The 128,967-nt window shown below is 40.6% G+C and overlaps 5 protein-coding genes and 2 long non-coding RNA genes across 12 annotated transcripts in view; 3 read left to right on the forward strand and 4 right to left on the reverse strand.

Annotated features, from left to right (window-relative positions):
* Window positions 1-20,456: 20,456 nt before the first annotated feature.
* Window positions 20,457-22,977, reverse strand: LOC309707553 (transmembrane prolyl 4-hydroxylase-like). Its single transcript, XM_082534948.1, has 2 exons — window positions 21,823-22,977; window positions 20,457-21,738 (listed from the first exon to the last, which is right to left on the reverse strand). The coding sequence occupies exons 1-2, from the start codon at window positions 22,159-22,161 to the stop codon at window positions 21,619-21,621; spliced, it is 459 nt and encodes a 152-aa protein (XP_082391074.1). The 5' UTR covers window positions 22,162-22,977; the 3' UTR covers window positions 20,457-21,618.
* Window positions 22,978-24,361: 1,384 nt separating this feature from the next.
* Window positions 24,362-37,685, reverse strand: LOC309707280 (myosin heavy chain, fast skeletal muscle-like). The gene is made up of 41 exons (XM_082534506.1): window positions 37,528-37,685; window positions 37,277-37,331; window positions 36,794-37,009; window positions 35,615-35,758; window positions 35,371-35,527; window positions 35,220-35,247; window positions 35,014-35,125; window positions 34,841-34,933; window positions 34,679-34,742; window positions 34,468-34,566; window positions 34,195-34,298; window positions 33,846-33,984; window positions 33,626-33,744; window positions 33,285-33,434; window positions 32,962-33,132; window positions 32,570-32,876; window positions 32,340-32,410; window positions 32,156-32,243; window positions 30,732-30,849; window positions 30,531-30,654; window positions 30,264-30,400; window positions 29,840-30,095; window positions 29,515-29,757; window positions 29,240-29,416; window positions 29,004-29,149; window positions 28,626-28,716; window positions 28,126-28,515; window positions 27,882-28,008; window positions 27,661-27,779; window positions 27,369-27,565; window positions 27,104-27,287; window positions 26,850-27,015; window positions 26,400-26,524; window positions 25,998-26,306; window positions 25,716-25,919; window positions 25,502-25,627; window positions 25,218-25,388; window positions 25,023-25,127; window positions 24,829-24,924; window positions 24,616-24,747; window positions 24,362-24,505 (listed from the first exon to the last, which is right to left on the reverse strand). Exons 3-41 carry the CDS (start codon window positions 36,995-36,997, stop codon window positions 24,485-24,487), a joined length of 5,814 nt encoding a protein of 1,937 aa, XP_082390632.1. The 5' UTR covers window positions 36,998-37,009; window positions 37,277-37,331; window positions 37,528-37,685; the 3' UTR covers window positions 24,362-24,484.
* Window positions 37,686-43,885: 6,200 nt separating this feature from the next.
* Window positions 43,886-47,467, forward strand: LOC309706091. 2 transcript variants are annotated; one of them, XR_014276672.1, is made up of 5 exons: window positions 43,886-43,978; window positions 44,063-44,211; window positions 44,343-44,513; window positions 44,603-44,914; window positions 45,029-45,187. It is a non-coding gene; the product is annotated as an uncharacterized lncRNA (long non-coding RNA). The 2 variants fall into 2 exon arrangements; XR_014276671.1 differs by lacking the exons at window positions 44,603-44,914; window positions 45,029-45,187 and adding an exon at window positions 47,303-47,467.
* Window positions 47,468-47,509: 42 nt separating this feature from the next.
* LOC309707209 lies at window positions 47,510-49,944 on the forward strand. 4 transcript variants are annotated; one of them, XR_014276946.1, is made up of 7 exons: window positions 47,510-47,551; window positions 47,637-47,879; window positions 47,950-48,110; window positions 48,206-48,351; window positions 48,585-48,686; window positions 49,589-49,720; window positions 49,838-49,944. It is a non-coding gene; the product is annotated as an uncharacterized lncRNA (long non-coding RNA). The 4 variants fall into 4 exon arrangements; XR_014276949.1 differs by lacking the exons at window positions 47,510-47,551; window positions 47,637-47,879; window positions 47,950-48,110; window positions 48,206-48,351; window positions 48,585-48,686 and adding exons at window positions 48,988-49,048; window positions 49,226-49,290; XR_014276947.1 differs by lacking the exons at window positions 47,510-47,551; window positions 47,637-47,879; window positions 47,950-48,110; window positions 48,206-48,351; window positions 48,585-48,686 and adding an exon at window positions 48,827-49,290.
* Window positions 49,945-55,958: 6,014 nt separating this feature from the next.
* Window positions 55,959-67,215, forward strand: LOC309706854 (myosin heavy chain, fast skeletal muscle-like). Its single transcript, XM_082533779.1, has 40 exons — window positions 55,959-56,016; window positions 56,460-56,672; window positions 57,050-57,193; window positions 57,281-57,437; window positions 57,642-57,669; window positions 57,753-57,864; window positions 57,950-58,042; window positions 58,127-58,190; window positions 58,278-58,376; window positions 58,506-58,609; window positions 58,712-58,850; window positions 58,943-59,061; window positions 59,159-59,308; window positions 59,433-59,603; window positions 59,715-60,021; window positions 60,116-60,189; window positions 60,266-60,353; window positions 60,456-60,573; window positions 60,690-60,813; window positions 60,909-61,045; window positions 61,147-61,402; window positions 61,488-61,730; window positions 61,817-61,993; window positions 62,077-62,222; window positions 62,315-62,405; window positions 62,482-62,871; window positions 62,972-63,098; window positions 63,398-63,516; window positions 63,603-63,799; window positions 63,877-64,060; window positions 64,139-64,304; window positions 64,420-64,544; window positions 64,802-65,110; window positions 65,205-65,408; window positions 65,497-65,622; window positions 65,736-65,906; window positions 66,002-66,106; window positions 66,197-66,292; window positions 66,406-66,537; window positions 67,061-67,215. The coding sequence occupies exons 2-40, from the start codon at window positions 56,472-56,474 to the stop codon at window positions 67,079-67,081; spliced, it is 5,814 nt and encodes a 1,937-aa protein (XP_082389905.1). The 5' UTR covers window positions 55,959-56,016; window positions 56,460-56,471; the 3' UTR covers window positions 67,082-67,215.
* Window positions 67,216-71,042: 3,827 nt separating this feature from the next.
* On the reverse strand, window positions 71,043-114,437 carry cacna2d2b (calcium channel, voltage-dependent, alpha 2/delta subunit 2b). 2 transcript variants are annotated; one of them, XM_082532440.1, is made up of 38 exons: window positions 113,946-114,437; window positions 103,172-103,253; window positions 96,083-96,199; window positions 93,951-94,010; window positions 89,781-89,825; window positions 89,262-89,397; window positions 89,040-89,171; window positions 88,868-88,925; window positions 88,723-88,773; window positions 85,852-85,951; window positions 85,600-85,761; window positions 85,374-85,484; window positions 85,173-85,251; window positions 83,278-83,327; window positions 83,011-83,100; window positions 82,841-82,906; window positions 82,342-82,416; window positions 82,169-82,243; window positions 81,911-81,982; window positions 81,572-81,643; window positions 80,517-80,578; window positions 80,288-80,364; window positions 80,144-80,204; window positions 79,972-80,069; window positions 79,795-79,885; window positions 79,646-79,708; window positions 79,455-79,558; window positions 78,872-78,970; window positions 78,666-78,757; window positions 78,536-78,583; window positions 77,815-77,886; window positions 76,725-76,877; window positions 76,583-76,635; window positions 76,329-76,384; window positions 75,995-76,118; window positions 75,779-75,888; window positions 75,595-75,677; window positions 71,043-75,077 (listed from the first exon to the last, which is right to left on the reverse strand). In XM_082532440.1, exons 1-38 carry the CDS (start codon window positions 114,056-114,058, stop codon window positions 74,964-74,966), a joined length of 3,306 nt encoding a protein of 1,101 aa, XP_082388566.1. In that variant the 5' UTR covers window positions 114,059-114,437; the 3' UTR covers window positions 71,043-74,963. The 2 variants fall into 2 exon arrangements, with proteins under 2 accessions (XP_082388566.1, XP_082388567.1); XM_082532441.1 differs by lacking the exon at window positions 113,946-114,437 and adding an exon at window positions 112,861-113,388.
* Window positions 114,438-120,786: 6,349 nt separating this feature from the next.
* Window positions 120,787-128,967, reverse strand: part of LOC309707153 (aminoacylase-1A-like) — an 8,403-nt gene continuing 222 nt past the window's right edge. Inside the window, exons 2-15 of the mRNA XM_082534294.1 lie at window positions 128,608-128,753; window positions 127,708-127,772; window positions 127,499-127,603; window positions 127,311-127,405; window positions 127,037-127,113; window positions 126,085-126,174; window positions 124,370-124,426; window positions 124,188-124,261; window positions 124,041-124,090; window positions 123,227-123,371; window positions 122,823-122,891; window positions 122,658-122,737; window positions 121,481-121,541; window positions 120,787-121,345 (exon numbers count right to left, since the gene is read on the reverse strand). Coding sequence (XP_082390420.1) covers window positions 121,181-121,345; window positions 121,481-121,541; window positions 122,658-122,737; window positions 122,823-122,891; window positions 123,227-123,371; window positions 124,041-124,090; window positions 124,188-124,261; window positions 124,370-124,426; window positions 126,085-126,174; window positions 127,037-127,113; window positions 127,311-127,405; window positions 127,499-127,603; window positions 127,708-127,772; window positions 128,608-128,734 — 1,260 coding nt within the window. The 5' untranslated portion in view covers window positions 128,735-128,753 and the 3' untranslated portion in view covers window positions 120,787-121,180. The remainder of the gene's footprint in view (window positions 121,346-121,480; window positions 121,542-122,657; window positions 122,738-122,822; window positions 122,892-123,226; window positions 123,372-124,040; window positions 124,091-124,187; window positions 124,262-124,369; window positions 124,427-126,084; window positions 126,175-127,036; window positions 127,114-127,310; window positions 127,406-127,498; window positions 127,604-127,707; window positions 127,773-128,607; window positions 128,754-128,967) is intronic.

Raw genomic sequence — 128,967 nt, forward strand, 5'->3', positions numbered from 1 at the left:
GGCCAGAGATTTCAGTATAAAAGAAGCACCCCCACAAATCAGACTTCTGGCACATATAACCCCTCACTCACACCTGCTAACATGTTGGTTGCTTCAGAGATGCCAGAAATGCAAATTGTTATGGCCAGACCCATTTGTCCCTTCAAAGTCTTTATACCTGCTCATTTCTCCCACCACCTACAAGTGACAGTGAGAACCATCCACTATATTCCACTTTGATGTGTACCATTGTTATGAGATCTGTTTTATGTGTTTGACGTGTAGGTCTTCATAATGTTTGGGCTTCTTTTATTTCTTGTCATTTATATGATCTTGTGCTTCTCAAACAGACCTACTCTGGCCTGTTCCACACTGAACCCCTGCCAGTGGCTCCTGGTGTATGATGCAATGGTTGTTGCAAGATACAGGGGCAAGAAGAGGATTGAGGCTCCACCCCACACCTTCTCCATCTCTTCTTCCTCCTAGCGTTTTTCCCGCTCGGTTGCAGGGTCCGCTTTTCTGCAAAGTCGTCTCCACTTGGGTCGGTCAAGGGCGTCGGTCAGATCGGCTTCAATCTTCTTCACGTCGTCCTTGATTCGGTCCATCCATCTCCGCTTTGGTCTGCCTCTAGGTCGACGTCCTTGGGGGCTGAGCCGCAGTGCTGCTCTCACCACTGAGTTCTCATCGCTCCGTACCACATGTCCGTACCACCGCAGCCTCGCTTCTTGCATCTTATCTGTGATTGGCGCGATTCCCATCCTCTTTCTAACGTCGGTGTTCATGACGTGGTCCCATCGTGTTAGGCCTAGGCACCATCGCAGCATCCGCATTTCCATCGTGTGAAGGGCTTGTTCGTGCTTTGCGGTGGCTGGCCAGCACTCGGATCCATAGAGGGCGACGGGGCGCACTACACTCTTGTAGATCTTTGACTTGAGGCGATTGGGCATTCTTCGGTCACACAGGACGCCGGTGACTTGGCGCCATTTCATCCACGCTGCGTTGATCCTGGCTCGTACATCTAGTAGGATATCGCCGTCATTGCTGATCATCGATCCGAGGTATTTGAAATGAGGTACTTTCGCCAGATCTTCTCCATCGACGCTGATCGTCTGGGGGCCAGCCTCTAAGTATTCGGTCTTGTTGGTGTTGAGCCTCAGGCCGAAGTCAGCTAGGCGAGTCTTCCACTGCTGCGTTTGGTATTGCAGTTCTATTCGCGATTCATCGGCCAGGAAGACATCGTCGGTGTAGAGAAGTGTCCAGGGATGGGGTGACTGGAGATCCGCCGTCGCAGTGTCCATGCAAAGGATGAAGAGCAGCGGGGAGAGTGCCGAGCCTTGGTGGACGCCCACATTGATGTTAAAGGGCGGCGATGTTCCCACTGGGCTTCTGACCACGCTGGTGACTTGTCGGTAGAGGAGCTTTGTCCAGTTGACGTAGGCTTCAGGAACTCCATGTGATCGCAGGGAGTGCCAGATGAGGTCGTGTGGGACACGGTCAAACGCCTTTTCCAAGTCGAGGAAGGCCATGTGGATGGTCTTGGACTTCTCTCGGTGCTTCTCCAAAAGCAGGCGGGCAGCATGGATGGCGTCCGTCGTGCCACGCCCCCTGATGAAGCCACATTGGTTGGGCGTTAAGTTGACGATTTCTCGCATCCTGGCGTCGATGATCCGTTCGAAAACCTTCATGGTATGGCTTAGGAGTCGGATCGGGCGGTAGTTGGAGCATTCAGCCACATCGCCTTTCCCTTTCCAGATGGGCACCGTTATGCTGGTTGACCAGGCTGCTGGGACGGTCCCGTCTCTGATGATGCTATTGAACAGGCTGGCGAGGACTAAGGCGCCTTGGCGCCCGAGCAGCTTCCAGACTTCGGCTGGTATGTCGTCTGGTCCGGTCGCTTTACCATTCTTCATATTTTTAACGGCTGTTTCCACTTCCTTGATGGTGATTGGCGGGACAGGTCCTGGGACGGGCGGGGCACTGTGGATTGGCTGGTGAGGGAACTCCACGTTGCAGATATCGGAGAAATACTCGCTCCAGCAATTGAGGATGGCGAGCGGGTCGCGGAGGGTTTGATGGTTGGCATCCTTGATGTGTTTGACCTGGCCAATATCCTGTGTTGCTCGATGGCGGCTGCTGGCAAGGCGGTAGATTTTGTTCGCTCCTCCGGGCGTGTCCAACTCTTCATACAGTTGGTCATAGTGCGATGCCTTTGCCGCTGCTACCGCCTTCTTTGCGGCCGATCGTAGGGCCCTGTATTGCTGGTAGTCGCCATCGCTGCGGGATTGAAGCCACACTTTGAGTGCCGACTTCTTTTCCTTGATGGTTTGCTGCACGCTATCATTCCACCACCATACTTGCTTGTCGATGAAGTGCTTCCCTGGCTTTGTCGCCCCAAGGGTGTTGCCTGCTGCGTCACGTATTTGACTGGCGATGTTCTCCCAAGCCTTGTCCACTGGCTCATTGGAGTCCACGTCGAGGTGTTCAAGGGCGTCCATAAGCTGCTGTTTGCACTCAGGGAGGCGCCACCACTTGATCTTCTCCACCGTCGTGGTTGGTGTTCTTCGTCGTCGTTGGCCAAGGTTGAGTCGGAGATCCATCACAAGTAGCCGATGTTGAGGGCCAATATTGGTTGATGGTATGACTTTTACGTTCGTGACTAGGCTGAGATGGGGTCTTCGGACTAGCCAGTAGTCGATTTGGGTGTCTCTGCCGCCGCTGGAGTACGTGATGAGGTGTGCCGGCTTCTTTTTGAAGAAGGTGTTGGTCACGGCAAGATCGTGGGCCTCTGCGTAGTCCAGTACCCGGCAACCGTCGTCGTTTCTGGTCCCAAATCCTTGGCCGCCATGGAATCGGTGATATCCGTCTCTCCCCTTGCCTACATGTCCATTTAGGTCGCCGCCTACCGCCACGTGTTCCTCAGGGCTAATCGTTTGCAGGTGGTCGTCGAGGGCGCGCCAGAATTCTGTCTTCTCCTCGTCGGGGCAGTTGGTCTGTGGTGCATAGCAGGAGATAATCCGTAGGATGGTCGGGTCGGCGTCGATCTTCACTGACATGATGCGATCCGATATGCAGGTAACTTCAACCACGTTGTCCCGGAGCTTTTGACTCACCACTATGCCCACTCCATTCTGGGCCCGGTTGCCATTGTAGAAAAGCTTGAAGCCTTCTCCAATGTCCCGTGCCTTCGCTCCCTTCCACTTGGTTTCTTGAATGCACGCGATGTCGATGCGGCGGGTCTTGAGGGCGTCAGCCAATTCTCGACTTCTTCCGGTCATTGTTCCGATGTTCAGGGTTCCAAGGCGGATTTGGGCTTGCTTCTTCAGCCCACTCCCTCCATGAGCAGGTAGCCTTTGTCCACTTCTCACGTCGTTCAGGCGGGGACGACGCGCGTCGCCTGCGGGGGACGCCCTAGCTTTTTGAGACGTCATTGCATGGGATGTGACTGTGGAATACATCGACCGGCGCGTCACTCCACCTGACGTCGAGGACCCTCACCGTTAGCCAACTTCCCGAGGGTCGTTGTTTCCAGCTGGCACCGCGAGGAGGTGGTGATGGGATTTTGCCAGCCCCACACCTTCTCCATCTCTGATAATGAGATAATCAGTTCATGCTCCAAGGTGATAAACCCTTTGATCAGCAACTCCATTAAAGTAATGACCCATAAAAAGTCTACATTTTATATTCTACATAATGTCTTGTGTACTTCCCCTTTATGGTGATGGTGCCTATAAATACATATGAATTTATAATGATTTAATGTGGCAGCTTATAATAAATGAATTCAATAACACAATTTGTATTAAATTACATTTTTTCACAGATTGTGAGAATCAGTCAATCATGATTACTTAAGTTTTAATGAAAGACATCTGTTTTGGACTGAAACAACTCTAAGTGATCTAACTAGTAATTTCTGCACTGTATTATGTCAGATTTACACCATTGCATGTGTGTTTCATTTTCCAGTAGCGAATCTGGTGCAGAAAAGACTGTCAACACTAAGCGTGTCATCCAACACTTTGCAACAGTCGCAGTGTCTGGAGCGAAATGTAAACGAAATGTAAATAGAAACTCGAAATGTAAAATGCAAGTTAAGTGATGTGATATGATGTAGAACTGTGTGATACACTTGCCAATTTAAAATGAAAAACACAAACGAGTTGGATATCATCATTTTAGGAGGTCGCTGGAGGATCAAATCATTGCAGCCAACCCACTTCTGGAGGCTTATGGTAATACTAAAACAGTTAGGAATGATAACTCATCTCTGTATTCACTGTGGGCTGATAGTCTTTTTTTCCACTTCATTGCTGTAAAATATTAAGGTTAATAGCTAAACTGAGAAGGAAACCCTGTTGTCTTTGTGTGCTTCTGGCTGTAAAATCAGGAATTGAAAAATGAAAGCTTCTCATTTCTTACTGATGAATTTGAGAACAAATTTGTTTGATGAAGAATCAGGTATCGTAGATAATGTAAGTAACACCTGTAAAATCTGTGTTTTTGTCGATTCTTTCCTTAGACCACCATTGACATCTTGGGTTTCAATGCAGAGAAAAAGATAAGTATTTACAAGCTGACTGGGTCTGTGATGCATCGCAGAAAGATGAAGTTCAAGCAGAAGGAGTGAGAATAGCAGGCTGAGCGAGTGCGCTGAAGGTAAAATTGTGTTTTGATGTCTCAGGGCCACTGTAAATTTAAAAAATTGTAAAAATTAGTTATTATCCAGTTTTATACTTCCCAATATGAATCTACTTATATATCTTGTATTGTGTACACATTTGATCCTGTTTCCATGGTGGAGAATTATTGCATTGTAATGTTTGGGGTGTCCTGATTGTTTTCAGGTGTCTTGGCCGACATGTAACACTAGTTAAAGGTTTTAGGAAACTATAAGGAGCTCAGAGTAGAGCTGCTGGTCCTTGACTTTATAAAGGGCCATTTGCAACTCCTCTGGAGAAAGAAAACTTACTGTGAACTGTCCTGTATTTTGGGAATACACAAATACAAGACAACCAGAGGCAGACCCAGAACATGCATGATCCTTTGTTGTCATTTTATTTCATTCATTTCAAACTTAGTCATTTCTAAAACATCTTCCCTCTTCTCTTCTCTTTTTTTGTTTTTGTTTTTTGTTTTCATCAGAGGCTGATACATACCTACCTCACGGGCCTGAACTCTCCCAATATGCTGAAGGCTTTCTGTTAACCAAGAGTACAGATTGGCAATGAAATGGTGGTCAAAGGTCAAACTGTGCCACAAGTAATTAAAAAGTAGTCTATGAGCAAACAGTAATTTATATATTTTTTCTGTGGTATAATCAGAACCCAAACTCTTATTTCTTAGGTTAATAATAGAGTGATGGCTCTGTCCAAGGCTGTCTATGAGAAAATGTTCTTGTGGATGGTTGTCAGACTCAATGACATTCTGGATACAAAGCAGCCAAGATTTTTTTCATATCTGTCCTGGACATCACTGGGTTTGAAATCTTTGATGTAAGTATGCAGAACTAACACTGCATAGTCTTACGTTCATGTTCATGTAAAGTAAGTAAAGTACAAACGTCATTTCTTCATACTTTACACAACAGCAACACACAATCTTTGACACTTTTCCCCCTTTTCAGTTCAACAGCCTGGAACAGCTGTGCATCAAATTCACTAATGAAAAACTGCAACAGTTTTTCAACCATCACATGTTTGTCCTGGAGCAAGAAGAGTACAAGAAAGAGGGCATTGAATGGGAGTGCACTGACTTTGGTATGGACTTGGCTGCCTGCATTGAGCTTATTGAGAAGGTGAGCCGTGTGCTGTCCATTTGCATAGAAAACAGTAGAAAACAAATTTAAGTTGTTTTGTTTTTTTACTGCTTCTTTCATCACGGCAGCCGATGGGTATCTTCTCCATCCTTGAAGAGGATGCATGTTGGGGTGCATGTTCTCCAAGGCAACAGACATGACCGTCAAGAGCAAACTCTATGACCAGCATGCTGGCAAAAGTTCCCCCTTCCAGAAACCAAAGCCTGCCAAAGGCAAAGCTGAGGCCCACTTCTCCCTGGTGCACTATGCTGGTAATGTTGAATACAATGTCATTGGCTGGCTGGAGAAGAACAAAGACCCTCTGAACGACTCTGTGGTACAGCAGACGTCTTTCACAAAGCTGCTGGCCTTGCTGTTTGCACCTCATGTGTAGACAGAAGGTAGTGTTTTTTTATATAAACTCATGTATCTACAAAATTTAAGGTATGCGGAAAGACTATTGCATTTATTGCTTCGCATTAATTACAAATCAGTTTGCAAAATGCGCTTTACAGGTCCAAAAGGTGGAAAAAAGGCTGCCCACATAGCAGACAGGTCTGGCCTGGATCTGGTGTCAAGCCGGCACTGCTGGCTGACTTCTGGCATGGTACGTGGTATGTCATCCAGATATGGGCCAGGCCTGGCATAGATGACACTGTTTATGTGATGGCATGCCACATCTGGCCCGATTGTGGTTTGGTTTATGTGGCCCAGGCTCACAGACAACAGGTCTGGCCTGGATCCAGCATCAAGCTGGCACTTCTGACTGACTGGTGTGTTGGCAGGGTGTATGTCAACCAGATGTGGGCCAGGTCTGGCAATGATGACACTATTTATGTTCCTATTTTCCTATTTTAGGTAGAAGACCCAACTGCCATGTTGCAATACTATACTGCCATGGTAGTGGTTTGATCCCTCCAGTCAGCATGTCAAGAGTGTGAATGTGTATGAATGTAGTTAGGAAGCACTCAGTTCAGAGAAGATGTGTGAATGTGGCATGTCGTATAGAACACTTTAGGTAATCCGGGAGAGTAGAAAAGTGCTATTTAAGAATCACTGTCTGAACAGAGTTTCGTCATGTTACTTTTGCACTATTATGTTCCGGCACATGTTGTTATTACATGGCTTGATTAAGGTACACATTAGGCTGACATCTGGGGCCAGAGCTGAAACTGTTCTGGGCCAGCACAGGCCCACCAGTGTGTCTGCAACTGCCTTGTGGTGGCCCGTGTGTGGGCCACCTCTGGCAAACCAGATCTGGGCCACCAAAGGGCCGTCATTCTTTGCGGTATGTGGGCCATGTGTAAGCACGTTGTGTGGGCCAGATCTGGGCCACACCAATTTTGCTATGTGGGTGGTGGCAAGAAGAAGGGCAGTTCCTTCCAGACAGTGTCGGCTCTTTTCAGGGTAATATTCATTTTCTTAAATACTTAAATGATGAACTTTAATGAGCATGCACCCACATTTTGTGTGCTGCTTGATTCCCAATGAAACTAAAACACCAGGTAGGTCCCTGGTTTAATATCACTGCAGGTGGAGACTTTGATTAATGTACAGAAAGTACTTCTGCTCTGAATAATTCAGGGAAAATTTAATTTTTCATTAGTCTGTGAAAGCTAAGTATTTTGGTGTGATTGCCATAAAAAGTCGCTATTTCCTAGTTACATAGTTCAGTCCAGCAGGCTCTTAATGCTGGAACAATCACAAAATCCAACTTTTTTTCTTTTCAAAGTATCAAAATAGATCATATTTGATATAATAATGGAAACATTTTAAATAAGTTTTTGCTTAACCTTGATTGTCAAGCTCTTTATGTTTGTGCAGCTTCCCCGCTTGAAAGGGATTGATGCATCTACCACAGGTGTTTAACTGGATTTCACTCAATGACCAGGCAGATCTTTTGTTTCCCTTTTTTCTTCTTTTCGGCCATAGTCAGCCACAGGTGAAAAACCTTTAAATACAAACCAAAAAACCAAAATACAAATTACGTTTGTTTTCACACATCTGCGAACATTAACCAATCCAAACCTTTTTTAACAGTAGCAGTGCATAAGCTTTGTAGCACAATATTTACTTGAGTATTTTTAAATGCTCAAATTATGTAATTCAAATTATGTAATTATGTGATTGAACACAAGATTAAAAGATCTTGCTTTTTTAAAAGTGCTAAATCAAATGGCTAATCTGCATTAGAACTTAAACAGTAAACAATAGCATTTATGACCAGTTTTTCTTGCATTTAACCATATGCAAGCATTAACAGTGTACCATATGCAGACCAACAACAAACAATGGTGTCGCTCATAAACATTAGTTCCAGCCTGTCACTTTTACTTTTTTGTCTCAGGGCTCTCCACCTCCTAAACTCAGTTTGACTTTACATTGACTGAACCCAAAAATGTAATGAAAAATGTTGACAATGTCATGGGTAATGTACAACAGCTGACTGTAACTCCTTCAGTTTTATGGTAGATAAAAGCATCTTGTTAGGCTACCACATGGTAAATGCAGGATTTGTCAGAGCTTCTGCATTATTCAGACTTATTCTTAGTCACATAGTTTAAGGTCTTTAATAGACAACAAAGCTGTGTGTCAGAGTGCCGGAGGCCTCTAGGGACATGTTATTGAACAGGAAGATGCTGAACTTAATGTTCTCGCAAAATGTATTTTTTGAGTTAAGAAACGATTGCAGTGCAGTTTTCTTTTTTTAGAATCTGGGAGACAGCAGTAACCTTTTTCTATTCAGTTTGAGCAATGAAAGAAAAATGTCCTGTACTCTGTCTCCACAGAGAATCCATTTACACCATCCAGTACAACATCCGTGCATTCATGAATGTCAAAACCTGGCCTTGGATGAAGCTATACTTCAGAATAAGGCCACTTCTCGGGAGTGCAGAGGCAGAGATGGCACGACGAAAGTGGACTTTGAAAAGACCAAGGAGGACCCAGCAAAGGCTCTGGCTAAGAGGAAAAAACTGGAGGAAAAGATGGTTACTCTCGTACAGGAGAAGAATGACTTGCAGATCCAAATTCAGAGTGTATGTTAAAGAGAACTGGAACCTCCATTTGTCTGTAACTTGATTATTTACAGCTGACTGTATCATTTCCTTTTTGCATTTACAGAAGGGTGAAACCCTCGCTGATGCAGAGGAAAGGTGTGAGGGGCTCATTAAAGGAAAGATCCAACTCAGGGTCAAACTTAAAGAGACAGCCAAAAGACTGGAGGATGAGGAGGAAATGAACGCTGAGCTGACTGACAAGAAGAGGAAGTTGGAGGACGAGTGCTCTGTGCTGAAGAAGGATATTGATGACTTGGAGCTGACCCTGGCCAAAGTGGAAAAGGAGAAACATGCCACCGAGAACAAGGTTTGTGCCTCGTTTCAGTTGTTTAGTGGGAACTGCATGCTGTAATGATTTTATTCACTTAACATTTTAGGTTAAAAGTCTGCTCAAGATGTGTCCATTGCCAAGCTGAGCAAAAAAAAGGAAGCCCTCCAAAAGGCCCAACAGCAGGTCCTCGATGACCTGCAGGCAGAGGAAGACAAAGTTAACAGCCTGACGAAGGTCAAGACCAAGCTGGAACAGCAAGTGGACGATGTGAGTTTCTAAATTTGTTTGAATTATCACAAGTGCAGCACTAAGTTTTTATATATTGAAGCTGGCACTAATTACTGTGTGCGTGAATGCACAAGATTGAAGGTACACTGGAGCAAGAAAGGAAGCTCCGTATGGATCTTGAGCGAGCTAAAAGAAACCTCGAGGGAAATCTGAAACTGGCCCACGAAACCATCATGGATCTTCCACTAAAGGTGGCAAGAAGCATCTCCAGAGACTAGAGGTGAGAGTTTGTTTGCTGCAGAAAAAAAAGTGTTTTGTTGTTGGTTTCAGTAACGTGAGATCATTTAAGGAACTACTTTGATAAAAGTTGTAGAAGTGGTACCCCAAACAAACTTAAAACTAAAGGTGGGCTCTGTTTATTTCACTGAACTGTTTTGTGTAGGAAAAAAGTTCATAAAATGTTATATCACTTTTTTTTAACCATAAAAAACATCTGGGCTTGTGGCTGGAAAGGTTCGGGGTCTGGAGGCGGAGGTTTAGGTGGAGCAGAAACGTGGATCTGTGGCTGTGAAGGGTGTCAAGTATGAACCTAAAGTGAAGGAGCTGACTTATCAGGTAGGATGCAACAAAACAGAAATGCTTTTTCTGGCATAAAATCCCAAAATTTTAATTAAATAAGGAAGCGATGAGTAATCATCACGTATAGTTTTATAATTTGTGCTGCCAAGAAAAAGCTGGGTGTAGAATATGTGTAACCCAGATCATTGTTTGAGTATGGGATTTCTGATTATTTGTGGTTACTGAACGCACCACTGTGCCGTGCGCATAGCCACTCTCTAGTCCAGCTACAGAGTTTTTCCTTCCGTTCGTCCGATGAGGCGCATGCTGCTCTCGTGCCCTCTACGAGCTGGAAATTCGGGTACAGTAGACATTTGAGTTGCTGTAAATAGTTTTAAAAACCTTTATATGTGAAGCTAATGATTTAATATGTTGTTAGGAAAAAGTCTTGTAGCGGTTACAAATGTGAAGCGGAGCTGAGTCCGACAGCATTCGCCATTACACGAACTCCTCTGGTGAGTTAGCGTGCAGCTCATGTTCGTATGAAATGTTTTGTGCCTTATTATACTGCAGCGAGGTATCAAATCTACCGCTGTCATGTTGTTAAGAAAGAGGCTAAATATTGTATAACGTGTGTTATTGGCTGACTGTTAGCAAGCTAGCCGTTAAGTGAGCCTAGCTAATGTCCTGAAATGGCGGCCGACACGAGGTCAGTTACAGTGTTATTATGTTATGCCTAAGAGAACAGCATTAATAAGCATTGTTAACGGCATTTATGTTCTGTTATGTTGTATTTTGACAAACCTGTATTATTATAATGGTAAGTCTGTTAAATAAGCCGTTAGTGACATGGACACTGAGTCAGTGGTACTGAGACTTATGAACATTTCAGTTAATTCTTCTGCACACTTGTGTGTAGGCTGGTTTGTTTGCCCTTTTGGTGCCCTGGATCCTACTGGATGAACTGCCTTGTGGAAGTCCTCATCTGATGACTCTGCCGAACCGTCCTGGCAAATAGATGGTCGTTGCTGCTTGCTGGATGCTATTATTGGATGCTACACCGTTCCAACAGAGCGGTAGGAACAATTCAAAGGGCCCCAACGATGCGCTTTATTTTTCCCTGAGCTCAGGTGATTTTCTTTTGGCCAAAGGACCTTAAAGGATACATATTTGTTTTTATTTATTTATTTTATTTTTCTTATGACACTGAGTGGAAAGACACTACAAAAAAAAGGGGTTTATTATTTAAAATTGTGTCTAATAAATGTGTTTATGTTAAGTAAGTGTGGTGTCCATTGTGTGCTGGAAGCCTTATTGTTCCTGTGGTGGAGCAGCTACTACCAATCTCCTTTACGAAACTAGCTTCTGACAGGATACAGGTATTTGGGATACATTTGATTTCTTGTAACCTATTTTTAGAGAAACTGTGATTCTGGGTTAAACATCGGGGTGAAATTGATGACACTGACACCTAGTGAACTGCCCAAGGTCAACAGTCCTGATTTCCACGCATTAAAGGTTTGGCGTAAGTACAGATTGCGTTACAAGTGGCGAGCCAGCCAGGAGATTGGTGAAAAGTAGCACCTTGACTTTCCAGCTCACAACACCTACCTCTTTTCCTTGACCCTATTGTGTTGGACATGGATCTTTGCAGACGTTTTGATGTAGATGGCCAGTGCTCACTTTTTGTGACTGGCGTTGAAGGGATTTACACAGATGATGACATTGCTAGTGTTTTTTCAGTAAATGGTAAAGTTTCTCGGATAGTTCGAATTCCAGATGAATCAAACCAGCCAGAGGGTAGAGTCCTGATACAATATTTGTCCGATCAAGCCATTTCCAAGATCAACCCCCAGATCTTAGGCGACTTGCCGAGCCCCAAGGATCCTGCTATCGGTTGGTCTGTCAAAACCATTCGAGATGTTGCTCAGGAAGAGGTAGGCAAGGAGTTAGCTCGTAGATATTTAGAAGAACTGAAGGCTGTTGGAGATAGTGGTAAAGCAGGTTTCTTGAGTGTTATTCAGAGTGAGGTCAAAGAAGTTCGACATAACTCTGAGATTCCTGACACACAGCCACACACAGCTCAGGATGGTGACACATCCCTCCATGACATTGTAGCTAGTGATCATGATGAACCTAATCACTACACACAGACCCACAATGCACCTGATAGTGCTGTGGTGAACCCTGTTAATATCGACCGCAGTCTCCTTAACCCACCTCAGATTCAAAAAGTTGTCGTTGAGCACGTTATCAGAAATGACTCAACAGCCCCGTGGTCTACACAAACCAGACTGCGCACCTTTTCTGGCCGTGCTCCTAGGCCCAATGGTGAGGTAGACTATGAAACATGGCGCACACAAGTGGACCTTCTTGTCAGTGATTGCTCTCTTAGTGATGTGCAAAAGGTTAGGAAAATACTTGAAAGTTTGCTAAGTCCAGCAGCCGATGTTGTTAAGTTGCTTGGTGTGAGTTCACCACCCAGGGCTTATGTTAGGCAGCTCGATTCCGCTTTCAGTGTTGTAGAGGACGGAGAAGAGTTATTTGCAACCTTTCTCAGCTCCAACCAGAATAGCGGAGAAAAGCCCTCAGCATATTTGAACAGACTCCATAGCCTCCTTACTCGAGCTATTTCTAGAGGGGGAGTCTCTGTCGAAACTTTGAGCGAACACCTACTCAGACAGTTTATTAGAGGCTGCTGGGACCAGAGTCTCATTATAGCTCTCCAACTAGAAAACAAAAAGAACAGTCCACCAACATTCCCAGATCTACTCCTTATGTTGAGGACCGAGGAAGGTCGTAGATCTGCAAAGCTAGACAGGATGAAAAAACATCTGGGTGCTACAAAAGCAGCTGTACATGCCCACTCCATTTTTGATGTACCCTCCTATGATGATGAGCCCGTTCCAACACAGACTGCAAAGCAGAGCGAAGCATCTAAGCTTGAGAGGAGAATGGATGAGCTTTCAAAGCAGGTAGAGAAACTGAGTCAAAGGTCCAAGAATTCTCCTTTTGACAGTGAGCTTAGTGCAGCGTTAAAACAGAGGCAAGAAGAAACTGTTAAACTTGAAAGCAAAATAGATGAGTTGTCTAAACAACTCAGAGAGCTCACTCAGAACCAAAAATGTCCTAAAGAGAATAATAGTGGCAAAGACTTCCTTACGGCAAGAAATAGCAGTGCCAGGAGACCAGTTAAGGTTCCCTCTATGCCAAAAGCATGGTTCTGCTTTAGATGTGGTGAAGATAACCACATTGCCGCTCGATGCCCAAATGAACCCAACCAGGCACTAGTCCGCCAGAAGAATGCTGAGTTAAAGGAAAAGCAAGGAAGGTTCCAAGCCCAACAGGTTACTGAGCCTTTTGCTTTAAACTTGTAGCGGCTCCTGCTGTGGGACGTCCAGGAGCTGAGACCAGCATTAGTCCCGCCTCAAGTGACCAAAGAATTGATGTTCAGAGCAAAATAAAGACCCAGACAATGGTTCAAGATTTCAGTTCCCAATCCCGCTTGCCACCCGGTCTGATAGGTCCTCATTGTTCAGCTTCTGTTTTGGTTGAGGGTGTGCAATGCAACTCTATCATGGATAGTGGTTCACAAGTCACTACAATCTCCGAATCATTTCACAAGGATAAGCTGGCACATCTCCCCATTCAGCCCATTCAAGCATTGCTTGAGATTGAGGGTGCAGGTGGACAGCACGTTCCCTACCTTGGTTATGTTGAGACCCACATCACTTTTCCTCACACCATTGCAGGCAAAGAGGAAGAGTTGGTTGTTTTGGCTCTTGTTGTGCCTGAGTGCCATTTTAACAGCAGAATACCAGTTTTGATTGGTACCAATGCACTGTTAAGACTCCATGATAAGTTATCTGAACGTGACGGTCCAGATTTCCTTCACAGACTGTGTTCCAGAGATGTAGCACTGGTTCTCCAGCACTTGGCTAAACAAATGGATGATTGCCACATACACCCAGTGAGGTTGCACGGGAAAGTACCAGTCACCATCCCTGCCAACCACAAGTGCTGTTTAATGGGCGATGTTAGGCTGAGAAAGAACACTCCTAACGTAAGTTTTGTCCTTGAACCAAATGAACACGACAAGTTACCTGGTGGTTTATTTCTTGAAACTGCTTTGATAGACATCCCTTACAAAGCTAAGAGTAAGGTTCCAGTCGTCTTGCAGAACTTGAGTGGGCATAGTATTGTATTGCAACCAGGAAGTACAGTTGCCCAGGTATGTGTAGCCCAGCACATTTCACCCCTGGTGCCTGTTTCAAATACTTCTTCTCATGACAAGTTTGATGGAGAGAAGCTTAAGTTTAATCTTGATGAGTCACCCATCTCTGAAGAATGGAAAGAGCGCATCACCACCAAGCTCAAGTCTATTTCAGAAGTGTTTGCGGTTGATGATCTGTCTTATGGTCACACCACTGTGGTAAAACACCACATTCGGCTGAACGATGACACGCCGTTTAAGGAACGGTCGAGGCCCATCCACCCAAGTGACAGAGAAGCTGTCAAGCAACACCTCAAAGAACTGCTTAATGCAGGGGTTATTAGGGAGTCAGAGAGCCCCTACGCATCTCCAATAGTAGTTGTGCGTAAAAAGGATGGTTCAATCAGGTTGTGCGTTGATTACCGCAAGTTGAACGCACGGACCATTAGGGATGCTTATGCCCTCCCAAACATTGAGGAGACCTTCACGGCCCTTAGTGGTGCCAAGTGGTTCTCGGTCATGGACCTCAAATCAGGCTATTATCAGGTTGAGATGGCCGAGGAAGATAAAGCTAAAACTGCTTTTGTCTGTCCTCTTGGGTTTTATGAGTTTAATCGCCTGCCTCAGGGCGTTACAAATGCCCCAAGTACGTTTCAACGACTGATGGAGAAGTGTGTTGGGGATTTGAACTTGAGTGAGGTACTTGTGTTTTTGGATGATCTGATTGTGTTTTCAGACACCCTGGAGGAACATGAGGTGAGACTCATGAGGGTGCTGAACCGGTTGAGGGACTTTGGGTTGAAGCTGTCCCCAGAAAAATGTCATTTCTTTAGGCCCTCGGTGAAGTACCTTGGCCATGTGGTTGATGCCCAAGGAGTTCACACAGATCCTGATAAGATCTCAGCTTTGAAAACATGGCCTCGTCCTACAAACAAGAGAGAGTTAAAATGTTTCCTAGGCTTTGCCGGTTATTACCGGAGATTCATTGATGGATACTCAAAGATCGCAAAGCCTTTAAATAGTCTCACGGCTGGTTACTACTCACCCAAAAAGAGGGGTAAAGTGTATCTTGGAGAACATTTCAAACAACCATCAAACATTAACTTACCTTTTGGAGAGGAGTGGACACCTGAATGTGAAAATGCGTTTAAGACTTTGATTGAGAGACTGACATCGGCACCTGTCCTTGCTTTTGCCAACCCACAGCTACCATATGTCCTGCACACTGATGCCAGTCGTGAAGGCTTGGGTGCAGCGCTCTACCAAGAGCAGGACGGGAAGCTGAGAGCTGTGGCTTATGCAAGCAGAGGACTTTCCAAAAGTGAGAGAAACTATCCCACTCACAAGCTTGAATTTCTAGCTTTGAAGTGGGCAGTTTGTGAGAAGTTTAACAGCTACCTTTATGGCGCTAACTTCACCATTGTGACGGATAACAATCCTCTCACGTATGTACTGACATCTGCAAAGTTAGATGCTGCTGGTCATCGCTGGTTAGCTGCGCTGTCTACTTATCAGTTCACCGTTAAGTACAGGGCCGGTCATGCCAATCGCGATGCAGATGGGCTGTCCCGACGACCACAAGCTCCTCCTTTTGAAGATGAGGATTTCATCAAAGAAAGGGAGAGAGTTGATGACATGAAAAACCGTCTTCTAGAGGTGAGCAACGAGATGAGTCACGAGGTGGTATCTGCCTTATGTCAACGCCATCTTGTGGTGTCAAAGATCGAGCACTGTTCAAATCTAGAACAACCTTTGGCTGTAGAGTCTCTTGCTGTTGATCCCTCAACAGTTGCGGATGTATTTGGAGAAGACACATTACCATCTATGACAAGCTCTGACTGGTATAAAGCTCAGAGGGATGACCCGGTTGTCTCACGTGTCATTACCTTCGTTGAAAGAGCTCAAAAGCCCAGCTTCAGAGAAACAAACCTTGAAGTTCCTGATGTTAGGCTCCTTCTCAAGGAGTGGAGAAGACTCGAAATGAGAGATGGAGTATTGTACAGGAAATGGACAAATAGAGACAACACTGTATGGCAGTTAGTCCTACCTGAACAGTTCAGAGGGAAAGCGTTGCATGGAGTGCATGATGAAGTTGGTCATCTTGGTTTTGAACGAGCACTGCATCTTGCCCGTTCCAGATTCTATTGGCCAATGATGACAAAGTCTGTAGAAGAGAAGTGCAGACAGTGTCCACGCTGTGTCAGGAGGAAAGCAGTGCCTCAGAAGGCAGCGCCTCTTGAAAATATTATAGCAACTTACCCGCTTGAACTCATCTGTATGGACTATTTGTCAGTTGAGCCAGACAACAGAGACACCCGGAACATATTAGTTATCACTGACCATTTTACAAAGTTTGCTGTGGCAGTGCCAACTAAAGATCAGAAGTCCAGGACCATTGCAAAAGCTCTGTGGGAGAACTTCATAGTTCATTATGGGTTTCCCAGTTGTCTACTCAGTGATCAGGGTAGAGACTTTGAATCTCACACAATCAAAGAGCTATGTGCTTTGATAGGAGCAGACAAAATCCGCACTACACCTTATCATCCTCGCGGAAACCCGGTGGAAAGGTTTAACCGGACGCTTCTTGATATGTTGGGTACGTTGGAAGAGGAAGGCAAATCTCACTGGAGGGACTTTGTTAAACCCTTAGTTCATGCGTATAACTGCACGAGGAACGACACAACTGGTTTCTCTCCTTATGAACTGATGTTTGGCAGACAACCCCGACTACCCATTGATTTAGTCTTAGGTATCCAACCTGAAAATGCCAACCATAAGTCTCATTCAGAGTATGTGAACAACCTTCGTCAACGTCTGGAGGAGAGCTACACCCTAGCTGCAAAAAACTCCCAGAAGATCGGAGAAAGGAATAAAGTTAGGTTTGACAAGAGGATTAGAGTGGCCGAGCTCTGTGCAGGTGACAGGGTTTTGGTTAGGAACATGAGTATCAGAGGTAAACACAAAATCTCAGACAGGTGGGAACAGAAAGTACATGTTGTGGTTAAACGAATCAATGATGGCCCTGTCTATGTTGTGGAACCCGAGTTGGGAGACGGACCAAAACGCACCTTACACAGGGATCTCCTTCTACCGTGTGGGTTCTTACCTGTGGAAGAAATGGCAGGGAGCAGATCTCATGGGCCCTCTAAAGGGAAGAAACCAAGGAACAAAGCCGAAAGAGAAGTACAATCTTCTGATAACCCTGATGATCAGGCAGATGAGGTATACAGTGATGAGGACGAAGTGTATCCAGCTTTTGTGGTTCCAGAAATAATAACCAGAGGTCCTTTTATCCAGACTGAAAGGCAGGTTATCACACCTCAGCTGTCCACTGGGGATGTGCATTCTAGTTTGCCCCGTGCAGAGCCACAAGACGAGTCACACGCACGAGAAACACCCAGTCATGTTTCTGAACCTGAGCCTTTGTTACACTCAGAAAGCAATGAGGTGACCACATCTCCCATTCCATCTGATGAAGGTCCAGGTTGGGTTGTTATTGACATTCCTGAACAAACAGAATCTGTTGAAATGAATCAAGAAAGCAGCGACACTGCTGAGCAGAGTTCAGAGCCAGAGACAGTAGAGTTGCGGCGTTCTGGGAGAGAGAGACGCCAACCTCGTAAACTAACTTATGATGAGTTAGGTGAGCCTTTAATTTTGGCTCTCAGTTCCTTTTTGTCAGAGTTTCGCAATTGTATTCTCTCAGAGCACTTTCCTTCACACACCTGTTAAGTCAAGTGTGCATGCAGAGACTCATGCACTTTAGAGGGGGAGAGTGTAACCCAGATCATTGTTTGAGTATGGGATTTCTGATTATTTGTGGTTACTGAACGCACCACTGTGCCGTGCGCATAGCCACTCTCTAGTCCAGCTACAGAGTTTTTCCTTCCGTTCGTCCGATGAGGCGCATGCTGCTCTCGTGCCCTCTACGAGCTGGAAATTCGGGTACAGTAGACATTTGAGTTGCTGTAAATAGTTTTAAAAACCTTTATATGTGAAGCTAATGATTTAATATGTTGTTAGGAAAAAGTCTTGTAGCGGTTACAAATGTGAAGCGGAGCTGAGTCCGACAGCATTCGCCATTACACGAACTCCTCTGGTGAGTTAGCGTGCAGCTCATGTTCGTATGAAATGTTTTGTGCCTTATTATACTGCAGCGAGGTATCAAATCTACCGCTGTCATGTTGTTAAGAAAGAGGCTAAATATTGTATAACGTGTGTTATTGGCTGACTGTTAGCAAGCTAGCCGTTAAGTGAGCCTAGCTAATGTCCTGAAATGGCGGCCGACACGAGGTCAGTTACAGTGTTATTATGTTATGCCTAAGAGAACAGCATTAATAAGCATTGTTAACGGCATTTATGTTCTGTTATGTTGTATTTTGACAAACCTGTATTATTATAATGGTAAGTCTGTTAAATAAGCCGTTAGTGACATGGACACTGAGTCAGTGGTACTGAGACTTATGAACATTTCAGTTAATTCTTCTGCACACTTGTGTGTAGGCTGGTTTGTTTGCCCTTTTGGTGCCCTGGATCCTACTGGATGAACTGCCTTGTGGAAGTCCTCATCTGATGACTCTGCCGAACCGTCCTGGCAAATAGATGGTCGTTGCTGCTTGCTGGATGCTATTATTGGATGCTACACCGTTCCAACAGAGCGGTAGGAACAATTCAAAGGGCCCCAACGATGCGCTTTATTTTTCCCTGAGCTCAGGTGATTTTCTTTTGGCCAAAGGACCTTAAAGGATACATATTTGTTTTTATTTATTTATTTTATTTTTCTTATGACACTGAGTGGAAAGACACTACAAAAAAAAGGGGTTTATTATTTAAAATTGTGTCTAATAAATGTGTTTATGTTAAGTAAGTGTGGTGTCCATTGTGTGCTGGAAGCCTTATTGTTCCTGTGGTGGAGCAGCTACTACCAATCTCCTTTACGAAACTAGCTTCTGACAGGATACAGGTATTTGGGATACATTTGATTTCTTGTAACCTATTTTTAGAGAAACTGTGATTCTGGGTTAAACATCGGGGTGAAATTGATGACACTGACACCTAGTGAACTGCCCAAGGTCAACAGTCCTGATTTCCACGCATTAAAGGTTTGGCGTAAGTACAGATTGCGTTACATATGCATTACACCCCTAGAGGGCAATAATCTCCATTATATGAAGAGTCTGTGGCTCCAACAGTAGTTGACGAACTGATGTGATAAAGAGTACACCACCGCTGAAACTAAACTCTCTGGTTGCAACTATAAATACACACAGTTATGTGTTTATATCTATGCTAATTGTGTGGTTGATAGAGATGCCGGTGATTGCGCTGCGCTGAAACATCCCCTTCACATAGTCTGCAGTATGTTGTAAGTGAGTGTTTGGTGCATATTTGTTTGTTGTTGTCCCTCGTGTGCGTCTGAAGTGGATTCACTGTGGAAGATGAGCGTGTTGTGTGCTCTGAAGTTGTTTTGAAGACGTTCATGAATCAGATAGAGAAGTAGGTCTCTGTAGTGGTAGTTTCAGACAGACTCTGCTGTCTTTAGGCTGAGTAGGACAAGAAGACCTGACTTCAAGATCTTGAAGCTGCAGCTGTCTGTCTGAGAAAGCTGTGAGTGTGAAATATTCAACACATGCAAAGCAGATAGTCATGACAAAGTAACACCTTTACTTCTGACCCTGTTGACAGCAGTGTACTTAAAGCAGGAAGCAGAATTATTTTACGATGGTTCACAGAAAGTTGACTGAAAGTTGTTCATCTGGAACGTTTCTCCCACTAAAAACTCCAGAAGCGTCCAGATAAACAGATTAAATTTCCTTACCTGGATTACTGAGCGTCCATCAAGAGATTTAATGAAAGTTATTTTTTACTGATGAGTGACGTCATTGCCTTAACTTCTACTTTTCAGAAGGAGCAAGCCAACACTGACATGGCCAGGAACAGGAAGGTTCAGCATGAGCTTGAGGAAGCTCAGGAGCGCGCTGACATCGCAGAGTTGCAGGTCAACAAGCTGAGAGCAAAGAGCCGTGAAATTGTCAGGGTAAAATAATTTTGTTAATTCTGTTTTATCGTCAAGAGCAAGGTACTCTGCAAAGGTGGTGCATCTCTTAACAGAACCATTTGACATTAATTTGTTGCTCTCTCTTTTGTGTTGAAGGTCAAGGAGACATGAATGAACCGCAGTCTGGATGAAATCACACAATATGAGCTTTTTTGTCTGATGTACCAACTACGTGACAAGAAATAAACACACAAGCAGTTGAATATCTTTATATGTCGTATGCTTTAAATAATGCTTAACTCAAAAGAAGTAGACATGAAGCTAGTTATTCAGAGACATTACGGTCATCAAAGTTAAACAGTTATTTTTTTTAAATATTTGTAGGAGTGCTCGAGAGCTCCAAACGCATTTCTCAAAATGCGTCAGGATTTAAAGGTGTACTTACACTTGGTGCACCTCTGCACAAGTTAAACAATACATATAGAACCTAATAACAGTGAACTGAAATGCTCTTTTATGTGTGTGGTGGTCTAAATGTGGGCTGCACAGCTTCATCACTCGCAATAACCTGGTTGTCAACTGTCACCTGTTATCACATAGAAGTTCTTTAGGCTATGATAACTGTAAATCTGTTCCCTTTGGTGATAATGTTACTGACAGTGTAGTGACCGTACAGTTTTTCTATGTGCTCCAGCACATATGTTGCACCATGTCACGACGTTGTGTGATGAAAATAGACCCATCAGTGACCCACAACCTGCAGCAACACTCCTCCTCATGCTTAAACCCGAGCAGTGTCTTGGCATTCACCGTCACTACATCTCAAATTATTGCTTTTTATTTTAATAAAAAGAAAATCATGGAAAACCCAATAGAAACCTGAAGTATTCTGGAAAGCTAGCAAAGTACAGAAAAGCTAAAGTAATATTGTAATATTTTATTAAAAGATGGACTTGTTGACTTTTGGAAATTCTGAATATTGCGTCTCACATTTTCAAAATTTACTTGATTAAAGAAAAAACCACAACTATCAGATTAATTTAAATTTCAAATATTGTCAAACCAAAGTTCAGTTAGTGTCCAGCTAACCTACAGCAAATCTTCTTATATCAACCTTGAGTCAGCTCTTTAAAATCTGCAGGAAATCGCATTACTTATAAAAACAAAACATGTGAATAGATCAGGAAGCAATCCAAATGGGCCTACATTTCACCCACTTCATAATACTTGCAAAGCATTCCCACTGCATGCTGTGCACTGATGCATTATGTTTTTCAGGTACAGATGCATTTCTGCCCTTTACCCAGTCAGCTGTGAGACCCTAATTGCATCCCATGTGCAATGGACCGACTTTGAATAGAGTAGTTGCCTTAGGACTTACTTGCCTATTTTATGAGGTCCTAGATGTAGCACAATAATCAGCCCAGTCTGGGTTATGTTAAGGTAAAGTAGCCAAGTGTAAGCTGCAGCACTTCTTTTTTTATTCTCCTTTTGGGCATCTGAGGCAGATCTTCATTTTTATCTTCTTTTAGCTACGTGGCTGTGCAGCCTCTTACCAAAAAGAAGCGGTTTCAGGCTCAAAGTCCTCATCTCGTGAAGTCTCCCTGACACCAGTGACACCTTCTGGACATGTCCCACCTGAAAGGGAAATCAAAGGCGTGTGAGAGGATGACAGAAGGAGCGATGCATCATCATCATCCTCAAGTACTCACCCTAACTCACCCTTATTCCCTCTATCCGTGGCAGAGAAATATCGCGCTGAAGCTCGTCTTTCGATGGCGGACGTCGCGACTCGGGGCGCTGGTGGCCGCTGCTGGGAGCATCACGACTTCGGTTCGCGTCTTCCTGCCCACTGTTGTAGTGCACGTAGAAAAGCAGCGCGATCACGTTAATGATGTAAACATGAAAAAACACCATCACTACCACAAAGTAGGAGCGGGAGCACACGCTGCTCTTGTGGCAGGAGAGGCGCTCGCACGGCTGACGAAGCGGCAAGGTCGCGCTCCCGGACGGAGTCGTGTCCTCAGCAGCAGCATCTTGGGTTTCCTGGTTGTCAGTCATCTTGGCTGGAGGAGTTGTTGGGTCCTTGGCAGCCAAGGTCCATCTGTTTAATCAGGCGACGAGATAAACCTTTTATGTGTCCCCAGAAGTAGCAGATGTGCCGAGTGACAGATGTCTAGTTTGATTACATTTAAAAAGAGAGAAAATCCCCAAAGAGCTCCAGTTTTCTTTTTTCTTCCCCTGGAGAAAATTAACCAAAATCCTTGCGCATCTTGGAAAAAAAAAGATGCCTGATTTTTCGCGGCGAAAATACAGCTCTTCTTTTCTGAGCCTAGAAGTCAGCTATGAGCGGAATTGTGTATGTTTTATTGTGCAGATAGCAGCGCTGCAGCCTCGGACAGTCTTGTTTACACTGCAGCACTTCCAGTCAGCAAAGCGCACTGCGCATCCCAAAGCACTGCGAAACTCATCTCACACACGCTGTCCGTAAAGCTGACCCCGCATCGACTGAAACCGACGAAATCCGTCAACAACAAAAAAGAAAAAAAATCAGCTTTATTTCGACTGCAAATAAGAAATCTGCGATCTTATTTACACGCCGTAACAGCAACTCCCCGCTGACAGCAACAGCATGTGCAGTGTGCAATGCTGACCTCTGGCGACCTCCGGCAATAACACGTCCCCGTCTTTAAGATCTACACACAGTGCGGGGCAGGGCTTCTGCTTACAAAAGGTCCAGCGTTTATTTGCTCGTCTCAATGTGTTAGGTGGCTAAATGTTGAATGTATTGTAATGGTTTTAATAAAGTTTTGTTTTGAATGGACTGTCATTTATCCAACACTTGGATGTCTGATCAAGCAATCATCCCAACTTATTTAGGATAAGATGCTCAGTTTTCCAAAAAATAATTAAGTAAATAAATAAGTAATACGAACATTTATTGAACATTCTAATAATTAATGTATTGAATGAATGGATATTTAGCTTTTGTACTTATGCACAACTAGTCACTTCCTGCTGCCATCTTTGTTTGGTTCAAAGAGCTACAACCTGGAGAGCAGGTAAGTTTGTCTTTATTGTGCACCCAGCTCAGTATTTCTGCTCCAGGTTAATAGAGAAGTTTTAAAAGTCAAAGGAGCTTGCAAAGAAAAGCGTCTGGACTTCTTTAAGATACTTGAAGACGTTTCACCTCTCATCCGAGAAGCTTCTTCAGTTCTAAGGTCAAATGGTGGAGAGTCCCAGGTATAAACCTAGTTGGAGTAACCCCCCACAGAGGGACAAAAGGACCCCCTGATGATCCTCTAATCGCCTGAGCCAAGGTGTGAAACTGGGTGTGGGTCCCAATCAGCGTTTCAGCCAGAGTTTCATATATATATATATATATATATATATATATATGTGTGTGTGTGTGTATATGTATATATATACATACATACGTATATGTATATATGTGTGTGTATATATATGTGTATATATATATATATGTATATGTGTGTGTATATACGTATATATGTATATGTGTGTGTAAATAAAATAACACAGAGAAACCCCAACAATGAGACAATTCCTTATAAGCAAGCACTTGGTGACAGTAGGAAGGAAAAACTCCCTTTTAACAGGAAGAAACCTCTGGGAGAACCAGGCTGAGGGAGGGGCAGTCAACAGCTGTGACTGGTTGAGGGTGAAGGAAGACAGGACAAAAGACACACTGTTGAGAGCCAGCGATTAATGGTAACTAATGATTAAATGCAGAGAGGTATATAAACATATAGAGAGTGAATAGGGTGAGTGAACAAAACACACTCGGTGCATCATGCGAAGAGCCCAGCAGCCTAGGCCTATTATAGTGTAACAATGTGAGGATTCAGGGTCACATGATCCAGCCCTAACTATAAGCTTTATAGTTAATAAAGGAAAACATTAAGCCTAATCTTTAAAGTAAAGTGGCTGTATGTCTCCTGAATCCAGACTGGGAGCCCGTTTCACAGAAGAGGGGCCTGAAAGCTGAAGCTGAATTTTGGACAAATCTGTTTGCGCCTTGAACAACTAAAAGCACACAAACTCTGTTGTTTGTGCTCTGTTAAATTTCTGTTTTTGAAAGGTGAAAATCCACATATGGAGACATGTAATCTTGTGTATGAATGCAGCTTCATGCTTTCACACTAGAACCAGACTGATAGGTTTACACAACAATAACCAGGGTGTTAGAGACTTTAAAAAGGTTCAGAGTCATTCAAAAATAAGAGCACAGAGACAAAAGGTGCATCAATCTAACTTTTATTGACTTTAGGTTGTCACAGCACTGTCACTTTGCTTATGTGAACAGCTAACAAGACAATCATATTGTATGATTTCTTGTTAATTTACAACCTTGATTTCTTCATCACTCCTCTGCTTCCTTGGTCTGAAATGACAAAACAGTGGCACTTAAAAATTTGGCTGGATAGTCTCGATTTTAACAGGATGAATATTTCTACAAATTTGATTCATGCTAGATCTTTTTTTTTTTTTTACCTTGACAATTTCACGACTCTTCGCCCTGAGTTTGTTAACTTGAGACTCAGCAATGTCAGCACGCTCCTGAGCTTCCTCCATTTCATGCTGCACCTTCCTGTACCTGCACAGGTGACTGTTGGCCTGCTCCTCCTGTAGAAGAAGCCACAGTGAAGTTAAACCCTGTGCACTGAGTTATACAAAGTGTGTTTCGTGAGAATCAGGTCTACTTACAGCCTCCTCAGCCTGTCGCTTATAGGACTTCACTTTTAGCTGGAGCTTGTCCACCAGATCCTGAAGTCTGGCAATATTCTTCTTGTCCTCCTCCGTCTGTTGTAAAGCATTAATTAGTTATTCTGGTATAAATGTAATACTCATTTAAGCATGGTATTTTCATTACTGTGGTTTTGTAGTAGTAATCAGCTGACCTGATAGGTGAGCTCCTTTACTCTTCTCTCATATTTTCGCACTCCCTTGATAGCATCAGCGCTGCGCCTCTGTTCAGCATCAACTTCAGCCTCTAGTTCACGGACCTTGACAAAGGATGTATGCAGTTATTTTTAAAATATAAAATGTTTCCCCAGCTTACAGCGAATCAGTCAGATGGCTCTCATGAGACTCACCCTAGCCTCCAGTTTCTGGAGCTGCTTCTTGCCACCTTTCATGGCCAGGTTCTCAGCTTCATCAAGGCGGTGCTGCAGGTCCTTCACTGTCACCTCCAGGTTCTTCTTCATCCTCTCCAAATGAGCACTGGTGTCCTGCTCCTTCTTCAGCTCTTCTGCCATCATGGCAGCCTGAAATTTCATATCATATGTATTGTTGTAACTGTCATTTGTATTGTTGTGCCAACTAATATAGTTGGTAGAGTAATGCTACTGCACTATAGACATTCATCAGGGTGGCTCACATCAGTGATGGCCTTCTTGGCCTTTTCTTCAGCATTTCTGGCCTCCTGGACAGCATCTTCCACTTCACCTTGGATCTGAATGAAATCAGCCTCCAGCTTCTTCTTGGTGTTGATAAGGCTGGTGTTCTGAAAGGAAATACAGGATAATGAATCACAGATTTGGACTTTCACCCTTCAAATTATAAAAATATGAAGTTTTTGAATCGTAACTAACCTGAGAGTGCAGCAGTCCCACACGCTCGCTGGCATCAACCAGCTCCTGTTCAGCAATCTTGCGGCCTCTCTCTGTTTGCTCCAGTGCAGCTCTCAGCTCCTCGATCTCAGCCTGCATCAGGTTGTTTCTGCGCTCCACCATTGCAACCTGCTCCTTCATGTCTTCCTGGCTTCTAATGGCTTCATCAAGATGGAGCTGGGCATCCTGAAATGTGTAACGTTAAGAGGTATTAGTGCACACCTTTCAGATAGAAAGTTCGGGCAAATCCTTCAGTGGACCCACCTTCAGCTGTCCCTGCACATTCCTCAGCTGTTTCTGGGATTCAGCTGCCTGGCGGTTGGCATGACTCAGCTGAATCTCCATCTCATTCAGGTCTCCCTCCATCTTCTTCTTGATTCTCAGGGCATCATTCCTGCTCCTGACCTCAGCATCCAGAGTAGTTTGCATGGACTCGATCACTCTCTGGCTGTTCCTCTTGATCTGTTCAATCTCTTCGTCCTTCTCTGCAATCTTCCTGTCAACTTCACTCTTGACTTGGGTCAGCTCAAGCTGAATGCGGAGGATCTTGGATTCCTCGTGCTCCAGAGTAGCCTTTGAAAAATAAAATATTTACCATGTAGCTCCAGGATCATTAAAATTGAATTGTGCTGATTGGAGAGTAGTTTTTTTTTTATCAAACAGTACCTCTGCCTCTTCAAGTGAAGTCTGGAGTTCAGACTTCTCTGTTTCTACAGTCTTTTTCGCTTTTTCCAGTTCATGAATGGTTTTTCCACCCTCACTGATTTGCTCAGTTAGATCAGAGATCTCCTCTGTAAGATAATAAAGAATAATCAATTTAAAGTTTAAGCAGAATTCATTATTTTGTTTACTTTTGGTGGATCTTAATGTCTAATAAATGCAAACTTGCATTGATTGTAGCGTACAGTATAACATTTGTAAGACTTAAATCTCTGAGCAGTAGTGCGGGTCACCATCGCTTCTTCTAACATAAAATACATGAAACAATATTAGAAATGGGGTAAAATTCCTTGGGTATAATAATTGAAATACGTTATAAAAACGTTAAAATTTTGCACAGTTAGCTTACTGTCTGGTATTTTTGTTAGCTGACTGAATATCTAAAGCTTTGCATACGTTGCAGGTTCTTGTTCTCCCTCTTCAGGGTCTCCAGGTGATCAAGAGCTTCCTCATATGAATTCTTCATCTTAAACAGCTCAGTGCTGAGAGAACGAGCTTCTTTTTGAGATCCCTCTAGTTCTGCTTGGGTTTCTTCATACTTCTGCTTCCACTCAGCAAGAATCTTAGATATAAGGCAGACCCATGTATTTGCATAATTCATGATTCATTAGCTTTGATTAAAATAAATAACTCAAAAATGAAAATGGTACCTTGTCAAAGTTTCTCTGCTTCTTGTCAAGGTTAGCAGCCAGAGCATTAGCTCTCTCCACGTCGATCATCAGGTCCTCCACTTCACCCTGCAGTCTCTGTTTGGTCTTTTCCAGAGAGGCACATTTTGCATTCACAGCTTCGATGGACTCCTCAGCATCCTGGAGACGCTGGGCGAGCTTTTTCCTGTTAACAATTAGTTAACAGACTTTATATTCTATTATAAACATAGTTTGCGATAGGACAAAACTAAAACCGAAGACTTACTTTGCCTCCTCCAGCTCCTCAGTGCGCTGAATAGCATCGGTTTCATATTTGGTCCTCCACTGAGCCACCTCGCTGTTTGCTTTGGATAATGCACGCTGCAGCTCAGCTTTGGCCTCCTGCTCCTCCTCATACTGCTCTCTGAGGAGGTCGCAGTCATGACGAGCTGACTGGACAGCATGAGCCAGGGCGTTCTTGGCCTTACAGAAAATTGGAAAAAATTATTTAATTTATTAACTTAAATTGTGGTTTAATCAGCTCCGGGGTAGTGCAGGTTTTTTTAATGTGCACTTACTTTAACTTCCTCTTCAATGTGCCTCTTTAGCTCTTCAATCTGCTGAGTGTAAGCCTGCTTGCTCCTTGTCAGCTGAGAGATCAGGGCTTCCTTCTCCTCCAGTTGGCGAGCGATTTCACCTAAGGTGAGACAGAAAAAAAAGAAAGAAAGAAAAAAACAATCCACATTTGAATATGATCATATATCGAATGAAAAAATAGCTAAAAAATTAGTTTTCCCACCATTTTCCGTTTGAAGCCTTGCCCTTTGCACCCCAATGTCATTCAGTTGCCGCACATGTTCATCATTTTTGGTCTTCAGCTCACTCAGCTGATCCTCCAGTGAGCGACACATTTTCTCCAGATTTGCCTGAAATGAACAAAAGCTGCAATAATCTAAAGTAATGGACACAAGAGCCAAATGTAAACGAACATAAGGTTAAATGTATGTTTTCTCTTGCTTGTCAAATGTTTTACTTTATCGTACCTTGGCTTTAGCGATGGCCTCCATGTTGCTTGTGAGGTCATCAATCTCCATCTTGTACTCGCTTTTCTCTTTCTCCAGCTTCTGTTTGACTCTCTGCAGGTTATCAATCTGCTCTCCTAGCTCGGCCACGCTGTCAGCCTGCTTCTTGCGGAGGGCTGCGGCGGTGGCTTCGTGCTGCAGGGTGGCCTCTTCGAGATCACGCCGTAGCTTCTGAAACTCGGCCTCGCGCTTCTTGTTCATCTCAATCTGAACAGAAGTGGCCCCGCCAGCTTCCTCGAGCCGCTCACTGATCTCCTCCAGCTCTCTGGAGAGATCAGACCTCTGCTTCTCCACCTTGGCCCGAGCAGCACGTTCAGCCTCAAGCTCCTCCTCAAGCTCCTCAATACGAGCCTATGATTTACATGTTGAAAGAAACAGACATCTAATCAAATTGTAATAATAAAGCTGAATATACTTGTTACTTGTAATAGACTTGGCAGCTTGCTGTCAGATACACCAACCTGCAGTTCTTTGATCTTTTTCTGAAGCTGAGCAGAAAGAGACTGCTCATCCTCAATCTTGTTCAGAAGCTGGCTTATTTCAAAATCCTTCCTGTGGGGAAACGTTCAAACCAAATTTTACATCCACATTTTTTATTTATTTATTTTTATTCTTGCAATAGGTAACCCTCATTCTGACTGCTGATTTTTACACTGAAATAGAGAGTTTTTGTTTTTTCACTTTTGCGGAATTGTGGGCGAACCGTTCTGTTTTTATTATGATTTGTTTTTCAGTAACATATGCTGGTTGGTCGGGAAATGATCTTTAGCGTTGCTGCTGTCTGCTAAACAAACGCAGTTATATTAGATACTAAATTTGATTAATTGCATTTTGCTTACTTCTTTATTTTCTCATCAGATTGCTGCTTATCATTCTCCAGATCCATGATGGTTTCTTGGGCCAGTTTAAGGTCACCTTCAAGCTTTCTTTTAGCCCGCTCAAGGTCCATGCGAAGCTTCTTTTCTTGCTCCAGGGAACCTTCAAGCTGTGTAAAACAAGATAAGATTTTATTTTGGTTTTGAGATTTTTGGGGTTTATAGTTTATTTTCAAGGAAACTCAAATTGCTATACTCACATCGTCCACTTGCTGCTCCAGCTTGGTCTTGGCCTTCGTCAGACTGTTAACTTTGTCTTCCTCTGCCTGCAGGTCATCGAGGACCTGCTGATGGGCCTCTTGGAGGGCTTTCTTTTCTTTGGTCAACTTGGCAATTGTCTCATCTTGGGAAGTCATTTCCTCAACCAGGTTTTTAACCTATATTGACAGTATTTTTAAAAAAAAAAACCCAAAAAACAACGTCTTTGCAGTTTGCAAAAAATTTGACCTCAAAGCCTTGAGACTGATGCACCAACCTTGTTCTCAGTGGCATGTTTCTCCTTTTCCACTTTGGCCAGGGTCAGCTCCAAGTCATCAATATCCTTCTTCAGCTCAGAGCACTCGTCCTCCAGCTTCCTCTTCTTTGCAGTCAGCTCAGCGTTCATTTCCTCCTCATCCTCCAGTCTCTCAGCTGTCTCTTTAAGTCTGGCCTCGAACTGGATTTTTGCTTTAATGAGCCCCTCACACCTTTCCTCTGCATCAGCAAGGTTTTCACCTTCCTAAATTGATAGTAATATACAAATGGATTAAGATTTCCTCATTCATAAAGACAATTCAAATTCCTTTGTTATTTTAACATACCGCTTGAATTTGGATCTGCAAATCATTCTTCTCCTGTAGGAGAGTAACCATCTTCTCTTCAAGCTCTTTCTTCTTAGCCAGAGCCTTTGCCAGATCCTCTTTGGTCTTTTCAAAGTCCACTTTCATTGCGGCCATCTCTTTCTCCGTCTCTGCACTCTTCAGCAGAGGCTTAATCTTGAAGTACAACTTCATCCAAGGCCAGGTTTTGACATTCATGAATGAACGGATGTTGTACTGGATGGAGTAAATCGCCTCCCTGAGGATAGAAGATTGAGAAAAATTGGTATTTTTAGATCTGAAAAGCTGTAATAAAAACTATGGGCTGAAACAGAAAGAAAAAAATTGGCGCAGAAATTACATTGAAGTTGTCATCTGCATTTGTAAAAATCCCCTTTGGTGTGCAAAGCTACTATGCCTACAGTACCTGCGTTCCATCATCTTGACAAACTCTCTCCTCATGAGGAAACCTCTGCAGAGAGCCTGCGTCATTGTGACAAGGATAGCGAGTTTTTCATCACGCATCTCCTCCAATAGACCCAGGAGACCAGCTTTGAAGAACACCTGAAAAATAGTCATACAGAGCACATACAGCATTGTCAAAAGCAAAATTGTAATACCTGCTTAAAGTATCCTGATTTAGCAGCAGTTTATTTAAAATACCAACAAAAGTTTGCATTTTTTGTTACTGTACCTTTGTGTGGCCAAACTTGTACTGTGTGTGGTCAACATCAATGGAGCCCAAGAGTTTCTCTGAGGCCTTCTTGTTGTCGATGAACTGTCCCTCAGGGATGACACTGGCATTCAACACTTTGTATCTGATTGGGGGTACATGATGAATTAAGGAGAAGTTGATCTTTAGATTGTGGCAAATGTCTTTATTCTTAGTAATCACCTCTGCTTGAAGTCACCGTAGACGATTCTGCTGGGGAACCCTTTCCTGCAGATCCTGATCCCCTCCAGCACACCGTTACACCTTAGCTGGTGGATGACCAGGAAGTTCTCCATGAGACCTTAAACCCATATTAAATTCAGTCATGTACATGGCATTACATTTACCTTAAAATGCATTGTCAAAGGAGCTTGCAAAGAAAAGCGTCTGGACTTCTTTAAGTTACTTGAAGACGTTTCACATTGAAGAGAACGGCAACCTCAACATCGAAGTTTACCGGAAGCCCACACACACGGACCAGTACCACCTCTTTGACTCCCATTACCCTCTGGAACACAAACTTGGAGTAATTAGGACCCTACACCACCGGGCAGAACATGTTCCCTCTAAGCCTGAAGGAAAAAAGAAGGAACACACACATGTAAAGGAAGCACTCAAAACGTGCGGCTATCCTAAATGGGCGTTCTTAATGTCAGCAAAGAGGCACAGAAAAGAAGACCAGACACCAGCGAGGGAGGATAAGAAGGACAGACGCAACAACATTGTCATCCCCTATGTAGCCGGTGTATCAGAAAAACTCAGGAGAGTTTTCTCCAAGCATGACATCCCGGTGCATTTCAGACCCAGTAACACGCTCAGACAAAAACTAGTTCACCCGAAAGACAAAACTCCAAAACACAGACTTAACAATGTGGTGTATGCTGTACAGTGCAGCGAGGAATGCCCAGACCTCTACATTGGAGAGACCAAACAGCCACTTCACAAGCGCATGGCACAACACAGAAGAGCCACCTCCACAGGACAAGACTCAGCAGTCCATCTGCATCTTAAGGATGAAGGACACTCTTTCGAGGATGCCAATGTTCACATTTTGGACAGAGAGGACAGATGGTTTGAAAGAGGAGTGAAAGAAGCCATCTATGTCCACTGTGAGCGACCATCTTTGAACAGAGGCGGGGGTTTACGACACCAACTCTCTGCCATCTATAATCCAGTTTTGAGATCCCTTCCCAGACGCCTTAACGCCCACTCACATCCTGGGCCATCTGATCTTAGGAATTCGCATGATAAGGTGGGGCCAGGTTTCACAATGAACTCACCCGAAACTCTGGCTGATTGGGACCCACACCCAGTTTCACACCTTGGCTCAGGCGATTAGAGGATCATCATCATCACAGAGGGACAAAAGGGGGTCCTTTTGTCCCTCTGTGGGGGGTTACTCCCACTAGGTTTATATCTGGGACTCTCCACCATTTGACCTTAGAACTGAAGAAGCTTCTTGGATGAGAGGTGAAACGTCTTCAAGTAACTTAAAGAAGTCCAGACGCTTTTCTTTGCAAGCTCCTTTGACTACGATGACCTGGATGACTGAGAACCTTCACAGACCTTAAAATGCATTAATTTACATTATTGTTACCAGTCTTTACCAGGAGTTTTTGATTCATTTGGAATGAGACAGCGTACAAAATGAGGATGAGTGCTCCTTAAGTTCGTCATCAGCTTGCCCAGATTCTCCTAAAATATGAAAATATTCAAATTTTCACATGATGGAAAGTAAACCCTGGATGCTACCTACGCATCTGAGGAAAAAAATAATATTTTTATGCTTACCCTGAACAGAGCAGATACAGTCTGAAAAGACCCACCCTTTTTCTTGCCACCTTTCTTTCCACCTCCCTCAGCTGAAACATTAAATGTCAGATATAAACTTAAATGACTTTAAATATAATTTTTTATTTTATAATGTAATTATTTTTCTGTTCTGTACTAAATCTGATCATTTTGAAATATAATGAAAACAATGGAAACTCTGAATTCTGTCCTAAAAATATGATCATCACCTTCTGCAGAGGCATGTGACGCATACAGGAAAGCCAACAGCTTTGTTGAAGACTTCTGGTAGAGCTGTACCACAGAGTCGTTCAGGGGGTCTTTGTTCTTCTCCAGCCAGCCATTAACATTGTAGTCAACAGTACCAGCATAGTGCACCAGGGAGAAGTGGGCCTCAGCTTTGCCTTTGGCAGGCTTTGGTTTCTGGAAGGGGGCACTTTTGCCAACATGCTGGTCATAGAGTTTGTTCTTGAAGGTTATGTCTGTTGCCTTGGGGACAATGCACTCCTCTTCAAGGATGGAGAAGATGCCCATTGGCTGCCATGATGAAAGAAGCATAAAAAAACAGTTTCAAGTTGTTTTCTATTGTTTTATGTGTGCAAATGGACAGCACACAGCTCACCTTCTCAATAAGCTCAATGCAGGCAGCCAAGTCCATACCAAAGTCAATGAACTCCCATTCAATGCCCTCTTTCTTGTACTCTTCTTGCTCCAGGACAAACATGTGATGGTTGAAAAACTGTTGCAGTTTTTCATTGGTGAAGTTGATGCACAGCTGTTCCAGGCTGTTGAACTGAAAAAATACAGATAAGGTCAGCAAGCGCACCCAAAACAAGACTGTGCTTTTATTCTTGACATACCCTAAACCCTGAACTGTTTTGAAAATGTTTTGCATAATTAGCAACATGAACATAAGACAATGCAGTGTTAGTTCTGCATACTTACATCAAAAATTTCAAACCCAGCAATGTCCAGGACACCAATAAAATAGCTTCTTGACTGCTTTGTGTCCAACATCTCGTTGATTCTGACGACCATCCACAAGAACATTTTCTCATAGACCGACTTTGAGAGAGCATTGACGGAATTGTTGACCTGATTTTGAAGTGAAGGGATATTGATTTTATCATTAGTGGTTATAAATTTAGGAATAGTGCCATTGTAACCTATTGGTAAAAAAAAAAAGCCTTATCAATATGTATTAGTGTCTTGAAGGGTTTGGTTTAAAGACACTGTCTTACAGGAAATCATTTGTTATTTGTGTGTTTTCTTTGTAACATCTGTACCTGAGGAACAGTTTGACCTTTGGTCACATACTCGTTCCCAACCTTCACTCTCGGGTAGCACAGTGCTTTTAGCAAATCAGCCGAGTTCAGACCCATGAGGTAGGCGATTTTATCTGCAACTATATGAACACAAATTCATAAATAAATAAACCTCTACCTCAAAGGTCCTCTTTCAAGTGACAAAATCAGCAGTGCTTAAAGTGCACAATGTTCTTCATACCCTCAGTGCCATCTGGCTCAGCCTGCTCTTCTCGCTGCTTCTGCTTGAACTTCATGTTTCCGTGATGCATCACAGCTCCGGTCAGTTTATACATGCTAATTTTCTCGTCTGCGGTGAAGCCCAGGATGTCAATGGCAGTCTGTGAAATGATGAATAAGTTTTAATAAGCACAAACAGAACCCATTATATTTTAATGTAAAATAGAAAGCTGTTTTTGATTCAGCATTTATTACATTTTTAATTCAAACTCCCCATTAACAAAGCCGAACATCAATATGATGAGCTTCATGGAGTTCTGTTTATATAGTTATTAATATTAGTGAAAGGTCGTGAGTGAAGCTGTTCTTACATCAGTAGCGATGAATTCTTCAACGTCATTGATACTCGTGACAGTGATTTCACCCTGACTGATCATGGGATAGTCGTATGGGTTTGTGGTGATCAGGAGAGCCTCTAAATGAGAAAAACAAAATACATAAAACATAATGAACAATATATATATATATATATATATATATATATATATATATATATATATATATATATATATATATATATATATATATATATATAAAAACACTATATTTTGTTTTTTGGTGTCATTTTGGTATAATTCTCTAACCGATGAGCTCAGGTTTGTGGCCCGTTGTGAGCTGATAGAAGATATGGTAGCTCCTCTCAGCAGAGAGCTGGAACGTCACTCGAGACTTCTCCAGCAGATCTGTACAGATTTAAGTTTCGTGGTTATCACAAATCTTCCTTGTAGCAGTCAAAGCAGTCTGATAATTCCCTCAAAAATAAATACATAAGTAAAACCAAAACAAAAATCATACATGTTTCAATATCAGCCGAAGCCAGTTTTCCAGTTGTCCCAAAGTGAATTCTGATAAATTTTCCCTAAGCAGGAGAATAATGTTTCAATTATAAATGCAACAGTGAACATGAACTGTGAATTTTTACCACAGAATTAAGGTAAAATCACCAAAATAACTTACAAAACGTGAAGAATTGTCATTCCTCACAGTCTTGGCATTACCATAAGCTTCCAACAGTGGGTTTGCTGCAATGATTTGGTCTTCCAGTGACCCCTAAAGACACCGTTCATGAGCTGTGAGTACAGGAATTCTTTGATTGATTTTTAGATCTCATATTTTGCAACTTCATTTACCTGCATTTTGCCGGGAACTTGCTCGGTTTTCTTTCCTCCAGCCACTGCAATTGTTGCAAAGTACTGGATGACACGTTTTGTGTTGACAGTCTTTCCTGCACCAGATTCTCCACTGGTTAGAGTAAGGAGTTTTAGAGTTGTAATTTCGATATTGCAAATAATACTTTTGGAAATGCTCAGCATATAAAAGCATGCTTTGTACTTACGTAATCAGGATGGACTGATTTTCTCTGTCTGTAAGAGACCAAAATCATCAAGCCAAAATAATTCGTTCACTTTTGAATTGCAGCTGTTTTATTTCTGAACTGTAGCTTACAAAATGATCAGGACACATTGTATCTTAAAAAGGTTTATTACCTTGGAGCATGAACTGATAGGCATTATCAGAGATGCAGAAGATGTGGGGTGGAGCCTCAATTCTCTTCTTGCCCCTGTATCCTGCTACAACTATTGAATCATACACTGGGAGCCACTTGTAGGGGTTCACAGTGACGCAGAACAGCCCAGAGTAGGTCTGTGGAGTCAGAGAGGATCATTTATGATGCATATCTTCCTTTTGTCGTGAGCACGAGTATCAGCTATGGAGTTCTGATCAACTCACGTAGATCATCCATGCTGCATAGCGCTCTTTGAGGTTATACAGCACAGTAGGCTCACTGAGGTGGGTCATCATGGCCATGTCCTCAATCTTATCGAATTTGGGAGGGTTCATTGGGAAGACTTCATCTTCTTTCACGGTGATAGTCTGCCAAAGAAGGCACAAATGTAAATTCAGATAGAATTAAGCAGTTTTGTCTAAATTGTGATATTTGTTTTTAATCTTGTTTGTTTTATTCTCATTCTTATTTTGAATTATTCATTTGACCTTCTGATCAGTTTTTGACTGTGGAATACATCCAAATGGGTCCAAAAAGCTACTTCGTCTTAGTCTACTTTGCACAAGGTTGTATTTCAGATTTAATATGTGGCAAGAATAGCATTGTCAGAATGAATCGGACAATGCTATTCGTGCCACACTCATTCACACATTAAGCTGTGACAGTTAACAGTACTTGGCTTTTGTTACTCTTCAAGTAGTTCATGTAAAGATTTTGCTGTCTGTTTTGTTCACAGCGATGAAAACCGGAGGTTTTACCGTATCTCAGAAGAAAGGAGTGCTAGTATTCTTTGGTGTATTGTTTAGTGATTCAAGTCTGGTGTCAAACAACTTTGAACTTTATCAACAGTGAAATTCTGGGTATGTCTGGCCTTGTTCTTTCTGTTCTTCCTCCTTCTGAGAAGTGTTTTAATTTAGCATTATAGCTGCACCTGCATTTTTTTTGGGTTTGTTTGTTGTTGCTGTTGTTGTTTTTTACAACACCAGCTTGGCTCAACTCCAAAGGAAATTCACATCACTGGCTTGAATTGAACCAAGTGAAACTTTCAGTCTAACCATTATGCTGAGAAAAGCCCCTTCTTTCTTACCATAACAACTTGAGTTATGACATTTTCACTCAGTTGTGATGCCATGTTTTCTGCTATCATGTGGTGAAGAATGGCTTCAGGGCAATCTCACAAGTTTACATTTGATTGCTGAAAAGAGTTTGTCAGATTCTGAAAATTCCAAATATATCTTACATGTCATGACTTCGTGTGTTACATGTAAATATACCCAAACCTCTCTGGTTTCAGATATTTGGACCATGCTACATATAGTTAACATATCCATATAGTTATTCATAACTTGAGCAGTCTGAATTCACATTTGAAGCTGCACAAATTCAAGTGTCACTACTCTCACCTTCCCGCACAGAGTCTCCACGGTGGCTTTGCCGCCCTCTCTCTTAGCAAGTTTCCCCTTGAGGTACATTTCTTTGGGCTCACTCACGAAGTATGCTGTTTTAGCATCAAATGGAATATTTTGAGCTTCAATGCGCTCTCTTTCTGGCTTGCGGAGGTACATGGCCGCCGCGCCAAAACACTCCATCTCTGCGTCCCCACTCATGATGACCCTTTACTGCAAGTGAGGAAACAAGAGAGGAGTCATTCATCTTATTTGTCAGCAGTGTATATATTACATATATTCACACTCTTATAGCTACCTATACAGTCAAACATGCTATTCCTTTAAGAAGAGAAGGCTTGAGAGTAGCTACTCTCAGAGTAGCTACTCTCAAGCCAGGGATTCAATAAGTACCAACAAGAGATGCTCATAAAGATCCGCTCTTGTGTCTGTCCTACTCATGCACTGGTACTCTTGATCACGAAAACTGATCACATTTACCTTGGAGGACACCAGATGAGAAATGGGTATTCCTGTCAGACTTCACTGCAGACTTCTGAAATAAGGAACAAAAATTCACAAATTAGACAGTTAAGTCAGTGGTTCTTTGTTTTAAAATAGTATTAAATAGAAATTAATTTTCTATTTTTTCTAAAGAAAAATCTGTTTGGAAACATAAAAATGTGAATAACCAGCCTGATTCCTATGATATGGCAAAGTACTGGAATAAATTACCTCCCCAAGATACTTACCTTTGCTGGGTGCCTGTGCTTGGTGGTGGCTTGCTCTTCCTTTTATATCAAATGATGGGAGCCTATCACAAGTGGGTTTCTCTATTTGGTCATGCTGTGTGGTGTTATCCTTGTGCACCAGTTCTTTCCTCCACCTCTGTCATCGCACAGTTTATGTCTTCTGGACGTCTTACATGCCAGAATTCCTGTACCTGTAATTACCAACACAGTCAGGTTGTGTTGCCTTCAGCAAAAATACGGAGATGAAGCAGCATTTCGAACTCCATACTCCTGTCTTGTTTTAAATTTTATGTAACATACAGATGTGCAGTTGGCTTTTGGTTGTTTATGTGTAGCACAGATAGGAAATTGGCTCATTTTTGGCTAAAGTCAAGTCAGCAGTTACAGACAGTCCAAAGGTGTGACTAATGGATCTTTTTATTGGTCTCTGGCACAACAGTAGTCCCTCGAAGTGCTTTGGGGAAGCTTTAAAAAGTCACTGAGGTACTGTTTCAGAGGCCTTACAAGTCAGAAATTATTATAAAATAAAATGAGTGCCAAAAAGCTTTAAAGAAAAGGAAGGATTGCCAAGGCATTACATTTTACAACAGTGCCAACAGCTGTTCTTAGTCTTGTTCTTAAGGGACACACAAGGGAGACTGAGACAATCCCTAAAAGTAGAGCAGCAGAGTACCAGTTCTTCTTCCTTTATGTTTGAAAAATGACCTCATCCTGGATTTTTCCTGTGAATCTAAGCGGAGCGAGTTAACACTGTTTAGGGCATTCAATTCCATATTGTTTGTGTTTGTTAGATGCTTGTTGAGGACAGATGCTTGTCAAGGATGGCAAGCGTGCAGACATTTTTGCCAAGACTATGGAACAGCCGGCACAATTAAGCGTGGGTAGAAAGCCATTGGGCACTGTTTCCCTGGAAAGAAGATCAACTTACAGCAGTGAATAAGAAGAAGGCATTCTAAAGCACTTACCCACAAGATATAATGAGCCTCTGTCTTCAATAAACATGTGTTACACGATACCTGCTCCGAAATCTTCTGTCTTATTAGGGCAAAACTCAAATATAGCATCAGGCTTATGTTGATACTAAAGTCAAATGCTACATACCTAGCAGGCTTATTGTATTTTAATGGACTTTGATCTACGCCTGACACCTTCTTCATTTGTCAAAGAGTATCAGCTGGGCTGTGGATAATAAACCAAGATGAGTGCTGGGTAACATTCCAGTCTGTTGGCTGAACACAAAGAAGCATCCTTGTGCTTGTGTTCAAATGTGCAACACTGTAAGTATTGTCCAGTTTAATCTGATGTGTAGAACAGTGTTTTACCTGTGTTTTGTCATTTTTAGTTACATGTGAAAACCTAAGGTCAGTAGAGTGATTTTTTTTTAACCATGTGGTAGAGTTATATTTTGTATGTTGCGTTATGGCAGCCATTCAGATTGTTGTGTGGCATATTGATGCCATTAATTGCAAAGCCTGGAACTCAATTACTAAAGAATGTGTTATTATTTCATTAAGAGAAGTATTTGTTTATTAAACTCTCTTAATAATGCTGTGTTGTTATGCAGCTTTTACATTTTTAATATTGTCTTTTAATCTTTCAGTGCATGCTGATAATAAGTGGTGCTCAAATATAGCTGCAAGGAGCACTGACTGTGACCTTTTTTGATGACAAAGAGTTTTGTTGTTGGCGTGGTTTTTCTTTGTTAAAATTAGGTCTGAGATTTTGGCTTGGCAGTACCCATCTTGCAGTAGGGCTCTGGTATTAGGGCGTGAGAAGGTGATAAGTGTGAGAGTGCCTGGGTGTGACTGTTAAGCTGTCTCCAACAGTTACACTTGTTACTCACACTTGATATTTTGGAGGCTAATGGCTTCATGCAGATGAAATTGTCCATCATCGTTATGCAAATGAATCGACTATTCCTGATTTTTTGATAAAAGAAACTGAATTACAAATTTTTTTTTCTTTTGTTTTTTTTTAAAGAGCAAGGTCTGGTTATTAAAGCAGTAGTAGTTTGGGATGCACTAATTTCCTGGCAGTGTTAATGACTGCCACATGAGTGGTAGTCACTGGCATCTTATATGCCTCGAGTTGCAAATGTGCAAACATGTTGATCATGTTACCGGCTTCTCTGTCATCATCACCATCATGATCATCTTCTTGTCTCTTAACATTACACTGCTTCACCAGCTTTCACTGAGAGCCTGCATTTACCTAAAAATAATTTATTCTTTTATTCTTTTATTTTAGTCTTTTATTATTATTATTATTATTATTATTATTATTATTATACAAAATGTTTTATTCAGGTCACAGGGTGATGCTTGAATCTGTACCAGCTTGCATTGGACAGAAGATGGGAAAACCGGGGACAGTCCCTTGGAACTATCTTAAAATATGGTATGACATGTTTTCAGATTTTTCTATATGCTATTCAGCTTTCATACTGATTATTTATTGCATGCATTGTTCTGAGAAATTCAGTAGAATTTCCAGCCTTGCTTTTTTATGTGAACTCTAATTGTAATAGATTGTAAAGATATTTCACTGGTTTACTGTGATTTTTGAATGTAGGGAATTGCTCTAGATCACCTTGAACTGAACTTTAAGCATATTTAAATGAATACTGGGGAACATCTGGATTGAAATGAAACCTGTATGCCCATCAGACAAGTATAATTGAAGAGTTCACTGATGTAGTGCACCCAGTATAAACTCTATTATGTATCCCAAAAGCACCAGCTGCCTCTCCTGTCAAGCTTAAAAACACCATTGCTGTTTTCCATAGTTCTCAGCAGAACCTTTAATGAAACCTTTCCTGTCTTTTTTCTGACCACAGCCAAGGTTGTTTTCCACAGGCAGTAATGTGATCATCACAAATCAAATGATACATGTACACTTGATTGAGTAAGACATATTTAATAACTACTTATCACAAAATCCCATTGCCATGTGAGTTTTCCCCCTAAAGGTTTAAAGGTAATTAATAAAAGCAACGAACTAATGCTGTTTTTTAATTATCTACACAGGAACGGGGCAGAAGGAGAAGAGAAAAAACGGAAGACATGGAGAGATGGAACAACGACTCACGAAGTGCTAACTGACAAAGCTGGAAGAGTAAGAGAGACTGCAGGTGCAAAACTACTTTTTTCACATGTTTTAAAAAGGATATAGTAAAAAAAAAAACAATACACACAAAAAAGGAAACAATCCACATAAATGTTATTTGCAGATTTTCCCATATTAGAAAAAACCTTGGCACAGTGGAATAGATTTACAGGAATGATGTAAACATGAAATTGTAGCAAAAAACTGAAAAATGATGTGTGTGCAGAGACCCATCTACCTGTAGAAAATAGAATTGATTAGCATTAAAAATACATCAACATGAAAAGATGTTTAATTATTACGTTTTATACAACATTTATACACCTGAATACATATACAAGATTTATCTACACTGGCGTATTACTGGTTCCTAAGTTACTGTCAGCACTAAACATTTCTAGTTGGTTGCACATAGACAGAATTTTATCTAAGCTATCTTCCAGTTTATACAGCTTTCCAGATTATGGGTTAAGCCCTGCATTTCAAGCACTTGAATCTGATGCTCATCTCTTTTGCAACTGTGGAGTTCATTTACAAAGTAACAAATCATAATCAACAGCCACATGATTACATTTCCTCCACGATTACTATCATTGCTCTCTGTTTTATAGTTGTGTGCGTTACTGCAAAGTCAGAGCAGTTATGTTTTTTGTTATTGTTTGTCAAATAAACAATGGTGGAACATCGAATTAAACTTGGCCAAACTTTCAAATGATGAAATCTGATCAATTCCTGTTAGCCAAAATCTCAAGCGTCAAAGAGCTTGAAACGTTCTGTTTCTTGTAGGTTTTTTTTACTCTTGGATCTGTATGTATGTGAAGGGAGTGGAAGCTTGTCCTATGAGGATGACTTTTTCACCTGGACTTTTTCGTTGTTAAAATCAGCAGAAAGTTGGTTTAAAGTAGGATGGCAGCCTTTAAGGGAGAGGAATCGCCATGGAATCGGTGATATCCGTCTCTCCCCTTGCCTACATGTCCATTTAGGTCGCCGCCTACCGCCACGTGTTCCTCAGGGCTAATCGTTTGCAGGTGGTCGTCGAGGGCGCGCCAGAATTCTGTCTTCTCCTCGTCGGGGCAGTTGGTCTGTGGTGCATAGCAGGAGATAATCCGTAGGATGGTCGGGTCGGCGTCGATCTTCACTGACATGATGCGATCCGATATGCAGGTAACTTCAACCACGTTGTCCCGGAGCTTTTGACTCACCACTATGCCCACTCCATTCTGGGCCCGGTTGCCATTGTAGAAAAGCTTGAAGCCTTCTCCAATGTCCCGTGCCTTCGCTCCCTTCCACTTGGTTTCTTGAATGCACGCGATGTCGATGCGGCGGGTCTTGAGGGCGTCAGCCAATTCTCGACTTCTTCCGGTCATTGTTCCGATGTTCAGGGTTCCAAGGCGGATTTGGGCTTGCTTCTTCAGCCCACTCCCTCCATGAGCAGGTAGCCTTTGTCCACTTCTCACGTCGTTCAGGCGGGGACGACGCGCGTCGCCTGCGGGGGACGCCCTAGCTTTTTGAGACGTCATTGCATGGGATGTGACTGTGGAATACATCGACCGGCGCGTCACTCCACCTGACGTCGAGGACCCTCACCGTTAGCCAACTTCCCGAGGGTCGTTGTTTCCAGCTGGCACCGCGAGGAGGTGGTGATGGGATTTTGCCAGCCCCACACCTTCTCCATCTCTGATAATGAGATAATCAGTTCATGCTCCAAGGTGATAAACCCTTTGATCAGCAACTCCATTAAAGTAATGACCCATAAAAAGTCTACATTTTATATTCTACATAATGTCTTGTGTACTTCCCCTTTATGGTGATGGTGCCTATAAATACATATGAATTTATAATGATTTAATGTGGCAGCTTATAATAAATGAATTCAATAACACAATTTGTATTAAATTACATTTTTTCACAGATTGTGAGAATCAGTCAATCATGATTACTTAAGTTTTAATGAAAGACATCTGTTTTGGACTGAAACAACTCTAAGTGATCTAACTAGTAATTTCTGCACTGTATTATGTCAGATTTACACCATTGCATGTGTGTTTCATTTTCCAGTAGCGAATCTGGTGCAGAAAAGACTGTCAACACTAAGCGTGTCATCCAACACTTTGCAACAGTCGCAGTGTCTGGAGCGAAATGTAAACGAAATGTAAATAGAAACTCGAAATGTAAAATGCAAGTTAAGTGATGTGATATGATGTAGAACTGTGTGATACACTTGCCAATTTAAAATGAAAAACACAAACGAGTTGGATATCATCATTTTAGGAGGTCGCTGGAGGATCAAATCATTGCAGCCAACCCACTTCTGGAGGCTTATGGTAATACTAAAACAGTTAGGAATGATAACTCATCTCTGTATTCACTGTGGGCTGATAGTCTTTTTTTCCACTTCATTGCTGTAAAATATTAAGGTTAATAGCTAAACTGAGAAGGAAACCCTGTTGTCTTTGTGTGCTTCTGGCTGTAAAATCAGGAATTGAAAAATGAAAGCTTCTCATTTCTTACTGATGAATTTGAGAACAAATTTGTTTGATGAAGAATCAGGTATCGTAGATAATGTAAGTAACACCTGTAAAATCTGTGTTTTTGTCGATTCTTTCCTTAGACCACCATTGACATCTTGGGTTTCAATGCAGAGAAAAAGATAAGTATTTACAAGCTGACTGGGTCTGTGATGCATCGCAGAAAGATGAAGTTCAAGCAGAAGGAGTGAGAATAGCAGGCTGAGCGAGTGCGCTGAAGATAAAATTGTGTTTTGATGTCTCAGGGCCACTGTAAATTTAAAAAATTGTAAAAATTAGTTATTATCCAGTTTTATACTTCCCAATATGAATCTACTTATATATCTTGTATTGTGTACACATTTGATCCTGTTTCCATGGTGGAGAATTATTGCATTGTAATGTTTGGGGTGTCCTGATTGTTTTCAGGTGTCTTGGCCGACATGTAACACTAGTTAAAGGTTTTAGGAAACTATAAGGAGCTCAGAGTAGAGCTGCTGGTCCTTGACTTTATAAAGGGCCATTTGCAACTCCTCTGGAGAAAGAAAACTTACTGTGAACTGTCCTGTATTTTGGGAATACACAAATACAAGACAACCAGAGGCAGACCCAGAACATGCATGATCCTTTGTTGTCATTTTATTTCATTCATTTCAAACTTAGTCATTTCTAAAACATCTTCCCTCTTCTCTTTTTTTGTTTTTGTTTTTTGTTTTCATCAGAGGCTGATACATACCTACCTCACGGGCCTGAACTCTCCCAATATGCTGAAGGCTTTCTGTTAACCAAGAGTACAGATTGGCAATGAAATGGTGGTCAAAGGTCAAACTGTGCCACAAGTAATTAAAAAGTAGTCTATGAGCAAACAGTAATTTATATATTTTTTCTGTGGTATAATCAGAACCCAAACTCTTATTTCTTAGGTTAATAATAGAGTGATGGCTCTGTCCAAGGCTGTCTATGAGAAAATGTTCTTGTGGATGGTTGTCAGACTCAATGACATTCTGGATACAAAGCAGCCAAGATTTTTTTCATATCTGTCCTGGACATCACTGGGTTTGAAATCTTTGATGTAAGTATGCAGAACTAACACTGCATAGTCTTACGTTCATGTTCATGTAAAGTAAGTAAAGTACAAACGTCATTTCTTCATACTTTACACAACAGCAACACACAATCTTTGACACTTTTCCCCCTTTTCAGTTCAACAGCCTGGAACAGCTGTGCATCAAATTCACTAATGAAAAACTGCAACAGTTTTTCAACCATCACATGTTTGTCCTGGAGCAAGAAGAGTACAAGAAAGAGGGCATTGAATGGGAGTGCACTGACTTTGGTATGGACTTGGCTGCCTGCATTGAGCTTATTGAGAAGGTGAGCCGTGTGCTGTCCATTTGCATAGAAAACAGTAGAAAACAAATTTAAGTTGTTTTGTTTTTTTACTGCTTCTTTCATCACGGCAGCCGATGGGTATCTTCTCCATCCTTGAAGAGGATGCATGTTGGGGTGCATGTTCTCCAAGGCAACAGACATGACCGTCAAGAGCAAACTCTATGACCAGCATGCTGGCAAAAGTTCCCCCTTCCAGAAACCAAAGCCTGCCAAAGGCAAAGCTGAGGCCCACTTCTCCCTGGTGCACTATGCTGGTAATGTTGAATACAATGTCATTGGCTGGCTGGAGAAGAACAAAGACCCTCTGAACGACTCTGTGGTACAGCAGACGTCTTTCACAAAGCTGCTGGCCTTGCTGTTTGCACCTCATGTGTAGACAGAAGGTAGTGTTTTTTTATATAAACTCATGTATCTACAAAATTTAAGGTATGCGGAAAGACTATTGCATTTATTGCTTCGCATTAATTACAAATCAGTTTGCAAAATGCGCTTTACAGGTCCAAAAGGTGGAAAAAAGGCTGCCCACATAGCAGACAGGTCTGGCCTGGATCTGGTGTCAAGCCGGCACTGCTGGCTGACTTCTGGCATGGTACGTGGTATGTCATCCAGATATGGGCCAGGCCTGGCATAGATGACACTGTTTATGTGATGGCATGCCACATCTGGCCCGATTGTGGTTTGGTTTATGTGGCCCAGGCTCACAGACAACAGGTCTGGCCTGGATCCAGCATCAAGCTGGCACTTCTGACTGACTGGTGTGTTGGCAGGGTGTATGTCAACCAGATGTGGGCCAGGTCTGGCAATGATGACACTATTTATGTTCCTATTTTCCTATTTTAGGTAGAAGACCCAACTGCCATGTTGCAATACTATACTGCCATGGTAGTGGTTTGATCCCTCCAGTCAGCATGTCAAGAGTGTGAATGTGTATGAATGTAGTTAGGAAGCACTCAGTTCAGAGAAGATGTGTGAATGTGGCATGTCGTATAGAACACTTTAGGTAATCCGGGAGAGTAGAAAAGTGCTATTTAAGAATCACTGTCTGAACAGAGTTTCGTCATGTTACTTTTGCACTATTATGTTCCGGCACATGTTGTTATTACATGGCTTGATTAAGGTACACATTAGGCTGACATCTGGGGCCAGAGCTGAAACTGTTCTGGGCCAGCACAGGCCCACCAGTGTGTCTGCAACTGCCTTGTGGTGGCCCGTGTGTGGGCCACCTCTGGCAAACCAGATCTGGGCCACCAAAGGGCCGTCATTCTTTGCGGTATGTGGGCCATGTGTAAGCACGTTGTGTGGGCCAGATCTGGGCCACACCAATTTTGCTATGTGGGTGGTGGCAAGAAGAAGGGCAGTTCCTTCCAGACAGTGTCGGCTCTTTTCAGGGTAATATTCATTTTCTTAAATACTTAAATGATGAACTTTAATGAGCATGCACCCACATTTTGTGTGCTGCTTGATTCCCAATGAAACTAAAACACCAGGTAGGTCCCTGGTTTAATATCACTGCAGGTGGAGACTTTGATTAATGTACAGAAAGTACTTCTGCTCTGAATAATTCAGGGAAAATTTAATTTTTCATTAGTCTGTGAAAGCTAAGTATTTTGGTGTGATTGCCATAAAAAGTCGCTATTTCCTAGTTACATAGTTCAGTCCAGCAGGCTCTTAATGCTGGAACAATCACAAAATCCAACTTTTTTTCTTTTCAAAGTATCAAAATAGATCATATTTGATATAATAATGGAAACATTTTAAATAAGTTTTTGCTTAACCTTGATTGTCAAGCTCTTTATGTTTGTGCAGCTTCCCCGCTTGAAAGGGATTGATGCATCTACCACAGGTGTTTAACTGGATTTCACTCAATGACCAGGCAGATCTTTTGTTTCCCTTTTTTCTTCTTTTCGGCCATAGTCAGCCACAGGTGAAAAACCTTTAAATACAAACCAAAAAACCAAAATACAAATTACGTTTGTTTTCACACATCTGCGAACATTAACCAATCCAAACCTTTTTTAACAGTAGCAGTGCATAAGCTTTGTAGCACAATATTTACTTGAGTATTTTTAAATGCTCAAATTATGTAATTCAAATTATGTAATTATGTGATTGAACACAAGATTAAAAGATCTTGCTTTTTTAAAAGTGCTAAATCAAATGGCTAATCTGCATTAGAACTTAAACAGTAAACAATAGCATTTATGACCAGTTTTTCTTGCATTTAACCATATGCAAGCATTAACAGTGTACCATATGCAGACCAACAACAAACAATGGTGTCGCTCATAAACATTAGTTCCAGCCTGTCACTTTTACTTTTTTGTCTCAGGGCTCTCCACCTCCTAAACTCAGTTTGACTTTACATTGACTGAACCCAAAAATGTAATGAAAAATGTTGACAATGTCATGGGTAATGTACAACAGCTGACTGTAACTCCTTCAGTTTTATGGTAGATAAAAGCATCTTGTTAGGCTACCACATGGTAAATGCAGGATTTGTCAGAGCTTCTGCATTATTCAGACTTATTCTTAGTCACATAGTTTAAGGTCTTTAATAGACAACAAAGCTGTGTGTCAGAGTGCCGGAGGCCTCTAGGGACATGTTATTGAACAGGAAGATGCTGAACTTAATGTTCTCGCAAAATGTATTTTTTGAGTTAAGAAACGATTGCAGTGCAGTTTTCTTTTTTTAGAATCTGGGAGACAGCAGTAACCTTTTTCTATTCAGTTTGAGCAATGAAAGAAAAATGTCCTGTACTCTGTCTCCACAGAGAATCCATTTACACCATCCAGTACAACATCCGTGCATTCATGAATGTCAAAACCTGGCCTTGGATGAAGCTATACTTCAGAATAAGGCCACTTCTCGGGAGTGCAGAGGCAGAGATGGCACGACGAAAGTGGACTTTGAAAAGACCAAGGAGGACCCAGCAAAGGCTCTGGCTAAGAGGAAAAAACTGGAGGAAAAGATGATTACTCTCGTACAGGAGAAGAATGACTTGCAGATCCAAATTCAGAGTGTATGTTAAAGAGAACTGGAACCTCCATTTGTCTGTAACTTGATTATTTACAGCTGACTGTATCATTTCCTTTTTGCATTTACAGAAGGGTGAAACCCTCGCTGATGCAGAGGAAAGGTGTGAGGGGCTCATTAAAGGAAAGATCCAACTCAGGGTCAAACTTAAAGAGACAGCCAAAAGACTGGAGGATGAGGAGGAAATGAACGCTGAGCTGACTGACAAGAAGAGGAAGTTGGAGGACGAGTGCTCTGTGCTGAAGAAGGATATTGATGACTTGGAGCTGACCCTGGCCAAAGTGGAAAAGGAGAAACATGCCACCGAGAACAAGGTTTGTGCCTCGTTTCAGTTGTTTAGTGGGAACTGCATGCTGTAATGATTTTATTCACTTAACATTTTAGGTTAAAAGTCTGCTCAAGATGTGTCCATTGCCAAGCTGAGCAAAAAAAAGGAAGCCCTCCAAAAGGCCCAACAGCAGGTCCTCGATGACCTGCAGGCAGAGGAAGACAAAGTTAACAGCCTGACGAAGGTCAAGACCAAGCTGGAACAGCAAGTGGACGATGTGAGTTTCTAAATTTGTTTGAATTATCACAAGTGCAGCACTAAGTTTTTATATATTGAAGCTGGCACTAATTACTGTGTGCGTGAATGCACAAGATTGAAGGTACACTGGAGCAAGAAAGGAAGCTCCGTATGGATCTTGAGCGAGCTAAAAGAAACCTCGAGGGAAATCTGAAACTGGCCCACGAAACCATCATGGATCTTCCACTAAAGGTGGCAAGAAGCATCTCCAGAGACTAGAGGTGAGAGTTTGTTTGCTGCAGAAAAAAAAGTGTTTTGTTGTTGGTTTCAGTAACGTGAGATCATTTAAGGAACTACTTTGATAAAAGTTGTAGAAGTGGTACCCCAAACAAACTTAAAACTAAAGGTGGGCTCTGTTTATTTCACTGAACTGTTTTGTGTAGGAAAAAAGTTCATAAAATGTTATATCACTTTTTTTTAACCATAAAAAACATCTGGGCTTGTGGCTGGAAAGGTTCGGGGTCTGGAGGCGGAGGTTTAGGTGGAGCAGAAACGTGGATCTGTGGCTGTGAAGGGTGTCAAGTATGAACCTAAAGTGAAGGAGCTGACTTATCAGGTAGGATGCAACAAAACAGAAATGCTTTTTCTGGCATAAAATCCCAAAATTTTAATTAAATAAGGAAGCGATGAGTAATCATCACGTATAGTTTTATAATTTGTGCTGCCAAGAAAAAGCTGGGTGTAGAATATGCATTACACCCCTAGAGGGCAATAATCTCCATTATATGAAGAGTCTGTGGCTCCAACAGTAGTTGACGAACTGATGTGATAAAGAGTACACCACCGCTGAAACTAAACTCTCTGGTTGCAACTATAAATACACACATGTGTTTATATCTATGCTAATTGTGTGGTTGATAGAGATGCCGGTGATTGCGCTGCGCTGAAACATCCCCTTCACATAGTCTGCAGTATGTTGTAAGTGAGTGTTTGGTGCATATTTGTTTGTTGTTGTCCCTCGTGTGCGTCTGAAGTGGATTCACTGTGGAAGATGAGCGTGTTGTGTGCTCTGAAGTTGTTTTGAAGACGTTCATGAATCAGATAGAGAAGTAGGTCTCTGTAGTGGTAGTTTCAGACAGACTCTGCTGTCTTTAGGCTGAGTAGGACAAGAAGACCTGACTTCAAGATCTTGAAGCTGCAGCTGTCTGTCTGAGAAAGCTGTGAGTGTGAAATATTCAACACATGCAAAGCAGATAGTCATGACAAAGTAACACCTTTACTTCTGACCCTGTTGACAGCAGTGTACTTAAAGCAGGAAGCAGAATTATTTTACGATGGTTCACAGAAAGTTGACTGAAAGTTGTTCATCTGGAACGTTTCTCCCACTAAAAACTCCAGAAGCGTCCAGATAAACAGATTAAATTTCCTTACCTGGATTACTGAGCGTGCATCAAGAGATTTAATGAAAGTTATTTTTTACTGATGAGTGACGTCATTGCCTTAACTTCTACTTTTCAGAAGGAGCAAGCCAACACTGACATGGCCAGGAACAGGAAGGTTCAGCATGAGCTTGAGGAAGCTCAGGAGCGCGCTGACATCGCAGAGTTGCAGGTCAACAAGCTGAGAGCAAAGAGCCGTGAAATTGTCAGGGTAAAATAATTTTGTTAATTCTGTTTTATCGTCAAGAGCAAGGTACTCTGCAAAGGTGGTGCATCTCTTAACAGAACCATTTGACATTAATTTGTTGCTCTCTCTTTTGTGTTGAAGGTCAAGGAGACATGAATGAACCGCAGTCTGGATGAAATCACACAATATGAGCTTTTTTGTCTGATGTACCAACTACGTGACAAGAAATAAACACACAAGCAGTTGAATATCTTTATATGTCGTATGCTTTAAATAATGCTTAACTCAAAAGAAGTAGACATGAAGCTAGTTATTCAGAGACATTACGGTCATCAAAGTTAAACAGTTATTTTTTTTAAATATTTGTAGGAGTGCTCAAGAGCTCCAAACGCATTTCTCAAAATGCGTCAGGATTTAAAGGTGTACTTACACTTGGTGCACCTCTGCACAAGTTAAACAATACATATAGAACCTAATAACAGTGAACTGAAATGCTCTTTTATGTGTGTGGTGGTCTAAATGTGGGCTGCACAGCTTCATCACTCGCAATAACCTGGTTGTCAACTGTCACCTGTTATCACATAGAAGTTCTTTAGGCTATGATAACTGTAAATCTGTTCCCTTTGGTGATAATGTTACTGACAGTGTAGTGACCTTACAGTTTTTCTATGTGCTCCAGCACATATGTTGCACCATGTCACGACGTTGTGTGATGAAAATAGACCCATCAGTGACCCACAACCTGCAGCAACACTCCTCCTCATGCTTAAACCCGAGCAGTGTCTTGGCATTCACCGTCACTACATCTCAAATTATTGCTTTTTATTTTAATAAAAAGAAAATCATGGAAAACCCAATAGAAACCTGAAGTATTCTGGAAAGCTAGCAAAGTACAGAAAAGCTAAAGTAATATTGTAATATTTTATTAAAGCAGAGTGAGGAAAAACAAGATATTTAATGTGGATGTTACTGCAGGTGTCTGATTTTAAATATCTTTGCTTTGACGTGAATCTCAGACATCCTCCTTTGGGAAGTGGTTTTATGAACATTGAATAGTGACTCCACTGGTAATGGGAAACGACCTGAGATTAATATTAGATAGGCTTAGATTGAACTGAAATCAGCCTGGAGTCATAAAGCTGAATAAAATAAGATAATCAGACTAAAACTAGTTGAGAAACTAGAAATGATAAGTTGAGCAAAACTAATTGATTATATTGTCTTTTTTTAATTAATAGTCCAATTAGTCTTCCTTTAAATGTGTTTATTTATCTGATATCACCTCATATCTCTTAGCTTCTTCTGCTAGAAGCTAATACATTTTCATTTCATATAAACACAACATGGACCCATAGATGCTGAAAACCTTTAAAAGCAACTATAGAAAAAATTACTTTTCTTTGCATTTTCTATTTAAATCTGGACTCACATTTTAATACCCTTTCAGTAAGCGCTCTTGCATCCTTCGGGAGGCTCAGGCCACCAAGGAGGCAGTTGTTTCATATCAAAGGTCGTTCCACAATAAGACTTGAAGCTGTAACAAATGACTGAGCTCTGAGAGCATTGCTGAGGAGACAGCTATATTTGTGTTTCTTCCAAATAAGCACACCCAGGAGCACAAGAGGTCGAGTATCACATTTCTATTGAATATTTAGGCCTATTTTGTCGAGTGTCAAGTCCTCAATATTTGGCTCCTAATGCCCTCTTCCCTTCTTTGCTTCTTCAGTGTCATCTTTCAACAAGGAAAGAATGCAAACTACTACACGTCGTATAACACGATCCTCTCCTTGTCGCATATGGGGAACAAATACTGGACTTAGGAAAAGGTCAAGCTACAAGCCGCTCCTTGTCTTTAGTTCATCTGTCAGGGCACGCAGCACAACAAGACCATTTTAAGAAAGGGTTTAAAAATAAATCCTTGCCCTCGAGACAACACAAGTGCTTGCCCTGAGAAACCTAGAGACACAAATCTAATCACCTGTTACCCGTGGATCAGACGATGGAAAGTTTATTGTCCTGAAGACAAATGCACCGTGACACGTTAGGAAGTACAATGTCAAGGTCTTCAAAGGCGCGTAGCGATGGCACGAGAGGAACTAGAAACGGTGATGTACTGCTGTCAAAGACGTTCCTTCGCTCAGACACAGACAGTTAACTTGTCAACAGCAGTGGCTCGGCCTTAAGACAAAGCTGTCTGCCTTTGAATGGTTGACTTTCAGCCGCAGGATAAAGCGAGATGAGAGGGTTGCATCCGAACCCCCGTTGACTCAGTACAGTGTCAAAATTCCAGCAATGCAATCTGATATGGAGAAAAACAGTCAGTGAAGTGAAGATGCTACACGAAATGGGGCTCTAAAATGAGAGTGTAAAATACAAATGATGGGCCAGGTGTGTGTGTGTGTGTGTGTGTGTGTCCTCAAACACACCGCAAACGATCCCGTGTAAACCTGTACATATATACCAGTTGGTCCCCTTGGTATATTGCATTCATGTCTGGTTCTACTGTGTTTTCCCTGTTTTTAAAATTAAAGCATACAAAAGAAGCAGTCAGGGCAGAGTGTGGGGCTTCTTAGCCTTTATTGATGAGGAAGACCTCAGCGTAGATTCAGTACCAGGCTGCTGCATTAGCCTTGTGGCCCGTGAGTTAACGAGCACCCCAACAAAAGCAGGCAGCAGACATATTTTCTATCTTTTTGATGTTGCTCCACTCATAACATGAGATTTCATGTCAGTCTCTAGAAAGCTCAAGCCCACTGACACATCTCTCATCAGATTATCATACCTAGAGTAATCATAGCTACACAAAATATTACATCTGAGCCTCTGCAAAACAAAATATTGGGCACTGGGTAGCTTCATGAGTGTGCTTTGACCCTTACGTATTGGTTAGAAATGTTGAAGTTACGCCTCAGAGTGTGTTAAAGGTCTGTCAGTAGGGAATTAGTAGAAACCTGACACTGTTTCCCCTCCTTAACCCTCTCGAGGCAGGCGTTGCCGATTTGCAACAGTTAAAAACTAACAACCTGATTACCCCACATACATATTTTATGAGTTTTTTTTACTCAGAAGTACCACTGCAGGACTTGGTTGTGCATTAGCAACAAAAAGTTCAATTTGAGCCTGAGAGGGTTAAAAGTCTCATCAGGTAACACACAGCTTTCTGGTCTGATGTCCAGAGAGTATAAATGTCACAGCAACTGTTTTTGACCTTTAATTAATGCTTGCTGTTTTAATTATTAATGACTGAATTTCACTCTTACTAGTGTGGTGCCACACATTTACCCGTTGCTTAGCAAGCGAAAGGTTACTGGTTTAGTTCCAGCTGGTGACACGCATGTCCTTTGGGATTGAGTCTTAAAAGGACATTTGGTGTAACAATCAAACACGTTACCTGCTGTGGTGGTGACAAGGGAGCAGCTGAAAGTAGCGTTAATTTTGAATTGTACTGTTATTGTTGTTTTTTATGTGGAACGGAAAATAAAGTGAATGTGTTGAGATTTTTAAATTCGACCCAAAGATGACATTAATCCATCACTATGTGATACCTGTCTATGCTTTCATTTCCTCCTGCTTAGATTATTGTAAAGCTCTGTTTTCTTGTCCAACTAAAGCATTTATTAACTGACTCCAAACCAAAAAGCTGCTGTTAAGGCTTCTAACTCACGCTTATACCGAAGTCTTCACATATCTCCCCGTTTTTAAAGCTTCTCCTTGGCTTCCCTGGTTCCTTTTATGGCCTTACAGGCTAAGGCCCCGCAGCTACATTATTGAACCGCTCCGCCCCTATTCTCCAGGCCCTCTTGTGATTCTGTATGCTGAAAGCTACGGGTGATTGCACTTTCAAACCTTAGCTGTACAATTATAGAACAGCTTAGCGATCTCTCTTCATACCCGTCACTCTGTGGTATCCTTGTAAATGTGGCTTGAAACCTTTCAGAGAGGCGCAGTGTTTGTGTTCTTGTGTTATTTTACTCGATTCATGTGTGACCATGTCTTTAACATGTGATGTTTTTTTAAAGCACTTTGTGGCTGTTCTAAGTCTAGAAAAGTGTTAGAAAATCAAACTTTACTCACTTACTACCTACAACAAATGACACAGGCTGCTGTCATTTTAGTGGTTTGACATCACATTTATTTCCAAAGAACAGTTTCATACACTCACACAAAAAAACACTCATAGAAATGTAAAAAAAAGCCATAGAAATAGAAAGAAGGGAGAATAAATAAAAGTGAAGTGAGCTATTTGTACAGAAATAGTAGGACACCCCCCCCAATCACCTATGACCTGTGCCTTGCTGCAGTATTGCCAACCCAGCAAATCTGGAGCGCCTAAAATTTCAGTCCAAAGACATTGCTGAAATTCTTTGGGATCATGTGCCATTCGTCTCATTAATCTCATTAGTCTAAAAATACAGCCGTCATGTCTTTGTCTTCATTGAAACGATCAATAGTAGATAAAGTAAAATTATAATCTTTTCCCAAATGAATGAAGTTGTCCTCCGCTCTTCAAAATAAGAGAATATAATGAAAAACATGAAACATGTGATAAAGCTTTCATAGCACACAATAATAAAGTTGTGAGCAGATATAATTACCTTTTTATTTGTCAGCATATCTAAACGTTCTTTTCACATTTATTATCCGTCCACAAGCATAAAACAGTAGCTGAATTTCTTGATAAATGTTTATATAGTTAATTAAAATCATATATATGTGTCTAAGTACACAGTATCTGTCATAACCCATTTGTTCAATATTAAATACTGCTTATGAACACTATATGTGGGGCGTTAAAGTGTAATTTCATCACATTAACTGAGTTCCTTCACCAAGATATTCACCCTTGGCTTGTTATAATGGGATAATGAGATACTCTGGCCAGCATGCAGAGAGTATTAGTGAACTTTTCAAGGCATGAAACTGCTCGCAGAGGTTTGTTTTGAAGGTAAATTCTGATTATAGCGCATGACGTATTCCGTGATTGGCATTTGTATTGATCAAACTTCAAAGCAACATTTGTTCGACATGTGTTTACCAGATACATTCAGCATTTCTGGGACAGAGGAAATTAAAGTGCTATAAATATGAACATTGTTCTGCTTTCTGTTGTCCATTCTCGCTACCGAGCAAATTTAATTAAGTGTGGGATTTCATAAAACCCCAGACCCCAGTGCATGTTTCTGCTATCGTGAGGTATCATCATTTTCACAAGTTCTTAGATTAGCAGCTGTTAGGCCCAATTGTGCTCCTTTGTCACAGGAAAGACTTGCAAGGCTTCTGCAACAGAATCCCAGGGACACATGAGAGCTTCTCCACGGCTAAACTCAGATCCTCTGCAGTGCCAGGGTGCATTAAAGAGATTATTGTAAAGACCAACACAATGTCTGAACTTCAGTAACCAATCACCAGAACAATATTTAGACAAAGTTCAAAAATGTTGCATTGCCAGTGTCTTCATCTATTTATACACTTTTTAAGGCTTCCTGTTTGACAGCGGTGCTTTGTGTGTCATCTTTACTGCAGCAGTGAAATACTTTACAACAGGACAATGGTGTTCTGTGCTCTCTGTCACATACATCAGTGCCTTAGGATCTTTTGATTCCTATTTTGAATATATAAATTATACCGAGTAGTATTTTAATTAATGACAATAGAAAGCAAAGCCACACTTATCTAATGACACCAGTGAGGTTAATATATTTACTTTTATTTAGACTTTTACTATATTTATAATTACATAATTATATTTACATATGTAAGTACAATTATAAATACTATAATGTGTCATTCACTCTTGATATTATTTCCTGATTAAAATTGTTGTCATTGCCTGAAACATGCCTCTGTAAACAAGTCATTCAGAATATGTGACAACTAAAAAGTGAAAGAGCCTGTTGATCAGTGACGAACGACGACAGGGGACAGAGAGGAGGCAAAAATACTCAAGGAAATAGCACAAAACAACCTGACCAAATAAAGGAGGCCATTTCTGCTGAGTGAACACTGATCTCCCTATATAAGAAGGAAGGCTGGACACCCACAAGGACTGCCAAACCTCCAGTCAAGGTGAGTGACTTACAGTCTTTTATTAGCAGGAGGAGAGCCAGCAGCTTAATGAACAATGCAGGGCATGATCATTTACTGCCAGAGACAGGACCGCTGTGCTAATGCCAGGACTTTACTGCAGACCGAGTGCCTTTTTATTTATTTTATTAGTTTAATTACACTTATTCATTTGAACAATTTATCTTTTCTTTTTCTTCATCAGAACCCTCACAGGACCATCAACAGCTGTTTTTTTTCTGAAGGGAGGGGAAAAGGTAATTGCTTTCCATGTTTATCAAAAGACACTTTTAATTAATAGCATTGTTTATATGCTGTAAATGAGACTTTGATGCTTGAATATCCAGCTGTTCGTTTAGCATTTTGTGAGATGGCTTACAAATCAATTAACAGAGTTCACGTTGAGGCTTCTCACTTTATTAACATGTTTGAATCATTGAATAAAGATGAGAAATTGTTAGTTTTGTTCAGTGCCTAGTGCCTTTTACCTCTTAATATTTTAATATTTTGGAGCAGATATAGGCAGTCGTGGGTTACACACAGATTGGAGTGTTTGTTACAAAGTATTTTAAACACAGTCCAGCTGTCACTTCATTTGACATCCACAACAGCTTCAGGATTCTTTATCCTCGTGCAGTACTGTCTTGCCATCATGAGCGAGAAGAAATAATGACTGTTGTCTTGTTTTACTTACTTGCAGTAAAGAGTCATCATGGGAGACGCAGACATGGAGTGTTTTGGCGCGGCGGCCATGTACCTCCGCAAGCCAGAAAGAGAGCGCATTGAAGCCCAGAACGCTCCATTTGATGCTAAAACAGCATACTTTGTGACTGAGCCCAAAGAAATGTACCTCAAGGGGAAACTTGTTAAGAGAGAGGGCGGCAAAGCCACCGTGGACACTCTGTGCGGGAAGGTGAGAGTGCCTTGACTCTGCAAAACCTTTTTTATTATTATTGTAGTGTAAATGATATAGAGCCGAGCTGCATGAGCCAGACTACTTGATTGAGTGGGTGAGTTCAAATATCTGAGTGCAACAGCTGCACTGATGCTAGTGTGGTCTCAGGAATGAAGGCCTCAGGATTGTATTCATGTTAGAAAAAAATAACCAAGCAGCACAGCTTCATTTTCAGCTAAAATAAAACAGAATAGCAGGAAATGAATTATGTGCACGTGTTGTTTTTCTGACCTCTAAGGGAATAGATAAACTGATTGTCTTTGCTTGTTTAATAAGTTTGGACCACTTGCCCACTGATATCTGTGCCACTAATTTTTTTTTTGTCTGTGCGTTAGACTATCACCGTGAAAGAAGATGAAGTCTTCCCCATGAACCCTCCAAAGTTCGATAAGATTGAGGACATGGCCATGATGACCCACCTCAGTGAGCCTACTGTGCTGTATAACCTCAAAGAGCGCTATGCAGCATGGATGATCTACGTGAGTTGATCAGAACTCCATAGCTGATACTCGTGCTCATGACAAAAGGAAGATATGCATCATAAATGATCCTCTCTGACTCCACAGACCTACTCTGGGCTGTTCTGCGTCACTGTGAACCCCTACAAGTGGCTCCCAGTGTATGATTCAGGGGTTGTGGCAGGATACAGGGGCAAGAAGAGAATTGAGGCTCCACCCCACATCTTCTCCATCTCTGATAACGCCTATCAGTTCATGCTCCAAGGTATGAAGCATGTGTCGCAGCACTTTGCATGTGATACCAGGCTCATATAACAAGAGAGGAACAATTTATAAGTTTTGAACTTACCTTGTGGAGTAGTAGTAAAGATAAAATAACTTACATATACACATTAAGCTCTAATAGTGGGTCACCGCATTACTGTTAATATAAATGATGGCCAATATCTTTGTTACTGTTTCTCCACAGACCGTGAGAATCAGTCCATCCTTATCACGTAAGTTTCTTTTTTAGAATTCAGCAAATGATTACCCAGTGCAAGGGGGTTTTCTTGCTAATGAGGTGTTTTTGTGACTACAGTGGAGAATCTGGTGCAGGAAAGACTGTCAACACTAAGCGTGTCATCCAGTACTTTGCGACAATCGCAGTGGCTGGAGGAAAGAAAACCGAGCAAGTCCCTGGAAAAATGCAGGTAAGTCATGCAATGTGTTTTCAATTATGTATATGAAAATAAAGAAATACACAAAATGCAAACATGTGTCATTTTAAACTTTCAGGGGTCCCTTGAGGATCAAATCATTGCAGCGAATCCACTGCTGGAGGCTTATGGTAATGCCAAAACAGTGAGGAATGACAACTCATCCCGTTTTGTAAGTGTCTATTAATTAAGCCTTTCTAAATAAAATATAATTAAAAAAAATCATCATACTAATCCAGTCTTTTCTTTTTAAAAGGGTAAATTCATCAGAATCCATTTTGGCACAACTGGGAAATTGGCCTCAGCTGACATTGAAACATGTGAGGCTACAAATGATCAAGCACATCCTTCGTCTCTGTCCTGTTAGCCTATGGACTTTCTTATCCTCATCCTGATTTGTTTTACAGATCTGCTGGAGAAGTCTCGCGTGACGTTCCAGCTCTCTGCTGAGAGGAGCTACCATATCTTCTATCAGCTCACAACAGGCCACAAACCTGAGCTCATCGGTTAGAGAATAATAATGAAAATATCTCAGTTTTTCCATAGCTTGTAAACAACAATATATAACATATATGTGTTGTTTCTCTGTATTGTATAGCGTATTATATTGACATGTATTTTTTTGTTTTCTTTAGAGGCTCTCCTGATCACCACAAACCCATACGACTATCCCATGATCAGTCAGGGTGAAATCACTGTCAAGAGTATCAATGACGTTGAAGAATTCATCGCTACTGATGTAAGAAAATGATTAAATATAGGTTACTATAAAAAAAACAATTAGGACTGTATTAAATGAAAGAGCTTTGTGTGAATGACTTATTTATTTTAATATACCTAGACTGCCATTGACATCCTGGGCTTCACCGCAGAGGAGAAAATTAGCATGTATAAACTGACCGGAGCTGCGATGCAACACGGAAACATGAAGTTCAAGCAGAAGCAGCGAGAAGAGCAGGCTGAGCCAGATGGCACTGAGGGTATGTTGGACCTTAAAAAAATTTTTTTTTAGTATGAAACAAACTAAAAACACTATTGCTAATTGTCCTACTGCCTTTCTCTCTACTCTCAGTCGCGGATAAAATCGCCTACCTTATGGGCCTGAACTCATCTGACTTGCTTAAGGCACTGTGCTACCCAAGAGTCAAAGTTGGAAACGAGTTTGTGACTAAGGGTCAGACTGTCCCGCAGGTGAAATATCCTAATCCATCCCGTTTTTACCACTTTAACAGTTTATTTGTGTGACATTCTCTCATGCTTTGTCTTTGTTGTCGATCTGTAAAATCAGGTCAACAACGCCGTCTCGGCGCTCTGCAAGTCCGTTTATGAGAAAATGTTCTTGTGGATGGTCGTCAGAATCAACGAGATGTTGGACACAAAGCAGCCGAGACAGTTCTTCATCGGTGTGCTCGACATTGCTGGATTCGAAATCTTTGATGTAAGTCAGCCGGAAATAGCACCGTTTTATACCTTTGTTATTGAAACATTTCTTGCAAGAAGCTTTGCTTTGGACAGATTTTAATGATGAGTTTAATATAATAAGGATTTTTTTCCCTTTTCAGTTCAACAGCCTGGAACAGCTGTGCATCAACTTCACCAATGAAAAACTGCAACAGTTTTTCAACCATCACATGTTTGTCCTGGAGCAAGAAGAGTACAAGAAAGAGGGCATTGAATGGGAGTTCATTGACTTTGGCATGGACTTGGCTGCCTGCATTGAGCTTATTGAGAAGGTGAAGACACTTTGTGTTTTTTTTACCACATGAACTCTGTACTGTGTGTTGATAAAAACAGAAATCAGTCTGAAGCCTTGAAATAATTTGCTTCATGTTTCATCCTGGCAGCCAATGGGCATCTTCTCCATCCTTGAAGAGGAGTGCATTGTCCCCAAGGCAACAGACATGACCTTCAAGAGCAAACTCTATGACCAGCATGTTGGCAAAAGTGCCCCCTTCCAGAAACCAAAGCCTGCCAAAGGCAAAGCTGAGGCCCACTTCTCCCTGGTGCACTATGCTGGTACTGTTGACTACAATGTTAATGGCTGGCTGGAGAAGAACAAAGACCCCCTGAACGACTCTGTGGTACAGCTCTACCAGAAGTCTTCAACAAAGCTGTTGGCTTTCCTGTATGCGTCTCATGCCGGTTCCGAAGGTATCAATTGTAATTTCTCCACAGTTTTTTAGATATTAAAAATGCATTGCCATTTCTTGCTTTAATCATTTCACTGTAACTGTCCCACTGACAGCTGAGGGCGGTGGTGGCAAGAAAGGTGGCAAAAAGAAGGGTGGCTCCTTCCAGACGGTGTCTGCATTGTTCAGGGTAAGATGTGGAAGAATCACTTACTAGAGATACTTGTCATTTATTTTGTTAACTCAATGCTGTTTTAATGCTTCAGGAGAATCTGGGCAAGCTGATGACCAACCTGAGGAGCACTCATCCTCACTTTGTGCGCTGCTTGATTCCCAATGAGTCAAAGACGCCAGGTACATGGCTGAAAGAAATCAAACCTGTGATGTGCTTTCACTGTTTCACATTTTCATTCTGTCACTCTTGTCAAAATGTGTTTATTTAATGACATATTACAGGCCTCATGGAGAACTTCCTGGTCATCCACCAGCTGAGGTGTAACGGTGTGCTGGAGGGGATCAGGATCTGCAGGAAAGGGTTCCCCAGCAGAATCCTCTACGGTGACTTCAAGCAGAGGTAACACTGCTAGCATCTTCACTGACAATGAAAGGTTTTTTTTTTTTATTATTATTACTTTTATTATTATCTTAAAGCCACTGCATCTGACTTGGTGATTGAACTCTTTACTTTAGATACAAGGTATTGAATGCTAGCATCATTCCTGAGGGACAGTTCATTGACAACAAGAAGGCCTCAGAGAAACTTCTGGGATCCATCAACGTGGACCACTCTCAGTACAAGTTTGGTCACACCAAGGTAGAGAAAGAAAAATCTCTCTGGAAAATGCTGTTAATGCTGAAATGTGGAGAATAGTTAACAAATTAAAAATAATTTGTATTAATAACTTTCAGGTGTTCTTCAAAGCCGGTCTGCTGGGAACTCTGGAGGAGATGAGAGACGAGAAGCTGGCTGAGCTGGTCACAATGACTCAGGCTCTCTGCAGAGGTTTCCTCATGAGGCGTGAGTTTGTCAAGATGATGGAGAGGAGGTAAGCTGTCTGTTGCTGACGCTGTAACAGACGTTTGTGAAACCTGCAATTTAATTTGTAAAACAAACATTTTATAACTCGTCCTTTTTTTCTTTTATCAGAGATGCTATTTTCTCCATCCAGTACAACATCCGTTCATTCATGAATGTCAAAACCTGGCCGTGGATGAAGCTGTACTTCAAGATTAAGCCTCTGCTGAAGAGTGCAGAGACGGAGAAAGAGATGGCCGCAATGAAAGAGACCTTTGAAAAGACCAAAGAGGATCTAGCAAAGGCTCTGGCTAAGAAGAAAGAACTGGAGGAAAAGATGGTTTCTCTGCTGCAGGAGAAGAATGACTTACTGTTACAAGTGCAGTCTGTGAGTTCAGTCGCTACCTTGCATGCACAGTGTCTACTGATTATCAAAGAATTAATTTGATTAACAAACTTGTGTTGCCTTTTAGGAAGGTGAAAACCTTGCTGATGCAGAGGAAAGGTGTGAGGGGCTCATTAAAGCAAAAATCCAGCTTGAGGCCAAACTCAAAGAGACAGCTGAGAGACTGGAGGATGAGGAGGAAATGAACGCTGAGCTGACTGCAAAGAAGAGGAAGCTGGAGGACGAGTGCTCTGAGCTGAAGAAGGATATTGATGACTTGGAGCTGACCCTGGCCAAAGTGGAAAAGGAGAAACATGCCACTGAGAACAAGGTCATACTCCCTCTTTTAACAATGTATTGTTTTGTTAAGTGTTGCGAAAATCATTTGTAAGTTTATATTCATGTCAACTTCTTTAGGTCAAAAACCTCACAGAGGAACTGGCTGCTCAAGATGAGTCCATTGCCAAGCTGAGCAAAGAAAAGAAAGCCCTCCAAGAGGCCCATCAGCAGGTCCTCGATGACCTGCAGGCAGAGGAAGACAAAGTTAACAGTCTGACGAAGGCCAAGACCAAGCTGGAGCAGCAAGTGGACGATGTGAGTATTTTTAAAACTCATCTGAAAACCAACAGTCCACTAATACACTTTCTAAATCCATGAAATATCTCTGTCTTTGGTAGCTTGAAGGTTCCCTGGAGCAAGAAAAGAAGCTTCGCATGGACCTTGAGCGGGCTAAAAGAAAGCTTGAAGGTGACCTTAAACTGGCCCAAGAAACCATCATGGATCTGGAGAACGATAAGCAGCAATCTGATGAGAAAATAAAGAAGTAAGAAAAATAATTCATATATATTTATCTGCACTAAAATATTCTCTGATAAATACAACTGTAATATGCCATTATCATTTTTTCCCCTTTAGGAAGGACTTTGAGATTAGCCAGCTCCTGAGTAAGATCGAGGATGAGCAATCTCTGGGACTGCAGTTACAGAAGAAGATAAAGGAACTTCAGGTATAATTAGAAGTATTTACTATAGCAAAAAATCTTCAAATATGTTCAACTTAGCTTAAACTTTTTTGTGTTTTAGGCTCGTATTGAGGAGCTCGAGGAGGAGATTGAGGCTGAACGTGCTGCTCGGGCCAAGGTGGAGAAGCAGAGGTCTGATCTCTCCAGAGAGCTGGAGGAGATCAGTGAGAGACTCGAGGAAGCTGGCGGAGCAACTGCAGCTCAGATTGAGATGAACAAGAAGCGCGAGGCCGAGTTTCAGAAGCTGCGGCGTGATCTCGAAGAGGCCACCCTGCAGCACGAAGCCACCGCCGCAGCTCTCCGCAAGAAGCAGGCTGACAGCGTGGCCGAGCTAGGAGAGCAGATTGATAACCTGCAGAGAGTCAAACAGAAGCTGGAGAAAGAGAAAAGCGAGTACAAGATGGAGATTGATGACCTTGCAAGCAACATGGAGGGTATTGCCAAAGCCAAGGTAATCAGAGCGCTAAACTTGCAAAAGTGGAAAATAAACTGTAATTTTATTATCTATGTATGTATTTATTTATTTGCTAATTCATGATTTATTTCATCAGGCAAACCTTGAGAAGATGTGCAGGACATTGGAAGATCAGCTAAATGAGCTCAAGTCAAAGAACGATGAAAATGTTCGTCAGCTGAATGATATCGGTGCACAAAAAGCACGACTTCAGACTGAAAATGGTACGAAACTCACTTCATATGAAAAACATGTTGTGATAGTGGTACTGAGGCAAAATGCAACCAGCAGCGAGATCTGTAACAATGGAAATTCACATACATTTTTACAAGTTAAAAATGTAGTGATGTGGATATTTCTAACCTCATTAGGAATGCTATTCACAAGTTTAGGGTTCATTAAGGTTTTTAATGTCGTTCTTCTTCAGTTGCAACAGCGGAAAATTTATGGTGCATCAGTGTATGCTTATTTCCTGCTCTTGTTGCTGTTGAGTGCTGCTAATAACTAAAAAATCGTTGCTTAGGTGAATATTCACGGCAGATCGAGGAGAAAGAAGCTCTTGTGTCTCAGCTGACCAGAGGCAAACTGGCCTACACTCAGCAAATTGAGGAGCTTAAGAGGCACATAGAGGAGGAAGTCAAGGTAACAGAATTTGAAAACTGTGTGAGAAGAAAAGGCGAAAAAATGTTTTCTGTCAAATATTTATCTGGTTTTTGTTCGGATTATAGGCCAAGAACGCCCTGGCTCATGCTGTCCAGTCAGCTCGGCATGACTGCGACCTCCTCAGGGAGCAGTATGAGGAGGAGCAGGAGGCCAAAGCTGAGCTGCAGCGTTCAATGTCCAAGGCAAACAGCGAGGTGGCTCAGTGGAGGACCAAATATGAAACTGATGCTATTCAGCGCACTGAGGAGCTGGAGGAGGCAAAGTAAGTCTCCAACCTTATATTTTTTCTCGTGTCATGATTAATATACAGCAAGTCTGAAAATTGAATGTTCTTAACAGGAAAAAGCTCGCCCAGCGTCTCCAGGATGCTGAGGAGTCCATCGAAGCTATGAATGCAAAATGTGCCTCTCTGGAAAAGACCAAACAGAGACTGCAGGGTGAAGTGGAGGACCTGATGATCGACGTGGAGAGAGCTAATGCTCTGGCTGCTAACCTTGACAAGAAGCAGAGAAACTTTGACAAGGTACGGTATTTTTGTTTGTATATAAATATGATGAGAGTTTAAAAGAAAGAGAAACTAAATAGTTTGCTGTATCTTCAGGTTCTTGCAGAGTGGAAACAGAAGTATGAGGAAAGCCAGGCAGAGCTGGAGGGATCTCAGAAGGAGGCTCGTTCTCTCAGCACTGAACTGTTCAAGATGAAAAACTCCTACGAGGAAGCTCTTGATCACCTGGAGACCCTGAAGAGGGAGAACAAGAACCTGCAACGTAAGACCATTAATCCAGTTTTCACCAAGCACTCTGTCAATAAAATACACTTGAGACGAATTTTGAATGTTTAAATCGACCAGTATGCTCATGTACTGAAAATCTGCTTGAACAGAGGAGATATCAGACCTGAGTGAACAACTTGGCGAGACCGGTAAAACCATCCATGAGCTTGAGAAGGGAAAGAAGACAGTGGAAAGTGAGAAGTCAGAAATCCAGACAGCTTTGGAAGAGGCCGAGGTAAAACTGAATCTACGATTCCTGAGCTGAGTTTGGCTTCTGTGCAAAAGAAGTGCATGTTCTGCTCAAACAATTTGAAGCATATCTGTGTGAGATTTATCCTTGAAAAGTATTCGATGCACTATGTCTGAGCTATCTTTTCTTCTTTATTCACCAGTTTGTACACTCAGTACAAACTGTACAAACATTCAGTTTGTATATTTATACTAAAGGAAACGTTGTGTGCTGTAGTTAATATGGTTCACTCTTTTTCAAAGGCTACTCTGGAGCACGAGGAATCCAAGATCCTTCGCATTCAGCTTGAGCTGACCCAAGTCAAGAGTGAAGTTGACAGGAAGGTTGCAGAGAAGGACGAGGAGATTGAACAGATCAAGAGGAACAGCCAGAGAGTGATCGAGTCCATGCAAACTACTCTGGATGCTGAGGTCAGGAGCAGGAATGATGCCCTGAGAATCAAGAAGAAGATGGAGGGAGACCTGAATGAGATGGAGATTCAGCTGAGTCATGCCAACCGCCAGGCAGCTGAATCCCAGAAACAGCTGAGAAATGTGCAGGGACAGCTGAAGGTGGGTCCACTGAAGGATTTGCCCGAACTTTCTAAAATTATCTGAAAAGTAGCTTAAAGTGGGTACTGTTACCTCTTAATGTCGCACATTTCAGGATGCCCAGCTCCATCTTGATGAAGCCATTAGAAGCCAGGAAGACATGAAGGAGCAGGTTGCAATGGTGGAGCGCAGAAACAACCTGATGCAGGCTGAGATCGAGGAGCTGAGAGCTGCACTGGAGCAAACAGAGAGAGGCCGCAAGATTGCTGAACAGGAGCTGGTTGATGCCAGCGAGCGTGTGGGACTGCTGCACTCTCAGGTTAGTTACGATTCAAAAACTTCATATTTTTATAATTTGAAGGGTGAAAGTCCAAATCTGTGATTCATTATCCTGTATTTCCTTTCAGAACACCAGCCTTATCAACACCAAGAAGAAGCTGGAGGCTGATTTCATTCAGATCCAAGGTGAAGTGGAAGATTCTGTCCAGGAGGCCAGAAATGCTGAAGAAAAGGCCAAGAAGGCCATCACTGATGTGAGCCACCCTGATGAATGTCTATAGTGCAGTAGCATTACTCTACCAACTATATTAGTTGGTACAACAATACAAATGACAGTTACAACAATACATATGATATGAAATTTCAGGCTGCCATGATGGCAGAAGAGCTGAAGAAGGAGCAGGACACCAGTGCTCATTTGGAGAGGATGAAGAAGAACCTGGAGGTGACAGTGAAGGACCTGCAGCACCGCCTTGATGAAGCTGAGAACCTGGCCATGAAAGGTGGCAAGAAGCAGCTCCAGAAACTGGAGGCTAGGGTAAAGACCATTTTTCACCAGCATGACCTCAACTGTTTTTTTCACAGTATTTATTTTTGAACTCCCATCATTGTCATACATTGTTCATATTTTAGGTACGTGAGCTTGAATCTGAAGTTGAATCTGAGCAAAGACGAGGAGCTGAAGCTGTCAAAGGTGTTCGCAAGTATGAGAGAAGAGTGAAAGAGCTTACCTATCAGGTAGGAAGGTGTTTTATTTGATTTTGTTGATGCTGGTATCCCGGGAAAGTCCATATGATTACATTTGCTGTGACTTTATGTAAACTGCAGACAGAGGAGGACAAGAAGAATATTGCCAGGCTTCAAGATCTGGTGGATAAGCTGCAGCTGAAAGTGAAGGCCTACAAGAGACAGGCTGAGGAGGCTGTAAGTTAAAATGTTTCACAGTATTAAATACTTTGCTGTTTATGAGTCAGTCATTTATTCTCTGTAGCTTCAGTCTTTATGACAGTTAACTCCATTGTTTTATCTCATTGTAGGAGGAGCAAGCCAATACTCACATTTCAAGGCTGAGGAAGGTTCAGCACGAGCTGGAGGAAGCTCAGGAGCGCGCTGACATCGCTGAGTCCCAGGTCAACAAGCTGAGGGCTAAGAGTCGTGAAATTGGAAAAGTAAGTAATACGTAAAATTCATGCATTCATAATTGATTTTTCCCTAATTATGAAATTTCAAACTTCTCAGGTGAAATTATTAGTCAAGTTATTTTTGCTTAATTTCTGACACACACACACAGACAAATGTGTACATAAACAAACACTCTCTAAACACTCAGTTTCAGAGATTGTGTTTTGCTTTAAAATCTTCATGATGTCAAAGAAAGCAGGTATGCCTAAGCTGTCACTGTAAACTTCACCCATCAAATCTTCTAAATGTGAGGGGCAGCCAATCAGAAGAAAGCCAGCTTAAAGGCAGGGGGAAAGGAGCTAAAATGGTTATGTTTCAGACAAATAATAAACTGTGTATAAGATAAATGGGTATTATCTTAAATAATGAACAACTAAAACACAGTACTGGAAATTATCAAAAAAGGTCTCTTTAAAGACAGAATATTTTCTCTGTCTTCACAGGGACAAAGTCTTCCTTCCACAGTTTGAGTGAACTTATCGTGTGTGTGTGTTTTTCTGTCTGTTTCAGGGAAAGGAAGCTGAAGAATAAGCTGCAACTTCTATGAGAGACTCAAATGAGAATCATAAAATATGATTTTTCGTTGAAATGCTCTCATTAAATGTTGTTGACTTGGCGAGTCTGCTGTCTTTAAACGTTCCACAATAAAAACAAAATCCTTCAAATCTGAGTGTCTTCATAGTTTTTATTGGATATATTATATTATATTATATTATATTATATTATATTATATTATATTATATTATATTATATTATATTATATTATATTATATTATATTATATTATATTATATTATATTTGGTGCCTTGTTTTTTGAGACTGGAATCTAGTCAGTAAAAGTAAGGAAAAAAATGCATAAGGTCAGGCATCGCACAAGAGAGGTCAAGAAGAGAGTCCAGGCAGGATGGAGCGGGTGGAGATGAGTGTGACGGGTGATTAGTGACAGAAGGGTAACAAGTGGTTTAGAGAGAGTTAGAGAGGTAAGGCTGAGATGGTTTGGGTTTGCAGAGGATCTATTAGATGGGGGATGTTGAATATAAGGGAAGAGGAAAAGAACAGAGGAAATTCATGGATGTAATGAAGGACACCACGCGGATGGTTGGTGTGACAGAGGAGGATGCTAGTGATAGTGTGAGATGGAGATGATCTGCTCTCGTTATCTCTGTATTACACATATTTACTTTTTTTTTATTCCACAAGTGTAAACCCACAAGTTGTGGTTGAAGGAGCAGCAAAGCATCAGATAGCTTTTTAACTTTGTATATCATGTCATGTCTAAACTTCTTCAGACATTTTATGCGAAAAGTAACGAAACACATCACCACTGTCTGCATCGTACCTGCACAGCCTTCCTCTCATTGAGCATGCTGCTAATGCTGATGTATTTCTCCTGCACAGCAGTGAAAAATATTATTCTAAAATGTCAGCAGACACATGCTGAGTTCAACTGTACAGTGTCTTTAGATATGAACCTTTTAAGATGGGGTGTGGTGCGTTGCTGTTTTTTCTAACACCAAATTATTTAGTCAAGTCCTCTGGGGCAAGGCATATGTTTCCTCTTCAGGGACCATTGTCATTAATATATCCTGACAGCTGCCTCCTCCCCTCCTCTCAGTGCACCTGTTTGTTCCTGAATATATGGCACCATGTGAGATTCTTTACATGGCTACTTATTGTTAGAGGTCTTATTTAACTACACACAGGGAACAGTCTGGTATTGTATGAGTCTTAGCTCCCTACACTTTGTTTTTTATGTCTCTTTTTCATTCTTATTGCTTAAATATCAACTGACACAGCCAAGCACGGTGTGTTACTGTAACATTTTTCTCCAAATAACTTTAAAATCTTTCAAATCAAGCTTGAACTTTGCTCCAAAATCACTGTATCAATATTAGTATAGGTATTGAAGTCACCAAGAAATCGCCACACCAACCACTGAACGGCTCTCTGTCAGTGTGCTACACAAATTTCAGTCATTATCCCATCAAAATCACAGTATTTCTGACCACAAATAAAACCCTTTAAAAACAACCAGCCACACAATATTTCATTGAGAGGATACATGCCTTCAACACCTAAAAACTTAAAAAAAAAAAAAAAAGAAAAGAAATACACACTCATCTGGTACTAAAACAGTTTCCAGTTCCCATCTTTCGTTAACTGTAATTAGAAGCGGTTTTACCCGGATTAGGTCCACTTCTGCAGCAAACCTACATCAGTCCCCGTCTCCCACGAACGCCTCGTCTGTTCTGTGTCTCCTAAGTTCAACTTATGTCCAACAAACTCATGAGCTCTGCTGGATAAATCCAACATGATGTTTTAAATTGTCAATAATTCAAACTCCTTTGCCAAACACTGATCCACTGACATCATATCTAATTCGGATGGTGTATTTCTCCTTAAGCCACATAACAAGGCACAATGCCAGGTGGATGGAAGGTATCACTTTTCCAAACAAGACTAGTAAGAGTTGCTGGGTAGGACGGCTGATTTACTGAATCATAGAAGCATCAACAACCTCTATCCGGAGGTTTTAGTGTCAGCGACAGATCTCAGCCTACTGTTTGATATCCTCTCTAAATGAAGTTAGAAAAAATCACCATGATTAGTTTCCAAGCAGCTTAACTCTTGGATTACTTTTCTGGTTCTCATCAGTCCCCTCAAAATTATTGATGCGATCCTAAACAGCTGACAGAACTTTTTCTGCATCAGATAACAGAGGAACCGCTCAGTGGCTCAACTGAAGTTATTATACAGCAGCATCACCACGGTCTAAAAAGAGTACACAGTGCCTGAATCCACAGAAGACCGTGAAAAAGAAAATAGAAAATCAGTACACCAATTTCAATTCAAGGTTGTTTTTTGTTGTTGTTTTTTGGATGTCATAAAAAAAATCATCTGTTGCTTACTAGAGTCTAAAATGATTTAAATACAACCTTGGATGAATAACACACAACATATTATACTATGTGAATATTAACAAATCTAAGCCAAAATACAAATTTAAAGTCTTGCTGCTTCTGTAAGAATCAAGAGGGTAAGCAGCAGTAATTGTAATAAAAAGAAAATAACCATCTAGACCAGCTGTTGTGTTAACACAATAGGAGAAAAGCAGTGATCTTAAAGGAGCAGCTGTTGCTGTCTATCAGTCCAGAAAGGCTTATAAGCCCAAGTCCATCACTCTACAGTGAGCTGTGCAGAAATGAACCTCAGTGTACTTAAACATAGAGGAGTGGAAAGAGGAATGGGGCAAAAGTCCTGCACAATGATGTGAGAGACTGATTAAAAAGTCATAAAGAAAATCGTGACTTCAGGTTTCTGCTACTGAACTGGGTTCAACTTTGATTTTTACACGCTGCTTAATCATTTTTGATTAGCTTTGTTTAAATAATCAGTGACATTGTGTCATTATTTATTTATTATTTATCTGAGGTGTAATTTAATTATTGTACAACCTGGTGAGGACCTTTTAAACCTATGCAAGCGGGTGTATTTTGCTTTGTTTGTTCCACTTTTTTCTATTTCTAATTATATCTGTCATTTTGAAATTTGATACCAGCGACATGTCTCTAAAAAGATGAGGTAGGGGCATTAGGGCGCATAACATGGGTAACTTACACATCAATGAAAGGCCCATTGATACCCTGTCATATGTAATACATCTCTATTAGGTGGTGCAGGTATTATAAAATGAAATGTATGAGATGGGACTTCCCTGTCCCATGTTTTTAACTTGTTGCAATCAAAATCATGCTTGCCAATTTCAGCTGTTAATATGTTGTTTTTGCACCAAGATTTAAATAATTTACAAATCACTTTGTTCATTTTAGTAACATTTTGTAACTTTTTGCACATCTCCTTGATAAGGGATTATAAAGAGCTGCAGTGTGTAAATCTTTGCATTATAATAGTGTGCTGAAGTGTGAGGGTCACCCAACGAAAATAACAAATGAGCGAAGAAAAAGTACCAATCAGAGCTGAAGTGAAAAATATCAATAGCATTTAATCACCAAAGATATAAACATTTAAATATCCATTTTGTAATGTGGCTGACAAAATCTTTACAAAGTTAAGCCTTCGTCTTCTGCTGACTGCTTCACGTTGTCTGTACAAAAATGAGGTGGCGCAGGAGACTGGCACAAAGAGAGAAAACTGTCCCAAGTAAACAACAACGTCGGCAAAATGAAAAGCAAAGTTACAGCAAAAAACATGGACATTCTTCTTGTTTGACAAATTAAAGGACACAGACGTACGGGATATAACGATAACTTTGTCCTATTTCGCTCTTCGTCTTGTAAACTGCACCTTGTGCCCGCGCAACCTCCAAACATATTCACTTCCTTTCTGATCAACGCAAATATCATTCACGATGTTCAAATAAACAAACGAATGAACAAATAAATTTACATTGAAATAAACAAATAACACTTAAACATATTTCATAAACAAAGCCTAATAATAAAGGGGCATCCCCACACATGCCACTGCCGTTAAATGCACGAGTCACTTCCAGTGTTTTTACATCAGTTTTTGCTGAATAAACAAATAAAGTTCAACCAGGCAGTATGCTGCTCATAAATCTTAACTGCTCTGTGCTTTAACTTCCTGCAAAAGGCTTAAACTACAAACGCTAAGTCACTGTAGGCTTCACTGAAGTCAAACTTTCAGCTTCGTTCCTTTACAGGCAGCAAAGAGCTCAGCGACCTCCACTTTACCCAAAATATCCACATTGGGGCACAATCGCACCACCGTCCCCGACAGAGCTGAAGATCCAGATGCAGACAGGAATGTAAAATATCCATCAGACTATGTACAAATTCAAAATATCATGCAAATAAATACCAGTAAATTTAAAACGAAACTACAACACTGATCTCAACAGCAGGAATATATTGTACTGTAGGGTACAAAGAGTTCCACAAAAGTTCTTTCCTCAAAGTACAACAGTGTTGTTTCAAAGACGCAAAATGACCTAAAGGAAATACTGCAGGTCTCAGAGGAACAGCTGTTTCCTGTTTTGGGTCTTCTTTTGAAAGCAGCATTTTTTTTTATTTAATTTTTTTTGAGGTTTTCAACCAATGTTGAGCTTGAATCTGCTTCTCCAGGTCCCCACCATGCTTGGGTACAGCAGAGATGCACAACAGTAGGTATACTGTACATTAACATTCACTCATTTCAGTCAGTCACAACTGAAAAGTTTCCAACAGGCATCAAATATAGAATATAGTGTGGTGCAGATGGGACAAAGTAGAAATCCATGTATATGGACAGTGTCTGTGCCCGGCTGGACCACAGTATGGAGATCAGATGACACAGGCCAGAAGGGCGGCCCAGTTTGTTGGTGTAGATTTGACAAACGTGTCCATGAGAAGGCAGGAAAGGAGGCCGACTCTTCTGTTGTGCACTTTCACGACTGCGCTCCTTTAAAAATATTTTCCTTTAAAAGTTCTATGGGAGCATATTTTTGTTTTTTTCACATTCCCTGACCAGAAAGTCCTCTCAAAGCTGAACCACGGCAACCCTTGAAATTCAAGTGCGTCTTTCACATGGCCTGCACGGTGAATCTCCGCATCTACGATGCGAATGTTCCTGACATCTAAAATGACGAGTGCAACAAGGCACTGCGGGGTGGAACACCAGGCAGACGAAGAGAGAAAATGCATTTTTACAAATATTATTTTAAAAAAACAAAACACATTTTTAAAAAATACCCCTTAACTCTGCAACCAGATCAAATGATTACAGAAAAAGACGTACAAGAATGAATCACTGCGGAAAAACGGATTTCTTCATTTAATCATGCATGCAGCGAGCGCTCATGAATCACACGTAGCACCAGTTTTAGGCTCCTGTCTTTCACTTTCTTCAAAAGAAATCAAAATATGTTCTTTCTACTGGTGCTACCCGGGGGATGTTAGAGCTTCACTAAGCAGAGTGTGACTGTGCAGTGTTTGACAGCTGAAAGTTGCTTCCTCATTCATCTGCTGAAGGGAGGAGAGGGGGGGGGGGTGCTTTTCTATGAAGTTACCTTTGATCTGAGTGTAACAAGAGTACAGATTTTGACATCAAAACTAATTTGAAAGCCAACTATGCAGCAAAACAAACTTGAAATCTCCTGTGCGCACACACTGAGAGTCGACTTAAGAACAACAAATATGTTGATAGATATTAGATTTAATCTGAAGTAGGAAATTTCTCTTTTTTTTATCTAATCTAATGCAAGAAATGATTCCAAACATCTTTAGTGTAATAAACACCTGTCAAAATTACAAAACTGCTACATTTCTTGCTATTGTTGTCAAAAATCTTAGTGCATGATAACACCGAAATGTTCTGCCGCAGTAAGTCATTCAGTGATCAGCGACACGTCAGGGGTATCTCGACAGAAGGTCAGAAAGCGCAGAAGAACATATTCATAACACTGAAAGTTTTTCAGAAGCTACATTCCCCATACAGAAGCATATATAAGTGCATAAATTCAGACTTGACAAACATTGGCAATACAAGAAAAAGGGACAAAGGACTTCCTATCAATCAACTAACTGACGTGTATGTTTAAAAACATGTTGGCAATATGCTGACTTCTGCGAGGCTTGTGCTAATAGACTACGCTGTTAACACTGCACGTTACACTGCAAGTATCCGATGATCACAGCACTTAAATATTGGAGTCCACAAAGGATGCACTAATAGCTCACAAAGTCAGTTACTGTTTGACAATTTAGTTTGTGTTGTTTCATTTCACATCATCTGACGACATCTTACTTGACTGGAAGCACTTCAAGATCATACCGAGCATCTGTGGAGGCGTTCGGAGAAAAAAAGCAAACCTCAGCTTTAACGATTCAGTCAAACAAGCAAACCACACAGATGCTTCTTTGTTGATGTGTCACGCTGGCTTTTCACATCTCTGTTCTCGTTTAGTTTTGAAAAAAATATCTTATGGGAAAAAATGATATTTTTATCTAAATCCTGTCAGACGTGTGCCTAAATCTAATGACATTAGAGGGCAAGGATACTTGACAGAGAAGTCTTTTGGGGTCCTGTCATGCATGACCCAATTTTTAGTACTAAAACTGGCTCGGCAAAGATCAGAACTGGATCAAAAGACACTGAAGTGAATGTGGGTTGAAGGCCCAGATCTACCGTCGTGTGAAAAACAGTTGTAAGTGCAGCGCCTCCTGATCTGTATGTGCAAAGACATCTGCTGGGACCGAACGAGCAAATACAAACAGGTGCAAGGGATTCATTTCAAGCCAACAACAGCATGGGTGCCACAAATAACATCTGAGCAGCCTACAGGTGGGAGTCTTCAAGTCACCCAGCAGCAGATTCAGCTTTTTCATTAAAATTTTCAAGGCAGTGATTGATCTCCATCTATACGCCATTAAATATCTTAGTTTGCCCTTTATCTGAACCGTTAACAACACTGTGACACTGTATGGTTGAAAAGTCATATACATTTTAATATATTCAGCTGATCAGTAACGTTAAGTACTGAAAGCTCTAAAAACTCTTGGTACTGTCCTTATTTAACTGTTACTCGTCTGTTAAGCCACTCAGAGCTCCTCAGAATAAAAGGTGATGGTGCGTACAGCCTCGTACGTTCAGTGGTAGAAAGTAATAATTACGTATTTTACACTACCTGTAAATACAGTGTTAGGTTTCTTGTACTTTACTAGAATTCAAAATATACCATGCATCTCAAAGGTATCCCATGGATTTTATATACAGATATATATATATACACAGCTCTACACTTGCAAAGGCCGGGAGGACGAAGGCTACGAGCTAGCATAAACTGTACAGTGCTGTAAAAAGGTTTTTCCTCCTTTCCTGAGTCCTTTCTCAAAGATAACCCAAGTAAATACAGATGCACTTTATAAATTATAATTGCATTTATTAAGCAAAAAAAAAGCTATAGAAACCTAGGTGGCCCTATGTGAAAAAGCTAAATCATGAAGTAACTGTGTTTAACCACATCTTGGAAGTTCAGGGAGTAATGTAATAATATGATACACTGTTCTGCTGCCACATTAGATTCTAGACAGTGAAACACAGTCAAACAAACGTGATCAACAATCTTCTACTGCTGGGTGGCTTTGGTCGTCTCCCTGACTTTTTGCCGTGGCTAAGCCTTTATGCAATAAATAAATAAAAATGTAAAGATGCTGTCTCAGTTTAAATAGCATGCACACGCAACGCATTATAATCATATGTTTTGCACTCAAGCCCCGAAACACCAAGAAATGCATTAGCAATAAGGCAAAAGACACTATGAGCTGATCCAGGGGTTTCTTTCAAAGCACTGTTCTCTGTGAGCTGTTTGTAGTTCAGAAAAGAAGAATTTTACAGCTGCTGTTTGATCTACTCTTCAGTAGATCCGAGCCTTAACCTACAGAGATCAAAAATGTCAGAGCGTTTGCATGTGTGAGAGATGAAAGAGAGGCAGAGTGAGCTGAATGAAGAGGAGGACTCCTATGGAGGACTGCAGGGAATGACCTCGTCCACACTCTGACGTGTTTTCCTGCAAAGAGAGTAAAAAGTGAATCCTTTTGTTCTCCACAACTAATGACCCTGGAGTCTTACAGTAAGAAAATGTGTCTTAATCCTGACCATGCAATGGAACAACACCACAGTATGTTTTTCAGGGGTGTCAAACCCTAATATTCAGTTTTACAAAAATAATTTGTTTTAGCCTTAGCCAACGGTTGTGGGAGCATTAGGACTTTAGTTTAGGACATTAGGATAGGATATTAGGACATTAGTTCACTTACTATGCAAAAGCAACTGAATGGAAGAGCCACACATTGTTTTGCTTACTGCTGAATTTTCAACTTTAATCACTATCTAATATACCTCCTTAGTAGCAGGTCTCTGTATTTTTTCAAATAGTTGCCACTGGATAGTAGTTTAATTGGTTATTCTTGATAATTATTGTTTGTGTGACGTTACAAATATTTTTTTTCTCAGAATTTCCTATCACACGCTCAGGACTAAGACACAAAATGATTCCTTTGAATAATAACAGCACAGGCACTTACTAAGGCACTGTAGTCAAAGCAGGAAGTCGGGCCTTTACGATATCGTGTATTGTTCAATACTTCACACGGATTTTCCTCCTGAACTGTTGGTTGTTGGTTATGGCGGTAACAGCAAACATAAAAACATATCTTCTACCTCTACAAAAATGAAAATGTCAGAAGTGTTCGACAGCAGAAAGGATACACTCTGTTCTGACCTGGGTCAGTGTCTCAATCTCACACGACTGGCAGAGCAGTTTCTCGGCGACCACAAAAAGCAGGTTTGTGTTTTCGATCCTCTTTGCATGGAACAGTCTGTAGGAGACAGTGACAAGTATTTAGCCAGCTCCATATGGACAGCACAGGGCTGCGAGCTCATAAACACTGCAAGCTGATTTTGCTGATTCTGTAGAAAACTCACCTGGAGCAGTTTCCACAGTCCTGCAGCATATTGTAGGAGTTTGTGGTGTTTGTGAAGTAGAACTGGCTTTGGATGGTCACACAGCTGCTTTCTTTAGTCTCAAAGCCTTCGATGAGGACATCAGCTAAAGAAACAAAAGCATGTTCAAAATCAGCTTATAACATAATGACATTATTTAGTTGCAGTCGAACACTTACTTAATGATGACGGGAAAATAACAAAGTAAGAATACAGTGAAATTCCTGAAAGTTTACTATTCATCCAATGTGTGTTTCCTTTCTTACTGTGTACCATATAAAACAATAAGGAATACATCAGTTCACATGCATGTCACCTTGATAGAGCCAGCTGTTATAGGCCAGTCCATAAAGAAGCTGCTGAAACACAGACCTGAAAAAGACATTAAAGAAAGAAAACATCGTTCAATAACAGTAAACTCAGAGCTATATATAAACAGCTCAAAATAACCGTGCAGGAGCTGTCGAACACAAAAAATATAAAATCACTTTCATGTACACAGCAAAGACTGTTTTAAAAAGACATAAAGTGAAGTAGATTTCATCTGATTTGCTGCAAATAAAGTCTCACCATGCCATTGTTGATGTCCACCATGCCAAGCTCAAAACATCAGCAATGGACGGCTGGAGAGACAGAGAAAATTAAGAAATGAAGGCAAACGTCTCAGACTGTCTAATCATTCAGAGTTTGACGGCCTGATGTTGTCTCTTACCACAAAAACACCTCTCGGTGCTGCGCCGGTGTGGCTGCTGCTGACCGGCTCACATGCAGACTGGTACTGGAAAGACTGCCGTCGAGTGAAGATCGAATTGTTGTAGAGGGCATACATCAGGGGAGCGTCCACATCGCCAAAGAAAAGACCAATCTGAGATTTTTTTTAAAAAGAAGGACAATAAGACAGTTACAGGGAGCAATAAAAACGTGAGAATAATGGCTCAACACTGAGCTCAAAATTATAGAAGCTTTGCATGATTCACAGATTTAAAAAAAATCCCAAATCACTTTATATTTCATAGTGCCAAAGTTCCTCTTCTTTTTTTGATTGATGAACCCCTCAAATTCATCCATATATGTCTGAGTCTGAAACTGCTACAGGATAAAATATCCAGAGCAACAAAGACTACAGCTAGGCCTCTCCGTACATACTATACTATACACGATGATTACTTTATTTGGTGATACAAGGCATAAAAAGATCCAATGAGTAGGTGTAGGGAAAGAGATAAACTGGTGATGCAAGTAGAAAACGTCTGCTCCAAGAAATACTAAAGGTGATTTAAAATATAAATTGTTATTTTCCTGCGACCATACTATAGGTTTATTTTATATACTGAAAGAAATAGATGATTATTGCACAAATCAAGCAGAGACTTTTCACATCTATAGAGCAAGAGGACTGCAGTTTGATCAGGTGTGTATGCTGTGTCTATGACAAATGCACTGCTGCTCCTCACTAAAGTGGAAAGAAGTCCCTGGAAACCACTGAGCTTCCTGTTTCACAGGAATTAGTTTTACATAGATTTCCTTCATAATTTAAAATCCTGGCAATGATTGGTTTGTTACAGGAAAAGTCCCAGTAGCTCATTGCCCAGACGTTTTATCATCACTTGCAGTATGAGGTCTTTAAAACTTACTCTAAAACTTACGAAAATCCCAAATTTACATTTTCTACCTAAATCCTCATTTTCCACTGGGCTGCATCGGAGTCTTTGGTGTGCCGAGTCTTATGTCTTATGTTTGATACCCCTGCTATGGATGACATGCATCATAAAGGGTAGACACATTACAGCACATAGACATACCTTTTGGAAGTGATCTGCCTGATTGGACATAACCAGGAACCCACCATCATCAATGAGATAGCAGCCGAGTTCCTGCAGAAGACAGTGTGGGTGCAGCAGAACACAGGAAGAAAGACAAAGTTTGATCTTACTAGAGCGAAAACAGACAGTTAAAAATCAATAAAAGATGTAATATGTGTTATTATATTCTGGACAATATTGAAATGTATTAAATAATATGGTAGAAGCATTTGTGATTGCAGTCATTTGCATTTTAAATCATGTGTGAAGGTCTCCTTAAGGCTTGGGGGCTGTGACAAGAACTGTCAAGCATTCAGCTGACAGCAGTTGAAGTTACAGGCTGATTCCCAAAAGAGAAGAAGAAAAAATATTGTAGCTTTAAAAAAAAAAGGTTACATTTATGACAACAACTCATGAGTGAGCGCTTATGAGCTTTAATCACCCTCATAACCATTTACATGCAGCAGTGTGGATTATGTTAATCACGCTGGACACATTTATAAGAATTCCTTTTTTCTGTGAGTTGTCTGAAAGAGAAACAAGCAGCAACAACAGTTTTCTTCTGGGCTACAAACTGTGAATGACGTGAAATAAAAGGCCAGTCTATTAATCACAGTTTCATCAAGTTAATCACCACTGAGGGACCTTAGATTGGTCATTAAACTGATGGCACTGTCCTGCTGCGGCGCAGCGAGAGAGTGAAATAAAGAAAAGTGCTTACATTTGTGTCCATCTCGCAATCCATCTCGCAACTTCTCAGAGGTCCACACTGCTTAACAAAATGAGACCATGTGAGATTTTTGTTTAGGTGAATTTGCTTTTAACAGGTGATTTAGACTCAGAATCTGTACCTTGTGTGACCCCTGCCGGCCGTCTGACATGTTGCTGGCCAGGATTTTGAACTTATCCACCCAAGCTTCCAAGTCCAGCTTCCCACCAACCACTGCAGGACGACATCCACAGGATCAGAGTAAAAGGAGAACGGGACGAGAACAGGAATCACAACAAACCAAAAACCCCAATTTCATATGTATAACAGACCAGATAAAAATCTTACCTGCAGGTCTGAGCAGTTTTCCTGCTAAATTAACCTCCACAGCTGAACTAACCACAATTTCACTCGTCCCATTTTCTGCTGCAATGGGGTCATCCAAAGCTGGTGGAAATACACGGACATGAAAATAAGACAATTGGCTGAAATGAGCCAAGATCTTGGGATTAAGATGTTGCATAAACGTTCTATGAAACACGATCAAAGTATAGGTAAAGGAATCAAGTAATGACACCTGAGAGAGTTTCCATTTGAGTGATTTCCTTAAAAATGTTTTTTAAAACCTAATTCAGTGGCAGGCGGCTCGAAATAAACATCAAAGTTGAAGCAGAGAAGCAACTTATATTAGCTTTGCACAAAGTTAGGGAACTGCGGGAGCCTGTCTCTGCTCAAATGTAACAAAACGTGCTTACCAGCATGTGTAATGCTCACTATTTTAATTATTTAAAATAGTATGAAACATAACAAAATATAAGCTTGAAATATCAGCTGATGCCAAGCTCATGATTACCAGACAAACTATTGTTTTAGTAACGTTTACATCAGCGTCTCCTTTGAGTCAGTGAAGTCTGGCTGCTTAGTTACTCACAGGATCTGAGTGTAGATCTGAACATGTAGCCTTTGTTGTCGAGGCTCCGTCTGTAGAAATTTGAATTGAAGGGTTCAGGGTCCTCATCCCACAACTCGGCAGCTCTACAAAAACACGTGAACACAAGTCATCAAAAGTTTTCAAGTGGAAAGTTGTAGGAGCTTGAATAAGTAATTACTTTTATCACTCACATGTTGGGAAAAACTCGTGTTATTCCTCCGTCTGTGGATGCAAATACAGCTAGGAAGCCATACCTGTAACATTTGTTACTTCTTCAGCTCTAGTTTTGCACTATAGTAGTTTACACAAAAAACAACAACAACAATAGAACCAAACTTACGAATTGAGGTCCTTGTTCTTCCATACACGAGAAGCAAGCTGCCCGATGATCCTAGAATCAAAAATCAGGTTGTGGATCAGGCCATGGTCACCTGCAAAATATTTTAAAAAAATGTGGTGAATATCTTATCGGTGTGTCTACAGCAGTGAGATATTTTCATTCTGTTAACGCACTCACACTCATCAGATTCAGGGGAGAGGTCAAGCATGAGAGACAGAAAGTTCTGCAAGAACTGGGTGTTGTTGTCAGAAAGCTGCAGACGCTTGCAGTATTCCCTGCGGACACGGCAGCATAAATAAGCACCTTCCTTTTACTGAAGAATGAAATCATGACAGATGAAGATAGTCACCTTGGAGCTAGAAACACGTGCCCTGATGATTCAAAGGAGCTGGGCAGCAAAGACTGCATATCTGTAACACGAAAGAAGAGAGAGTGTGAAATGCTTCTGGTTTCCTTGGATGTAAACCTGAACACCCTGCCTCCATGTACTCACACTGGAGCTGCAGCATCACATCGCTCAGATCTGCCTTGATGTAGTACTCATTGTAGGATGGTAATACTAGACCGAGACTGCAGGTGGCAGCATCCCGACAGGATTCCAGTATGAATGGGGGATACAAAAAGATGGTGGGTCTTGGAGTGAATCAATCTGTGCCTGCAGGCCTCACTGGGCCACAGCTGGTTGGTTTTTATTCATGATTCATGACTCTCTATCCGCTCACCTGTAGTCTGTTCCATTGATAGGAGTCCAGGTGTAACCCCTGTAGACCTCATCGATGTAGCGCTGCAGAGGTAAAGAATTTCAATAAACATAAGAGGCAAAGCTAATAAAGTACAGTGATCAAAGTTTAAGCATTTTTAACTTTCAAAAACTGTGTTTGCTATTCGTCAGACTACTGCAGCCCTGCCTGGGTTGTACATTGTAAAATTAATGTTCACGTTTATGTTTCTACACACAGTCCAAGTCCACATAACAAGCTCCTTTAAGAATTTGATTAACTTAGATCACCAGACTGTCAGCAGTTTCTGCAGATAGAGTATGAAATTTGCTCAAATATACCTAATTTTTTATTAAATAAGATTTGGACCTTATATAACCTAAAACTATTTTATTATTTTAAAAACCTGTGAATTAAAGACAATGCAAGACTTCAGCCGCTTATTTCAGCATGCAGGAATGGTAATATGATGTGATTGTATAGGCTAAGCAGCTTATCTTTAACATACAGCGTTTACATAAAGAACAAAAAGGCAAAAAAAAGAGATAAAACATCCCCATGCCCCATACAACACAGAAATATACCCAACTGTCAGATAGAGCCCCCATAACTAATAAATAAATAAATCAAATGCACATACAGATAAACATAAAGGAAACAGCACTGAGACATCAGCAGGCATTTAAGAGAAGCAAGAGCCCAGGTTGGTACAAAAACCTCCTACTGGATAATCAGCCGTAAATAATCAACCTCATAATAGGAACTTATAGACCAAAAACAGTTTTGGTTGCTTGCAAGGATAAAAAAAGAGTCGGACACATTTAAGCTGGATTTTTGCTCTAAATAAAAACACTGTTGTTGGTTACAGTTCTAGGTCTATTTTTTCAAATAAAGTGATTAAAAAAAAACTGTGTAAGCAGTTTGTTCATGGACCCACCACACAGCACTGTAAATTTATGAGTATGAGTCATCATGACATGTGTTAAACTCCTCATAACTGCTGCAGTCCAAACTAAAGAGGAAATGCGTGCAGACATTCAGAAAGAGAAGTGACTTGCCTCGTCAATCGACAGTACCAGAGTTTTGATCTGCATTTCACCTGGTCTTCCATCGATCATCTGTCGGCGGATCTACACGATGGAAACACAGAGCAAAGTTTTTTTTTAAATCGGCCACAGATATGTTCTCATCGACTTTCAATGACCTACACAGACAATTTATCCTGCTGGGCAGATTCTCCTGAGGAGGAAACATGTTGTTCACACAATTACTAAGTTTGAACAACAAAGAATTCAACAACAGAAACGCTACATCCAGATGAACAGGATTACTTTTGGGGATTTACTTACCTGGATGATTGAGCATGCATCAACAAAACAGCTCTACTTGTTCCTCACCTCTTCTTTATTGCTGTCCTCCAACTCTGCGTCCAGGAAGTCCAGCGTCACAGGTTCTGGCAGATTCACAAGCTGAGAGGAGTTGAGAGAGAACGCGATATTAACACATAGCCTTATATTATTAATTATTCATCATCATCATCACTGATGCTTAAAACCCAAACCTAAAACTGCCCCATCCTCCAACTTTCTTCTTCTTAAAGCAGCTCCCCACAGAATAAATAAAGCATTTTACCAAATGAAATAGATTTGAATCACCTTTGGCTGGAGATTAGGATGAAGGAGCAGGTATCCGTTTGGATCGATGGCAAATATGTATCCGTTGGCCCCGAGCTGTGACAACCACAGAAAAAGAAGGAATAGCAGTGAAGAGCTGGTCTTCTTCGTCCATCTCAGCTTATAAATAAGAAAAATGTGACTTATGCACATACATTGTACCGCGGTGTGAGTCGCTTTATCTCATCAAGATGCACGTCGACTCCCATGACACCTAAAATCAGCTGATTCTTGTGAAAAAGACAAAACAGCAGCCGTACATTTAGTCATTTAAATAAATTGTTTATATATTGTTTCTATTCAAACTAGTTGTCACACTTTAAATGATGTGCTTATTTGCTTTTCCTGATGAAGCTGGAAGCAGCAGCCAATTAGAAAACTTTAGCAGCAGAAAGTCACCTCACCCATATGTAAACGTGTCCTTTCTATACAGACTGCTTCAATCACATGTAATATATTAGTAAGTATAGAAGCATCCTGATCACACTAATATTTGTTTTTGCCATACAAACATTAGTAATTGTAAATAATAAGTGATATTACACACTAGAGTTAAAGTCTGTATTTGTTCACTAAGACAAAAGGAAGAAAATAAGTAACTCGCAAAACCATCTCATCCACCTAAGCTCAAATATAATTATCCTGTTTTGTTACCTGTGAGTTTCCGTCCATGGTGAGATTAAAAACAGGCAAAGTCCCAGTTACTACCATGCCAAGACCCTGCAGAGTGCAAAGATAAAGTCCCAAAACATTTATTAGAAATTATATGAGCTTATTGTGTATTTAATGGATTAGGTATATTTGATGAGCTCATGCCGTCTCACCAGAGCATCCTGATACACATTGGTCCACTGAACCTGCTTGGCTTCGCTGCCTGCCAGAACCATGGGGCGTCCCAGCACGTCAAGGTACTCCTGACAAAACACAGAGATACGTGACAGGCCGCAGCTTGAAAACAACCGACAACATCAGGCTTCTGGGAGAAGGCTGAGCAAACAAATGAGCATAGATGTTTCTATAGGACGAGCGAGTGCCACAAAGAGAATGAGCAAACAGGCATCATCTGTATTAGAGGCACTAGACAAACCCACCTGGGTGTTAATCCTTATAGCGCAGATGGAACGGATCTCGAAATAGTAACCTGGCAAGCGGCGAAGAAAAAAAGACAACCAGCGAGAGAGAGAGAGCGAGAGAGAGAGAGAGCGAGATTGGAGATGTGTGAGCGGTTCTTTCAAAAAAAAAAAAAAATCAACAACACTGGAGTGGTGCTCATAAATATTCTAGATTTGACTGGATGATACTAGACCAGTGACTCAGCCTTTAAAATCCCACAGGTAGGAAGCTTAAAGAGCTTAAAGAAGAAAACTACTGAGCTTTAACACAGAGGTTTCTATATTCATGAAATTCAGTCAAGACCATTCAATCAGCTGGAAGTCTAAAATCTCCAATGACTGATCTCTTGATGGGATGAGGACTGAGACTGTTCAGTCCTCATCCTTAACATTCATTGTTTCAAATGATCCCACGTCCATATGCTTGTCTTTTTCATAATTCCAAACACATAAAAAAATGTATGGTGCATTTTTAAATATTCTGGTTGTCTTCCTGAAGACACAGCCTGACATATTTATTGTCTTTGCAAACTTTGCAAAGGGATTTCCTAGATTCTTAAAGAATTTGTAATGAAGGTTTGAAGGTCAAAGCAGTGAGACGCAGAGAGTTTAGCTCACAACGTTTAACGGCTAACAAAATATAACATGTGTTGCTCAGCTGATCTATTTTATAAAACCATCAATTATTCAGTCAAAACTAGCAAACCAGGAGGACACTGACAAGGCTTTTTCTCTTGGGTCAAAATATCACTCGGCGGGCATGAATTTTTCAAGGCGTTGGCAAATGCACCACATTCCCCCACGTTCTCGCCAAAGAGGTTTTCAGTGTCAGTGAGTAACTGTTGGGCCTTAAAATATCTACACAAACAAAACTGTGGTAGCGACCTCTCTGTGAGTACCAGCACCTCCTTAAAGTCAAGTCCTCTAACAGGATCAGTGTGTTTTACATTATGCTCGGTTATTTATTGGTTCTATTCTTATTTATTCCCATTCTTACAGATATTGATGTTTAGGATTTCTTATTCAACTCATAACAATGAGTAAAAACTTCTTCATGCAGCTGTTCCCTTTAAGGATGACCACTGAGGATCATTTGCCTCCATCTCACCCTATCCCTAGCATTCTCTTCTGTCACACCAACCCTCTGCGTGTCCTTCATCACTTCATCCATGAACTGTCATCAGTCGTCCACTATTCCTCCTGCCTGGCAGATCCATATTTAACTTTGTCCAGCATAGCCACTATTCCTCCTCTGCACATGTCCAAACCATCATAGCCTTGTCTCTCTAACTTCATCTCCAAATTGTTCACCCCGAGTTGTCCCTCTGATGTCATCATTTCTAATTCTGTCCCACCCGGGCAATTACGATGACAATCTCAGCATCTTCAAGTCTGACACCTCTAGCTCGGCCTCCTGTATTTGTGTTTGTGCCACAGCAAGCCTCACCACCATCTTATAAAGCTTTCCTTTCACTCTTGCTGTTGTCAGTCACAAATGACCCCTGATTTTCATCTCCACCCACTCTAACCTCCCTGCATGTCAGCTGCTTTGAATGCTTGACCCATGGTTGACCCAGAGTGTCATCAGAACCCTCTTTTGATGCCCTATTATATGCTTTTTGCTAGATCCTCAAAGACATAGTGCAAGTTCATCTAGCCAAACATTGCACACATTTCAGTGCTTTTTCTCGGCATGAAGCCACAAAAAACAAAAAAGTAGTAAAACTACAAATATTTTTATTTATCATTACCTTTTTTTATCAAGTGATCCACAGAATACATCCTCTCATCATCTTATCTTATCATCTCAAAACAGTTTTTAATACCATGGACTGAATCCTTTTGTAGTCTACAGTATATGAAGCTGAACTCACCTTTATTGGTGCACGCAATCCACTGTAAGGGTGTGACATCATAGTTATGCTGGCCCACAGAAAAGGTAAATACTCGAACCTGACATGGGTGAATAAAGAAAATGTCAAATTAACTGTCATAGGGTGATTAGACACTACAGAAACATCCTGCTCGAATGCAGGAGGTAATGGAGAGGTGTCTGATTAGCACGAGGAACTGACCGTTTTGTTGGGCCAGTTGTATTGCATGAAAACATCCTGAGCTCGGTCCTCTCCTCCGTCAGTAAACAGCATGATTATTTTATTGCAGTTAGCCCGGGGGACATTTGTTTTCTGAAAATTAGGAAAAAACAAAATGCACATGTCAGTCAATGCAGTAAAACTGCATGCAGAACCTTTATTTTATCACATAATGCCAAGTCAAACAAAATCAGTATAGATGACTTGCATTTAATAGCTGATTGAAGGCAAAGTGAAATCCAGACTTGTAGTCAGTGGTGCCTTTAGCCTGCATCTGCTGCACTGCATCCTTGAAAATCTTTTTGTTGCGCACATTAGCCTGGACTAGATGGCTAAAGCAAGGGACCACAGCCACAGCCTTCTCATTAAACTGAAACACAGGAGCAGACGCAGTTTGAAAACAACAGGGGAAATGATGGAAAAGCAGTGTTCAGATTCAGTAAGTGTAGCATATGCTAACCCTGGCCACATTGACGTAGTCATCGTCGGATAAAGTGTCCAGCATTTCCATCACTGACGCTTTGATCAGTTTCAGGGTGAGTCCACTGACACTGCCACTCCTGAGGAAACATCAGAATAAACATGCTTAAATAAATACTTGTGTGGAGACAAACAAAAGGCAAGAAGATAATTTTGTATGAGGGAATGCAAAAATTACGCATTTATGTGTCAAGAGTATTAACTAATCCTAAAGGTTTTGGCTCAGATGTAGTTAAAACTCGCAAAATGATGCTAAAGACGATCTAATTTTATCCATTTTTATGCCAATCGACAGTTGTGGAGAGCATAGACTGACACAGGGGTGTCAAATTTCAGGCTCAGGGACCAAAATTGGGTCAGCCAACACTTTAATTTAGCCCATTGAATGACTTTGGAAAATGTGAAAGAGGGCATAGATTTTGGAATTTCAGGTGTATTTTCATATGTTTTACAACCAAAGCATTCATACTATACCAAAGTAATTACAGTAAGTGATAAATAAACAATTAAATGACTAAAAAAAAACCCTCAGTTTTTTCACTACCTACTATGAAAAAAATAATTTTACTTTAACAATGTTTATACCACAAGTCAACAAAGACTGAAAACCTGAGACTTACTGCTGAAATTGCACCTTTTTTTATACTGAGGTATCTCAGGGATTAAACTTCTTCACACTCACAGGAAGGGCACTTTACTGGTTCACTGCTGTGCCTGATACAAGTATGTCTGGCAATATTCAATTCAATTTTATTTATATAGCGCCAAATCAAAACAACAGTCGCCCCAAGGAGCTCGAAATAAAAACTCAACAGAAAAGTTCTGTACTGTAACTGTAAAAGTCTCCTTCAAAGTGAAGATTCTTCTTCTTGAAAACTTTCAAACTCTCTTCGTGAGCCAGGTTTAAAATAATTCAAGAGGCCAGTTTAAAAAGAACAGAATAATTCATAATGCCTCCACTAAAGTCTTCAGTAGTGCTGCAAAATCTCTCCTGCTGCAGCGATTGATCGGCACTGATAAATATATTCAGTGGTTATATAATGGTACTTTTCACTCCTTTACTTTCCACTTCTGTTTTAATTTTGTACAGTTTGCATTCAACAAAACACAAATTTCTGCAGTACTAGTGGAAATGTGATCTCAAAAACTACAGTAAAAATGTGGCTAAAAAATAAAGCTCATGAATACTGCATGGAAGAATAGATCTGAAAATTTGTTTTTGCATTTTTTGCTATCCTGATGTACACGTGATGAGCAACCAGGTTTCAAACTTATGAAAGGTCTGCTGATTTCCCACATTGAGCTTAATAATGGGATTAACCTTGCAGCAAGTACCAATGAAGTATGTCCTTTTACCACAATAGCAACCATGGGAACAGCACAGCAACAAAAGACTGCTGTTCTCGAGCGTGAGTTTGAATTCACTCAGCAAAAAAAAGCAAAACATTAGTGTCTGCTCTGCCATACAAATACAAATGTTTCTGATTAAAGCAATACTTGAAAAACATTTATGAAATATACAAATTTGCAGATGACAAAATGATGCTACAGCCAACAGCTTGTTGTTAAACAAAATACCAAAAACAGAGAGCAAAATACCTCATCGAGTTTGGCCCTAAGGCAGAAGGATTTTACTATTAAAGCAGTATTTCACACTTTATCCAACATAGTGCAAATCATGCTGATGAAAATGTTCCAACAGAAAGGCTCACACAGTGAAAACAACCAGGCTGGACGTGCAGGAAGTTAAAACAGGCACTTTAAATTGCCAGGGGTGAGGGGAAAAAATCTATATAGCCTAATGTCAGAATATTTTGCGTATTTTACGATACATTATATCCATACAGGGACACCAAATATTGATATTTTGTTGCATAAATTAAAATACTCTGGGTCTACGAACTAGAGGACTCATCACGCCTGTAGGAGGTAATCTTTCTGGAAACAGTTGCAGTCTGACTTGGACTGACCGCCATCCCTTTTTCAAAGGTTTGCAAATAACTGCTGTTTACTCAGAGTGCCAACATGTTGCCATCAGTATGAATGAGACTTTATCAATAAGCATAACTCAAGGGGACTCAACTCAGCTAGCTGCTGGCTGGTTGTATTCTAGTAACATTCCTATAAAACAAGAAGATTGTTGAGTGCAAATCTAATCATTTTCAGTCTCTGTAGACTTTAAGAGATATGTGATGTTCTATGATCTATCACAGTTGCTGTATTATCAGAAACAGATTGCAAGTATTTGCCAACTTGACCACATTCAATCACGACTGATATCAGACTGACTGTCAACATTTAGCAGGTTTTAGTGACAGCTTGAACGTCTCATTTTGCAGCAAAAAAATAAATAAAAATTGGATTGAACAGATAATGACAAAGTTTAACTTTGAGGACATAACGTGTTTGAAACAGGTGATAAATCATATCAATATCACAAAATGTTAAAAATTGCAATAATATTGCATCATCAGAAAGTGGTTAATAAAACAACAACTAAAGGGGATCATAAAGCTCTAACCTTCAAAATTAAACAGGGAGCAAAATGAAAGAAGGGCAGAGGTGAAATTTGCATGTTTAACAGTGAGAGGCACACAGAGAAAAACTCAGGAGGGGCATAAGAAAAGTAATGAAATTCAGTAAAACGACTGGATGTTACAAGAAAAATCCGAGAATCAGAATAAAAAAAACCCACATGGGCAGAAAAAAGCGATTTCCTGGACTCTCTGTACATTGCCAGCCAGTCTAGCCTTTGCTTGTGTCCAGCTGTGATACTAAACTAAGATAACCATAAGAAAAATGAATGTTCATTCTCTGAATGGGTCAAAAGGAGTTTAGCAGAATTACTCACACGTCAACAAGGATGACCATGTCTTTGGGGGATGAGGCACCCTGGATGTACCTGTGGGGAACAAAGAAGAGGACACAAAACTTCATCTGCTTCAATCCAATGCATGCAGCCCACATGTAAACATGTTTAAAGCTGGAGCGCATACCAGGGCCTCCTCCTGACATCATACAGGTCAATTTTATCAGGAGCTTTCCAGGGTGTTGCTGCAAAAAAAAAAAAAAAAAAAACAGAAGAAAATATTCACGTCATAGTATTTACTTTGACTTTGGCTTATTCACCTCCTACCTGACAGCTGGAACCTAAAAACTAAAACCTACCTGGATAATAGCGAGTGACTCCTGTCGCGCTCCCAAATGCTTGCCACAGCAGTGACGGATCCTCTCGACTATTCTCCATGAAGACTTTCTCCAACGCCTGCGTCCAGTTCAGTTCGTTTAGAATGACGGGAGCTAATCAACAAACAGTGAAATATTTTAAATACACACCTTAACCTTAAGCTAATTGCAAACATGTCTTTACAGACTGGGGACTCTACTTACCTCCTTTATAAATATCCGTGGGAATCTGAACAGCTGTGTAGGAATAGTTGACATTATTCTTGAAGTTTGGGTCATACACAAACTCCAGCTTGATGTGAGAGGGATTTTCCACCTCTCCTTCTCCATCCATGGAATACTACATGAACAGGAGGACAAGCACATGAAGCACAAACACATTTCTCTCCCTAATATTAATACTGTAGTTGAGTCAATTCAGGCTAGGTCAAGTAAGTGTAAGCCAAATACAGTGGAACCTCGGATTGCGAGTAACTTGACCTACGAGTAATGAGCAAAAAACTCATAGTCAGTGACTTATATAGAAAATACCTTTAAAAATGATTTTTATGTGAATATTTTGGGAGCTCGGAGCGGTCCATCAATCATTTCTCATGGGGAAAATTCTCTTTGACATACGAGGGTTTTGGTTTGCGAGCAACAGCGAATCATACTCATAAACCAAGGTACTACTGTACTTAGTTTTTTTTTAATAAAAGTTCAGTTTATTTGTCCCTTACTCACATAATCCAGCTCTGCCTTGGAATCATAATAAGCCATGTCCAGCTCCTAGTAGAGAACAGATGGAGATATGAAGAGGCTGCAACTGTGAAACAGTTTGAGGACAAGTAATCATATGCATGCATGTGTCAAGTCTGTCTCTGCACAGTTCTTCATAAGCGTAGCCACTACTTAGAATGTATGTTCATTTAAAATGATGCCCATCGAAAGTCCAAAACTGCATTTTTTAAATACTACAACCTTGTTTACAAACAAACAAACAAACAAACAAATTAATGTCTTTTTAATAATTTAAGTAATATTTTTTAAAATTATATACAGAATTAAATGTGGTCCGATGCTGCTGAAATAAACAAGGCCACTCACTGATGAGTACACTTGTGAACATTCACTCTGAGATGAGTTTCTTTCAGCTATCTGTAAGAGTGACCTTCTCTGTTCTTTATATTTTATAAAAAGTGGACAAGCTACCTATACATGTTCATGATTTAGAGTTGTGCATACTCCTACTAAATCTGTATTTATCGTTCACATTCTCAGACATGCAAGTCACTCATACCTGCATACAACCCCCGTACGAGCATGGATGCCGTACGTGTGCTGATAACTAGCTGGATGGTCAGAAATGTTTTCTATATTGTCTGAAGTTTCAGGAACTTGCTGAAATGCTTTTTTTTATTCATGGTAGGATTTCAACATGCTTTTGTGGATAAATCATCAAAAAGTTCCAAGGCAGTCTCATTTCAAATACTGTAAAATGCCTTTATTCTTATAGGACGGTCAGGTTTACCTCAAAAAAAAAACCCCAAAAAACCCCCCAATGCATTTCAGCAGGCAAGCCTTGTTATAGTTGTTGCTCTTAGTTAAATGTAGATGCAGAGACAATGTTAGCAGACATGTTGAATCACTGAATCCCATGACTATAGACCATGTAATGCCACCTAATGATTTTCTATTGTCGTTGACTGAATGGACGTTAACTAACAACATTAAACAGTATTTAAACAGACCAAAGGATGTGCTATGGAGGCTTTTTCAGTCCCCCTTAAGCAGGTGTATAACTGGGTCAAAGGGAAGAAAACTGTTAAATTATAAAAGAAATATTTGTTTTTTTCAAACACATTATTCAGAAAAAGATTGTTTGTCTTAATCTGGATCATGTTTTTTAAAATAAAATCAATCCCAATTTTAAATTATTTTAGTGTACAGCAGGGAGAAAATAAAATTCTTATATCTTATAACCTTTAAAGAGAATAAAGGGACTTTGCATACATCTGTATTTAGAAAATTAACAGATAGAAACATTATGGTACACGCCAGCAGCTTTCACCCAAAGTGGCTTAAAGAAAATGTCCCTTTTGCTCAAATCTAATGAGTGAGGACAGTCTGCACCCAGGAAAAGGACTGTGAGGCTAAATCTAAGGAAATAGCGTTTTCAGGAACATAGATATAGAAACACTATCCAACACCTGGACACACAAACCTTATTAGTTCCAAAACTAATAAAACATGAATTAGTCTTGGGGGAAAACATGCAGTACAGAGGGAAAGACAAATAAACATATAATGACAGGAATTGGGGTATTATTGGGAGTGATGATGTAATGACCCAGATCTCCTCTGAACCACCATTGATCAGTTTTAGGAAGACTCTCATCCTACACAACAAACTGGTACACACCAATCAACAACCAGACTCCCAGGAACATGGCTGTGCCCAAAACCTAGAGAATCCTGTTTGATAAATCATGACGTTCTTTCGTGACTTAGCTCATGTGTATCTTTTCCAATGAGCACCTCAAATAGAAGCAGTTTGAATCCAGGGATTTGAGACTGTGTTGTTTTCTGTCTCTCTCGGTCAGGCCCCTCTCCAGGGTGTACCCCACCTCTTGCCCAGTCACAGCTGGGGGGGGGACAGGCACCAGCTGTTCCGAGACCCCAAGCTGGATGCACGGATCCAAAACATTTTTTCCCAGAGAGGAGTAACAGCCCAAAAAATGATTCCTCCATCCATAAAATGTTAACAAAAAGCACAAGAGCTTTCCAAAGTAACACTTTCATCTAAACAGCAGCCAAAAAAAGTACAGAAGTCTTTAGTTTAAAACTACATTTAAAAAAAAAGGAAAAGCTGCATTTGTGATGCTGTAACCACCAAATGTTTCCTATTGTTCGGTACTGTTTTCTGTTCAGCACTCTCACATTACAAATCAGTAGACAGGCTGTTAGGCTTGTGTGGAGCATCGCCATCTGTTACTGTCTTTACTTCAGAGTACGCGTGACATCTACACTGAGGTGGATGTGTTCCTATTTTTGGCCTGTTCTGATTACCAGATTTGATCTCCAAAGAGCGCCTTAGCCTAAATCGAGCTTAACATGACAACTCCATCAATCTGCCGTTAGTCATCCTGTTGTTAGTAATATAAAGTTTTAGCACCTCTGAAAACACCGAGCTATCAGTCAGTGTTCTTTTTCAGTCAGTCCAAAGAAATGATGCTGCTCATCCAGCATGTTAACTTCTCCTATGAGCTCTGCTTCTTCTAACATTAATCTGTCAGCAGCGATAAAGGATAGTTTCATTCATATATGATAAAAAAGGAGACGTTTAGGATTTACTCAGATCGTCTCTTCAGTCTGTCTCTTTCTCATCATGCCACCTTTATGTATAACAATATGCTTGTTCCTATCTTTGCTAAGAGACAGATGAGAAGATGGGTATCACTCTTATATCCCTCTGCTAAATATAGAGCTCCACGCTAAGCAGGCTGGGTTGCTCAGCTTAGCATACATACTGGTTACAAGTGGAAACAACACCATCTCTATACAAATATTTATTTTTAAAAAACCCAAAGAGTAAAATTGCTAATCTTTGCTGATAAGGCCTTTTTACTTTCAGACTTTATATAGCACCAAATCACAAAAACAGTCCCATCAAGGTGCTTTTTACACTAAGGTAAAGCTCCCACAATTATGGAGATAAAACCCAATGATCAAACGACTCCCTTTAAGCAAGCACTTGGCAACAGTGAACTCCCTTTTAACAAGAACAAATCTCTGACATAACTATGCTCATTTAGTAGCAGCCATCTGCCACAACCGGACTCAGCTTACAGAGATGGAAAGAGCATCTTTGAATGCACAGCATATCCAGGCTAATGGTGATGGTGTAATGGTGTGGGGGCTATTTACTTGGCACACTTTTGGCCTCGTAGTATTGATCATCATTTAAAAACTCCAGCCTACGTGGCCATGTCCTTCCCTTTATGTTAACAGTGTACCATCTTCTGATGATCAAATCACTTTGCCTACATTCAAAAACAGAGAAGAAATGAAAACAACGGCCAGTTAAGACGTGGAAATCTAACTGGGAGCCTAAGGCAACAGTGTCTACTCAGATTGTAGCGGATGAGCAAAAACATGTAGTCCTTTGAAATCACAGGGGAATTCAGTGCCTCTGAGAAGGACGTGAGAACCCATGTGAGAGGATGAGGTTAATCCCGTCTCATTTTGTCGGGGAAATGAAGCAGACCGAGTGGAAAAGTGGAATGCCAATGTGTGTAGGACTCAAAAGAACCACACGGCTGAGTGCACTCAGTCATCTGTTTCAGCCAGACGAGCGCAGCGCAGAGGGATCCACTCAGCTGCCTGGTGTAAATGTTTCTTTCTCAGGTCATCCCGTTTAGAGACACAGGGCTGAGAACATACCCCTGAATTATTTTATTCAGTGAATTCAAGATAAAATTGTACCGTTTCTAATATGTGAGGAAATGTGTGATGACAAGTATAATGACATGTGCTTTTTTTAGGGAAACAATACAGTGATTACAATAATATATATTATTGTAATACACTGTATTGTTTCCCTAATTTTTTAATTGACACATTTTCAAGTATTTCAAACATATAATTTTTTTGAAAAAATAATTTCCCCTTGAAATTACTATAGATTGACTCAAATCCACTACAGACACAAAAAACCTTATGAAGAAAAGTAAAGACGAATACGTTGAAAACAAAAACTCACCAAGGCCTTACAAGTAATTAAAAAAACACATTTGGAAATGGAAAGTAAAAGAAATGGAGCTGAATTGGCTACATGCACAACTATCAAAGCTATAAACTGAGTAACATTATATTTCTAATTTAAACTGAGAATATAATGTTATTGAGACTTACCTTGATTTCATCCTGCCACAGATGCTCCCGCTGGAGCCGCTCTGCTTCACTGGCTAACCTCTACAGAGACACAGCCACATTAGACAAGCAATGTTCAATTTCTCTAATCAGATGATTTTGGGGGAAGGTCACAATTAGACAGACTTAATCAGACTTGTGTTAACTGGTGTTTGTAAATGATACTGTGGTCCTGCATTTTGCAGGACATGAAATGGGTTCTCAATCTAACTTTTCTGTCTTTGCTTGCATGTGCGCTATAAGCAAGTAACATTTGTATCTGTAGGTCATATCTTTACAAAACTTTTTTTTAGGTTTTGCACAAACAGCATTGTACAAAAGGACAGAGAAATGGATTGCATGTAGCCATGTGAAAATAAACTTCACCCTCTATCATTTCTAAGGTTTTAGGTATAAAGAGTTTAATTTATAAATTTAATTTAATTAAAATTTGATTAAAAAATCATCTGTTCTTTAAAAGGTTATAAAATTAAGTAACTATAATCTGCTGATATTCTGTATTTTGTTTTTGCTAAGCATGGTGCTCTAACTTATGTGCAAAAATCTCCACTTTATTCTGGTTTATACAAATGATGTTGCAAAGACCTTATGGTTTGTTTAGATGCAGCTGTCCAACCCTAAGCCATGCTGTTCATTTTAGAGAGAGGAGGCTTTGTCCTGGCAGCCCCTCCAAACAAAATGTACTTTTCTCAAATGTACTAATGCTAACTGTCACAGTTTCTCTAAGCTTTGCTCAGGCAAATGGACTGATTCTTATATGGCGCTTTTCTAGTCTCCCGGAGTACTCAAAGCGCTCTATACAACATGCCACATTCACCCAATCACACCCATTCTCACAAGCACTTAGTGCTTTCTAAGTACATTCACACACATTCATTCATAGGCAAGGCAAGTTTATTTATATAGCACAATTCAACAACAAGGTGATTCAAAGTGCTTTACAGAGACATTAAAAAACAAAAACAAATAAAAAGCATGATTTAAAATTGATTAAAAAAACAGTAGATAAAATCAGTAGTTAAAATGTAAGTTTTGAAATTTAAGCTTAAAAGTGTGGATTTGGTGTTTTATTCAAATGCAGCTGAGAACAGGTGAGTCTTCAACCTGGATTTAAATAATGTGTTTCAGCTGATCTGAGGCTTTCTGGGAGTTTGTTCCAGATATATGGAGCATAAAAGCTGAATGCAGCTTCTCCGTGTCTGGTTCTGACTCTGGGAACTGATAAAAGACCGGATCCAGATGACCTGAGGGATCTGGAAGGTTCATACTGGGTCAGGAGGTCACTGATGTATTTTGGTCCTAAACCATTGAGAGCTTTATAGACCAGTATCAGAACTTTAGTATCAGAACTTTAAAGTCTATCCTCTGACGGACAGGCAGCCAGTGTTAAGACCTCAGAGCTCCGATGGATGCATTGGAGAGCAACTCGGGGCTAGTATCTTGCCCAAGGATACTTGGCATGCAGATTGGAGGAGCCAAGGATCGAACCACCTTCCGATCAGTAGATGACCTGCTCTACCTCCTGAGCTACAGCCACCCCAGCAAATTCACCACTCCAGCAAAGATTGGCAGCTGTTTTGAGGCTTTTACCTTTGTGAATAACATTTCTCGCTATATTGGAAATGGTTTTATAATCCTTCCCAGATTGACAGCAGCAGCAATAATTGTTTCTCTGAGATCATTGCTGAAATCTTTTCCTCCTTGGCACTGTGCTAACACACAACTGAATGCTCCAGACCAGCAAACTGATAGATCTTTTTCTTTCAGAGAGGTGCACATACTTGATGATGTTAACTGGGTATATTTGATTATCAACACCTCTTAACTCCCTTAGATTTAGTAAATGTCTTGTTAGACTTTCACACACTAATTCTGCAGTTTGATTTTTGGTAATTAAATAAGGACACGGCATAATATGTCACGAGTTGCTGTGCATCTGAGATTGTATTTATCTAATATTAGAAAAATGAGAAGGACCAGATTATTTTATGTTGTGATAAGTAAGGCGTTTCTTTTACACGTTTTTTAAAGCAACATCGTATGATTATGGCATTAAGAAATTAATATTTAAAAATCACAAGACAAAAATATAAAACTTGAGGAAACATACTTACATCAAGTGCTTTGCGCTTTTTAGCCAGAAGTTTCTCAATATCCGAGGCCACTTTTTCAACAATCTTGCGAGGCTGATTCTTCACCAGACTAAACCGACGCCTTTCTTCATTGTATATCTGTAAAATTTGAATGGACAGCTGTTAAAAACGTGCAACATGTGCATCGAGTGCAAACCTCCCTCCTGCTGACTTTTCCAGAGATACGTTATCTATGAATAAATCGTTTTTTTCATGAACCTGCAGAATAAAAAAGGACACTGACAGAGTGTCTGAGACAGAGCTGTAAGATTCAAAGTTCGACAATATGCGAAAGCTCATCTGTTCATTGAAGGCGCACTTGCTGTGTCTGCGTGTACAGTCCAATTCTAAGATGTCTCCATTCATGCATAAGTATTTATGAACACTGTGTTAACACACTGAAGCGCCCAAAGTAATTTTATGAGCAATCATCACCATGTCATAAAAAACATATAGAAAGTAATCTACATTAGAGTTAATTTATGCTTAAATTAAAAAGGCATATTTGTATCACACAGCGGACTTTCTACAAATTAGATGCATGTTATACACATGGGGGTCTTAAGCTTGATACACCCAAATGACGCTCTTAATGCTTTTCTCTGCAGGGTCTGAATTTGAATTAGGCCGCACAGAGAAAGTTAAATTCAGAGCACCTGCCGTACAGCTTTGGTACAGCCACAGAAAGTACACAAGGAAACTTTACAGGTCAGTGGGAGACATCTGGGAATCACACTGGATAGATAGTGGGTGGAGCTGTATTGAGTAATGATTTTATTTAGGAGCAATACCTTCCACAATATTTGTCTTAGAATCATTTCTGCTCTGTTAGAGCTTAAATCGTGGCCACACTGCTAGTGCTGGTTTAGGCCCTTTTGCCTTCTGCCTTAATTTTTAATGGCGCTAATTCATCAAGGTACTGAAAACATTCTGGTTCATATTGACATGACAGCATCAAAGAGTTGCTGTAGATCTGTCAGGTACACATCCATGATGAGATTTTCCTGGTCCACCACATCTCTAAGGTGCTCTATAGGATTGTGTAAAGTAGTCAGACTCGAACGTCAAGGAAGGTGGTAGGGAAGCAGACTCAGCAGACATTTCGGGTTTCCAGAGGTGAGCAATTTATTTACAGTGAACCCCATCCTACATGAAACTTAACAAAACGTCCCCTCCAAACTTAATTAACAAAACAAAAAATACATCGATTTGGTAACTCAGCTCGCCTCTCCTCTCTCATCTGAGCCTGGCAGAGACTTACTATATTGTAAGAATAGATTATTGTAGTATTAGGGATTTAGTTGTATTAACGATAGTAAAGCATTATATTCGTTATTCATTTAAGTAGGCCATAGGTCAAGCTGCTAAACACTCACACATAGAGAACACACACAGAATTGGGAGAATAAGTCAGATGTGTATGTGAGAAGCAGAGGCGACAGAAAGGAGAACACAGTGTGCGAAGAAATGTGCAACAAGGACACGAGATAGGGAGACAGCAGATAGACAGGCATTAGCAGGCGCCTAGTTTTGAGAGACAAAGGTTGGTGACTTCTGTGTCAATGTGTGCTGTTGGGGCCAAACCTATGGCGTTATTTTTGTGCCACTATTCTGAGCGCATGTAAAACAAATTTGCAGGTGCAAGTGCTGCATTTTGAGAAGAAATTTATTTACAGCGAAGAAAAGCTAAATTTGAGTGAACAAAATTCATTGCTGCGTGCAAAAAATGTATTTCAGTGTTTGCTATTATCCATATACACTCAAAAACTGAGCCCCTCTCGCTCAGTTTTTGCATCTGCGCTTGCTCGCAATGTGCTGCTTGCGCTATCAACATTTCTGCCCATGCACGTTCAGCTCTTTCTGTACATCGTTATATTTATGCCACAAAATCAGCAAATCACAGACTTGGATGTAAAAAAAAATCTGATTGGCTGTTTTGGTCTCCAATCAGCTCGAAATGACGAAACGCAATATCCCAGAATCCATTTCGTCCAAAACTCAAACGAGCCAGTCAGATTTTTTTGCATCCAAGTCTGTGATTGGTTTGGTTGGTTTTGTGACACAAATATAACGGTGTACAGAAAGAGTTGAACGCGCACGGGCAGAAATGTTGAGAGCGCAAGCAGCACATTGCGAGCAAGCGCAAATGCAAAAACTGAGCAAGAGTGGCTGCTATTGTGTGTGTGTGTGTGGATAATAGCAAACGCTGAAATACATTTTTTGCACGCAGCTTTTCTCCGCTCAAAATAAATTTCTTCTCAAAATGCATTTTGATGATTGATGCTGAACTGTGAAAATCAGTCAAGAGCCGTCTGTGTGCATGGGTGTTTGTCTTCCTCACTGGCAGAACTCAGGTGGTGAGGATGGGTAAGTGCATTTCCAACAGCATCACCATCAACACGAGAGCGCCATAGGGATGTGTCCTCTCGCCACTGCTCTACTCCCTCTACACTTCAGACTGTGTGGCCACCCACAGCTCCAACACCAAGTTTGCTGACGACACAGTGGTGTTGGACGCCATCTCCAACAACGATGAGGCGGCCTACATGGATGAAGTGAAGAATCTGGCATCATGTTGCCAGGACAACAATCTCCAACTGAATGTTGGCAAGACCAAGGAGCTGGTGGTGGACTTCAGAAGGAGTCAGCACAGAGACTACAAGCCCATTATCATCAATGGAGCTCCAGTGGAGAGGGTGCAGTCCTTCAAATATCTCAGTGTCCACATCTCCTCAGACCTGACATGGTCTGCCCACATTCAGGTCCAGACCAAAAAGGCTAGGCAGCGCCTGTACCACCTACGACAACTGAGGAAGTTCAGGGTCTCTCCAAAGATCCTCAGGATTTTCTATACAGGCGCTGTGGAGAGCATCCTCACACAGAACCTCACATCCTGGTTTGGGAACAGCTGTGTTAGGACCAAAAAGCTCTTCAGAGGGTGATCCGTACAGCAGAACGCTGCTGCAGGATTGCTCTCCCCCCACTTCAGGACACCTACACCAGGAGATGCCGGACAAATGGAGAGCATTGCAACTGCTCATCCACTTTGTCACAGATTGAAGCCATTTGAGTACAGTGAAGTTTAGATGGTGTGGTCGTCTGCTGCTGTAGACCATCTGCTTCAACATTTGTTTGTTTTTTTTAGTTATTTTTGACTCTTCTTATTAGCACAGAGTGTTTAACCTCTGACTTCTGATCAATAAGACATTTCTCAACCAGAGAGCTACTACTTTAACAGGTCACCTTTAGTCTACATGAACCAAATGCATCAAGTTGCTGCCATGTTATTGGCTGGTATTGGCTAGATATTTGCATTAACAGGCAGTTGAACGGGTTTATCTATCCCACATGCAAAGATGTCGGAGAAAGAATTAAGATAAGCCAAAAAGAAACGCAGTGCTCTGGATGAATCTGTTTGGCAAGCATACATACAGACTGCAAGAGGACTTTTCCACTAAAATTTGCTTTCTTCCCTAACTTTAAAATGTCCCAAATGTTGAATACTGACCAGATGCTTTACTGGCCCATGCTGCACAGATGGGAACATGCAGCAATGGGTGTTTCTGTGAACTGTGCTGTCTGTGAAGAACTAGGTCTTGTGTAGAATCCATCAAGGAGCACCACTGAGGACACGCATTATGTGGGTAAAACATAGACAACAACCATGTAGGAACATAAGTATTGAACCTGGTAGCATTTTCCTCATTAAATATATTTCTAATAGGGCTATTGAGATGAAATGCAAGTCAGGTGATTGATCGGGTCGATCTATCAGCTTCATGAGGACACACATATGATTTTCTCTTAGTATTTAGGTATGAAAACAAAACCAACAGCACAAAGAGACTTTAAAGCAATCGCCACAGTGATTCTACTTTAGAAACAGGAACAGAAACTGAACTACTATAAGAAGTGGTTCTTATTCCCAGCCTTAGTGCTCACTGCAACATTCATATCCAACACTATCAGTACATTTTGCAACAATACGGTCACTACAGTCTTGACAGAGCTTTTTGCTTTTACTCATAAAGAGATGCTTCTTATGTGACACCGTGCCAAAGAAAAACCTTTTCATGGGCCATCAAATAGGACTGAAGCCTCTAATATTCCAAATGAATATGGGGTAGGCCTGCTTTTAAAATAGCAGCTGGGGCTTTTTTTTGGGGGGGGGGGTTGGCTTTGATAAAACAATTTATACCTGTGTCATTCCACTTTATTACACATAAGTTCCTTTTTGGACTTATTTGTTTTGATTTCTTTCTATGTCTAGATTACATCAGAAAATTTCACATCTATAGCCCCATTAAAAATGTTTAGTGTGAAAATGTTGGCACGTTCAATGCTTATTTTCCCCTCTGCATACAAGCTGCTGGTCCTCAACATAAGTTCAAACTGAAATAGCACTAAGTCTTAATGGATATCCACTAAAAATTTTGACATCTATGGTTAAAAGACAATAAATTTAGTAATTTACCATGATAAAGAAAAGGTTCTGTTTTCCCCATATTGATTTGCTTTGTGCAATTATATATAAAACTCATAACAATCCCATTATCATCTGTTGTTTATGCTACATAGCCAGTGTTATTGTGCTAACATACTGATACTTCTTGTCGGTACAGAGTCACATCGTCCTTCGTTCTTTTCTGGAATGAGCTGCCATTTTGACTGATTTAAGAACCAAATACTCTTACATAGCAGATGTTGAAGTGACCTATTTCATAGAAGCACCTTTTTATTCAGTGAAATGTATGGAACATATGAAAATGTCACTTCAGAAAGGTGCAAGAACTGGACAGTCAGGATGTTAGACCTAACTGACCACAGCAACGTTAACATTGCCATTGTGAACACGTTAGCATTTAAGCTCAAAACAACAACAAAATTTCTAGGAGAGCTGCAGACTTTTTAACCTTATTACTTTTGATGGCTTGTACAAGGTGTCTTAATTTGACCTATAAAGATGTGTCGGCTTTCTTTAAGACTAAAAAAATGCTGATTTGTTTGAGTTCTTTCCTGTTTCTGCCAGCAGAAAGAACTAGAAACCTAAAGTCAAGTGAGAATAGAGTTATATTCAAGTTCTAGTTAGCCTTGGGGTTCAGAAGAACTGAACTGAATTCAGTATTCACAGAGTTTATTATTAGAGTTTAGGTACTTGAGTTTTCTTGTATATTGGTTCATTGTTTTAGCCTCATCAGTGTTTCATGATCTGTGATTTTCCTTATCTCAGTCTTTAGTTTAGTTGTTTCACTTTGTTAGTTATTGTCTCTCATATCTTGTTTTGAGTTTTACGTTCAGTCCTAAATTGTTTCAGCTCTGCCCCACTTCCCACCCATTTTTATATTCTCCTCTGTGTACTTATGGTCCTTTCATTATTTAACATTATTTATAATTACCATATCATTCGCATGATGATTCCTGATCTTATATTCCCAAAGTGTCATGGTAACCAGTGTTTTTGGAATTTTACTGATACTTTCATGCCTCTCAAATTAGGCCTCAAGTTACCACTCTACACCCAGCTAACTGTGACAGCTGTAGTTATCTATAAATTTGAACCCCTTGTTTAGGAATTAAAATGATGCCTGACGTGAATAACGGTTTCCTCACCAAGAGAAAACTTTCTAAGCAAAGGAGAACAATCTTGAACAGATCTGCAGTGTTTTAAAAGCATGGCGGGATTAATGAGGATTGAATGAACAAGTGAGTTTCACATCAAGGCATTACTGCAGGCTGACCATCTGCTATGGTGTGACACAAACAGAGAGGACACGTGCCACTGCTCTCTGCTGAGGGAACGCCCCCACACATCTCCTCAGAGCAGGGATCACTTGCCCCCTACAGATGATCTTTGTTCCTGGTCTCTGGCACTTGCCTTCAGAGGGACAACCCCTCCCAGCCACCTGTTACACTAAATAATGTTGAAAACATGCTGGAAATGAAAAGTAAAAGAAAACTGAATACACTCCTAATGACAGTCTACCAGATCACTGTGAACAATTAGACAAAAATAAAAACAAGTACAATCTGGACTTACCTGCAGTCAGTGAATGTAACAAATCAAAATCCCATTTTGTAAAAAACCTTCAGTGGAAATGTTTTTGGGGGGGTTTTTTTTCAGCCTTTTGCTTACACTATTTTAGGGTGCAACTGAGCTACATTTCCACATTAAAATGTTCTTTTATTTCAGTAAACAAACAACTTTTATTTTGAGTTAATCCTAAGTATAAAATATTTATTAGGAATTCATCATTTACTTCTGTATGAGCAATGCTCACTAAAAACTTTGATGTCCAACCTTCAGCTGGAAAAAGCAGAGTTGGAATCTGAGATCCAAGTTGACTGGATATTGTTTAGAACCAGAACTAGAACCATTTAATATGGAATTTAACGCACAGAATCAGAATCAAAAGACCCTGGAATAAGATTACTCTAATGCACCTGTAATGTAAAAATCAATCATTAATGACTTCCAACTCAGAGCTTAATGGAAAATACCTGTTATGTGTTCAAAAATGAACAGTTTCAATATTAACACAGTTATTATATGATCAGCTCATGAAAGGCCTAAATTAGTATTCATGAATGTAGGTGTTATTAAAGCTCTTGATTTCATGAAGCTCAATTCAGATATTCTAAATCTAACCACTGTAGGTGTGTGTTGAGGCATCTCTTTCACTTTCAGGTGTATAATCCAGTGCGCGCAAAACTGATAATTATTGTAAACACAACGCAATACAAAATTATGTATCTAAAATGTCTAAAAGCAGAGTATATGTACTAAAAATAACGGCTAAAGAGAAAAGATGTAAGAGAAAGATTTATGGCTGCTCTGAGAAAACATTATTTTTTGTTATTGGCTCTGCAGGGATCCCAGAAAACCACCAAACAAGGAAACAAAGAGGTTTAAGTGAGACAGACTGTGACTGTTTTCTGTTTTTTTGCACCTATTTAGCTGCGGATCTTCAACTTAATGGAGTTACAGTCAATTTGCGCGCTGACCTCTCCGCTCGGTGCACTTCTTATTGAATTTATCCAACACTGTGATGAATGAGAGAAGCAGACACTCACCCCTTTCAACTGCTGAGCTCCAGTGATGTGCTGAAAGACTCTGTCAATCTCCTGCTCGATACGCCTGGCCCAGTGCATCATCCTGTGGATAAACACCGGAGGCTGACTGTCACACAATGCAAAACAAATGAAACAGAGAGGTGTATCTGTTTCACAGAAACAATCAGTGATGTAACAAAAATAGCAGGAAACTGCACACAGATTACCACATCTTTTATGCAAACATGCTTCATTTTTCTTGCAGCAACAGAGCGAGAGAACAGCTTTTTTGGTCAGTGTGGATGTTTTTTATGTCGCTCTTGCAACCATCTGTAATTGCATATGATTTGCAAGCTTGTCTGTACTTAATATAAGTATTTATTTCTTTAATTGTTATATAGTTTGGATATATGTTTAAAAAATATGCATCCACACTGCAATTATAATGGCTTCCAATGCAGCAGAGTAAGCAGAAAAACATTATCACTGGTAATTGTTTTTGAACTTATCTGCACAAATCTGTCTTTTCTTGTTTTTGTATTTCGAAAAACTCAATGTGTGTTTGAATATCTTTTAAAAGGCAACATTATAGCCACAAACTATCAATGAAATTTGCATAATGACTGACACCAGCCCACTGAAGGAACAATGGGCAATCTTACTGTTTATAAGATTGGGGAAACCTGCAGTCAGCTGAGACTGAAGAAGTCACTCGGATGAGTGACGAAACGTTTCTCCCACAAAATGCCACGTCCGGATGAACAGAATCAACTTTTGGAGAAAGTGCTTTATACTACAAGCTACACTCACATACTCAGTGTCTTCCCTAGTAACGTTTCAAGATGCGAACTGGTTAATCCAAGAAATCCCAATAAACTAAAACTTCATTCATTATTTTCTATTCGATCAAAAAACAGAAACCTATACTCGTATCAATACAGCAGAGACACTATTTGTCAGATTTAAACAGACACTGTTGGGAGGAGTATTCTCGGGCTCACTTTCACACAGTATTCCCTGTATGTCCATGATCCAATCTAATATGTATCCAGTGTAATCCTCACATGAGACCGGACGATATTTAATTAAAGGTGAAACACAAAACAAGCAGTCAAAACTGAAAACCTGGGACACTGTGGAATAAAAGCCAGTGATGATCAGGTTTGACCTTAAATTTGACCTTGATGGTGTTACATAGTGTTTGAAAGGGAAAAACATTTAAATACACTATATGTAAAACACAGAAATGGCACCAAACCTTCTCTACTTTTCATCCTACTGATTTTGTTGATTTTGATTTTCTGCATACGCATTCAGCATATACAAATCTCTAGCTGTTTTCACACATCTACTGCAGCCCTGAATTTTTCAGAATTTGTTTTCAAGACACAGACATCAGACATTTAAAGGTGTCCAAACTGCTCCCTAGCACAAAGACCATATGACTCATGTTGGGATACGTCTGATACACGGGTGGGTTAAATGGTCATCATGCAGGCTCCCTCCCTTAACCCAAATGAAGCATGAATTTGTCTGAAGTGGGCTGCTCCGTTTTGAGTGCTTTGTTATGTGAGAAAGGGCCACGGACCTCAATTCAACACCTCCTCCGCCTCTCCATGTGGAGTTTCCCTAATTGACAAGTACTGCCCATAAAAGAAAAGTAAACATTGATGCTCTGACATTGGGGACAGCTATTTTGAAAACATTAAAAATGTTCTTTAGGGGAAAACGCACTTGTTTAGAGATGATATATCACTAATTACTTCTATACTGTCAGTCCACCTACCACACAAAGGTTAATTCATGACTAAAATAATTAGGTTGGAGTCAAATCGTCTTTTTATGCCTGGAAAGGTTCCTACAGTGGGGCAAAAAAGTATTTAGTCAGCCACCGATTCTGCAAGTTCCCCCACTTAAAATGATGACAGAGGTCAGTAATTTGCACCAGAGGTACACTTAGACTGTGAGAGACGGAATGTGAAAAAAAAATCCATGAATCCACATGGTAGGATTTGTAAAGAATTTATTCGTAAATCAGGGTGGAAAATAAGTATTTGGTCACCTCAAACAAGGAAAATCTCTGGCTCTCACAGACCTGTAACGTCTTCTGTAAGAAGCTTTTCTGTCCCCCACTCGTTACCTGTATGAATGGCACCTGTTTGAACTCATCATCTGTATAAAAGACACCTGTCCACAGCCTCAAACAGTCAGACTCCAAACTCCGCCATGGCCAAGACCAAAGAGCTTTCGAAGGACACCAGGAAAAGTATTGTAGACCTGCACCAGACTGGGAAGAGTGAATCTACAATAGGCAAGCAGCTTGGTGTGAAAAAATCAACTGTGGGAGCAATCATCAGAAAATGGAAGACATACAAGACCACTGATAATCTCCCACGATCTGGGGCTCCACGCAAGATCTCATCCTGTGGGGTCAAAATGATCATGAGAACGGTGAGCAAAGATCCCAGAACCACACGGGGGGACCTGGTGAATGACCTGCAGAGAGCTGGGACCAAAGTAACAAAGGTCACCATCAGTAACACACTACAACGGCAGGGAATCAAATCCCGCAGTGCCAGACGTGTTCCGCTGCTGAAGCCAGTGCATGTCCAGGCCCGTCTGAAGTTTGCCAGAGAGCACATGGATGATACAGCAGAGGATTGGGAGAATGTCATGTGGTCAGATGAAACCAAAGTAGAACTTTTTGGTATAAACTCAACTCGTCGTGTTTGGAGGAAGAAGAATACTGAGTTGCATCCCAAGAACACCATACCTACTGTGAAGCATGGGGGTGGAAACATCATGCTATGGGGCTGTTTTTCTGCCAAGGGGACAGGACGACTGATCCGTGTTAAGGACAGAATGAATGGGGCCATGTATCGTGAGATTTTGAGCCAAAACCTCCTTCCATCAGTGAGAACTTTGAAGATGAAATGAGGCTGGGTCTTCCAACATGACAATGATCCAAAACACACCGCCCGGGCAACCAAAGGAGTGGCTCCGTAAGAAGCATTTGAAAGTCCTGGAGTGGCCTAGCCAGTCTCCAGACCTCAACCCCATAGAAAATCTGTGGCGGGAGTTGAAAGTCCGTGTTGCTCGGCGACAGCCCCAAAACATCACTGCTCTCGAGAAGATCTGCATGGAGGAATGGGCCAAAATACCAGCTACTGTGTGTGCAAACCTGGTAAAGACCTATAGTAAACGTTTGACCTCTGTTATTGCCAACAAAGGTTATGTTACAAAGTATTGAGTTGCATTTTTGTTATTGACCAAATACTTATTTTCCACCCTGATTTACGAATAAATTCTTTACAAATCCTACCATGTGGATTCATGGATTTTTTTTTTCACATTCTGTCTCTCACAGTTGAAGTGTACCTCTGGTGCAAATTACTGACCTCTGTCATCATTTTAGGTGGGGGAACTTGCACAATCGGTGGCTGGCTAAATACTTTTTTGCCCCACTGTAACTGACTGAACCGACATGGAAATATCTAAGTGTCACTCTTTTCTCTAAATACTAAGGAAAGGGGCTTCATTTCCTTTCTTATCTCCTTGAGCATTTAGGATACACTGAACTACACAATAGGAAATGAAAAGGAATAATACCGCTCCACAGTTCCTTGCAGCGTTAACATTCAAAGCCTAACACACTAAATAATTTATCAGTTGTTTTCATACAATCCTACTAAATGGAATTCATGTAGATAAATATGAGCAGACTGAGGGAGAGCTTAAGGAAACCTTCTGCATGAGACATTAGTATATCTTTATACTAAATGGTCACATTATTATCACTTTATTTACAGACCTATCATGTTTGCCATCAAGGTAATAAAGTGGCTAAAATGTAGCACTTCTACAGTTTGAATGGATATGAAACTCACAGTTCACTGGCTGATGTCTGATTAAGAGTTGGAGGTACAAAAAAAACCTTGCAGGTGGATTAATTAAATTAAAAGCTAACTTTTGTATTTGGGGTAAATTCTGGAGTTTGGCGCAGTGTTATCAAGGACAGCAACAAATTAGTTTGAATTTGCTACTACTCTGATTGGATCACACCTCTGATTTCACACCTCTGATTGGACTCTCAAGTTTCAAAGTACATAGTACTATTTTTATTATTATTGTTGGACTTTTCTGCACTTATTACATTGAAGATTTTTTATTTATTATTTTTTTTACAAATGAGAAACACAAATAGAGAATAAGGAGGGGGAAAACACTTGAAGGACCAGATTTATGAAATTCAAGATATTCCATTACTACGTGTGCTGAATTCTTTTAGGGTAACTAAATATGTTATCCTATTCCACAAATGTATTTTAACTAAATACAGCCTTCCTTCAACTACTCATTTAAAATAAGAATTTTGCACTTAAATCAATATCATAAATATAGCACAGCATGTGCTCTTCCATTTTAAATAATAAATACTGTGACATAATCACATCGCAAGCTGCAATTTCAAAGCGGCACCCAATCCTACACAACCTACCTGAACAAAAGAGGGATCCTGCAGTATAAAAATCAGTTTCCTTCAAAATTTTGCAGTCAACCATTACTACATAAATGTAAAAATATGCTTTAAAAGTCTATACACTAAACTATATACTATATAGTTATTATACCATATAATAGACAACACAATATTTGTGTTATGCTCTGACTATCTTACTATATATTCCCCTGCAATCCTGTACTTCACTTCAGTCAGATTTAAGAAAAGTTTCTGGAGATGAAATATTCATTTTAGTTTCTACCTAAATAAGTCAAACCAGGAAATCAATTAATCAGACCTGTAAGTGCCCAGAGAGTCGATTCATTATCAGTCAGACAGCTTCCAGCAGAGTTACAAGACAACAGCACTGATTAAAGTCTTGTTGGACTTGTTTCTGCTGTCGGACAAGCCACAAATCTTCACTCAACTGCCCGAATTCACAGGAAGACAGCTTTTTGGATGCTGCAAAGGATTCTTTTTCTTTCTTTTTTCTAGCCCAGCTGAAATCGAGGACGCCCAGACCTGATGAAGATCAGACAGCTCTTAATACGGTGCGAGACATTTTCACATTCTTTTATTTGAAGTGATAATTTACTTCTGGGTTTCTGGGAAGTGCCCAGCTACAGGAACCGTGTATAGAAACTAAGATATAACCTTTTTTTTTTTCAAATCCAGCAACATCAAGAGTATCACTTTAAAGGCCCATTTAAGATTATTATAAGACTGAATGCCTGACATGTCTTCACACTGATCCATTTGAAAGTGAATTTCTTTTTTACCTTGAGGCGTTCGAGGCAGTGATAGAAATAAGCGAGGCGTGCTGTGGAAAAGAGAAACAGCATGCACACTTTCCTTTTCCCTCTCTATAGAGGGATGCAATCGGAAAAATATCTAACGCTTTAAATAAAGCCTTTAAAATGCACTCTGTTCCAAAGTGTTCTCAATTTGCTGGTGCTATTAAATCTGGATTACATTAATTTGATTAACTGAAAATATCTTGAATATTATTAAAATATCGTTTGTTTGTTTTTGCATTTAGCTACTTTGTCATCAGTCTGGAAAACAGTCAGTTTGTCTGCTGACTCAGCCTTTGGAGGCAGTGGTCCATTTTTCAGGGCTTCCGGTGTAACCAGCAGATATCCATGCCATGTCAACACTTGCTGTTGCACCAGTCATTATTACTGACTGCTTCCAAATGCAGATGCATTTTAGAGGAGAGCCACTAAAAGCTAAATTGCTTCGTTCGCATGTGATTGGTCAGTGCAACCCAGACTACAAATAGATACTCTGTATGCATAATCTGTTGCAATGATTACTTTCTCGTTCATTTAAAACTGTAAAAGGAGCAAATCCAAAGGCAGGGGTAGCAAAGTAGATGCAGACAAAAAGACTTTGTCGCAGATGCTAGGATTTCTTTAAAAGGCACCTATAAATTGGGCAATCAGTTACATTAATCCCAGCAATCCTACAGGTTGCTTAAATGTCACATGGCGCAAAACAATATCATGTTTACAATCATGAACACACTGAGCAATCCCAAAGCTGAAGCATGTCAGATGCCATGACTGCTTCATTAACACACGTCCTCCATCTGCATCCCATATGTTTTGACATTTGCTAAAACAAATGTGTGGGGTTAATCTTCATAGATTAAAAAAAAAAGAATCAGCATTATGAATATGTGGCTTTTCTGCAACACTCAAACCTGGATAAAAACACTTTTTTATCACACTTTTTAGGGAAAATGCTACAAAGCATTTTATTTATTTACTTTACACAAAAAAACAGTGCACACTTTGTTGTGCTGGCTAGTCTGTTGTGTGTTATTATAAAATCTTTGCAGATCGGGTTTACTGCAGTGGAGAGAATACTATCCTGAGTTTCTGGCACATCCGAATTTTGACAACAGCTGCTACCGGCTCCAAAAATTGAGCTTTTCTCATGCTACCATTTTGGACTGACAACTGTGCATTTCTCCACATTTTCCTCACAACTAGCTGAAGACAGCACAGTAAGCAATCATATAGGGGACTGGTGTCCAGTTGTACCCACAAACCGACTAAAAGTTAACTTTTTTTTTCCACATAAAGGAAATATTTGTTTCTAAAATGTAACTTTAATGTCTTTCTGAAATAAGGCATATAGCTTACTGAAGACACCAAGCTTCCTTCTTCACAGTTTCAGTTAAAATGCCCTCAAAAAGTTGTGTCTAAATTAGGTTTGTTACATGACTGCAGAGCAGCTTCGACCCCGTGACTCAGTGCCGCTGAAGCACTAAAGTTTTTGACTGTGTGCTCCACTTCCTCTTAAGCCCTGTGGGACATCAGAAAACCAAGTACAGGGGCTACACAGCAAAGCACTCTTGTGCCTCTACTCTGTTACCGGCTATAGTCACACAACACTGTGAAGACAGATAGAGAAGCACTACATGATGTGACCCATATTCACTTACAGCAGAGAGAGCAAAAGGTTGAGAGGAACAGCTGAGCCATAGGTGGGGTATAAGGAGCAGACGGAAAAGCTATAAAGCATCTATCTATCCTTCTATCTATGGTTATCTATGGTTTGGGTTACTGGAAATCAGTAATTAAATCAGACAGAGACAAGCTGACTGCCACTTTGCAACCCGCCTCTTTTTATGCTGCTCATAAACTGTCTTATCCGCCATTACTGATGCTTGCTCAGTTCTATTCATATCTTGCTGCTCCTAAAAATCGTCTTTTGACAACAGTACCTGGCTTTGTTAACACATGGCCTGCTTCCTTTAATGTCTGTTCATGTGCTGTGCAAAAACACAAAGCTACTCGAGACACTGAGTTCTAGTGCAGCACCAGCAGTGGCCTTGAGAGAAAGATCAGCGTTGTGGATTTAACTAAAAGAAGATTTCCTCTCTGCTCTGTTACAACTCCACGTGTTGCATATTACACATGGTTTTGCAGTGATAGGTGAAGTACATAAAAAGTACATAAAGGCACCAAAACAAAAGTACTCGCTGTGAAAAACAGCCCCATTCAAGGTGTCATATGTGCCATATTAGTGATGACATAATATTAGACTTTCATTAAATTCATCGCTGCAGCCAAAATAAGTCAAAAATAACGATATAACCATGATACTTCCAGGAGGTTTTATTCATGCTATTCATGCAAACATACATACACTATGATTATTATAGTATAGCTCTCTGATTCATTGTATTGTGACACACCACTCTAACCTGACATTCAATTCTGTAGTATGAATGTGTTAAATGTAAAAATAAATGTGATTGTGGGATTTGTATAGAATATTTGTGTATGCTGTAGAAACGTTGGGACCCACTGTGCCATAGGCAAGGTTTATGCAAAGTTTCATCCACTAAGCAAAATACTTTTAGCATGATTTTATTATGGTCAAGCTTCAAATATAGCAGTAGTAAATAACAGAAGCTGAAATCTGATGCAGAACAAAAAAAGGTTGTACTTGAATAAAGTGAAAGTACCTCCGATTTGAATTTGAGTACTTTAACAAAGGCATTTTGATCAATGTTCTCAAAACACTTATTTCTTTTTTTTTTTTTTTGAAACGATGATTTATTGATTTTGTCAGAACAACACGAACAGCAACAAGTCAGCACAGCCAAGCACAAAAAAAAAAAAATAACAAAGCAAATGCAGGTATATGAGTTACCAGTACACACGCCTGGGACAAAATATGTAAAGCGTTTCACATTCGAAGTCAAGGGAAACAATAAATAAAAATAAATAAATAAAAAAAAAAAAAAAAAAGGGGGGGGAAACAGACATTAATCAGTGTGTTTAAAAACAAACTGCGAGTCCCCTTTATGTAATAGCACAGTAAGGTCATGAGGTAGGTGATCAAGCAGAGGCTGCCATATGCTACAGAATGCATTACAATTGCCCTTTATGATGGCACTGAGGCGCTCCATCGGCAGCACCCTGAGCAGTTCTCTGTACCACTGTGTAACAGTAGGAGGCTGTCTCTGAATCCATTGAAACAGTACACATCGCCTCGCCAAATGTAAAAGTTTACTTAACAAAAGCATCTGTACAGAAGACAGAGAGAGCCCTTCTATAGATAGACCCAGAACGAACAGCATAGGGTTCAGTGGGATCGTTCGGTGGAAAATAGAGCAAAGCTCTATAGCAATATTCTTCCAAAATCTAGTAATTAAAGGACATTGCCATATGCAGTGGTAATAGGTCCCTACAGCCGTATTGCACTTCACACAAAGAGCAGAAATCTGAGGGTGAATTTTATTTAGGAACTCCGGCGTACGCTGTAGTCTATGTAAGATTCTGTACTGGCTTTCCTTTAGTCTGTTACAGGGAAACAATTTCATGGCAGATCTGAAAGTTTTGGACCATGCTTCCGCACCAACCTGAGCTTCGAGGTCGGTTTCCCACCGAACCCTGGCCTTATCAGTGGTTATAAAGTTCAAAGACAACAATTTCCCATAACAAAGAGAAATAAATTTCTTTTTTGTAGTCATTTCCTCGTTAACTTTGAGAAGAAAGCTTTCAACAGAAAACACTTATTTCTAATGTAAACTTTTACAGGTCATGAGCTCCTTTGCAGTCTGAGAATAACTGCAATAAAATAACATAAAAAAATATTTGATTTTCCCCCATTGATGTTCTAGATGTCAGAACACGAGGAAGGCAGATTGCAATGCCTGCAGCATGGCAGGCTATTACTATAAAAACACATATTTTTTGTAGTATCTATCTATCTATCTATCTATCTATCTATCTATCTATCTATCTATCTATCTATCTATCTATCTATCTATCTATCTATCTATCTATCTATCTATCTATCTATCTATCTATCTATCTATCTATCTATCTATCTATCAGCAGGGAGAGGCCGTATCAAGACAGAAAGGGTGGGAGGAGAAAGAGCAAAGCGAGAGAGGGAGAAGTGGTATAAATCCACGCTGCTGCAGTATTAATTCTTAATTGGAATGAGAAGCTGTTCTACAGCGTCGCAACACCGCTTCATTTAGCTTAGCCGAAGCGACCCAGGGCACAAGACTATATGGAGCTGTTTCAGAGCACTCAGCAGAAAAAAGCAGCAGAAAGGAGGAGGAGGAGGAGAAAGCAGCAGCTTGAAATAACCCATTTCATCATAAAACACACACATATGCACACGCCCACACTTGACTGGTTTATAGAATAGACCCCTCTTTTCTAATTGGTAAATAAACCTCATATCTCCAGTTGTGATTGGCCAGAAATTCTTCAGCATGTGCCCTGGAGATGAGTGGACCATCTGGCCTGTTCCTCCCTCCTGAGCAGCCCGATCGCTGAGCCTGGAGTTGGGCCCAGATAGTCTCAAGTTAAGTGCCAGCTGTACTTAACTGTAACGGGTTAAAGGTTAGGATTGAAGAACTGGGCAGGAGATTGATTGAAAAACAAGGGGAAATGGTATTTCGAATGCAGCCTTCAGCAAGAAGCCACAGTAAAACCACACCTTTCTTCTGCTGTGCTAGATAGTAGGCATGGTACTAGTAGGCTACTCCTGAGCTTTGAGTACTTGTGTTGTACAGTGCACAGTGTGGTTTCCTCAAGAGGTTGTAGGAAATGATAGGACTGTTTGATGATATTTTTTTTTCAAGCCATCATGGAAAGATCTAGCACTTAGTGGAGCACAAGAACAACAGGGGAAACAAGGAAAAGAGCCTTACCAGTTTTATGACTGCACAGACTTAATGTTGCATGTCAAATAGAAATTCTCCAAATAGCTCAACTAATTAAAGCCACAGTCTAGCTCACCTTAAACTTCCCTGTACGTCCTTGCAGTTTTAATTTTTTGTTTGTTTTTTGTTTTTAAACAGGTTTTTGAGAAAGTCAAAGTTAATATTCACTGTCGTCCATTGGGTAAAACCCTCAGATCCTATTTGTGCAGAACATCAGATGAAGGCTCTAACTCATCATATGGTAATAGGGAGGATTAATCATTTGCCAGATGCTCCTAATTCTGCCTAACTTGATGTACAAACACTTACAGTATGGGGTCTTCTGCTTGGGAGGAACACTGAAATATGATTGCTCATTTAACCCTACAAATATACCTATATACCCCTATATATCATAGCGTGGACTACACCTTCCAGCTCTTTAAATAACCTGCCTTTACATTGATGTAATCGCCAACCCTGTCAAATTACATAACAGCAGAAGATAAAGCATGCAGGGTGACTGGAGTATCTCCTGGTGGCAAAGCGAAGTGGTCAAGCCCAAAGTTGTCTCTCATCGGAGCCCGGCTGCGTTTTCACTGAGGGTTACTTACGTGTATTGCTGGGGGAAGAGACCCTGCGCTCCAGGCCACGATGCGCTGAAAATGAAGATAATCTGGATAGATAGCAAGCAGACGATGCTGCAAGACCTTTCGCCTATCGCCATTTTCCATTAAAAATTCTCGTCACGGGCTTTCGTTGCGTGAATGAAGCGCTCCGGACTGTCTCCGGGGCATACAGCGAGCAATGTGTGAACGTCAGGCTCAGTTTCCCGACGACTTCATCTCGGTTTCTCTCGTCAAGTGGACGCGGAGGAGGCAGGCATTGGCCGTGAAGGCATCGCGGACGGTGGGAGATGCACTAATGCAGCTGCCAAGACACTGCAGAGTCTCCCCTCCTGCTCCCACACACATACACACCACCACGAGCACTAACACCACAATCACACACAGGCCGGCGCGTCCACGCCCGCTCTCTCTTTCTCTCTCTCTCATCAGCAGCCCGTGGATCCGTGCGCGCTCACGCTCACCAGGCAACAGAGAAGCAGGAGAAGAATCTAGTTTGGCTTTATTTATCTCTGAGGAGCCACGTGGGATTTGTCACTGCCATAAATTTAGTTTTTCTATTTAGAGGAAGACGCAACACTTCAGGTACTGAAGGGTCCCTGAATGTAAAAAAAAATCAAGACGCTTCTAACTCCCGTTTCACTCCCCCGGGGTCCAGTTTACCAACTGGGCCCCAGTCCACAGGAGACCCAGTCATGGTCACGCATGACTAGATTAAAAAAAGTGGGGTTATGTTTGATCATTCATTTAATTTAGCTGCTGTTTACTTTTTAATGTAACCATTAAAATTGTGAGAAAATTCAACCACTCTTTTTAAATATCACACTATAAAACCATCTGTGATCATTTTATAGTGTGACCATGTCCCACAAAATTGAAATAAAAGAGTATATATGGGTTGTTGCAAAGTGGGACATGTTAATGCTGAAGGTGTTAGAAGTTAAAAGTGGGGATTAATCATTTAGTTTTAAATATCTGCTAAACGGATCTCATCTAATATTTGCCTTTGTGTTAATTTTCCTTCATATATCAACTGTACAGCATCCTGAAACATTGCCTGCTACCTACCTCTGCAAGAGCAGCGGAATGAAGGTGAGTTTAAATGCCATCCAGAGCAGCAGACAGTGCACAACAGAGGTGAAGAAGAAAGTAGAGCCAGGGTAGAATGAGGGGAGTGTCAGGGTTAATTTGTGACAGAAGAATAGCAACAAGATGGAAAAGAAAGGTTTACAAGATGGTAGTGAGACCTGCATGTGACAGTGGCGCTGACAAAAATACAGGAAGTCGAGCTGGAAGTAAGAGTGTTGAAGATGCTCCAGTTTCATAGGGAATTACCAGGATGGACAGAAGTAAAATGGGTACATCAGAGGATGTTAGAAAGGTTAGAGAGGCGAGTTTGAGATGGTTTGGACATGTGACCACAGAGAAGATTCATGGGTGTACTGAAGGAGGACATTCAGAGGGCTGGCGTGACAGAGGAGGATGACATCGAGGCAGATGACCTGCTGTGGCACCCCATAAATGGAGCAGCCGAAAGAAGAAGGAATTTACCCACGTGAGAGTAAAAACTTAGGTTTAAAAGAAGATAATCTCAATACTTCCTTGTTGGTTTTTATTTTTTGTACAGTGTGTTTTGGAGAGGAGAGTATCTGTGGATGTTCTGTTGCTACAAGCTTTTTGTACACGAGCCAATCTTTATCTAGTAAGGACTACTGAAGTGTTATACACTGGAAGAGATGCAAAAAACAGTGGCACTACAGGGTAAATTAAGGATGCTTGGGGCTGTTTTTTGAATTTCCAGGAACTTTTTAGAATGAACTCATTAAAGTATTGTTTAGAATACAGTCTCATTCGAACTATCATTTTTAAATTTTGTATGACGGTAGATACTAATAACAGTTGGAGCGGATTTAATTTAGGTGAAAACTGCGTCAAGGTCAAGGTCAAGGTCACAGTAAATACGAAAATCAGTAAAACTTCATATTTAAACTTCACATCTTTAAAACTTTACAGCAATATACTAAGCCTTGGGGGACATGAGTACCTAGGCTGGCATTGGCTAAGACCTTGACCTCTATTATCGTCAGCCATGGTCAAAACTGACTTGTAAAAAACTTTCATGAAATCATATGAAGTAACATATCATATGAAGAAGCGTGTAGAGAGCTGTACAACACACCTTCAATACAACATCACAACGACGCCATCACAGTGTATTAAAAACAGGCTGATGTCAGCATTTTGTAATAAAAACATTATAAAGCATGCAAGCAAGTTTTAGTGTAGCCATTGAGTTGGGTGTGGTTGTGCTCGCTGAGAGTTCTGGTTACTTCTTTGAAAAGTCTCACTGAAACATCCCCACTGAACAAATAGCTTGTTCATGAAAGCCTTTAAACATAAAGGGCAGAGCTTTGCTGTGTTCTTGGTGTCTGTATGCTGTGCATCCTGTCCATCATAGATAGACCCACATTGTAGTTCTTGTTTTTGTTGGTACTTGACCTTTAACAGAATTTTAATCAAGGAACAGCTTAGGGTGATTTTCTGGGATGAAAAGTTCAGAATCAGATTGGATGCCTGGACATGAGTAACCCTCATTTGTGTTGGCTCTGGTGGCAGCCACGCAGGGCGGCTCATTAGTTGAGCAAGACAATTCAGTCAGTATTTGTTTTGGTTTTTAAATCAATCCAGGCATAACAATTATTTACACAGATGACCATTTGATTTGATTTTATTAGCCATATTAAAAAGAAAAAAACCTCCCCCCATCATTTTTGTGTGTGGGTGTGAAACAAACCACACCCATATGAGACGTGGGAGTGGAGATAATTCCTTTTTGGAGGAATTACAACATGAAGTGGAAGACTCACATCAACGAGGAACTCTGTCACTGGGGGAGCTGATCTGGAATATCCTAACTGTACTAAGGGTTTATGTCTTTTATGTAATATGAAATTTAACAGGAGATTTTCTTAATGAGAAACTTGATGAGAAGGATGGAATTTGTGAGTAATTTGCAAAGAAATGGACTATGACAAGAGTCATAATTGCCTCTGAGAAAGCCATCGTGCAGAAATAGAAACACACTCCTTCCACTGAGGATTTGGACATCTTGTTGAAAGCAGCTAGCAGCTTGAAATGCAAGGACCAGGACTGAACTTTCTTATTACCCAAGGATAGGTGGGTATAGTTCTTTTATTTATTTATTTTTTATATGTAACGTGATTGGATAAAGACATATATTTGATCTATTCTTCCAATTAATCCACTCCTCTGTATTTACAGTCCTTGGACCTTATAATACACCATGCTGTGGTAATTAGCGTGTAACCAATAATATTACCGATGCCTTCTCTCCATTCACACATTGCCATAAAAAAGAGCCGGAATGGAACTGAGTCATAAAATTTAATAAAATCACTATTTATGTTATTAATTACACCTCTGATTTTCTGCTATGACAGTTTGAAACGCGTACTGTGACAAATTAATGTTAAAGCTGACACTGATGTAAACACTGTGCTAAATGGGAACTTAAAGGCATCAGGCATTAGGCACACATAACGCAGTAGAGTCATGAACAGCGGCCTGCAAGCCAGTTTTTGTGACAAGCTCTACACTTTACGCATGCAGTGAACACATATGGTGCTAAATTGAGAACTCTCTCTAAGAAGGTGACAGCAGGTACACTGGGAAGTCAACAACAAGACAACTCCCAAAAAGGAATAGTTTTCACAGACCAGCTCTGCTCTCTCTGTATCCCACCTGAATGACTTTTCTATAGCTAGTGTTCTTCTCACTGCTGAGACAGTACCTGCAGCACACTCATGTTGGACACATAGTCCAGCTCCTCCACACCTGCCATCACATGAAGATTTGCTCTCTCCCCCAGCACAGTCTCAAGAGTGAGGAGGTGTTATCAGGAGATGGGCCACTGCACAAGGACAACTGGACAAGGCTGTAGAAGGGCATCAGCAGCAGGACTAGTATCTGCTTCTTTGTGTGAAGAGGATCAGGAAGGGGACTGCAAGAACCCAACATAATGACCTCCTGCAGGATACTCATGTGTATATTTCTGTCCAAACTGTCAGAACCAAACTGCATGAGGGTCCTTTAGTGAGACCTGTTTTGACATCCCTTTCTCCAGAGAACACCAAAATTAGTTTCTGCCACTGGTGCCTGTTCCTTTTCACATATGATGTTGCAGGTAGCGTAGACATTTGCCACGGTGTCTCCGTGCTCTTTCATGCCCGTCACGTGTGCTCAAACCAAGAGATCACTTCCTTATGATTTAGGTGATAAGTTAAAGTCAAAGTCAGAGACAGTACTTAAGCTCATCCCATTTTCATGCAATCTGTCAGATGCACAGGAACACAGCCCAGAATAAGTCTGGCAATGGTAGACTACAAAATGATGTAACATATACTGTATCAGCCAGGCATTTGGACATGCTCTATATAAGAAAAGGAGATTTTAAAATGCAGGGAAATGAATTAAGCATCAAAATGTGCGGTGAGACAGAGAATGTGTAGAAACTAAGAAGTTAAAAAGCAGATGTGCGGACATGGGTCTCAAATATATTATATCAAATAACTGTTATTCTTTTATGGCCTATTTAAGAATAGAAATCTCTCTTTTAAAAAAAAGAGAGATTTCTATACTTAAATAGCTTAAATATGGAGCTTCTTTCTTCAGCCAAGGCCTATACAAGAAAAATGTTTTTTGGAAAACTACTAAATTAACTACCTTCAAAACACAGATTTGGATTTTTGTAGATAAATTTCCTTATCTGAGTAAAAACAATTAAAAAAAAACAGATGATCGCAGTGGCTGTTGAACTACAAGCCCTGAGAGAGTTAGCTCCTTCGATTACAAAAGGGTTTGGATGTATTTACCACCAAAGGACAGCTGTAGTTGCACTGCAGTGGAGCAGCAGAGCCATTCAGCTGTGTGATTTACACTGTGCATATAGCCCTTCATACACTGCAGCATCTGCGAGTATTAACAGCTCTCCCCAGAAGCAAGAAAACCATGGAAGTGAAACTCATTACAGCCTTGCTATATGTACACCAAAGCTACTTTACGGATACTGATAGAGAAAATGTTTTTCAGACTGCCTCTCAGTTCTTGTTTACGATTTTATTTCTATAAATCTTCAGGCTTTACTTGGTCCATTAATTGTAAAAGGTCTTTGAGAGCTGTTCATGAATTATGATCATAATCCTGGAAACGCCACAGTAGGGTGTGTGCACAGACCTTGTGAATCAGGTAAAATCTCCCCATGTGGGCAGGCACCCTGCTCAGAGACCACAATTAAGTGGGGATCAACTGTCGAGCAATTTTCGTTTCCAAGGAAAAAACATGTATACAAATTACTGACTCTGGTACCACATATAATAAAGGCTTTCCTGAAATACTGAAACAGCGAAGTTGTCATTGACAAACTGTTTAACAGCACCTATGTTTCCCCACAGCCCGGCATTCAGAAGCTCGGCAGCTGACCCGACAGGATGGCTGCACCTTTTCCCCCCCTCTGGGAGGAAGGATCTGGGTTCAGCTTTTATTCGGCTCCCTGATGGCCCCATGTGCTAATACTGCTGTCACGTCCTGGGGAGAGAGAGAAGACTAATTACTGACTGCACTCGCTTCCTGCCAGTCCCCCTCTGAGAGCCATACACTGTTAATTAGACGACAATACCAACGAGAGCTGCACTGTGGATGAGGCCGACCTTTACCTCATGTAAATAGCATTAAAAATCAAAATACATTTTTAATTCCTCATTGCCATTATTCCATCTGTATTTCATAACATCCTTCTTTACAGAGTTTTTCCCTTTTTAACCATCCAAGTAAAGTGAATAAAAAAATCACTTTCTATTTAAGGGACACGCTAAATAAAAACACAATTTTAATCTGGCTGGGTGAGCAGAGATTTTAACTGTAGGCCAGTTTTACACCTTTCTGTCTTACAGATTTTAAAATGATGCATTCTGATTTAGTGATTCCCTCTGGCCAACACATTAGATATCTGTCTGATATTTTAAATATGATTTTTAGCCACAGACTTTCTGTGAAACTGCACTCAGGCTCTGGAATAAAAGCTAATTGCAGCATACTGACATGCTCACAATGAGATCACCGTAAGCACAAACACAGTAATGCCACCATTTTACTTTAGGTTGCTAGAGCGCTAATGTTTGCTAGTAAGCACTACACCTAAAGCATAAATGATGCTGATGGAATATTTTGGGTGGGTGAGGATAATACTGGGTGAATAAATATCAGGACCAAAGAAAAATCAAAGCACCAAATCAAATTTCCTGCAGACATTTATATTTTACCTATTATCGCAACTGCCACCTATCTGTGGTCCACTATCACCAAATTTAGGAGGATGAATCCAGTGAGACATTTCTGCATTTTATAGTGTTGCGTTCCTTTAGGAGGCAAACCCATGTTGTGCATTTTGTGAAATACGAGCTCTAGCTCCATCTTGCTGTTAACAGGTGATAAAAAAAAGCAGCCTTTAGGAACATAATGGTGAAATTAAGTGGGGGGGAAAAGCTGGATTTTTGTTTGGGGTCCACTTTGTGATTATCTTGAGGCTACAAATGGATTCAGTGTTTTATTGATGTGATTATTTTAAGTGTTATTGCTGGACCTTTAACCAGATGTTTGGAGATTAAATGCCTCCCCCAAAGGCAATCAGAAGTGTTCTTTCATAAAACAACAGCAATTCTGCCTCTAATTAATAGGTCTAATTAAACCGAGTGTTAACGTGGCATCAGGCATGTCTCTCCTGTTTGTGTAGCAGAAAACAGGACAGTGACAGTAGTGAAGAAATACATTTATTCAGTTTGACTTTTGGTTAATTAAAATTTTCTGTCATCTAAAATTTTAGATTTGGTTTAATTAGAAACTGGCAATCAAAAGCCTCTTCAGCTTTCACTTGAGTTCTTTAAATGAACTGATTTACACAACAGGCATTAATCCTTCAAAAAAAAGGTACACTCAATCTCAACGCTAACATAAAGGATGCTAAGACTTGCTGCTGTGCTGAGTAAAGCAAAGCTTAGTGTGACTTCATCCTGAGAATCAAAAAGATAAACAGTACCAAAGGCTCAGTGCTCCGTTTAATGATATACTCTTTGGTAATCTTTGATAATTCCTCAAGTTAAATAGTCAGATAATCTGGTAAATATGTTTTAGAAAGGATTAAATTATGTCTAAGCCTCATTGGGAAGGGCAGCAACGCTGGCAAGAGCCGGGATGATCCTCTCGTACACGCTGATGCCTTTCAGGAAGACTTGCTCGTTCAGATACTCGTTGTGATCATGCAGCAGGATCGGCGTCCGGTTCATTGGAGAAAAGCCAATCGCAGGGATGCCCACCTAGATCATTAAACAAACATTATTTAAAACACAAGAACTGATTTCTCCCAGTAATGTCAATAAAAGAAAAACCTCAAATGACTCTCAGAAGAAAATTTCCTCTATTTACAAACTCAAGTCAGTTCTTAAACTCACCGCACGGATGAAACGGCTATCTGTGGCAGCAGGAAAGATCTCCTTCTTCAAAGTCATATTCCTAGAGTGGAGATGATCATATGAGACGTGGCTGTTGATTACACAGTATGCTCCTGTTTTTAGCTGAAACTATATGGATAAGATGTTTTTAAACGTGTGCAAAAAGTGTCACTGCCTATATTGGAAATGCTTGCAAAGCATAAGTAAAAACTCATATATATGTAAATCTCCCTGAATAACATATTAAATGAAAAAGAAAATTCTAGTGTTTCACAGCTCCACAAGTATCTGTGACAAACCTTTCCAAGCACAAGGAGCAAATTGTGAGAGTTGTGTGAACATTTGCAGCTAATGTGTGAAGACTCATAGAGCGGATATTTAAAGAAAAAAAAGAAGAAGAAAAGAAAAAAAAAGTTATGTAAGCAGATTACAAGGATATAAAATTCAGTTTTGCCATAAACTAATACAGCAGATCATTTTTATTTAAAATCTTAAATTATTAATTGTTCAACAGTAAGATGAACACATACTATTTGAAGAATCACCAGAGTTAGCAGCTGCAGATGAAGCCAAAACAAAGGTTTAAGCTGTGACCACTACACAACACTGCACACCTATCAGCCAAAACACTGACACGGGGAAGTAAAAAACACTGATCATCTGGTTACAATGACGATTCAAGACTCTTTATTGTCATTATGCAAGCATAACAAAATTAAAGCAATACTCCCTCACATGGAGAAAAGAAGACTTAACATAAATATACTGAGACAATAAAAATACAAAATGCAATACTTTAACAGCCCACAATAAATGTTGGACCCTTGTGGAGATAAAATCACTCAAACACTGCTGCAGCCCTTAGCCCACCATAGTATAAGCACTGCATGTCAGCAGCGGTCGCTTTTTTGTACTGGTTTTCATCTTTGCTTTGTGCAGTCAGCTTTGTATTCTACTAAGACAAAGATCTTACAGATGTGTGCCGTCATTTGTGTTGGGGTGTGGGGTTGTAGCCTCAGGTTTATATTGTTAATTAATGATGTAGTAATCTGATGGCATCTTAATGTGACAGATGCAAATCAGAGTAGAATTGTGGCTAAATGTCGTCACTTTCACAGACTCGTGAAAACAGCAGCGTTATGTATTCCAGGTTTGAAAAAGGATTTAGTCCACTCACATTTCTTTGCAGGAAGCACTGAAGGCATTCCACCATGGATCACTCTCATCTGTGGATGTGATATTCTGGTTCATGTGTTTCTACAACAGATACCAGCTGATTTAGACCATCTGACCATCAGAACAAACCAACAGCAGTCTTAGAGTTGAGAGCAAGCACACTGACCTGAGCAAAATCATAGGTGACATCTTCTCCTGCTTCCTTACACCACTGCTTGATCTGTCTCTCAAACTCCTGGTACAGTGGTAATTTAAAAGTCAATGTGGAGTACTATGACACTTGCAGCCATGTGCATAATTGTACGAAGGAGTTACACAAACACATAAATGGTAAATGGTAAATGGCCTGCATTTGTATAGCGCTTTTCTAGTCCATAGGACCCCAAAGCACTTTACACTACATTCAGTCATTCACCCATTCACACACACATTCACACACACATTCACACACTGGCGATGGCAAGCTACATTGTAGCCACAGCTGCCCTGGGGCGCACTGACAGAGGCGAGGCTGCCGGACACAGGCGCCACCGGGCCCTCTGACCACCACCACATAAACCACTTACGCACCTGTAGATTTACTGTAGGTGGTATTCTTAGGTCAAAGCTGACGTCCATTTCAGCCGGGATGACATTGTAGGCCACGCCCCCTTTGACCATAGTCATATTTACTGTGGTGACGTCACCAAGTGTAAAACACTCACTGGTATTTAGCCTGAGGAGAGAGAAGGTAATAATGCAAAACAGACCAAAATGCAACTTTGAATCAAACACAACTGCATTTTATAAAAGTTTATATTTTATTTAATGGTCTCTTCCCAATTATCTATGGGACACAAAGACAACTGATGAGCAGTATTTGACAATTAATACATTATTGCTTCCATTTCTGTAGTTTTTTAATGGTTACAGTGAATTTAGAGGTAATGTGCCAGAAGACACCTTTTTAAAATATTTTCCTTTAGTTATGTTGAATCGTTCATGAGAGACTGAGCAATTGAATTTCCACAACCCAATTATGTCATACATTTCTAGGCATCCAAAAGTGTAAATATTTATCTAATGTCCTGAATACTGTGTGAAAAAAAAAAACAGAAAAAAGTTTTTAAATAAATAAATATAGGCTACTCACATTTATGACATGTAAAGATAAATTAGAAGTTCTTAATGTCTACACAGTTCATTAAAGCATGCTGCTATGGGACAAATTAGCTGCAAATAGACCTACAAGCAAATTAACCCATCGTCTGTACAATTGAAATTGATTTACACACTTTTGTGAGCAGGTTTTGGGATAACCTATCACCTCTAACTAACTCCAAAGAGATCTATTATAGAGGAAATCTAGGACCTGCTTACACTACCAAAGTGTAAATTTCCTCACCTGTGTTTTTCCTTCTCTCTGAAGTCCAGGAAGGAGTTCATGACATGGCGCTATAAGAAAGTGAAAAGATAAGTGTTGTTACTGACACTTTCCTTTAGTCCTGTTTTCAACCGCTTTATTAACCAGTAACATTGTACAGATAAGTACCAGCTTCTCAGCTGCTGTATTCTCCACAAACCGAGACCCATGACCTGGACTGCCTGGGCAATGGACAGTAATCCCTGAAAGCAGAGGTAATCCTGCTTGATTCAAGACACGTTTTATCATCTAACCAGTAATTCAAAACTAATTTAAGTTGAGGTTTCAATTTCTGTGTATTTTGTACTTACACCAGGGGTTCCTTTCCCCATAAAACACAGTGAACGCATCAGTGGGATTGGCCAAACCTGCAGAGTATGCAGAAAAAACTCAAATACACTTTGATCCATCCATTTTTCTCCACTCATCCAATTCAGGAACAAGGATGGGAACGGAAGCCCATCCCAGCTGCCACAGGGCAAGAGGCAGGGTACACCCCCAGAGACAGAAAATCATGCACTCTCATATTGACACTTGCAAGTCACTAGTTAATTTAGTATCACAATGAATCTAACCTCATGCACAAGAACATGGAAACTCCAGTTCAAGATGTACTGACTCCCATTTCTGAGCAGACATAACCAAACACTGGAATCTCTTGATGTTTGGATGTCAAATTTAAACCCAGTGAAGACATTTATGAAGGCATATGAGGCAAAAGTCTAACATCTTCACTATTTTTAGTCGAAAAATATTTCAGGAAGTGTTCTTATCTGTATTGAAACCTAAAACTTTCTAGATTATCATGAAAAAAAAAAGAGATTAAAAACTATTACATTTTTTTTTACTTTGTAAACTGTGTCTATTTTTTTTAATTACTGTGGTTTTATAACAAAGGGAATTAACAATCATTTGAAGCACATTTGTCAGCCAGCATCACTGGCTGGCCACTTTTCTATCTAGCAGTCGCTGTTAATCAGCTTGCTGTTGCATTCTCTCTTATTGTGTTTACGTCTGATCAAACCAAACACTGGCTCTGCTATAAACTCAGCCATGCAGGCAAGTTTGTTTTTATCTTTGGCATGAATAATGTAAAAAAAAAAAAAAAAAAAGCAATTTACATATATAACCTGAAATTTTCAGACCTGCATTTACTCATTTTTTTAAAGGTCTCAGTGAAAAAGTCAAGAAGTTCAGAACTTTTTGAACTGATGTTACTGACACCAATTAAAAAGTAAAATCACACAACAACACAACGAAGTTACAATCCCGACTTAATGGTCTCACCCATCCTAAGAGAGAGAAAAACAGGAAGCCTAGTTAGTGCTGATCACAAAGAAAAAACACCCATATAAACACTTCCAAACCTCCCAGAGTAACACTTCTCCTTTCTCCAGAAAGTGTGTAAGGTTGAGGCTGAATCAGTTCGGGAAGATAAGGGAAGGTCTGAACACAGAGTATAACATAAAAGAATATGGACAGAAAATTACTAATATATGTGAAAGAAAAATAAGTAAATGCCAAATTTGATTTATAATTTATACATTTGAATTATAATCTTCCCCCATTAAAAAAAAACTTATTAAAAATAATGTAGTGGGTTTCAGGATTAAACCACTCTTCTATATGACATCAAAGAGAAAAGATAAAATCAAATGTTTGAAAAAGAAAGAAAATAAGGGAAAGGCTAGTAAAGACCGCCAACAACAAAGACATTCTCTAAATCCTTTTATTTCACTACAGCATGATCAATTCTCAAATTTAAATGTGTAGGTTTTTATTGTTAGTCTCTTCCCTTCATTAGCTTAGTTTTACTAGGTGCTCTTGTTATGGATACCTGCAGTTTTATCTTGTTTCAAAAGTAAAAGGATTTTCTGTGGAAATAATTCAAACTAAATAAATAACAAGTATTTTTAACTCACTCATACACTTTGGCATGTTCAATATTTTGATTTTGATTCATTTACTTTTGAAAAAGAATACAAAGGCTGCTTTATCTTTAACTGTATCTCTTTATTTTTTTTACCTTCATCAAGGGCAAAGCCGATGTTTAACTTGTGAAACTCTGGCTGCTTCACAAATGTCTCCATCCCCTTGTAGCCTCCAACTTCCTCATCTAAAAAAATAAGTAAATAAATAAGTGACTACAACCTAACAAGACTCGGAGAACAAACTTCATCCTTATTACTTGGATTCAATGATTATGGCTGATTAGACATCTGCTCGGGACGAAGCTGGGAGGAGCAATGCTGGCAACAATATAAACTCCCAGGAGCCAGTGCCTCCGCTCCACGCTGGCACAGTGCAGAAATGTTGCTGAAAGGGGTGCTGTTTCAGTTTAATTTATTCAGACTTGAATCAAAGCCTTTGTGTGGAAAGCAGACAATAAATACCGTACAACATGTACAAACAGATGCAGGAAACAAAGCGTACTTGGACGCACATATTTAACATGTCTGTACTGGATAAATGTGAATGGACAAAGTCCTGCTGTTAAAGTTTACATCTCCACAACCTAGGAGATAATGTTTAACACACTGTGTGTTTTCCTACCCATCTACACTGTTAACAGACCCCCTAATAAGAGTCCACTTAATATGCATTTCCTGTTTTTATGATATCTTGAGGTGTCTCTGGCAGAGTGACAGGTCAGAGTTAATCTTAGATTGAGCACATGTGTTTGGCTGACCAAAGGTAAAACTCATCTCCTTTGTGTTTAATGAGTACAAGACTACAGTTTGTGATCAGTCTTTATCCCTGTTAAAGAATTACTGAAGCTGCATCATAAGCAGTTAACAACAACAGGAGAATGAGGATGGTATCAGTCACACACTGTATGTGTTTTTACTGTCCTAGCATTACTAATTAAGGAGTAATCAGTCACAGTAAGTAAAAATACCTATGAGCCTGTATTAACAATATGTAAAGACATTACAAACAATTTAAAAACAGAATGGAGAGGCATATTAAAATCTTACCAGGAACAAACATGAGATGGAGAGTGCGTGTCGGTTTCCATCCCCTCGCCTTCAGCCTCCTGACTGCCTGGATGTACCTACACAGAACAAAGTGAACGCAGCAGATATATGACAGGAACAAGGACGAGAGTGTGAACTGACAGTATGCAGGCTGAGTGAGCGGGTGTTAAATCGGGTGTTTCTCATAGAAACATAAATACAAGAGAGCATCACAACAACACTAGAGCACAAATCCTGTTTAATAAAGCAAGTTATCAAGGCAGGTTATACCCACTGTATAGTTACACATTTCATGTCCTGTGATCCACGGGCATAAATGTTGCCCTCTGCATCTTTGAAAGCACTGAAAGCATCGTACTTCCAATGTTCCTGGAGAAAAGATTGATATCAAATCTGTTTTTTTCAGGTCTGTTACAGGTGATAACAGGATTGTAGCGCCATACAGTGAGACCGATGTCATACCTGATAAACAGGTACAACATCTGTGTGGGAATTCAGCAAGATGGACTTCAAGGTGGGATTCGTTCCCTCCCATGTCATGATGGATATGACTCTACCTGGAAAAACCTAAAAGGAGCAGGGACAGGAAAAGGATCTTTTTATTATTAATGTTATGTCCACTGTATCATGTAAACAACTGCTCTCTGAACGTAGCCATCAATGTCACACACCTCGATCTTCTTCAAGGGTAGCTCAAGCTCCTCCGCTATTCTGTCAAGGAACCTAAGAGCAGCATCTATGAAAGAATAAACAAACAACAAGACATCGCACTCAAGCATTAATAATTGAGTGAAAATTCTCAGTCACAGCTCCTGCTGCTGGACTTTGACAAGCCTTCTCCTGTCATCATTGCATTTTCAGCCACTCTTAGATGTGCATGTGAAAAGCAGTCTAGCTAGCCAGTCACACTCTCTCACTTTTTCTATGATTATTAACTCTCTCAGAGCAACTGGAACACAAACCCTGTTTAACATGGTTGCTGTTAAACAGGGTGAAATATATTTCCAACAAGGATCTAACTGCACGGGACGCATTTCACAACCGTAAACAGGGTCGTAATGCCTCCAAATAGTTGTTTGGAAAATGATCCATCCCCAGGGTCACATGTTTTTTGCCTCATGGCTGTTGCTTTTATTTTTTCTACTCCTGAGACTCAGCACAAGGTGTAACCACTGAACTGAAAACTTTACATAACAGCTCAGCGTTTAAGAACATCTGTTACATGCATAACTGTGAGCATTTAATGTTTAACTGACACAGATAAGAAGTGAACTTTGATTACTTTTTCTCTTTGAAGAAAGACAATGATGCCACTGATACGAAAAAATCCATGTTACAGTTTCTCAAAGGAAGCACAGATACTGTTTACAATACATTTATTATTATACTATATAAAGAAACAGCATTTGTCGAACATAATCTTAAAGGAAAACCACAGAGAAACAAGACATGAAAAAGATCATTAGTCAAGCAGCGGTTTGGGGTCTATTAAAGACAACTGCATCCCAAAATTCAATTGCGCCATATCGCTAAAGGTCACGAACTGAGCTCATGTAATACAAGTCTCTCACCATAGTCGGGCTCTGGGTGCACAGTTCTGAGCCGGAGGTAGTCTCTAAAAAGAGACACGGAGGGGTCTTCACCCTCAGGAAAGCTCTGTCCGCCTCCAACACCTGGACCGTCTTTGTCAGGCAGCATGGTTCGACTTATCCTCTGCCTGAGGACATAGGAGGCAACACACGGCATGTCACAGTGATAACACGCCAGGTTCATGTGGCAAATATCTGTTCTTTATCTGGCACAGACATGACGCTAAATCCGTTTATCACTGTCTCCCTTTTACCGCTGCCATGACCTTACCTGCTTAAAACACCTCAGCTCGGGTCCTGATAAAAGCTAGCTAGCCTCAAGCGAGTTGACTTATTGTCCCT

The sequence above is a fragment of the Aulonocara stuartgranti genome, assembly GCF_965226115.1.
Source record: "Aulonocara stuartgranti genome assembly, chromosome: 5".
Lineage (NCBI taxonomy): Eukaryota > Metazoa > Chordata > Actinopteri > Cichliformes > Cichlidae > Aulonocara > Aulonocara stuartgranti.

Excerpts from the sequence above, each read along its gene's own strand:
- LOC309707553 (XM_082534948.1), bottom strand. The coding sequence starts at position 22,161 with ATGACTGACAACCAGGAAACCCAAGATGCTGCTGCTGAGGACACGACT. Across the intron at positions 21,739-21,822 it reads CACGGATAGAGGGAATAAGG|GTGGGACATGTCCAGAAGGT; the intron begins GTGAGTTAGGGT and ends TTTCCCTTTCAG.
- LOC309707280 (XM_082534506.1), bottom strand. The coding sequence starts at position 36,997 with ATGAGTGGGGACGCAGAGATGGAGTGTTTTGGCGCGGCGGCCATGTAC. Across the intron at positions 35,248-35,370 it reads CTATCAGTTCATGCTCCAAG|ACAGAGAAAATCAGTCCATC; the intron begins GTAATAAACCTT and ends GGTCTCTTACAG. Across the intron at positions 30,401-30,530 it reads ACAAGTTTGGCCACACAAAG|GTGTTCTTCAAAGCTGGTCT; the intron begins GTACAGTAACAA and ends ACTATTTTTCAG.
- LOC309706854 (XM_082533779.1), top strand. The coding sequence starts at position 56,472 with ATGGGAGACGCAGACATGGAGTGTTTTGGCGCGGCGGCCATGTACCTC. Across the intron at positions 57,194-57,280 it reads ATGCAGCATGGATGATCTAC|ACCTACTCTGGGCTGTTCTG; the intron begins GTGAGTTGATCA and ends CTGACTCCACAG. Across the intron at positions 66,538-67,060 it reads AGAGTCGTGAAATTGGAAAA|GGAAAGGAAGCTGAAGAATA; the intron begins GTAAGTAATACG and ends TGTCTGTTTCAG.
- cacna2d2b (XM_082532440.1), bottom strand. The coding sequence starts at position 114,058 with ATGGCGATAGGCGAAAGGTCTTGCAGCATCGTCTGCTTGCTATCTATC. Across the intron at positions 88,926-89,039 it reads AGTCACTCGCTATTATCCAG|CAACACCCTGGAAAGCTCCT; the intron begins GTAGGTTTTAGT and ends TTTTTTTTGCAG. Across the intron at positions 76,119-76,328 it reads TAACAGCTGGCTCTATCAAG|CTGATGTCCTCATCGAAGGC; the intron begins GTGACATGCATG and ends TTGTTTCTTTAG.